At 46.6% G+C, this 143,853-nt stretch overlaps 3 protein-coding genes across 5 annotated transcripts; all 3 read left to right on the top strand.

Moving 5' to 3' along the window:
* The first annotated feature begins 35,265 nt into the window (after nt 1-35,265).
* Nucleotides 35,266-37,676, top strand: SLC18A3 (solute carrier family 18 member A3). The gene has a single exon (XM_004049397.5). It carries the CDS (start codon nt 35,697-35,699, stop codon nt 37,293-37,295), a length of 1,599 nt encoding a protein of 532 aa, XP_004049445.1. The 5' UTR covers nt 35,266-35,696; the 3' UTR covers nt 37,296-37,676.
* A 1,469-nt stretch (nt 37,677-39,145) lies between these two features.
* CHAT (choline O-acetyltransferase) lies at nt 39,146-92,935 on the top strand. Its single transcript, XM_031015396.3, has 15 exons — nt 39,146-39,431; nt 41,460-41,560; nt 44,686-44,877; nt 45,456-45,574; nt 47,066-47,119; nt 50,456-50,636; nt 52,592-52,769; nt 71,482-71,651; nt 73,478-73,578; nt 74,478-74,606; nt 76,852-76,974; nt 80,064-80,205; nt 80,355-80,417; nt 87,662-87,799; nt 89,798-92,935. The coding sequence occupies exons 1-15, from the start codon at nt 39,146-39,148 to the stop codon at nt 90,065-90,067; spliced, it is 2,247 nt and encodes a 748-aa protein (XP_030871256.3). The 3' UTR covers nt 90,068-92,935.
* Nucleotides 92,936-104,687: 11,752 nt separating this feature from the next.
* On the top strand, nt 104,688-134,864 carry C8H10orf53 (chromosome 8 C10orf53 homolog). Of its 3 annotated transcripts, XM_019034463.3 has the most exons (4): nt 104,780-104,833; nt 118,355-118,880; nt 120,026-120,145; nt 120,792-121,070. In XM_019034463.3, exons 2-4 carry the CDS (start codon nt 118,814-118,816, stop codon nt 120,854-120,856), a joined length of 252 nt encoding a protein of 83 aa, XP_018890008.2. In that variant the 5' UTR covers nt 104,780-104,833; nt 118,355-118,813; the 3' UTR covers nt 120,857-121,070. The 3 variants fall into 3 exon arrangements, with proteins under 3 accessions (XP_004049446.3, XP_004049447.3, XP_018890008.2); XM_004049398.5 differs by lacking the exon at nt 118,355-118,880 and having other exon boundaries at nt 104,688-104,833; XM_004049399.5 differs by lacking the exons at nt 118,355-118,880; nt 120,792-121,070 and adding an exon at nt 134,608-134,864 and having other exon boundaries at nt 104,704-104,833.
* The last annotated feature ends 8,989 nt before the right edge of the window (nt 134,865-143,853 follow it).

Here is a 143,853-nt window from a genome sequence, read left to right as displayed (position 1 = left end):
ACCTCCACATCATGTCCTACCAGACAGTCTTCCGGGGTAGTAACACACCTGGAGGTTTCGTCTCCTATGATGACAAGGCCTTCTTCTAGAGTACCTCCAGAAGGCCCTGCCTGAGGCCATTTTACATTTAACTGGTTTTTTTTTTAAGTAGAAGTACATTCTAAAATAATGATTATAGTATAGTAAGTATATAAACCAGTAACACAGTTGTTTATTATCATTATCAAGTATTAGGTACTGTACATAATTCTGTAATCCTTTTTTTTTTTTTTTTGAGATGGGGTCTTGCTGGGGAATGCAATGGTGCAATCATAGCTCACTGCACTCTCCAATTCCTAGGTTTAACCAATCCTCCCACGTCAGCCTCCTGAGTAGCTGAGACTATGAGCATGTACCACCATGCCTGGCTAATTTTTTTTCCTTTTATAAAAATGGGGTCTCACTATGTTGCCCAGGCTGGTCTCAAACTCCTGGCCTTAAGCAATCCTCCCACCTCAGCCTCCCAAAACGTTGGCATTACAGGCATGAGGCACTGTACCTGGCCCTGTTCAATACTTTTATATGACTGGCAGCACAGCAGGTTTATTTACACCAGCATCACCATAAACGTGCAAGCAATACGTTGTGCTATGAAGTTATGACAGCTACGATGTCACTAGGCAATAGGAATTTTTCAGGTCCATTATAATCTTATGGGACCACTGTCATCTGTGTGGTCCCTCATGGACCAAGACATCATCATGTGACACGTGACTGTATGTGGATGGCACATGAATCACGAGACCAGATAAGAGTACCTTGAGGCAACGCGTAAAGGGAGAAGACAAGCCAAGCTCTGGGGCCTCTACCATGGAGAGGACAAGCACAAGCAACCGCCAAAGGAGACTGAGAAAGAACAGGCCAGTGGGGTAGGAGGAAAACTGGGAACGAGAGAATGCACGAAAACCAAGAAAGGAGATATGTCAAGAAGCAGGGAGGGGTTTGATGTGTTTATCCCACACACTGCCTAGGACCACTTTAAAAACTAAACAAAGTGAGAGCTCCTATGGGGCATGATGGGGCATGATGGGGCATGCCCTCTGTGCCACCATTATTATTATTCAAAGTTAGTGGCTGGGCTCGGTGGCTCACACCTGTAATCACAGCACTTTAGGATGCCAAGGCAGAAGGATCACCTGAGGTCAGGAGTTCAAGACCAGCCTGGCCAACATGGTGAAACCCTGTCTCTACTAAAAATACAAAAATTAGCCAGGCATGGTGGCATGCGCCTGCAATCCCAGCTACTTGGGAGGCTGAGGCACAAGAATTGCTTGAACCCAGGAGGCAGAGGTTGCAGTGAGCCGAGATTGTACCACTGCACTCCAGCCTGGGTGACTGAGCAAGACTCCGTCTCAAAAAAAAAAACAAAAAAAACACCACAGGGGGCCTTCAGGGCCCACTGTTCTCATGAAGCTCTGTTCCACTGTGGGCCTTTCTGTTCCAAATTGCTAGCGACCTTTTTTTTCTTTCTTTCTTTGTTTTTAGAGACAGCATCTTTCTCTGTCACCCAGGCTGGAGTGAAGTAAGCGTGATCACCTCTCACTACAGCCTTGAACTCCTGGGCTCAAGTGATCCTCCTGTCTCAGCCTCCCAAGTAGCTGGGTCTACAGGCACACGCCACCATGCTTGGCTAATTTTATTTTAATTTTTGTAGAGGTGGGGTCTCACTGTGTTGCCCAGGCTGGTCTAGAACTTGAGGCCTCAAGCAGTGCTCCCTCCTCGGCCTCTGAAAGCACTGGGATTGCAGGCATGAGTGACCGTGCTCCAATTGCCAGTGACTTTTAACAAAAGAAAGAGCAATATGGTATCATTTCTCTCATGAAATCTAATTAGAATTGCAGAATACCAAGAAACTTCTAATGAAGTTCTAGAAGGATCAAATGGGAGAAGAAAATAAAGAAAAAGAACAAAAAGTTTACAAACATCATGCCTGAGGGCAAGAATTTTCCCTAAGGATGCAGAAAACCGGTTGCCAGAGGAAGTGCAGAGGATCATCCCAACCTCATGAGGACATCAGACCCCAACATCACCTAGTTAGTCCTGGCTGCACATTGGATGATAAAAGGGATTATCTTATAAAGTAGTGGTTCAGCAGAAAGAACTGAGTAACTTTGGGTTTATTTATGAAAGAGCAGGCAGTATGAAACCATTGTTTCAAAAGGTAAAACAATCCAGTCATTTCTAAACATCTCTATGCTTCTCCATATCTTGAACAAGCCACAATTAAACAGAGCTGCAATGACAATGATGAGCTTCTCTGGTACTTGACTCTGCATGTTGTGTGTGTGTGTGTGTATGTGTGTGAGAGAGAGAGAGAGAGAAAGAGAGAGACAGAGAGAGAGAAAGGTACAGAGATTCCCATATAACCCCTTCCCCCACACATGTACAGCCTTTCCCTTGTCAACATCTCCCCCCACCATTTGTTGTAATTGATGAATGGCAGTGACACATCATTGTCACCCAAAATCCACAGTTTACATCAGGGTTCACGCTTGGTGTTATATATTCTATGGGTTTTTGTAAGTGTATAATGGCATGTACCCATCATTACAGTGTCACACAGTGACGCAGAGTTATATCACTACCCTGAAAATCCTCTGTGCTCTGCCTGTTCATCCTTCCCTGCCACCAACCCCTAGCAACCACCAATCTTTTTACTATCTCTACAGTTTTGCCTTTTTCTGATCATCATATGAACGGAATCATGCAGTGTGTAGCCTCTTCAGAGTGGCTTCTTTCTCTCAGTAATATGCATTTGAGGTTTCTCTATGTCTTTTCATGACTTGATAGCTCATTTCTTCTTAGTGCTAAATAATATTCCATTGTCTGGATGTACCACAGCTAATCCATCCACCTACTGAAGGACATCTTGATTGCTTCCAATTTATAAATAAAACTGCTATGAACATCCATGTGGTAATGCTTTTTCAACTCCTTTGGGTGAATAGAATACGAAGGAGCACAGTTACTGGGTTGTCTGGTATATTTAGCTTTGTGAGACACCACCAAGCTGGGCCTGGCACAGTGACTCATGCCTGTAACCCCAGCGTTTGGGGAGGCTAAGGTGAGGGGAAGGCTTGAGGCCAGGAGTTTGAGAGCAGCCTGAAGTTAAATTTTTTTTTTTCAAAAAGGAAACCACCTGTCTTAAGCCATTCTTGTATTGCTGTAAAGAAATGCCTGAGGCTGGATAATTTGTAAAGAAAAGAGGTTTTAATTGGCTCACAGTTCTGCAGCTGTACAAGAAGCACCACCTACTGGCACCATCATTTGCTTAGCTTCTGGGGAGGCCTCAGGGAGCTTTTACTCATGGTCGAAAGCAAAGCTGGAGCTGCCCCTTCACATAGTCAGAGCAGGAGCAAGAGAGAGAGACGGTGGGGGAGGTGCCACATACTTTTAAACAACCAGATCTCATGAGTGCTCACTTACTATCACAAGGACACCACCAAGCCACAAGCGATTCACCCTCATGGTCCAAATACCTCCCACCAGGCCCCACCTCCAACACTGGGGTTTACAACTCAACATGAGATTTGGGCGGGACATATATCCAAACTATATCACAAACAAACTGCCTTCCAAAGTGCCTGCTCTGGCTGGGCATGGTGGTTCACACCTGTAATCCCAACAATTCAGGAGGCCGAGGCAGGCAGATCACTTGAGGTCAGTTCGAGAATAGCCTGGCCAACATGCTGAAATCCTGTCTGTACTAAAAATACAAAAATTAGCCCGGCGTGGTGGCACAAGCCAGTAATCCCAGCTACTGAGGCAGGAGAATTGCTTGAACCTGGGAGGCGGAGGTTGCGGTGAGCCAAGATTGCACCACTGCACTCCAGCCTGGGAGACACAGCAAGACTGTGTCTCAAAAAAAAAAAAAGAAAAACAAAGTGCTTGTTCCATGTTGCATCCCCACCTGCAACGAATGAGAGTTCCTGTTGATCCACCTCCTCACCAGCATTTGGTGTTGCTATGTTCTGAAGATTTGCCGTTCTAGTGGGTGCATAGTAGTCAAAACTAGATTTTGAAATGAAGTAACAAGGAACATAGTTACCCTCCCACTTGGAACAATAAAAGATCCAGTCAAAATATATGAAACCACGGACTTCAACACATTGGACATCAGGCAATGAAGGACGGGAATTCCTGAAAGACGGGGAAAATGAGATGAACACTAGGTTCCTCAGTTCAGAACCTTGAGAGAGTTTCTAGCCTGCCGGGGGTGGGGCGGGGTGGAGGGCGCGCCAAGTAGAACTGGAAGACTGGTTTGAGAACATGGAGCTGAGAGCCTGGAGCAACTAAGCTAGAGTTCACAGGACAGAGAGCCAAAGAAGAGAGCACTGAAGAGAGCAAAGAGAGAGGTTTAGAGCATTTAGCAGAGTACTGATCGGCATGTGTGTGTAAGGAAATTACCCAGCTATGGGGAAAGAATTATCCAAAATGATTAGAAGGAGCAATGCCCCCTGCTCACGCTGAGACAGGAATAGTGCCTTTTCCTACCAGGCCAACTGGAAAACCTCATGCTTTCACAGTAGGAGACTCAGGAACATCTTGCCTCAGTAGTGCAAAATAATCAGACTGAGACTGGGCACTGATCCACACCCACCAAACAAATCATAAATCAAGACTTAAAAGATCAAGCTGTCTCTGAATTAACTGCATTCCAGAACAAAGCTGTAGAAGATTTATAGGAATGGAAAATATTCAGCATCCAGTAAGGCAAACTCTCTTTTTTGACATCCAGAAAAAAAAGAAAGGATTGCCAGGCATTCACAGAGGCAGGAAAACATGACTCATAATTAGAATAAGGAAGTTATTTTTTAAAAAGACCCAAGTGAAATTCCTGAGATGAAAACTACTTTCATGGGATTAATGGCTGGGATTAATGGCAGAATAGGCACTGCAGAAGAAAAGATTATTGAACTTAAAAACATTGTAATAAAAACTCCCCAAAATGAAGAGAAAAATAAATTTTAAAAATAAAAAGAATATCAGTGAGTTTAGGACAACTTTAAGCATCTTAATAAATGTGTAACTGGAGTCTCTGAAAGGGCAGGGTCAGGCAGAAAATATTTGAGAAATAATGGCTGAAAAGATTCCAAAGCTGATGAAAACTATGAATGCACGGATTCATGAAGCTCGCCAAACCCCAAGCTTAAGAAACATGAAGAAAACTACACCAAGGCATATTATAATTGAATTGCTTTCAGTGAGCCCAGATCACGCCACTGCACTCCAGGCTGAGTGACAGAGCGAGACTCCATCTCAAAAAAAACAAAACAAAACAAAAAAAACAGTGATAAAGAGAAGATCTTAAAAGCAACCAGAAGAAAAAGACATGGTATGTACAGAGAACAAAGATAAGGACAACTGTAGTTTTCTCTTTGGAAACAGTGCAAGCAGAAACACAGTGGAAATATCTTTAAGCACTGATAGAAAAAAATAATAATTTCAATTTCTAAACGCCCCCACAAATCTTTCCAAAAGAAAGGTGACATAAAGACTTTTCCAACATATGAAAGCTGAAAGAATTCATCATGAGTAGACACAAACTGCAAGAAACAGTAATGGAAATTCTTCAAGCAGAAGTAAAATTATACCAAAGAGAAATCTGGATATACACAAAGAACTGAAGAGCATCAGAAATAGTGACTACATGAATAAATGTGTAAGACTTTTTTACTATTTAATTTGCTTTAAAATATAAATTGTTTAAACAAAATAATGACAATGTATTGTGTAAAATGTGACAACAACATAAAGGCCAGAGGGAGAGAGTACCATAGAAGAATCTTAGACTATATGTCAGAGTTTCTCAGACACAGCACCATTGACATTTGGGGCCAGATAATTTTCCACTGTGAAAAACTATCCTGTGCATTGTAGGATTTTAGCAGGATCCCTGGCTTCTACCCACTAAAGGCCCCTAGTCCCTGCATATCGTCAATAATCCTCTGGAAGACAAAATTGTTCCCAGCTGAAAATCAATGCTATATGTGGAAAGGTTTAATATCACTTGACAATAGACGGTGATAAGTTAAAAATATACATAATAAATTCTACAGCAAGTACTAAAATAATGAAATAAAGAGATAATAGGCCAACAGATAAAACAGAATTGAGCATTAGAAAACATTCAATCCAAAGAAGGCATAAAAAGCGTTTAAAAGAACACATTAGATGGGATACACAGAAAACAAGGAAGGGTGACAGTCTTAAACCTAACCATGTTTAAAAAATCACATTAGATGTATATGGTTTAAATACCCAATTAAAAGGTAGAGAGTGTCAAACTGAATAAAAAGTCAATACTAAATGACATGCTGCCTAAAACAAATGCACTTTAAATATGAAGACAGAAACAGATTAAGAGTCAGGATGGAAAAAAAAGATATATAACACTAACACCAGTCAAAGAAAGCTACAGTGGCTGTATCAATATAAGACAAAGACTTCAGAGCAAAAAATAATATTAGGGATGAGGAAGGTCATTTCATAAAGACAAAGGGGTCAATTTCCCAAGAGGACATAATAATAATAAACATGTATGCCCCTAATAAGGGAGCTTCAGAATCACGAAGTAAAAGCTGATAGAACTGTAACGAAAAGTAGCCAGATCTACAGTTATGAATATTAATACTCTTCCTCAATAATTGGTAGAATAAGCAGGCAGGAAATCAGCAAAGATATAGTAGAGTTAAATATTCTCAATCAACATGACCTGTTTGACACTTATGGAATGCTCCATGGCAAAGTGTTCTTTCTTCTCCAGTGGTTGCAGAACACTTACTAAGATATTCTGGGAAACAAAATTGGTCTCAATAAATCCCAAAATATTCCAGTCATATAAACTATGTTCTCCCAACAAAATGGAATTAAATTAGGAACCAATATCAGAAAGATGTCTGAAAACTCTCCAAATATTTGGAAATTATATAACAAACTTCTAAATAATCTGTGGGTCCAGAAGAAATCAAAGAGAAGGTAGAAAGTATCTTGAATTTAATAAAAATGAAAGCACAACTTATCAGAATTTTGGGGATGCCAGTAAAACAGTACCTAGTGGGTAAGAAAGGTCTCAAATCAGTGACCTCAGTTTTCATTTTAAGAAAGTAGAAAAGTTTAATATGGGTCAAATTAAATTCAAAGCCAAAGAAAAGGAAAGAATAAGGATCAATGGAGAAGTCAATTACCATTGAAAACAGAAAAACAGAGAGAAAATGAAACCAAAAGCTGGGTCTCTAGGAAGATCAATAACCTTGGTAAACTTCTAGCCAAGCTGATCAGGAAAAATGAGAGAAGACACAAATTACCAAAGTTAGAAATAGGAATGCTGATATCAGTATAGATTATACAGGTATTAAAACAATAATAAGAGAATATTATGAAAAATTTTATGCCAATAAATTCATGACCTAGATTAAGTGGACAAATTCTGGACAAATTTGGCTATATTTCTGCTATTGCCTTATCATTTTTCAACTTCTAAATGTTGGAGCACACAAGATTGCCTTCGGCAATGTTCTCTTTTCAGCCCAACCAGCAAATAGGTCCCCAAAAATCACAGGGAAATTTGAGATGAAAACGTAAACATAACATATAAAAACTTATGGGATGCAGAAAACACAGTGCTCAGAGAGAAATGTACAACCATACATACCTACATTAAAAGAGAAGAAAGATATCAAATCAACAACTTAACTGTGTGCATTAAATAACTACAAAAATCAGAGCAAACCAAACCCAAACCTAACAGAAGAAAGGAAATAATAAATACAAAGCAGATGAAACAGAAACAAAAAAACAACAGAGAGAATCAACAAAACAAGAAGTTGCTTATTTGAAAGTAGAATACTAAGAAACCTTTAGCTAGACTAAGTAAAAGAGACAATGCAAATACTTAAAATGAGAAATGAAAATGGGTACATTACTACTGCTTTACAGAAATAGTAAGGATTACAAAATAATATTATAAACAACTGTTGTATTAGTCCATTTTCACAGTGCTGTAAAGAATACCTGAGACTGGGTAATTTACAAAGGAAAGAGGTTTAATTTACTCACAGTTCCACATGGCTAGGGAGACCTCAGGATTACAATCGTGGCAGAAGAGGAAAAAGAAGCGAGTACCTTCTTAGAAAGATGGCAGGAGAGAGAGTGGGCAAAGGGGGAAGAGCCCCTTATGAAACCATCAGATCTCATGAGAACACACTCACTACCATGAGAACAGCATGGGGGAAACTGCCCCCCACGATCCAATCACCTCCCACCAGGTCCCTCCCTCAACACGTGGGATTACAGTTCGAGATTTGGATGGGGACACAGAGCCAAACCATATCAGTTGTACACCAACAAATTTGATAACCGGAATGAATGGGACAGACTGGAATTACCAAATTATCAAAACAGGCTCACGAAGATCTCACGACAACAATCTACATAATCAACAGAACTATAAGAAGAAAAGAGATTGAATCAGTAATCAAAAACCTCCCAAAAAAGAAAAGCCCAGGACCATCACCATATTCACTAGTGAATTCTACAAAATATTTTAGGAAGAATTAATACCTTTTTTCAAAATCTTCTCCCCAAAATAGAAAGGACACCTCCTAACTCATTCTATGAGGTCATATTTATCCTGATACCAAAGTCAAACAGACACCACCCTACAAGAAGAGAAAACCACAGATCAATATTCCTTATGAATACAAATGCAAAACTCTCAACACTAGTAAACTAAACCCAAAAGCATGTTAAAAGAAATATACACCATGACCATATGCAATATATGCAAGGGATGCAAGAATGTTTCAACAAGAAAATTAAGCAATGTAATAAACAACATTATGAGAATAAATGGGAAAAAAAACCACATGATCATCTCAGTTGATGAAGAAAACACATTTCACCAAATCTGACACCCTTGCATGGTAACAACACTAAGAAAACTAGGAATAGAAAGGAACTTCCTCAAAATAATAAAAGGCATTTATGAGAAAACAACAGCTAACATCATAATGGTGATAAACTGAAAACTTCTCCCCTGCTGTGGTTTAAATGCATGTGTCACTTTCAAATACATATGTTGGAACTTAACACCCAAAGTGGTGATATTAAGAGGTGAGGTCCTCGGGATGATTAGGCCATAAGGGATCCAGTCTCACGAATGGGATTAATGACCTTATGAAAGGGCTTGAGGGAAAGAGTTTCTCCCTTCAGCTCCTCCCACCATGTGGGGACAGAGCAATTGTCCCCTCTGGACAATGCAGCGACATGGCACCATCTTGGAAACAGACAGTGAGCCCCTACCAGACACCAAATTTGCTAGTGTCTTGATCTTGGACTTCCCAGCTTCCAGAAGTATAAGAAATAAATTTCTGTTCTTTATAAATTACCCAGTCTAAACTGTTTTGTTATTCTAGCTTGAATGGACAAAGGCACCCTCAAAATCAGGAACAAGACAAGGAGCACCTTTTCTTCTCCCTCTTTTGCCACTGCTATTCAGCATTGTCCTAGAATTTCTAGCCAGAGCAAATAGGAAAGAAAAAGAAATAAAAGTTATCCAAGTTGGAAAAGAAGTAAAACTATACCTATTCATAGGTGGCATAATTCTATACATAAGAAATCCCAAATAAATGAATGCAGCGAAGTGTAGGATACAAGATCAACACACAAAAATCAGTGGTATTTTAGACACCAGCAATGAACAATCTGAAAAGAAAATTAAGGAAACATTCCGCTATGATTAAATGCTTCTCCTCTCTAACACTATGTTGAAACTTAATGCAACAGTATTAAGATGTGGGGCCTTTTAGAGGTGATTGTGTCATGAGGGCTCTGCCATTAACCACTAATAGGTTAATAGGTTAATAGGTTAATGAGCTATTACAGGGGTGGGTTAGTTATGACGAGAGTGAGTCTGTTATAAAAGCCAGTTTGGCATGCTCTAGCTCCCTCTCCATGTGATGCCCAGTGCTGCCGCAAAATTCTGCGGAGTCCACACCAGCAAGAAGACCCTCACCAGATGTAGCCTCCAGAACAGTAGGAAAATCCAGCAAACCTACTACTAAGTACATATCCAAGGGAAGTGAAACCAGTGTATTGAAGAGGTATCTGCATTCTCATGTTTATTGCAGCACTATTCACAATAGCTAAGATATGGAACCAACCTAGGTGTCCATCAATTGATAAATGGATAAATAAAATGTGGTATAAATACACAATGGAATACTATTTAACATAAAAATGAATGATATTCTGTCACTGGTGATGACATGGAGGGACCTGGAGGACATTATATTAAGTGAAATAAGCCAGGCACAAAAATCCAACACTGCATGATCTCACTCAAGTGGAATCTACAAAATGTTGATCTCATAGAAATAGAGAGCAGAAAAGTGGTTACCAGAGGATGGGGAGGACAAGGGGTGGGGAGATGGAGAGAAGTTGGTCAACAGGTACAAAGTTACAGTTAGATTGGAGGAATCAGTTCTGGTATTCTATTGCACAATAGAGTGACTATAGTTAACAATCATATATTGTATATTTCAAAATAAGAGGATTTTTAATATCTTTACCACAAACAAATAATAAATGTTTGAGGTAATAGATTTGCTAATCATCCTGATTTGATTATTGCACAATGTATACATGTATCAAAACAGCACGCTGTGCCCCATAAATATGTGTGATTATTATATGTCAATTACAAATAAAATACATCTTTTAAAAAGTACTCTAAAAGGTTGGGCATGGTGGCTCACGCCTGTAATCCCAGCACTTTGAGTCAGGGGGATCACCTGAGGCCAGGAGTTCAAGACCAGCCTGGCCAACATGGTGAAACCCCGTCGCTACTAAAAATACAAAAATTAGCCAGATGTGGTGGTGCATGCCTGTAATCCCACTACTCGGGAGGCTGAGGCAGGAGAATCGCTTGAACCCAGGAGGCACAGGTTGCAGTGAGCTGAGATTATGCCACTGCAGTCCAGCCTGGGCAACAGAGTGAGACTGTCTCAAAAAACAAAAAAACAAACAAACAAACAAAAGTTCTATAAAAGATAAATATATTTTCTTTATAAATTACCCAGTCTCGGCCGGGTGTGGTGGCTCATGCCTGTAATCCCAGCACTTTGGGAGGCCAAGGTGGGCAGATGACCTGAGGTCAGGAGTTCCAGACCAGCCTGGCCAACATGGTGAAACCCTGTTTCTATTAAAAATACAAAAAGTTAGCCAGGTGTGGTGGTGGGCACCTGTAGCCCCAGCTACTTGTGAGGCTGAGGCAGGAAAATCACTTGAACCCAGGAGGCAGAGGCTGCAGTGAGCCGAGATTGGGCCACTGCACTCCAGCCTGGGCAGCAGAATGAAACTCCATCTCAAAAAATAAAAGACAAACAAACAAACAAGTAAATAAATTACTCACTCTCAATTATTCGGTTATAGCAACAGAAAACAGACTAAGACATATTTACAATAGCATCAAAAAGAATAAAATACCTAGGAATAAATCTAACCAAGAACATGTACAACTTGTACACTGAAAACTATAAAAACATTTCTGAAAGAAATTAAAGAATACTTAAAAAAAAATTTCCATATTCAAGGATGATTCTTAAGATGGCAATACTACTCAAAATTATCTACAGATTCATTATAATTCCTATCAAAATTCCAATGGCCTTTTTTGCAGAAATGGAAAACCTGATCCTAAATTCATATGGAATTAAAGAGCCCCAAATTGACAAAGCAACCTTGAAAAAGAAGAATAAAGTTCAAGGACTCACATTTCCTGATTTGAAAACATACCATGAAACTACAGTAATCAAAAGATCGTGGTAATGCCAGAAGTGTATACATTTATACCAGTGGAATAGAATTGAGAATCTTAGAAATAAAGATATGTCTGTGGCTAGCTAACTGATTTTTAACAAGAGTGTCAAGACTACTCAATGGGTAAAGAATAGTCTCTGCAACAAAGTGTGCTGAGACAACTGGATATTCACATGCAAATGAAGGACATTTGATCCTTACTTCATACCATATACAAAATTTAACAGAAAAATGTATGAAAGACCTATATGTAAGAGCCAAAACTATACAACTCTTAGAAGAAAACATAGGTTAAATCATCATGACATTGGATTCACATTAGTTTCTTAGATATGACACCAAAAGCATAAACAACAAAAGAAAAAATAGATAAATTACATTTTATCAAAATTTAAAAAGTTCATGTTTCAAAGGACACCACCAAGAAAGTGAAGACAGTCCACAGAAGGGGAGAAAATATTTGCAAATTGTATGTCTAATAAAACTCTAGTATCCAGAATATATAGAGAACTTCCACAATTCAGTAAGAAAAAGACAGACAACCCAATTTTCAAGTGGGCAAAGGACTTGAATACACATTTCTCCAAAGAATACATACAAATAGCCAATGGGCACATCAAAAGATGCTCAACACCATTAGTCATTAGGGAAACGCAAATCAAAACCACAAAATGGCACCACTTCACACCCATTACAGTGAGTACAATTTTTTTTAAACTAGAAAATAATAAGTGTTGGTAAGGATGTGGAGAAAATTGGAACACACGTGCATTACTGGTGGGAATGTAAAGGGTACAGCTGCTGTGGAAAACAGTTTGGTAGTTGTGGACAAAAAGTTAAATATTAAATTTAAACTGAATTGAACGTGGACACAAACAATGGTCACCAAGTCCCAGAACAGGTTGTGTGAGCCCCTTGAGGCATTCACCCAGCACTGTTTTGGATAAATCTCTATTTCAATCTATTCCTATATGTTAGTTATTGAAAAACAACAGACAATCCCCAAAACAAGTTGACCTTTTTGTGTTCCTTAATCCCAGTCATGAAGGTCCCTCGTGACTGGACCTCAGGCCAAACAACTCATTACAAAAAGAGTTGTCCCAGACCGCGCCAAAGCTTCATGAGACCTTTCCTCATCTGTGCACAGACAAGTGGCTGACTCTGGAGCCCAGGCTGCTGCTTCCCAGTCTGGTGGTGAAACCTCCATAGTCTGGTGAGTGTAGTGGCCAACTCTGGAACCCAGGCTGTTGCTTTGCGGTCTGGTGATGAATTCCCGATAGTCTACTGAGTGTAAATATGTATATATCTTTTCCCTTCTCCCCTTCCCATTGCAATTTGCTTATTATATCAATTTGCTTATTATATCATTTTCTTACTATATCTGCATTGCCATTTACGTGGGAGAAAGGTCGTTTACCCTTAAAGGTATTGTGTGTGTGTCTTTTCTTCTCCCCTTGCATGTTTCCACACAGAACAGTGGTTCCTCAAAAATTCAAATACAGAATTCCATATGACCTAGCAATTCAAATTCTAGTTATATACCCCAAAGAATTGAAACTGGTACTTAAACAAATGCTTGTACACTAATATTCATAGCAGTACTACTTGCAATCGCAAAAGGTGGGAACAACCTAAATGTCCATCAATGGATGATAGATAAACAAGCAGTGGGGAGGGGGGTTAGAGAGTGACAGTCTAATAGATACAAAGTTTTCTTTGGGGGTGATAAAAATATTTTGCCATGTTATAGAGGTGTTGGTTACATAATATTACAAACATACTAAATGTCACTTTTAAATGGTTTCTTTTATATTATGTGAATTGCGCCTCAATAAAATATCTATCTCGCTGGGCTCGGTGGCTCACACCTGTAATCCCAGAACTTTGGGAGGCTGAGGCAGGTGGATCACCTGAGGTCAGGAGTTCGAGATCAGCCTGACCAACATGGTGAAACCCTGTCTTTACTAAAAATACAAAAATTAGCTGGGTGTGGTGGTGGGCACCTGTAATTCCAGCTACTTGGGAGGCCGAGGCAGGAGAATCACTTGAACCTGGGAGGCAGAGGTTGCAGTGAGCCGAGATCATGCCATTGCACTCCAGCCTGGGTGACAGAGTGAGAATCCCTCTCAAAAAATAAAATAAGATATCTGTTTAAAATTTGATTATATATTTTCTAAAAGATCTACTCTTTTGCTGTGTAGAGAGTTGCATTAGTCAGGATAAGATAGTTTTGGTGCAGTGTGATGAAATCAGGATATTAGTTTTGGACATTTAAATTTGAAATGTTATAAGCTATCATAGTGTAGCTGTTGAATAGAAAGCTGAATATACATGCGTTGGAGTTCAAGAGACAGGTCAGGCTGCAGAAAAAAATCAGGAATCACAGCATTTAGACAGTGTTTAAAGGTATAGGATTAGGTGAGATCACACTGATAGTGAAAACAGGCTGTTGTTATGAGGTCATCTTGAGTCACTTTTGGTAATTTGTATGCATATTAGTCCATTCTCACACTGCTATAAAGACATACCTTAGACTGGGTAATTTATATAAAGAAAAAGAGGTTTAATTGGCTCACTGTTCTGCAGGTCTGTACAGGCTTCTGCTTCTTGGGAGGCCTCAGGAAACTTACAATCATGGCAGAGGCAAAGGGGAAGCAGGCACATATTCACATGGCTGGCAGGAAGGAGAGAGCAATGGGGGAAGTGCTACACACTTTCAAACAACCAGATCTTGTGAGAACCGTATCACGAGGCGGCACTAGGGGGATGGTGCTAAACCATTAGAAGCCACCCTCATGATCCCACCAGGCCCCACCTCCAACAATCAGGATTACAATTCAACATGAGATTTGGGTGGGGACACAGAGCCAAACCATATCAGTATGTGTCCCTTTCATATGGGTTACCTAATTTATAGGTGCACAATTATTCATAGTATTCTGTTATAATCCTTTTTACTTCTGTAAAGCAGTAGTAATGTATCCATTTTCATTACTGATTTTAGTTATTTGCATCTTTTCCTTTTTTTTCTTACTCTAGCTAAAGGTTCGTCAATTTTGTTGCTCTTTTCAAATAATCAGTTTTTTTGTTGTGTTGATTCTCTCTATTGTGTTTCTAGTCTCTATTTCATTTGTCTCTGCTCTATATTTATTATTTCATTCCTTCTGTGAGCTTTGGGTTTGGTTTGCTCTGATTTTTCTGGTTATTTAATATATTACAGTTAAGTTGCTGAGCTCTCTCTGAGTGCTGTTTTTGCTGTATCCCCTACATTTTGGTATGTTGTGTTGATGTTTTCATCCATCTCTAAGTATTTTCTATTCCTCATACTTTGGAGGTATCTATTGGTTAAGAGTATGTTGTTTAGTTTACACATATTTATAAACTTTTCAGTTTTCCTTCTGCTATTGATTTTTAGTTTTATTGCATTGTGGTCAAAGAAGATTTTTTGTATGATTTCAAGCTTTTTAACTTATTGAGTTGCTTTATTACCTAACGTGTTCTATTCTGGAGTGCAGTCAAGTGCACTTGAAAAGAATGTGTATTCTTCTGTTGTTGGGTAGAGTGTTCTGTAGATGTATGTTAAGTCTAGTTAGATCTTTAGTGTTGCTGAAGTCCTCTATTTAATTATAGTTTTCTATTCATTATTTAAAGTAAGTATTCGAAGTCTCCAGCTATTATTATGGAAATATTTTGCTTTTTAATTCTGTTAATGTCTGCTCCATTTAATTTAGGGTTCTCTTGATTGATGTGCATATGTTTATAATTGCTATATCTTCTTGATTAATTGACCCCTTTATCAATGCACAATGACTTTCTTTGTCCCTTGTAATGATTTTTGACTTAAAGACTATTTTTTCTGATATTAGTGTAACCATCCTAGCTTTGTTTTGGTTATTATTTGCATAGAATATCTTTCTCTATCTTCCCATGTTCAACTCACTTGTGTCTTTTGATCTAAAGTGAATTTTCCATATACAGCCTTCAGTTGGATTGTTTTCTTAATTCATTCTGCCAATCCCTGCCTTTTGATTGGAGAGTTTAATCAATTTACATTTAAAGTTATTACTGATAAGAAAGGACTTATTTCAGCCATTTTGCCATTTTTTCTGTATGTTTTACACTTTTTTGCTCCTTATTTCCTCCATTACTAATTTCTTCTGTTTAGTTTATTTTTTGGAGTGTGCCTCTTTGATTCCTTTCTCATTTTTTTCTGTAATATATATTATATATATTAATTTCTGTAATATATATTCTGTTATATATTATATATATTACAGAAAAGTAAGATATATATTATATATTACAGAAAAGTAAGATATATATTATATATGTATTACTTTTGCACCAACTGGTGCTATTCCACTTCTGGAACTAGAAGTCCCATATAGTTCCAGAAGTGGAATAGCACCAGTTGGTGCAAGCTCATAGCAACAGCCATGGGTTTGAGCAGGCACTGCATGATACAGATGGGAACCTGTGGGGTCTAGGAAGTTGGGCTGCTGCGAGGCAGTGAGGAGGATAAATTCATTCCTGACTGTTCCTGCCTCACCCCACCCAGCCCTTCCCCCCTGGGTGCTCATGACCCCACAAAAGAAGGTAGATTACAAAAAGGGACGTTTTTCAGGCTTTGAGTCTCAAAGCCTAAGAAGGCCCTTAGATTCTGCCTGCCATCATCAGGTGGAGCTTCAAAGGGGAGGGACTCACTGAAAGATAATCCTTGACAGATGAATAGGATTTCATGGACAAGAAAAACATGGTGGATAAGAATAAGGTTTCCACCATCTCTCCTTACTTCACCACCAGCCTCCCATCAATCAGGACCCCATTACCAAGGCTAACAGGAAAAAGAGGAGTTGGGGGAACAACGAGAGAGTAGATTTGAGCAGATCCCAAAGAGGGGGTCCTGCAAGTTGCTCGCAGGCTGAGACTGAGGGAAACATAAGAATACAGGTAAGTGTGTTGGGTCTCTGAGCAGAGGCAAGCTAAGCCTGTATCCAGGTAAGACTCTGGAGATGTAGCAGGGGTGTTCTCAAGAGAAATGGTCACATCAGGCTGGGCATCGTGGCTCATGCCTGTAATCCCAGCACTTTGGGAGGCCGAGGCAGGCAGATCACTTGAGGTTAGGAGTTCGAGACCAGCCTGGCCAACATGGCAAAATGGCGTCACTACTAAAAATACAAAAATTAGCCAGGCGTGGTGGCGCGCGCCTGTAGTTCTAGTTACTCGGGAGGCTGAGGTATGAGAATTGCTTGAACTCGGGAGGCAGAAGTTGCAGTGAGCCAAGATTGCACCACTGCACTCAAGCCTGGGTGACAGAGTGAGACCCTGTCAAAAAAAAAAAGGAAAGGAAAGAAGGAAGGAAGGAAAGAAAAAAAGAAAGAGAGAAAGAAAGATAGAAAGAAAGAGAGAGGGAGAGAGGGAGAGAGGGAGGGAGGGAAGGAGGAAGGAAGGAAGGAAGGAAGGAAGGAAGGAAGGAAGGAAGGAAGGAAGGGAGGGAGGGAGGGAGGGAGGGAGGGAAGGAGGGAGGAAGGAAGGAAGGGTTGAATTGGACATCTAAGCAGAGGGAATCTTAGGCAATCTCTCAACAGAAGAATTCCTGAGAGCCAAAATCAGCCCAGAAGGGGCAGGAAGGTAGCCAGCCAGACCCTAAGAGGTCATGAGGTCACACAACAGGGATGAAGGATGCCACCCTCCCCACTCCATGACATGCACAGACAAATGATACCAAGAAGCAGAAGCCCTCTCTTGTCCAAATTCCAGCCTCAGCTATAAGGGAAGAGAGAAGGTCCTGTGTTGGCCAAGATTAGGATTCTTGCACTTCATCAGAGCGGGGGTTGGAATTAGAATAAAGAAGATTTCTATTTCCTGCATGCCTGAGTAGTGGCTACAATTTCTGTTCATTGCTGTAGAATGCAAGACAGGTAGTAGAGGCAGATGTGAGAGGGTGGAGACAGGATGTGCACTGGAGAGAAAGACATGGCGGGGCAGACAGCACCAGTCTTCCAGACTCCGTGACCAGTGCCTCCCCAGAGTTATGCACCTTTCAAGGTTCCCACAGCCTGTTGGGGTGGGGTGAGCCAGGCAGGGATGCTCCGAGCATCTGTCAGGCTGGCATCTGGTCTCAGCTCTGAGTTGCAGAACGAGAGAGCTGCTGCCAAGACCCCCTTTTTGTTTCTTTTTTCCCCTTTCCTTGACTCAACAGCAAATGAATGGATCAATGCAGTGAAATAACCAGGAAGTGACCACTCCTGGCTCATCTATCCGTTCATTCAAGGAACTGTGTCCCAGGCAGCAGTGTAGGGAGGTGCTGATTCTGCCTGGCACCACCAGGGGGAGCTTCACAGAGGAGGGATTCATTGAAAGGGGAACCTTGAAAGGTGAACAGGATTTCATGGACGAGACAGGGTAGGGTGAGTGGCTCTACATCCAGACACATGAGGAAAGGCTGTTGGGTCTGGAATCTGGACAGAAGGGCCGTGGCCCATTTTCCTCTGTGTTCCCATCACCCAGTAGAGAAATCGACGGAAGGAGGACAGATGGTCAGACAGATAAATGGGTAAAGGAGTCAGTGGAGGGATGGTTGCACTATGGCTATTTCAAGCAAGGTGGAAAAGACTCAAGAAACACAAGAAGCAAGTTAAAGTCTCTAATACAGTCAGCCTAGGTGCCAACTCAACCTCATTTCAAGCTTGCCCCTCTGTGTGCAATGCCCCGCTCCATGGCTCAGTGTGATGAGCTCCAGCTGAGGCCGAGAGCCAGCGTGGTGTGGTGGACGCACAGGCCTCAGCTCAGCCCAGCCTCCCCTCCACCCCTTGCATCATCACACCCAGCCCTGCTCAACTCCGCATGGGTCTTGAACCAGCAGACTCCTTTCATATGGGCTGTCCCTCCTCCTGGAAAATCACTACCCTCTCCATGTCCACTGAACTCTGATTTATTCTTAGATCCATTTGGGGACCCAAAAGGGAGTCTTCACTATATTGTATGGGTGACCCTCCCTACCACTGCCCAGCTGTTAGGGGATTGCTTCTCTGCCTTTGTAGCTGTTCTCTACTCTCCCCTCGAGAACATGCGGGGTTATTCTACTTTTCTGGGGATATTTGGCTTAGCCATAGTTCCTTGGGAAACCTTCCCTGATTCTCCCACACTGGAGGAGTTGCACTTCCTGGGTGCTCAAAGAACAACCTGCGTTTCCCACATTCAAGTGTCTATCCCACCACACCCAAGTCACATCACTCTGAGTGGCATGGCCAGGATCTGGACAGCAGCCGGTATGAGATGAGGGCCCAGGCACTCAGCGAGTGACAGTGCTCTCTGCCTTATCTCCAAGGACCAACAGGGAGCAGGGGGCTGTATTGTCAGCTGCGCCACAGTCATCCTGCACACAAGCAACCTCTAGCCCAGTGGCTTACAGCAGGCTACAGTAAGCTGAGATCACGCCACTGTACTCCAGGCTGGGCAACAGAGTGAGACTCCATATCAAAAAAAAAAAAGAAGAAGAAAGAAATAATCAATACAAAATGCAATAGGTAAATAATCACAGATAAAATTTTTAATTGACTAAACCATGGATAAAGTAATAGTTCATAAAGAAAACTTGCAGAGGCAGGAGTTATATTGGCAAAATTTGACAAGAATTTTTAAGGCCCAATGGATAAATCAAATCTTCATTGAGAGACCTGTAAGAAAGATAATTTATCCCAGTGAAGATACTTTCAGTGAAATAAAAATTAAAATGAACAACCAGATGAATGAACGAAATTGAGGCAAACCCGAGAAAGAGCACGTCATTCTCAGGAGTAACCAGATGGTGGCAGCAAAGACCAGTGATGGCATCAGCCCAGCCAAGGTTCTGGAAGTGTGGTCTTCCCACTAGTACCGGAAAGTGTAGAATCATCCCAGGCAAGGACAAACAACACGCTGCTGCGAACGTGTTAGAAAGGCAAATCCCTAACCCACTGAATCAGTAACTGCTAGGAGTGAGGCCCAGCAATCTGCATTTTGAGAAGCTCTCCAGGTGATTCTGGTGCACACTCAGGTTTACCCCAAGAGCAGTTAAACCCTGCAGCCAAGCACAGGGCTATTTTCTCCAACATTAGCAGGTGCTACTCGAGGAGACGATTATGTGTTTATTTTACCAGACAGTTTCTGCCTAGCCACTAAACTGCTTTTTTTGAAAGAAACAAAATGCAGGCAGCTCTCTGTGAGACTCAGGTGCCTGCTGCAGTCAACCTTGAGTCCAGTCTGAAACAGGGACAGGCAGGGTCTGAGCCCTGTGTCTGCAAGAATAGCCCTGAGGCTGGCCACCCTTGCCGCAGCTGTCCTGCTGGCCTGGGCACTGTGGCCGCCGTCTCCACCTGTCTCCTCCTTTCCTGCCTCTTGCTTCTCACACTGATTCCCTGGAGCTGCTGGTTTTCTGTTGGTCTTGGGTCTCCTCTTGGGAAGAGACCCTATAATCTACCCTGGGGAATGGGGTTTGCATTTCTGGCTCTTGGCTCCCCCCAGCCCCGGCACTGGAGGTCAAACGTTATGCACCACAGAGCTCTCTTTCCACGGGTCCCCAGCTGATAAATTAGAGGAAAAACCCAAACCGGGCCCTCCTACTCCACCAGCTCTGTCCTCGTTCCTCCCACAAAAGGCCGAGTGATACCCTCAGTCACACCCCATGAGGGTGTTCCACCTGGGGTGCCTGGAGGGAGGTGAAGAGATGATGACATGACCCCCAAAGCCTTAGAACAGAAGTCTGGATACAGCAGCTGACAGAGCATGGTCTGTGGAGGAGAATAGATCTGGCCCAGTCTCAGTCTGTCACTTCCTGCAGGGTTCACCCAAGTCACCAAACGTCACCGAGACTCCATTGCTATTGAGGCCTCAGTTTGCAAATCTTTGAAATGAAGCCAAATCTACATTTCTCACAGTTCACTAAACAAGCAAGCATGTAAATGCCCAGCACAGCGAGTCACACATGGTAGGGCCCCCGTACATGGACATCCTTCCCTTCCCTCAGGAAGCAGTGAGTTTCCCGTGCCTCGCAGTTTAGGAGCAGAAAGGGCCTCCCATTTTGTCAGAAACATTGTGGAGCATAGATTACAAACTCAAATGGCTATAGGATGCAGGAGGATCACAGAAACCAGTGCAGTAGCTGGATGGGGCCCGTGAGAAACGGGAGGGTGTGTGCTGGGTCTAAAGGGATCAGCGGGGCAGCTACCAGGCTAGTATGGGGCCTAGAGTCACCAGACTTTCTTGTTTTTCAAGAGAAGCTGGAAACATGGATGTGGGTGTGAAGCTCTGGCTACAGCCCGCCGCTTCTGTTCTACTCAACTGTAGCAGAGGGGACCCAGGCCCAGGTCCCTCCTGCTGTGGCCTGTTGCAGCCGGCACCTGGGAGTCTCCTGGGCTTTGCAGCTTGACTCCAGCACCCACTTACAAGAGATCTAGGAGCCTCTTCTCCATCTGTAAAAGGGAGCTACTCGTCGTATTGACTTCACCAGTGCAATGGCAGTTGTGAAAGGGTTTTGAGACTGCATCCATAGTGGGGTGTTCCTGTCAACCAGGGAGAGCAAAGCACATCTAGTAAGGACTCCCAGGCAGGCAACATTAGAGCCCAACACAGTCAGGTTTGTTACCTTGATGCAATGAGAGAGACTGCACAGTGCACACCCGGGAGCATGGGGCATCACCCAAGAGGAGTAACAGGCGACTACAGGATTGGGGAAGGGTGGAGCACAGGGACAGATTTACATAAAACAGGGCTGTAGGGAAGGGCTCTGCTGAGAGATGGACCTTGGCTCCTGTGCCCCTGGGAGCTACAAAGTTAAGATCAATGTGGCAGATTGTGTCTGAGGTCCCTTACCTGGAGTTCTGCAGCTGGGTTGGAAGTGGAGGCTGTTTCTCTGAGCCACAGTGAGCCCCTGACTTGGGTCCTCCAGAGACTACTGGGAGGTCCCATTCTCACTTAGGATTCCAAGCAGCCCAGTCTCTGGCTGTCTAAGATTTCAGAGAAAAAGGTTTCTCAGCACCTCATCCTCTGTGGTTCTACAGATGTGGGGTCCTAACAACAGTAGGTGCCCCTCCAGCACCGTCCAGATTCCCCTCTCAAAGTTGCATGCAGCCAGCTCAGCCCACTCCCTCCTGCTCCTGCTGCTGTGGGCAGCCACCCATCTCCTATTCCCCACTTCCTCAAATGTGCCCTCCACCTCTGTGCTTTCCTGGATCCTGGATCTCCTTTTCTGTGTTTGTTTGTTTTGTTTTGTTGCTTTTTGTTTTTCAGAGACAGGGTCTGTCTCTGGAGTGCAGTGGCTGAAGTGCAGTGGCACGATCCTAGCACACCACAGCCTCAACCTCCTGACCTCAAGTGATCTGCCCACCTCAGCCTCCCAAAGTGCTGGGATTACAGGCATGAACCACTGTACCTGGCCAGGATCCTGGCTTTCTCTGGGGACACCATCTCTTTCCTGCCCTCCCTCTGGGTTAATTCAATAGCCCCTCCAGGGCCTCTGAGTGCCAGCATCTGCCACCTCCAGTTCCCCATCAGAGGCGACCATGTATCCCGGGTTGGCTACATGTCATGGAATGGATGGTCACCCAGCTCCAGTGGAAGCAGAAAACACCCAGAGACCTCCTCTGCATTAAAGCGTGGGTCTCTGTGCATGCTTCTCCCTCCTCTCCCCACTTCCAGAGACCAGCAGAGTGTCAGACACCGGAAGCGTCCCCATCTCTTTTCCCATCCTCCTGCAGGGTCCTCAGGCCCTGCCCCACTCCAGCCAGCAGCAGGTGCTAGGCCCGCATGGCCAGACTCCCTCTTCTTTCCAGCTGACATCCAGCTGTTTCCTCACCCACCCCCACTTTGTTCCCTCCCCACATGTACCCTCATGCAGCATCCATTCCAGGGAGGGGGTACAGAGAGTAAACATAGTCCATAAATTATGTCACACATCAGATGGGGAGACACGCTGGAAAAAAACTAAAGCATCCAAGGGGGCTAAGAAGCGCTGGTATGCGGTTTTAGACAAGGCCATCCTGGAAGCCTTCATTAACAAGGACGGATGGCAGGGAGGTGAGGGAAAGAGACAGCAGATGGGTTCCCTTCCAGGCAGAGGAAGGGCCCAGGCAAAGGACCAGCGGTGGACAGTGGGGTATGCTGAGGAGCCACTGGGAGAAGTGAGGGCAGGGCAGGGCAGGGCCTGGGAGGGAGGGACGGCACTGCCAACCATCACAGGGCCATCACTAAACAGGTTGGCTGGGATCCCACGTTAGCTTGTTGGTGTTGTAAAGGTGATTACCTTAAAGAGGCCCCATTCACAGTGGGTGAGGTGGAGCCCAGCGTCGTGCTTTTAGAGGACATTTGGCTTTCTACACTAAGAAGTATAAAAATTGTCCTACCTCTACATTTAGGACCAGTCGTTACGCATCTGGGACTTTATCCTTACGAAAAAGCCCAAACATCAGATCCCTCAGCTTGATCCCTTTCATTAGCCATGGGAAGGCAGGTGGCTTCCTGGGCCTGGCACACTTCCTCTCTAGTCCCCAAGGCTCTGCAGTCCTATGTCCCCCTCCCCACACCTGGTCTCCCATCTGGACCTGAACTGCCTGCCTGGGGTGTGGCCTAGATCTGTCCCCACCAATGCAGGAAAAAATCGTCTTCCTCACCCTTCTGTCCTAAATGCCCTCTGCCAGATGCCTCTCAGACATCCCTTCTAATGGGCTCTAAAGATGGGCCTGTCTGACATAGGAGAGGGGACAACTTGGGCCAGCCTCTCCCTCCTGCCACGAGTAACAGGTCTTGTCTGGAAGTTCTCGTGTGGGTACAGCCTGGCCCCAGTGCCTGGTCAGTGGGTCCCACCCCTCGCCATAGATGGCTGAACAAGACTACTCAGGGCCAGGCCTGGCCCTGCTGGTCTCCCTCCAGCCACCAGGGAAAGGACAGAGTCTTTCTTTGAGACAGGGTCTCATTCTCACCTAGGCTGGAGTGCAGTAGTGGGATCATAGCTCACTGCAGCCTCCACCTCCTGGGCTTAAGGGGTCCTCCCACCTCAGCCTCCCAAGTAGCTGGGACCACAGGCAGATGCCACCACACTTGGGTGATTTTGTAGTGATGGGGTCTTGCTTTGTTGCCCAGGCTGGTGTCAAACTCCTGGCCTAAAAGCAATCCTCCCATCTTCAGCCTCCCAAAGTGCTGGGATCAGGTATGAGTCACTGTGCCCAGCCTGAGGCTTTCTGAGCCGATCCACCTCTGTGCAGGGAGTCTGGAATCTGCTCCTTATCTGGGGTCAGATGAGAAGAAAGTCCCAGGTCATGCAGTCTGCATCCAGATGGCATCTGAGATGTTCAAATGAGGAATGGCTCCTGCCCGTTTATCACTCGGTCATTTACAAACTATGGACAGCCAGCTCTGTGCCTGCCTGGTGGGACATGGAGCCCACCGATGCTCAAACACAACTTGCTGGGGCCTCACAGCCCAGGGAAGACAAGCACACTCCTTTATGAAAGATACATGTGTGTGTCATCAAGAATTAGTTTGAAACTAGCTTTAAATGCAGTTTAATTAATAGCATCTTAATTACCCGGGAAAACAATGCTCTGGTAATTCTTCTTGGCACTCAAAGCAGACCATGTTTTCAACCGGGTTGGAGTGCCTGGTTGATCGGCCCCACAGACATCCCCCCACGCCTGTCCCCCACACACCTGTGGGATGCACACAGCTGAAAGCTACACCTGAATTCCTATCTCTAGCTACAAAGTATCCAAGTCCCTGCCATGTCACCATCTGGAGCTCCAGGCCTATCTAGAGGACACCCCTCCCCTACTCAGACAGCCATGAGTCAGGCTTCCCTGCAGAACCTGACCAATATGGCCAGTGGGCCAGAGTTAGGGTCAGTCAGGGATGTCCCTCACACCTGCCCACACCACAAGGAGCCAGTTCTTCCCATCACGAAGTAAGCCTTTTCTCCAGGCCCCTTCTGTGACATCACCAGGAGTTTGGGGTCTGGTCCTCTCAGGATCTCAAGTCAACAGCCCAGACTTTTTCTCTCACGGAGACCTCATCTTGCCACATGGACACTGTGTAGGCTACCAAGCTCCCTCAGATATGTTTTAACATCCTGTATCTCAACAAGAGAGAATCAGAACTCTGGTCACTTAGCTTCCTGAGAGACCCTCCAAAGAAAGCCACCTTTGGTGTGTTCCTTCTGCATGGGTCAGGCACGGCGCCGGGTGCTGGGACACGGTGATGACAGATCTGAGAGGGTCACAGACCATGTGTGTGACACACTGTCAGACCGTGATCACATGTAGTGATAGGGGCGGCATTGCCAAGCAGCCCGCTGTTCGTGGCCCGGGACTGCCCACGTGACCACCTTTCCTCCTGGATGCTGCTCTGGTGCCCTCCCTGCTCTGCTGGGGCTCTACCAGCTTCCTTTCCAGGTCCCAGCCCCATCCCTGAGCACAAACCACAGGTGAGGTAAGGGTCCCAACACCCCTCACCTCAACACAAGCCCACTGTCCCCTGGCTCCTGCAGGGGTGAGAGGAGGGCTCTGGGTAGAGCCATCTGCAGCTGAGGCTGGACACTGGAGGGGATGGTGAATGCTTCAGCTCTTTCTTCCTGCCTCCACTTCCCAAAGGTGGGGAGGAGCTTGAAGCCACCCCTGAAGCCACTCAGTATGGCCTCCTGTGCTATGAGTCACCCAGCCCCTGGAGCCCTGATCAATCATTAAAGCTACATTCATGGCGTCTCGGCACACAGGCTGTGGGGCCACCTGCCTGGGTTCAGATCCTGGTTCTGTCACTTCCTAGTGGTGCAGTAAATTACTTCATCTCTCTGTGTGTCAGTTTCATCACATATAAAATGGGAGAGAATAATAATATGAACGTGATAAGAGTGTTGTGAGGAGCTGCAGGTTATAAAACCAAATTAGTGGGTTGTGAACTGCATTTAACAAATAAAATGAATAAAAGAGCATGCCTCACTTCAGAGAGGTTGTTATGCATGTGTGGCACAAACCATTCCAGGTGTTTTTCTGCCTGAGGTCCCATTGTTTGGGCTTGGGAGATATGAGATGGATTCAACACAGGCCAAGAGCCCTTCATGACAAGGCTGGGGTGGAGGCGTGTGCACAGGGGCCAGCACTCGCCTGTGTTGAGGACCCCACTCTGCTGGGAAAGGGGGAAAGGAAACACAGTCAGCAGTGGGACCAGGACAGCAGGACACATGTGTCCTGGGCAGGCACCCTTGTGTGTGGCAGAGAGTGCAAGGTCCACACACCCAGGGCCTCAAAAGCCAAGCTGCACTGGTACATTTGACCCCAGGCAAAGAGAATGTAAAGCAGGAGGATGACCCATTAGACAACTATCTAATGAGTTCCTACTATGGGGAAGAGCAACATTTCTTTTTTTTTTTTTCTTTTTTCTTGAGACAGAGTTGCACACTGTCGCCCAGGCTGGAGTGCAGTGGCATGATCTCCACTCACTGCAACCTCTGCCTCCTGGGTTCAAGCGATTCTCCTGCCTCAGCCTCCCAAGCAGCTGGGATTAGAGGCTCGCACCACCATGCCTGGCTAATTTTTTGTATTTTTAGTAGAGATGGGGTTTCATCATGTTGGCCAGGCTGGTCTCGAACTCCTGACCTTGTGATCCGCCTGCCTCGGCCTCCCAAAGTGCTGGGATTATAGGTGTGAGCCACCATGCCCGGCCTGGAAGAGCTACATTTCTAAAGGTTGACTCAGGGAGCAATTTGGGGGATCAGGAGCTGGTGTCAACACCGGGTAAGGGGATTTGCCAACAGGCTACTGCAATAGCCCCAGCAAGAGCTCTTAAGGACACAGGTCAGAATGTCTAGAGAAAGAAGAGATAAAGGGTGCCCAGCCCTCTGTACTTGGGGCTGAAAAGTCCCCCTTACCCAAGGGAGGACACCTGCATTGACCCTGCACACAGGTCGGAGGGACTATGGAAACAGAAGGCCACAGAGGAACCCCTCAGACCTCCAAGCACCAAAGCCACACAGCCAAGTGGATGAAGAACTCATGAGCGTGAGTCAGAAGGCCTGTGTCTCGGCACATTACTCATCCACCTGTGCTGCCAATTTTCAACTGATAAAATGGGGCCCAGAAGAGGACTGACCTCACAGGGGTGTTCTGAGAGCGAAAGCTAATGACAGTAAAAGCCTTACGCTGTGTCTGGCACCACGACATCTCCTGACCTGTCTCTCTGACATCAGACTTGCCTAGACACTGCGGTGGCTGACAGCCTGGGAAGACACACGTCATTGAAACTGGGGGACTTTGCAGGTGCCACTGCTCCTCTCTGTACCCAGCCTGCAGTGACCATGCAAGCACAGTATGCGTGCTCCTCAGGGCTCAGCCTTCCCACTAGATGGGGCTTCCTCCTGTGTCTCCCCCATCTGCATCCAGGAGCCCCTTTCAGCAGAAGCCTGTTTACCTCAAGATAGATGATCTTGAACCCATGGCTTCATTAACAAAGCACACAAGGTAGATGGTTGCTATCTACCCATCCAGAACAACTGGCTCCTAAACAAGCTTGTCCACTGGATTTTCACTAAGCCCCCCCTCTGCCACTGTTTGCCAGGCACTGGGATATAGAGCAGAGGCACAGCATTTGTCTCCATGGGCATCCTTCCGAGGCAGTCCCCTGCACACAGCCCCACCCTCCCTCTGCCCTGGTGTCCTAGGAGACCCCTGCACCAAACCTACACTTTTCCAATATGAAAAGGGAAGTGACCTGGCTGATCAGTGCTGACCTTTCTAATCATGACAAGCTTCGGAATTCAGGAGAGATGGCTGCAGCCTTCATCTGTCTCCTTGGTTTTCCCAACAAAGCCAACTGACTGTAAAATACAGTTTCCCTTAAACATCTTTTCTGCCTACCTGACTAGTCAACCAGAATAGCTGTTTCCTGGTCTCCCCAGGGTGTGTCTGGAGTATTTGTCAAGAATACTTCAACTTCCTTCTAAGTGTCCCTCCATCCACTCCAAACTCAGCAGAACTTTGGCATAATGAGAAAGCCCTAAGTCTTTTCAAAACTGACAAACAGGCTTGTTCCTCCATTCCACAGTTATTGATTCAGGGTGTTCTGTACCAGGCAGTGAGCCTGGCCACCTCAGCCCCCACCCTCAAGGCTGCATTCAGGGTGAGGAAATTGCCATGTGAACACATCCCCACCATTCAGTGTGATGAGTACAGTAGTGGATGCGTGATCACAACACAAAGGGGTTGAGGGGTGGGACACAGCTCAATTTGACCATAAAAGATGAATAGGAGTCATCCAGGAAGGCAGGAACTGGTATAATTTACAACAGGATCAGCTTACTTTACAAGTAATCTCATTCCATTCATACCAAACCCTACAAGGTATTGTCAATGCACCCATTTTATAGATGTGTAAGTAAGGTTTGGAGAGGTTAAGTAACTTGCACAAGGTCAGAGTTAGAAACTTACAAAGAAGAGACAACTCTGTAAGATTTTTTAAATAACAGACCCTAGACCCAGAGCATGAAAGTAAATTTGTTCAAGGTTAGATACATAGAAGGTGATGGAATCAGGAGTCAAATCCAGGCATCACATTGAGAGCATGGAGGTGGACAGATTATAGACAATCTTTTATGTTGAGAATCTGGATTTCCCATTGATGATGAAGAGGCTCTTAAGGGTTTTAATTGATGCAGCAACCTCACATCCACTCTAATTCATCCAGCCCAAGAAGTATTAGCCATAGAATCTACTAGTGAAGAAGTAGCAATAATTTTCATCCACAATGTAAATATTTGGGGCAAAGACATTCTGTTTTAAAATGTTGAGAAAAAGACTAATAGAGAAACAAGTAACAGGCAATTCTCAAAAGAGAAAATACAAATGGCCAATAAACATATAAAAAAGTACTCAGCCAATTAAACAATTAAATGATTAAAATGATAATAAATACCATTCTTCTCCCACCAGATTGATAAAATGGAAAAAGACAGATAAGAGCAAGTATTGGCATGAATATGAGGAATTGTGTACAAACATCTGCCACTTGCACGTGGTATGACATGATTTTTCAACTTTGCAGTGGTGCAAAAGTGATATGCATTCAGTAGCAACCATACTTCAGATTTTGAATTTTGATATTTTCCGGTCTAGTGATATGTTGTACTATACTCTCAAGATGCTGGGGCAGAGGCCATGAGCCACAACTCCCAGTCAGCCATGCGATTACAAGAGAAAACACCCAATACTCCATGATGTGTGACCAGATGATTTTGCCCAATTGTTAGCTAATGGAAGCTTTTTGAGCATGTTTAGGGTAGGCTAAGCTATGATGTTCTGTACATTAGGTGTATTAAATGCATTTTCCACTTAACAATATTTTCAGCTTCCAGTGGGTTTATCAGGACATAGTCCCATCATAAGTGGAGGAGGATCTGTACTCCTATATGCTGTTTGTGGGAGGACAAAGGAGATACATTTATACTACCACTTTATAGGGCCATTTGGAGATTTAAACTTTAAAATGTGGAGACTGCTAGAATTGACCCAGCAGTCTCCATTGTTTTTATATCACTTGGGGAAGCACCTCCACACAAACACAAGGAAATCCATCTCAATACTGTAACACCTAGAAATCAGACCTGACCCAATGCCCATCCATAGGGGACAGCTGAAAACACTGGGGCATGTTCATAGCCAGAAATACTCTGCAGCAGCAGCTGAGAAAATCCAACTATTTCTATGTAGGCTAAAATGGATATAATGTTGAGTGGAAAACAAGAGAAATACAGAATGATACATATATAACGAAATTTATGTGAATATGTACTTGTTTAAGTATAATGCCACTTATGTTAAATTTTATATGAGCTCATATGTATGTATGGAAACAAATTTAGAAAGGGTTTGGAAAACCCACACCAAAACAGTAAGGGTGGTGGCATCTGAGAGGTGACCACCACTCAGAACTTTCATGGTGCTCAGATTTCTATGAAAAGAATGCATATATGTATGAATTACATTATTAATTTTCATTCTAATAAATGTAGAGATGGATTTTTAAAAACCACTGACACATCAGTTCTCATGCAAAATGCTATGGCCAGTGCTGTGCAGAATGCCTAACAAGCAGAATACAGATCTTGTCTGCAAGGGGCTCTGAGGTGTAGGGGAACACCTCCAACATTGTGTGGGATACATTTCAGAAGAGGAGTAGAAAATTTGATTGGATGGGGGCATGTTCACAATGTATTGGGAATCAGGGAAGAATATGGCAACCAAGGAGAGGCAAAACTGGGCAGGAACCAAGGCAACACTGATTGAAAGGTGTGGAGGTAGGAGCTCCTGGGGCCTGTAAGGGAAGATGAAGATGGGAAGGGTGGGAGGCATTGTGGAAGGAAGGCCACCATGTGGGGAGATGATGCTGACTCCAGTCCCAGGCAGCAGGGGTCCCTGAGAGGTCTGTGAACAGACTGGAAGCTTGACTGAAACTTTGCAGAGAAAAGAAGCTTGGCATCCCTGCAGGGGTGGATTGTCAGGGTCTGGAGGCAAGGGACAAGTGAAGGGATTAACTGTCCCAGTGTGGGGGAAGATGTAGGATCTGGGCTGGGAGCAGGCAGGGAGTGGTCTCAATGGAGGAGGGAAATGAATCTGGGACATTAATTGGATTGAGATGGAAAGAAAGTGGAGAGAACAGAAACCAAAGGGATTTGGAGGCCATGCTTCCAACGAATGATTCATAGTTAGTGTCAGGGAGCCAGAAAAAAAGCAAGTAAGCAAGGTCCTGTCCCTGGGGGCTGTAGAGAGGAGTCCTGGGGCCCACCCACAAAGCAGCACCTGCAGTCTCTTTCCCTCTCGAAGCCCAGCTATGTTGTGCACAAAGCAAGTCTGAGCACTGAGGACAGGCTGGCCAAGGGCAGGCAGGCAGGCACGTAGTCCTCTGGCTTCCAGCCACCAGACTCACAGGTTTCTGGGAAAGGCTGACTGGGGCCACTTTGTTCCTTTGAATCTGAGAATATATGACTGGGGAAGCCTAAATTAATTAAATGATGCTGAGGCCCGCCTGAGCCGGTGCACAGGGGATGGGTTATGGAGCCCTGAGCAAACTGCACCCCCAGCCCCCAGTGCTGGAATCCAGAGAGGCTCATGAGCTCGATTGGAACGAAGCCTGTGCTTAAGTGCTTCCAGAGAGACAAAGAAATAATAAATCAGGAGCAGGTGCCCCACCCACACACTGCCATCACCAACACCAGCCTGCTTCTCCACAGAAATACAGTGGTTTCACCTCTCTGGAACCAGATGTTTCAGGGAAGCAACAAATGGCAAAGCCCTGGAAATGACATGGCCCCATAACCTTCTCAGAAATGAGGCCAGGCTGGGCTGGCACCTCCATCCACAGCAGCACCCCACCACCACAACCCACCCAAGACCTCCAAACACCCCCTAGACCTCACCCAGGCACTGGTGCAGCATGGCTATCCTTCCACCCCTCCCAAACTCCCACACACCAGGACTCCCCCGTCCCCAGCAAGCTCCCCTCCCCTGACAGGGCACTGATCCAGCAAGGAAGAAATTTTAGTCCATCAGACTGTGGACACAGTTGTATCTTGTGGATAAAATGAGAAGAAGTGTTGTCAGCTAGAAATCACCAATTTGTCCCTATCCATATAAAATAATAACAATTAAACTCCTACTAGGTATCAAGCATTGGGCTAGACATGTTCAAGTGAGCTATCTCGCAGTCTTTAGCCATCCTGCAGCAGGGCCACATGGTGGCTGGGAGCAGGAAGCTGGAACTAAATCACCTGCATGGGAATCCCATCTTTACCACTTGTGAGCTCTCTGACTGAATACATTACTTTACCTAAGTGTCTTTGCCTATAAGAAAGTAATATGAAGGTTGGTGAGAGAATTCAATGAGTTAATGCTTATCAAATGCTTAGAACGGTGCCTGATGCCTTATAAGCTCTACTATGTGTCTAGTAAATACGTTCCTTCCTTCCTCTACTCATTCAACTTTAATTGAGTACCAGATATGAACGCTGCCCTAACAGCTGCTATTTCTGATTGAGAAAGGAGAGAAAAATGCTTCCGTTTTCTCCTACAGGATTGGACGGGAAGTTCTCTGTTGCCTGCAAGTTATGCTCAGATAGAGGAGTCCGGAAAGGAATTTACCAAGCGTTCAAGTGAAGAGGAAGCCAGAGGGGCGGGGCCTCCGTGGGAGGCTTCTTGGTTGCGGTGGGGCCGGGGCCAGCACCCTGGACAGCTCCCGGCGGCTGGCGGGGAGAAGAGGCTTTGCCAGGTCCCATCTCGGCTCAGACCCTCCCGTAGCCTTTTGCTGCAGGGGCCTGTCGCCTCCCTGCAACCCCGGCACCCCCGTATTTGGAGCCACGATGGATTGGGGGGGCGTTGCCCTCTGATCTGAAAGTTAGAGAATGAGGGAGTTTAGTGTCTTTGGAGCCTCCTTAGGGAGACAGCCCAGGACCTTCCTCCTCCCATGGGTCTTGATCTGCTCCTCACCCCTACACTGCCAGCGTGCGGCCACCTTGGAGATGGAGCAGCAGGAGCACGACGCCGTGCCGGGAATAGGGAAGCAGTGTGAGCACCACAAGACAGGTCCCCCAGCCTGGGTTTAATTCCAGGATCTGCTGCTGGGAGCTTGGGCAAGCAACCCAGCATCTCCACGCCCAGCTTCCTCACCTGATAAGACCAGGGGAATAGCACCTACACTGCACCAGGATTGCAGGAGAATGGAGTAAAACAGCACACACAGTACTCCTGGCACAAAGCAAGTAATAAATGAGTGTGCCTCCTGCCATACAGGAACCGAGGACTGGAGAGCTAGTCATGAGCCCAGAGATACCTGGCTTCATGCTCAGGAACAGCCATGTGGGCCAGAGAGCTGGAGATGTGGTCTGCACCTTGAAGGCCCTGGGAAAGTTCCTCTCCTCTGTGATTCCTCTGTTCTTCAGCCACTAGACATAAAAACATTGTCCTTCAAGTACTCCTTCCTCCTTTCTTTAATCAGACAGGGGAAACAGCATGTGCATAAATAATAATTGTTTTGTAGGCTGGGAGACTGCCCCTTTAAGAGCCTCATAATGGGAGAGTCAGGAGAGCCCAGAGGTCTCAAACGGAAATGACTGGAGAACCAGCAAGTGGCATAAGTGTGTGAAGTCAGCTGGGGCGAGATTGGGATGTGCTGGGGAGTGTGCATGTACTGACGAAAGACCATCAAATACAATTTAAAATAATTAGCCCACTCCAAAGAGTCTTCTGCAGCACACACTTCTAAGGGCTGCAGTGAGTGGGCTCTCACCTCAACCTGAACCAGACGGAGGCTGAGGCTGGGCCCCTGAGGGGCTGTGACTTGCCCAAGGTCATCCAGGGCCAGGCCTGTGCCCACATTGGGACTGTTTTCCTCCCTCAGACAGAGGGCACTTCAGTCACTGCAGAGCAGGTGGCAGCAGCCCTTCAGTGGATGAGTTTCTCCTTTCCTGGGTGACTGGGTGGGTGAAGGGATTGAGCAACAGGTGGCCAGGCTGCCGCCTCTCACCCTGACACACTGGTCCCCATCCCCTCATCCTACAGCCATCTCAGGGACAGATGGAGGCATTCCAATGCCCTCCGGGTCCTCCACCAACCCAGACAGAGCCTGGAGTCACAATGCCCACCTAGCCAGAGGGATCAGCCAGCTAGCCAAGTGCCCCCTGTGTCTTTCATCTGTTCTTCACAAGACCCACAAGTGAAAAATGAGGATAAACCGCACATTCTACACACGATAACAACATAGCAAGTCCTTATACTGCTCTCACTGTGTGCCCGGCCCCTTTAGCAGTAGGTACTATTACTATTCAATTTTACAAAGAAACTAACTGAGGGACAGAGAGGCAAAGTAATTCCCTGCAGGTACTCTAATGAGTACGTGGCAGAGCTGGGAGCCATCCTGGTTGTCTGCCTCGAAAGACCACACTCTTTGCACTGCATCGCGGCACTTCCTGCGGGGTGGGGGGCACGATGGGAGAAGCACCTGCGTCTAATGCTGCTTTACTTTTGAGGCCAGAAAAATGGGAAGGCTCCCCTCTGACTCTGGAAGAGAGACGCAAACCGTAATCTCAACAACACAATCCCCACCTCCAACCTCAGCCGCCCTGGAGCCTCTCTCCCGCCAGTCCGCCCACTGGAACACAGGCTCCATGTGCCATCCAGGGTCAACGCCGCTCTGGGGACGCGTCAGGCCCAGCGCACAGCCTGGGCAGCTCAGCCTGTCAGCTGAGCACGGGCGCCTCAAGGGGTGCGGCCCTTTCAGAAGGAAGGTGAGTCTCCCTGGAGCCCCTGACGACAGCGAAGCGGCTGGGCGCTCTCCAGGGAGTGGGCGCGGCACCCAAGAAGGGTTTCTTACAGTTCCAAGAGAGGACCCCAGCCACAGTCACTCCAGAGCCCACCCGGGGCTTGGAGGAGGCTCTGGAAAATGAGGGATGGGGGAGTGTGCAGAACAGAGGGCGGAGGCTGGCAGGAGCCGAGGGAGGGCTTGGTCGGGTGCGAAGAGTGCCTGGGAGGAGTTAGAGTGGGGAGGGGGTGCGGCGGCGGGGAGAGAAGAGGCGGAGCTGGGGGACCAGACCGCTAAAGGAGAAAGGGGGATTCCAGGCAAGGGGAATGTGGCCAGGCAGTGCGGGAGGGCGGCAGCGGCCAGGCTAATATTCGCGACCCCGAGTGGGGGCGCGGCAACTTCTGCCCTCAGTCCCCACAAGCTCCCGGCCGGGATTCGCGGCCGAGAAATTCTGCGGAGGGGCCGGTGGGTCAGAGCCAGGCCAGGCAGTTGCTGAGCCTTCCCCTCCCCTCCTGGCGGGAGTGTGTGTGCAAGGGGCCAGGGGGCGGAGTCGGAGAAAGGGTTGGGGGTGTCCGTGTCCAGCTCTCCTCCAGACGCGGCTCCACAATCCAGCTGCGAGAACAGATGGACGCAGCGGCGGCTCACCTCGGGGGCTTCCTGCTCGCTGTGCGCCGAGGTCCAGGCTGAAGCGGAGATCGCAAGCCTCTGGCTCCCGCCTCTCCCAAGGGGCCTCGAGGAACCGGCTGCCGCGCCCCCTTCCCCAAGAGGAGAAGAGCGGGCGCTGACCCCTCGAGTCCTAGAACCGCGGGCGGGGGGCGGGCAGGGGTCGGGGGGCAGAGGGCCAGCTACCGGCGCGGACCGCCCATCCCAGGGGCTGGTTCAAGACTTCCACACCGAGAGCCCTTCCTGGGCCTCCAGCCCTGGAGCATCTGGAGAGCGGACCCCTGCCCGGCCACGCCCCGCCCCCGGCCCCCGCCCCGCCGACGTCGCATTAGCATGAGCGACGTAAGTGGCCCGGGCACCACTCGGGGGCTGGGACTCGCCGCGTCACAGCCCCGAGTGGAAGGGAAAAAAAAAAGAGGAGGCGGCGGAGGAGGCAAGAGCCGACGCGAGGGGAGGGGAGAGCAGCGGCGGGGCTAACGGGCGGGCAAGCGGGCGGGCGGCAACAGCATGCCCTTCGGCCAGCGCGGGCGGCCACTCAGCGCGGCGGGGGCTGCTCTGGGCGCGCCCCGGGCGAAGTGCGCCCAGTCTCCGGCCCCGGCCCCTCGGCGCGCCCGATTTCCCGGCCGCCCCTGAGCCCAGCAGCCGCAGGTCCCGGGATCGGCTAAGAGTAGCTGCAACGCCTCGCCGGACGGAGTCCTTTCCTTTCCCGGGACGCTGGACCATGAGCTCCGCGGCCACCTGAGGCACAGGGGGGTCTGCTCGGCCAGGACAGCCTCCCCGAAGTCCCGTGCCCTCGCCTCCGCACTGCGGGACGCCGGCGCTCGGCCCTGGCGGAGGCGTCCTCGGAAGAGCAGCGGGGTGGGGGCATGGAATCCGCGGAACCTGCGGGCCAGGCCCGGGCGGCGGCCACCAAGCTGTCGGAGGCGGTGGGCGCGGCGCTGCAGGAGCCCCGGCGGCAGAGGCGCCTGGTGCTTGTTATCGTGTGCGTGGCGCTGTTACTGGACAACATGCTGTACATGGTCATCGTGCCCATAGTGCCCGACTACATCGCCCACATGCGCGGGGGCGGCGAGGGCCCCACCCGGACTCCCGAGGTGTGGGAGCCCACCCTGCCGCTGCCCACTCCGGCCAATGCCAGCGCCTACACGGCCAACACCTCAGCGTCCCCGACGGCTGCGTGGCCAGCGGGCTCAGCCCTTCGGCCCCGCTACCCTACGGAGAGCGAAGACGTGAAGATCGGGGTGCTGTTTGCTTCCAAGGCCATCCTGCAGCTGCTAGTGAACCCCTTGAGCGGGCCCTTCATCGACCGCATGAGCTACGACGTGCCGCTGCTGATCGGCCTGGGCGTCATGTTCGCCTCTACAGTCCTGTTCGCCTTCGCCGAGGACTACGCCACGCTGTTCGCGGCGCGCAGCCTGCAGGGCCTGGGCTCAGCCTTCGCCGACACGTCTGGCATAGCCATGATCGCCGATAAGTACCCCGAGGAGCCGGAGCGCAGTCGTGCACTGGGCGTGGCGCTGGCCTTCATTAGCTTCGGAAGCCTAGTGGCCCCGCCCTTCGGGGGCATCCTCTATGAGTTCGCTGGCAAGCGCGTGCCCTTCTTGGTACTAGCTGCCGTGTCGCTCTTTGACGCGCTGTTGCTGCTGGCAGTGGCCAAACCCTTCTCGGCGGCTGCACGGGCTCGGGCCAACCTGCCAGTGGGCACTCCCATCCACCGCCTCATGCTAGACCCCTACATTGCCGTGGTGGCCGGCGCGCTCACCACCTGTAACATTCCCCTCGCCTTCCTCGAGCCCACCATTGCCACGTGGATGAAGCATACGATGGCGGCTTCCGAGTGGGAGATGGGCATGGCCTGGCTGCCGGCCTTCGTGCCTCACGTGCTGGGCGTCTACCTCACCGTGCGCCTGGCGGCGCGCTACCCACACCTGCAGTGGCTGTACGGCGCGCTTGGGCTGGCTGTGATCGGCGCCAGCTCGTGCATTGTGCCCGCCTGCCGCTCCTTCGCGCCGCTAGTGGTCTCACTATGCGGCCTCTGTTTTGGCATAGCCCTAGTCGACACAGCACTGCTGCCCACGCTCGCCTTCCTGGTGGACGTGCGCCATGTCTCAGTCTATGGCAGCGTCTACGCCATCGCCGACATCTCCTATTCGGTGGCCTACGCGCTCGGGCCCATAGTGGCAGGCCACATTGTGCACTCGCTGGGCTTTGAGCAGCTCAGCCTTGGCATGGGACTGGCCAACCTGCTCTATGCTCCCGTCTTGCTGCTGCTCCGCAACGTGGGCCTCCTGACGCGCTCCCGTTCCGAGCGCGATGTGCTGCTTGATGAGCCACCGCAAGGTCTGTACGATGCGGTGCGCCTGCGTGAGCGTCCTGTGTCTGGCCAGGACGGCGAGCCTCGCAGCCCGCCTGGCCCTTTTGACGAGTGCGAGGACGACTACAACCACTACTACACCCGCAGCTAGCATCCCCACTCCTCTTCCAGCCCACCCACCCGCCTTGGGTCAAGGGGGCTGCTCTGCAAGCCCACTGGCCAGCTCTGGCTCAGGGCCCACCTCCTCCAGCTAGTACTCCAGCCACTCCTCAACCTTGACTTCTGCCCAAATCCCCTCCCTGTGACCCATTCCATATCCCTTTCTCTCTTGTCCAATGGGGCTTGGTGCACCGAGGCCAGCGAAGCCATCGCGCTCCTTGAGGAGGTGAAGAGGACCCTGAGTCCCCACCTGCGGCTCCTCTGTGTAGAGCCTGCATCTGTCTGTCCTTCCTTCCATTGCTCCCAGTGCCAAACTTGGGCCGCTGCACCGCGGCGCCTCCGCCCAAATCAATAAACTGTGTCTGTCCCAGGAGGCCGAGTCTCTTTACTGGTGGGGGTTGCGTGGAGGGGCGCAGGGCCAGAGCAGAGGGGAGGGTGAACTGGGTCTCCAAGTCCCAATCCAGGCCTGAGCCAAACTAACACGTAGGCACCTGTAGCTGTTTTTCTACCTGGAAAAGGGGATAGGAAGGAAGCAAACCCAACAAAGGCTGTCACCCACGGTCACCAAGGAGCACCATGCTCCCCTCAGCCCAGGATAGACCCTCTTTTCCAGGCCCAGCGCAGAGCCCGGGGATGCCGCCCGGGGGAGCCTGAGGACCCGCTCCAGCTGGGCACGCCAGGCCCCGCCCTTTGAGGACACGCCCCACACCAGCCTCAGAGCTCTGAGGTGCCTGGGCTGAGCTTCCCTTCAGACCAGAATCCCGCCCCGTTGAGGCTTTGAGAAAGGAGTAGGAGCCGAGCATTCCCGCAGAGGAAGAAAAACGGCCCATCTTTTAGAGTCCGACCTCTGGAAATGTGTGTATGATGTGATGTGTGTGTTCATTAGAGAACTTGTCCTAGGAGGAGTGGGGGAGCCGTGGTTGGTGTTTGCTGTGTCCCTGTCAGTCCCGAGGGTCTGAGTCTTGAAGGGAGAGATGCGAGTGTGGGATCTGGTGCCAACCCCCACTGCCACCCTGTCCTGAGTGGGAGCAGCGGCCCAGGACTGTCAGGAAAGTTTCCCATCCTTAGTCCCAGCCCTGAGAGCCTCAAGCCAGCGTTCGCGCAACACTCCATGTCCCGAAGACCGTAGTCTGATGATCGAGGCAGAGTCTTCCCATCACAGCGTGAAGAGGCGGCTGGTCAGGGTCGCCTGTGTGTTAGCTGCGCCTGTGAGGGTCTGCTCTGCTGTTGTGCGCATGTCTGTCCTCGATCTGCGAGTCGGGCTGTGTGTGCCTGGGCGGAGTCTGCCTTTGTCGGTCTGTCTGTGCTATTTCTGTGTGGGGGTCTCTATCTGGAGTGGGGGATGCTTTTGTCTGAGAGGAGAGCCTGCCTCTTGCCGCAGTCGTTAAGCATCCTCAGGTCTGCCATCAGGATTGTCCCAAGTCTGTAGCACCCCACCTCTGCTCCCCACCCCATAGTGCCAGCAGGAATGGGATGGTAACAGAAAGGGAAGTCCTGCAGTGAATATTGATCCCAGTTATTGTTTCTTATTATTATTTTGAAAGATGGTGTAGCAGGGTTTGAGACTGGCCTGGATGGTGGGGAGAGGAGGGCAGCGAGCAGAGACTTCCTCAGACCCAACCCTCTCCAGGATTCAGCAGCAGCACCCCACGGCTGGAATAATGGGGTTGGGGAAGTGCGGTGACTGAGAAATGCTGAGCTAGGGGCAGGAGGCATGGGCTGGACAGTGTTCTGTGCCCCCTTCTAGAGCCTAAATTTGTTGCCCGAGTTCCTCCGGGAAGCCCTCCGGGTAGATTCTGGGGGCCGGGAGCTGAGATCCCTGGGCGGGGAGCGGGGGAAGGGATGGGGCTGAGGACCGCGAAGAAGGGGGGGCTTGGGGGAGGAGGGAAATGGAAGAGGGAGGAGGGAGGAGGTACAAGAGGAAGGAGAGAAGTGCGGCCAGCTTGCTTTCTCCAGTCGGGTGGCCGCGGGGACCCGGGCGACGTCGGAGGCCCTGCCGGGAACCCAGGCTGCAGCCCCCACCCCCGTGCTGCGACACGCCCCCCACCCCTTCCGGCTCACACCCCCGCCCACACTCCTGAGTGGTGCGGTGCAGCGGCGGCCGAGGCAGCAGAGCGGAGGAGAGCAGGTGAGAAGAAGGGCTGGGCTGGGCTGGCGGAGCGCGGTGCCGGGAGCAAGGGCGGCGGTCGGGGGCTCTATCCAGGGACAGCACCGGGGCCGAGAGGCCCCAGGACTCGTGGAGTCCTCTGAGTCCTGCGCAGCAGCGGCCGTCGGGGGTCAGCTAGGAAGCTGCAGGATTGCGTTGCTTCGGTGCCTGGGCTTGGGGAGGCTTAACCATCAGGGCTTCGGGACTTCAAGCGCATGTTCTCACTTCACTTGGCCCAGCATCTGCTAAGTGACCAGGTCCGCGCTTTCTGTGTCTAGTCGGAGGGTCCGTGGGTCTGACCCGACTCGCATGAATTGCTGGTTCGCAACTGCTTCTCCCGGGAGCAGGGGGTGGGGAAGGAGGAGCAGCGGCTGGTGGCAAGTCTGAGCCAGGACATAGCCGATGACAGCCTGTGAATGACCGGCCAGACTGGGGTTGGACCTTCAGGGCAGAGCAGGCAGCCCTTGGAAAGCCAGGCTGGCAGGAGCATGGGTGGGAGGCACAAAACACAGACAAACAGACATATATACACATACACCCTCTAGGCATCTACCCAGGAGTGATGGAGGAAGAAGAGTTGGCAGGTGGGACCACCAGGAAACCATCCCACCCAGCTCTGCCTTCTTCAAGCTCAGGGTCCCTGAAGCCTAACTAGTGTCTCCCGAATGGTGGGGAGGGGGGGCTCTGGGCCAGAGCAAAAGGAGGCATTGGCTGCATGGTCTGTAGGGCCTTTACCAACCTGACCTTGTCCTTGCTGTCCTCTCAAAAGACTGCCATGCTCCGGTGAATCCTCACCAGGATGCCATCTCTTTCACTTTGCAGTTGGGGGCAGCCCCTAAGAACCCACAGCACTGGGAGGCCTGGGAACCAGCCTGTGGAGAGTGTCCCTGTACTGTGCCAGCAAGGGCTTTACATTCTCTGCCCAGCACTGCAAGGCAGCCCCAGGCTCCTTCATCCTTGGGCCTGGTTCATCCATCTTTCTGGACTCTCTGTTCCTGGCAACAACCCTGCCATGTGCCATACGTGGGCGGTGCTTGCCTCTGGGTAGGGGTGGTGTTGGGTGGGGAGAGGGGTGAGGAAATTAGCTAAACCTCAGCTTTAGACTTGAGAGAATAGAGGGTGGGCTGGTGGAAAACGTGAGTATGTGCCTGTGGCGGCTTAGGTTCAGGGGGATCTCAGAGGGTAGCAATTGTGACCCACAGCCTAATAATAACAGTCTTTGCCCTCTTGGCCTGGCTCACTTCTACTGTACCTTCAAAATTAATCTGCCTCTCCCCAGACTAAGGCAGATGACCCCTAGGGGCCCTGGCTGCCCAGCCTCCCTGCATACCTCCCTGGGCACTCCTATGGCATCTACACTGGCAGCCTGCAGACCCGAGACTGCCTAGGTCACAACCCCTCCAGCAGGCCCAGAGTCTCCCTGCCCTGGCCACAGGCCAGGCTCCCAATTAGCCCAGATGCATCCTGGAGCACAGGGCCTTAAAGGCCTCCATTCACCCACGCATGCATTCCTTTCCCTCCACCAACGGACTGAGGGAATTCGCCCTACTCCACACCAGAGATGTGGCCAGGACGCAGAGATGAAGCACTGAGCACAGTAGGTATGGTCTTACCCTTGCGAAGCTAGTGGGAAAGAGAGAGTTTGATCGGCAAAGCACTTACCTATTGGGTTCCAGGCAGGAACAAAGGCAGCACTCTGCCAGCAACCCCTGGTGGATTTGGATTGCCCCAGGGTGGTCAGCTGGCCTTGGGTGACAACAGCCTCATGAGAGCAGACCCTCACTTTAGGAACCACTCTCTCCCATATGGGGGCCCAGAGAGAACACTGTGGTCAGCACGTACAGGTGGAAGTAGAGACTGGGGCCAGGCCTGCAATGAGACCCCTATACACAGCTGTCAGGCTCTGGCCTCCTCATGGGGCTGGGGTGGGGGTCTGTTGGCGGGAGGTGGAGGGTTTGTGACAGGCCTATGTGGCTGCTGTGTTGATGCTTCCCACTTCTTGGTCCCCAGGTCCACACCTCTGCATCCCTGCACCAGGACTCACCAAGACGCCCATCCTAGAAAAGGTCCCCCATAAGATGGCAGCAAAAACTCCCAGCAGTGAGGAGTCTGTGAGTGACTTTTGGAGCCCTCTCTCAACCCTGCTTTCCCCACCTACATGCCCTTGCTTCCAGAACAGTCCTGAGTGGGACTGGCCCCCAGCATTTGCCTGGCCCCAGCCCTGCCCTCTACTGGCACAAGGCCCAGGCTACAGCTCCACCCCCAGCTTGCTGAGGATCCCAGAAGGGCCTGGAGGGGCTGAGACAGGCCTCAGGGTGCCAAGGAAATGCTAAGAGCTTAACTTCCAAATCCCCTGGCCAGGCTAGGCCCTATCTTTCCTTCCAGGGCCTCTCTTCATCCCAGCTTCCACTTCTGATAGCTTTGAGCCCAGTGATTTTGCCTTAGGGTGGGGCTGAATTCCTACTCCAAGCCCTGCAAGTCCCAGCTCCAGCTGCTATCACTAGTTCAGCCTTGGAGCCTTAGGCACCATGTTCTCCACTGGCCTGAGACAATGCCATCCTCCCTGGGCAGGCATCCTCCCTCCCACCCCAGCCAGCCTTCGGGTGGTAGAGCAACACACCTGATTTCAGGTGGTTTCATGTGTTTCCCCTCTCCCACACTTGTCTTTTTGCCACTCCTCTTCCCCCTTCCCCCTTCCCCTTTCCCCCAGCCCTCATTTGAAACCCTGAGCAGAATTTTCTGGCTTCTCCCCAAGAAGCTGCTCACTCCATTGCCCTGACCTCTGCAGCTGACAAACATCTATTGTCACCTCTGGTCCACTGGCATGGTTCTCTACCCACCCCATTGGGCTGTGGCTTCCTTAAGAGCAGGCTCTGTTTCTCCATCGTCTCTGAGTCCAGCCCAGGATCTGACTCACATGAACTGCCCAGGAAACATGGAGTTTTGGAGCATTGATCTGAGACTCCTAGGTCCAAAGACACTCCCTAGCACAGGGCCAGAAGTCCAGGAGAGTCTGGGGAGGATCCCTGGGGGGTTGAGATGTCTGAGCTGCGATTTCCTGCTTTATTCCTTTTTACCCACTGCTGATTCCCTGTTAGCCAGGCTAAGTCACAGCGCACTGTCAGAGCCTGGAAGAAGGGGAGCAGTGTCTGGCAGAGGCTCTAGCCAGACTTGTGGGCCCTTTTGGCCAGGCCACTAACTGGGCTGGGCTTTCTGTAGGTGCTCACCCACCCACCCATCACACAGACCACCCCCCACTGCAAGAGATGGAAGAACAAGATCAGCTGGGTTGGGGGCCCAGACCTGGCTCACTGGGGTTGGGCAGGGCAGCCTGGGATGCTGCCCAGATCCATCCTCACGTCATTCCCCAGGGCAGGAGCAGCCCGTAGTTGGCACTGACCCCCCACCGCTGCCAGAGAAGTGAACCTTAGAGGCAGGATCAGACAGGCAGAGGGCCGTCATTCATCCATCAGCAGCAGGGGCAGAGAAGGAGGTGCTTTTAAGGGGCCCCTTCACTCTGCAGCCTGTGGGGAGGAACCCTTTATTGTCTCATGGAAACTCATCACTGCACAAAGAAGCCCCTGAAGGAAGGTGCCTCACTGTCTACCAGCGTGTCCCAGGAACCATGTTGCAGAATTCTGGTCATTAGGGCAGCAATGAATTATGTCTCTTATCCAAAGCCATCTTTTATCCTTCCAAATCTCTCCACAAGAGTACATCCTTCAGGTCCGGAGATCAGTTAGATTCTGGAGCCCCAGCTGAGAACAGTTTATAAATTAAGACTGACCAGGAGACAACAATATCAATAACAGGACTATTTCATCTTAGATCTATCCTTTATGGCTTAAAAGCACTTTCACATACATTAGCTCTTTAATCCTATGAGAGGCGGGGTTTGCTACCCCCATTTTACAGGAGAAGAAACTGTACAATTTAAGCAATATTATTATAAGTTCTGCCTTCCTATTGTCACTGGCCAAGTGAGGGACAAGAAGACGAAACGAATGGAAAAGGGAGTGAAAGGGAAGGGAGAGAACGACCCAGGAGAAAGAAGCAGAGTGGACATGGAAGACTGATTTTAGCTCCTAGTCTGCCATCAGATTTGTATGTGACCTTGGACCAGCTGCTCCACTCTCTGGGACTCAGTTTCCTCATTCATAAATGGGAAGTCACAAAATTGAAGCCACACAGAAGCCTTCTGTGGTGAACGCTGCTGGTGAACTGAGAGGCATAGCATGCGTATAGGAGGGTGGAGTTGGGGGTTCTTCCTAGACTCTAGCCACACTTTGGAGCCCCCCAAAGAATATGGGTTTCCTCTTGGGAATTCCTCTGGAAGTATAAGATAGCGAGGTCATAACATTTTAGATGTGCCTATTTGAGGTCAGTTGTTCCCCCATTTAATTCTCTCTGTGTTCCCCTCAGGTAGGAATTGTTATTTATGTCCTATGGATGAGGAGCAGAGGCTTGGAGAGATTCGGAGAGGAAGGACATCCACTGCATCCCCACCCCTGCCCCTAACACCCACATGAAACAAAATTCCCTGCCTGGGTTTTATAAGTAGGAGGGACTTATAAGAAGCTCAGGGCATGAATCATCTTCTGAGGAACCCTCTTGTAGAATTCTAGTCATTAGGGCAGCACTGAATTATGTCTCTCATCCAAAACCATCTTTTATCCTTCCAAATCTCTCCGTAAGAGTGCCCCCTTCAGGTCCAGAGATCAATCAGATTCTGGAGCCCCAGCTGGGAACAATCTGTAAATTAAGAGTCACCAGCAGCCAACAATATCAATAACAGGACTATTTCATCTTAGATCCATCCTTTATGGCTTAAAAGCACTTTCATATCTATTTTCTGTTTGATCCTATGAGAGATAGGGGTTACTACTCCCATTCTACAGAGGAAGAAACTGAGGCACAGAGGGAGGCTGATTTGCCCAAGTTTGCAGAGCTGGTCAGTGGCAGGGTCAGGGTAGAAACCCAGGTCTGCCTGATGCCAATATCACCGTATTTTCCTCTGCACTTTATCCCTTTCTGGGGACAGAGCACAATGAGGTCAGGGACGCCAAACAGGAACTTCCTAAATTCATAATTTTGCTGAGCTGAGCCCTAGAAATGGAGGGGTCCCAGGGTAGAGAACAACACAAGGGCAGAACGATACAGATACTAGGGACCAACTTGGGGACAGGCATGGGGCGCACATACTAGAGGCACAATGCCTATGAACCCTTTCTTCCAGGGGCTGCCCAAACTGCCCGTGCCCCCTCTGCAGCAGACCCTGGCCACGTACCTGCAGTGCATGCGACACTTGGTGTCTGAGGAGCAGTTCAGGAAGAGCCAGGCCATTGTGCAGCGGTTTGGGGCCCCTGGTGGCCTCGGCGAGACCCTGCAGCAGAAACTCCTGGAGCGGCAGGAGAAGACAGCCAACTGGGTAAGAGGGGCAGACAAGGAACCCATAGAAGAGGGGCGGGAGGCAGACCTGGAGACAGAGGGATCTCGGTGAGAGGCAGGTAGGGGACAAAGACAGGGCAGAAGGAGAGACGAGGGACAGGGATGGGGGATAGGTGTGGGAACAGGCAGGTGGCATGGATTGGAGGACAGGAAGGGACAAGGATGATAAACAAACAAGATGAGGAATGGGAAATACGGATAGAGAAAGAGGAGGACAAATCGGGGACAGGAATGGGGACAGATGAGGACAGAGATCGCATTAGGAAAGAAGAGAGGGTGAAAGGCAGGAAGAAGACACCTGTAAGGACAGGCAGAGAACAGCGATGTAGCACCAAGCCACCAGGATGGGGACTGGGACAGAAGAAAGGAGACAGGAGGGCACAAAGGTGAAGGACAGGCCTGGTGGACTGGGAAGCTCCTGGCACATACCTGGGGCTTAGCATATATTTGTGGAATGAATGAATTAATGCTCTGGTGAAGTGTCCCGATTTTCTCTCGGGGCTGTCAGGATGGGACTGTTTGGAGGGATGTGACGGCCTTCCCTGCCCTCCCCGGCAGGTGTCTGAGTACTGGCTGAATGACATGTATCTCAACAACCGCCTGGCCCTGCCTGTCAACTCCAGCCCTGCCGTGATCTTTGCTCGGCAGCACTTCCCTGGCACTGATGACCAGCTGAGGTGAGGCCTTGGTGCTCCTAGCTCATAACCTGGGGACCCACCCAAGGCAGGGGCCCTTACCCCAGTGCCAGCAAAGAAAGGCCAAAGCTGGAGCCTTGGCTGAGCTTCCTGGGGCCAAATGCCCCGAGACAGTGGACGTCCAGGCCATCAGGTGGGGAGCAAGGTTAGGTGTGGCTGCACTCGAGTGACAATCACACAATCAGCCTTAGTCTATATTTATCTTGCAGTGGAATGGACACTCATGGAGGTCATGGGTCCAAATATCCCCACAGCCTCCACCTGGCTGAGGCCCTGGGAGGAGGCGTGTGTCCCTGGACCACGCCAGTACTTGTCCCTGGGAAACACTGCCCCAGGCTGTCTGAGAGGGCCTCTGCTTCCTTCCAGAGCCCCCAGCTCTAAACAGAGGCCCCAGAAGGCTGGAAACAATTCCTCCCTGCCAGCAGCCAGAGCCTGTGCCATCTGCTGTAATTTCAGAGCTCACTGAGCCGTTGGAAGGGCCTCTGGCCGCTAATGACAATGGAGGATGGGTGCAGGGAGAAAGGGTTTCCCTTCTGGAGTCTCTCAGAGTCTGGTCTTAAGACCTGAGTGGGGCAAATGGTGGGGACAGTTTAGAGGGAGGGCAGACCAAAGTGGCCCGAGGACAAAAGGCAGGGCCCACCTCTCCTCTGGGCAGGGCTTAGCCATGCTAGGAAGACCTCCCCACCCCACCCTACCAGCTGGCCAGCCTTCCCTCCCACTGTAGCTGGGGTCTCCCCAGGGAAGAAGGAAGGTGTGGACAGATGAATGACTTCTGAAAACAGTTCTCACAATTGCATCTGAGGGGGTATTTTCCTCCTGGTGCAATTAAGCCAGGCCCAGAATCCTGGTATGACAGTTCCCGCTGCTCGTTTCTCCAGTGCCTTTCCCCAAGCACTCGATTTCCTTTTCATTAGTGCTGGGGGGTGGGAGGAAAGGGACCAAATTACTGGCTTTTCCCAGGAGAAAATTTTCCACAAGGCCAGGGGTCCTGCCCTGTCCAGCCCCAGGGCTGGCCTTTCCAAGGAAGAACTCCACCCTTCACCCTCCACCCCTTCTGGCTTGCTCTGTGGCCTCTCCTGGCTTCCGTCTCCCTCTCCGCTCCCTCTCCTCTTCAAGGTGATTCCAGTTTCCTCTCCCTTCCCCAAGAGCTGCTCGACCCCCAGTTCTCACCAAAGGACCATTTTGAATCCAAGGCTTGTGGTGGGCTCTCGGCATTGGGCTGGGGGGCAAGAACCACATCTGATTAGTGCAGGAACCACATCTGATTAGTGCACACGGGGGCGGCATACAATGGGGGATCATAGAGTTTGGCAGTGGGGATGAGGGAGGGAGGAGGGAGGGAGAAGGAAGGGAAGAGGAAGGAGATGGAAGGAAGAGGGAAGGAGGGAGGGGAGGCAGAAGGAAGGGAGGGAGGGAGGGAGGGAGGAAGCCAGGCCCTGGGAGGAAGGGCTCAGGCCTCCCTTCTCCCTGCAGGTTTGCAGCCAGCCTCATCTCTGGTGTACTCAGCTACAAGGCCCTGCTGGACAGGTAGGACTGGGAGGGTGGTGCCCTGTTCCAGCACAGTCTGCCTATGCGTCTATCTCCCTTGCAGGGACCTTGTCTTTTTCCAGCTCTGTATTTCCCATTCCTGGCTCCTGGCACAGAGCAGATGTCCCTGCCCCAACCCACTCCCCCGCCATCAGGATGACCTTTAGCCTGGCTGGCCTGTCTGTTAACTGTTCCTTTTCCTGGGGCAAGCACCATCCTTCCTTGATCTTTTAAAAATGCCTCCTCCCTCCACACATACGTGCACAGGTGGAGTGAATTCACTTGAAGCTGGAGAACACATAGGAAGGCGGGGAAGGAAGAGTTGTTAGAGTAAGGTGATGGGGAGTTCTGCTTTGCCACTTGGAGGAATGGTGTCTCCAGCGGGAGACTGTATCCTCAATCCCACCAAGCTCAGTGGACATGAGGCTGTTCTGACAGATGGAGAGGACTGCTCAAGCACCGCAGGCTCTCTTTGATTTTAGGAAGAAAGTCCCTCTCCTGGCCAAGCTTAGGAGAGCAGGAGGGTGTCTGAGAGCAGCAGGGAGAGTAAGCGGGTCTGGAGGACCCAAGTCTCTCAAGGTAGAGACTATAAGGGCATTAGAAGCTGGAAGGAGAGAGAGAGGCCCAAAGAAGCATCCCTTGCACAGATGAGGAAGCTGCAGCTCAGAGAGGTTAAGTAACTCATCCATGGTTACACAGCCAGGTGGTGGCAGAGCAAGGAGGGGGCAAGGGGCAAACTTCACTCTTTGTTCAACTTGACTCAATTCAGTCTTTACCCAGCCTTGGGACAGAGGCTGAGACCCACAGCCCCTTCCAGGGTAGGGCTGTTCCCTCTGGAGAGGGGCAGGCAGAGATCCCAGACTCTCAGGGTGGAGCAGTTCAGGCTGTCCAGGGCATTCTGCACCACATGCTCCTGTGCGCTCTGCTCACTCCTCTCTAAATGCCATGGGTCACTAGGCCCTGGGCTGTTGTCTCCTCATGGTGTGTCTTTGGTCTCTCCCTTCTTCGTGGACAGCATTCTATTTCCTCCCAGAACTCGCCCCTCCAGCTCACCGTCCTGTCTGTTTTCAAACACCCTTGTCTTGCTGGGCCTGGGGACTTGGTGCCCATTCATCACTGACTGCCCCCACGAGACTTCACTTTCCTTCTGATCCCAGACTTTCACATGTGTGTGTGCACACTCACACAGACACGAATACCCATGCATATCCACGTGGAGGTTCCCATGTCCAATGATTGAAAAGGACTTAAGACTGGAACATTTTCCTGAGTGCCTGTTTTGAACCTTTAATTAATTAATTAATTAATTAATTAACTTATTCACTTTGCAATGTAGTTATGCTGGGAAGAGGAAGAGAAATAAGGCCTCATCCTCCCCTCAAAATGTCCTTAGACTATTGGGCAAGACAGTCACTTAAACAGACACAAAATACAGCTGTGTCCCTTCCCCTGAGTCCCACACTCGCTCATCCAAGCCTCAGCCATCCCCACCGGGGTGTCTCTCAGTCATTACAAATGAGCCGGGAGAGCTTCGCCTCTCCCTCCCCATTCCCCAACTCCTCCCACACCTTGTCGAGCCATGTCCGTAAGTGCACCAGCACATGCCCTGTTGGTGAGTCTGGGAACCTAGAAGTCACCTGTGCTTGTTCTGCTTTCTCCCTTGCACCCTCATGTAACCCATGGTGCTCAGATGTAGTCATTCTCCCTCCCCACTGTGTCCCCAAGCTCCCTCCTCCCTCCCTGCTGCCCTCACAAGACATCACGTTCCTTCTCTGCCACAACCTCCTTCCTTGTTCTTCCTGTGACACCTTTCAGTCCATTCTCCCCATATAAGCAGGGTCAGTAAAACAACAAAATGGAAACCCAGTTGTGCCCCTGCGTGCTAAAGCCTCCCAAGGGCTTTCACTGCACCAAGAATAAGGCGATAGCTCCTCCCCACTGCCACTGGAGCCCCACAGGACCTGGCCTGCCCACCTCTCTGGCCCTGTCTTCACTGGGCCTCAGCCCCACTGGCTTCTCTCTGCCTTTGACCAGTGCTTCTCAAGCTGCCTCTGGGGAAGAACCAATATATTTTCTTTCATTTTGTAAAATTTGTGAAAAACAACAAAAAATTGATTACTAGAAAAACAGTATGAAATATGAGATCAAATGTTTTATTACAGGATTCAACAGACATAAAACTCCCATCACATTGCTACAAACATTTCTGGGTTCAGGCATTACACCAAGTCATGGGTCAGTCACAGCAGTTCAGTGCAATACTCATACTTTGAGTTGCAGTGCTTTGGGACACTTCACCCTTAGGGCTCAGCTCAATCAACCTGCCTCAGTGAGACTGCCCCTGGTCACCACGTCCTGTCCCTGCCAACACTCTGTCTCACTACCTGAAAGTCTCCTGTTCACTGGTTTGCTGCTTGTGGTCTACTCCCCACCTACACATCCTAGGACTTGCACCCCAGTAGAGCAGGAGCTGCATGTCTTATTTGCTGCCGTATCCCCACATCCCAGAATGGTGCCTGGCCTATATGGAGGACGTGCTTCACAAATATTTGTTGGCTGAAAGAGTGGAAGGAAGGAAAGATGGATGGATGGATGGATGGATGGATGGATGGATGGATGGAAAGATGGATGGATGGTGGATAGATGGGTGGATGGTGGATGGATGGGTCAATGGAAGGATGGATGGATGCTTGGTGGATGGATGGGTGGATGCAAGGATAGATGGATGGTGGATAGATGTGTGGATGGTGGATAGATGAGTGGGTGGTGGGTGGAAGGAGGGATGGATGTTTCGTGGTGGAAGTATGGTAGATGTATGGATATATGGATGGATGATGGATAGATGGATGGGTGGATGGATGGAAGAAAGGGAGGGAGAGAGGAAGGATAGGCACAAGGCATGCTGAGACCAGAGGGAAAAAGAACTTCCTGCATTGACCTCAGAAGAGGCTTCTAAAAGAGATGATAAAGGAGTAGGTTCTTGAAGGAGGGGAAGGAGTTTACTGAATAGAACAGTTGAGTTCTGGGGTTGGGGCAAAGGCATGCCGAGAGAAGATCAGCATAAGCAAAGATGCAGAAGGCTAACTGGCAGGCTTTGCACATGCCGTGCATGAGGCAGAGGTTTGAGAAAACTCTGAGGGTCTCCATGTGTTGTGGAAATGGGGCCTCCACTACTTTAAAAAGTGGAGAATTGAGCTCTGCATCTGCCATGATGATGCAGTTCTGGGTTCTGTGCCCCATTTTGCCTGATCAAGTTACAATAAAACCCATTCTCTGTCTCCCCTCACCCCCCACCATCCCCTCGTGGCTGCCTCCCTTCCCACTCCTCTCCTTCAGCCACTCTATTCCCACTGACTGTGCCAAAGGCCAGCTGTCAGGGCAGCCCCTTTGCATGAAGCAATACTATGGGCTCTTCTCCTCCTACCGGCTCCCCGGCCATACCCAGGACACGCTGGTGGCTCAGAACAGCAGCATCATGCCGGAGCCTGAGCACGTCATCGTAGCCTGCTGCAATCAGGTAAGCAGCCCCTTGTCTTGGTGAGGGAGGGCACAGAGCATGCAGTGGCCATGCGTTCATGTCCATTACCTTCTCCGAGGGGGCTCAGCCTCCTTCCCTGAGTCACACAGGGAGCTGGGGCACCATGTCTCCAAAGTGGGGTCCCTACTTCCAGTCAGTCCCATGTCTCTCCACCAGTTGCCTTCTAAGAATGAGAGCCGTCAGTTTGAGAATATCCTCACTGGACTCTCACTTCAGCACTGATGCACTGAGGGTCATGATCGAGACCTCCACCTGTACATCTGTTCTTTTCCATGCAGTCACCCAGGCTCTGGCCTTTCTGGAGACCACACACAGACAGACAGTGTTACAGACTGACAAACAGGACCTTTCATGTGTCAGCCTGTGGGCTCAGCACTTAACATGCATTCATCCCACTTAATCCTCACAGTGACCCTGCAGAGGGGGCCTTAGGATCTCTGTGTGACAGTTGAGGACATGAGACTCAGACAAGTTAAGTGGTCTGTCCAAGAGTGGGAAGGAATCCTGGGTCTGGCCAGTGCCCTAAGGTCATGCTCTACCCCCTGCAGCTCAGGTCCTCAGACTGGGTTCCACAGAGCCAACAAGGACCCATAGGTCCTGGGGGACAGGCTGAGCATGAGGGCTCCTGACCTCTTCCCTGTGCCCACTGCACTATATATTCCATATATTGAGCTTCACATAAATATTTCCTCTGACAAACAGTTTTGTTTTTGTTTTTGCTTTGCTAAAACCCAAGTTTGGCAACCATCCCAGGGACTCCCCTGGTACTTGCTCTACAATGTGATCTTGGGCTCTCCTCACATTTTTTAGTAAGTTGGGAGCTCTGTGGAGCCCTGACATCTGAGGGCAGCTGTGACCTCTGTTCCTAGATTTGAAGGCCATCTAGGAGCTCTCGCAGCCCACCTGACACCTTGGCCATAGACCAAGGACGTTTCCCCATCTTCATTCAAAAGTCAAGCCAAGTATTTTCCAGCTCCCACAGGCCACCGTATCCACCTCTTCCAGACATGCTCTGGGCCCCTGCACTAGACAAGGCCATACAGACACTGCTAGGGGGTTGGAGGGGAAGGGAAAACAAGGTACTCATGTCAATCAGCTGAAAAGTGTATCTTGACCTGGGTCTAGGAATAGACCCTTCACAAAGCCCAAGGCTCTAGCCTTCAAAGCTACAAAATGACAAAACCACAGGGCTGACATACAAAGCACATGTAGGTATACATGTGAAGGTGCACACGCATGCACACATGTGTAGGTGCACATGCACGCATGGTGTGTGTTGGTTTTCCATTTTAATCTTCCTCTGCATATGATTGCTGGCTTGCTTTTTTCCTCCACTCACCAGTGTGTTTAAGGCCCATCACTGTGGCTCTATCTGTTGCTAATTCACTCTTTTCAATGGCTGGGTAGACATGCCCTAGACATATACACCACATTTCACTTAGCCATTCCCCTTCTGGAGAACAGTGAGGCTCTTGCTACCATTTTGCTGTTGCAAACAAGGCCGAGAGGCACATTCCTCATGTCTTCTGGTACACACGGGTATGTTTCTCTAAGCCTCAGGCTAAAATATGCATTTATAAGTGCAATTGCTTAGTCATAGGTATGCACATTTTTAGTTTTGATAGACACTGCCCTCCAACAGTAGCTGTGCCAATTTATATTCCATTCCCCACAAACATAATGGATTCCGCGAACCATGAAAGCACATTTTCTTTTGGCTAAGTTTAATGTTGCCTTCTTTGACTGGGGACAGCATGGAATCCAGCACAGTCAACAGCCTTGGCTTGGTCCCTAAACTGAGACTAGAACCACCAAACACCTTGGGAACCTTGAGCCTGAGCATCCCTGTCCCAAGCTCACCTGTGAAGGCTGAGTAAAGGCCTGGTGCCACGGGCCACCCAACAAGTGACATGTTTGACCTGTTTACCCCACAGTTCTTTGTCTTGGATGTTGTCATTAATTTCCGCCGTCTCAGTGAGGGGGATCTGTTCACTCAGTTGAGAAAGATAGTCAAAATGGCTTCCAACGAGGACGAGCGTTTGCCTCCAATTGGCCTGCTGACGTCTGACGGGAGGAGCGAGTGGGCCGAGGCCAGGACGGTCCTCGTGAAAGGTCAGCCGCAGTGCCCAGCACATCTCCATGCCCATCTCATGCTCGTGCCCATTGGCTTTCCCTCCTCCAGGGTTGGGCCAGGGCCTCATCCCCATCAGCCATAGTGCGGGAGCTCAGGGCCCACAGCATGCCCTGCGGCCAGCCACAGTGCCTTGCCACCGAAGCCACCCTTTGTGCCCTCGTGTTCCATCTGACTGTATCTGGCTTTCTTGGTGGGACTAACTAGTGCTGGAATTGGGGGTGTCTGGGAATACTGGGCGGGGCGGGGGAGTTAGCTGGAGGAAGGCTGGCTGCAAGTGAGCAGGTGTGTTTTCCTGGTGGGTGGCGCTCACTGATAGTGGCTGGGGGAGTCGCTGAATGGGGGTGTGGGATGGAGCCTGCCTCTGGGAAAGTGGTTCACCACCTCTTTCACCTGATCTCTCCATCCTGGGACTCTTCATCTTCAAGCTGTCCCTTATCTTGTGGCACTGTTCTGATGAAAGTCTTCAAGCATTCCCATAAGAAAGCCAGGAATATTCTTGAAAATTTTTCATCACCCTTCTGGAAACTACTTTCAAATCCAAAGCTGGTCCTATTCCAGGAGCTGATGGAATGCTCTCCTTCCTTGCCCATGTTAGAGATACTGGATGAGAAGCAAGACTTCTGTGAGTCTTTATTTACCCCTCAGAATTTTACTGGGTCAGGCAATCTATTCAGACTCTCCACATCTGTTACTGAGGGCCTCGGGCTTGGCGCAGGGAGTATGGGAGACAAAGGAGTTGAGGCCTCTACCCAAGAGCAGCCCCATGATGGGAACAGGAAGAGGGGGCATGGGGAGGAGACTCACATCCAGGTGCATGCAGTGCTGACCCACTTCAAACAGGCGTCAAAAACGTGCTCCAGGACTTCAGAGAGGGGACGGAGCCCTTCCGAGTGGGATTGTGAAAGGCTCTGTTAGAAGAGGTGGGAATGGAACAAAGCCCCATGCCATGAGTGAGAAAGGCTGGAGGGAAGGATGGTACCCAGGCAGGCAGACCAACCCTGGGCAAAGCCCGAGGCCCAGCAGGGACACACCCACCTTACCCCCAGGGTGAGGAGGAGAACAGCTGCCCAGTGAAGGTGGCCTGAGTCGGATGTACTGGGCCTATTTTTTCTAACAGCCACTTGCATTTTCTGGTCTTTCTCTAGAAGGGTCTTCCCCCAGATCCAGCTGGCTCCTTGCCGCACGCAGAGCTCAGCCCAGGTGTCTGGCCTCAGGCCTGCCTTGGGCATCCTTCCCGCACACTCTGTCACTGTGGCCCGTTCGCTTACCTTGACTCTGTTGCCCACTCTCTGAGGACAACTTTGCATTTGTTGGATAAATGCTGATTATCTGCCTTTCCCCCCACCTCCCACCCACTGCCTATAAGGTCAGAAGGACAGGGGCCTTGTCTGTTTGGTTTAATTTCTGAGAAACACAGTCTGGGCCCAGTTACATTTATTAAATAAAAGAGTGAAGGGTGATTAAAAATGCCAGGCCCCAGACTTATTCCCCGACTTACCAATTAATTATTCTTTCATCCAATTATTGGGCACCTCCTGAATGCTGTCATAAATAGGGGGCTGCAGGAGCCAAATGTGAGAGCTGACTGCCCTCCCGGACCTAACCTCGTGCTGGAGAACTAATAACTTAGCATTCCACAGTGAGTTAATTCCCTCGGGAGACCATGGTGTAATCAAATCCCACTCTTCTCCCCTTCAGGGACAGAGACAGGCATCAAAATAATCGCCTCTGCCTCCAGCATAGTTTCCACTTTATTAGCAGGCCAGGCCCAAGACACGCCCTTCAGGGCTGGCTGGATTGCCCCAAGGTCTGAGCACTTGGGCTGCGGATCAGAATTGATTTGTTAATGGCACTTGATCTGGCTTTCTGAATGGAAGTGCTGTTTCTGAGGGAAATGCGACAGAAAGGAGGGGACACATGCGCCTCCCCTTGGGTAATCCAATTAATCCAGTTAGCACCAACTGTGTCAATCTACACAACAGGAAACTGATCCTTCACAGATCCCCCCTCCCCAGAGCAGCCCTGCCTATGGAACAGAAACAGAGAGACCATTTACAAAATGATTTCGGTTTCCCAGTGAAAGAGTATGGCAGCTTGGGACAGGGTTGAGAGTGAAGATGGAGAGACCAGTGAGGTCAAGGCCATTGAAAGCGAGAACAATTCCTGGGCTTTTTATCCGAGCCGTGAGTGGATGTTGGTGCCATTTAGTAAGATGGGAAACAGGGTCGGGGAGTGGGTACAGGATGGAGAAATCATTGCCACACATGTTGGGTTCGAGGTGTTTGGGTCATCTGGGTGGAGACGTCAAGCTTAATATATGTGTTTGGAGCCCAAGGGAGAGGTCAGTACAGAGCTATAAATTTGAGGGACATCAGCACATAAATGATCCTTAAAGTCATGGACCTGGGTGAGATAATCTAGAAACAGAAGAACAGGGAGCCTGGAGGTCAGGTAGAGAAAGATGCAAAGGGGATTGAGAAAGAGCAGCCCATGAAGTAAAGGAAAGCCAGAAGAGTCACAAAGATTCAAGACAGAGGGAACGGCCAGCCACATGGAATGCTGTGGAGAGCTGGTGGAGGAACAGGACACAGGGGACCCGGCTTGGCAACCCTGAAGTTGTCACTGGGCTTACTGAGGGTCAGACTGGAGTAGCAGGAGAACAAATGCTTGCACACTGACAGAAGTGATCTAACAGCAGAAAGAAATTGTCGATGAGGCAGTCAGTGAGTTGAACCAGTGAGTATGGTTGACTTTTTCTCAGACATTTTGATACTAAAAGGAGCAGAAAAATGAGGGAGTTGCTGAAAGAGGATGAGGGTCAAGGGAGGTGTTTTTAGGAGGAGAGACAAATGTATGGAAGGAATTTAGTAAAAGAAATTGATGAAGAGATAGGAGATGAATGGAGGGGTGGAATTCTTGCAAAGGCAAAAGGAGATAGAACTCAGAAAATAAGAGGCCTTTGGTTGGTACAGGGTGAAGTGGAAAGCTTGGGCCTGAGGCTGCAGAGGTAGGAGCATGCAGAGGCTCCCAACTGGTACCTCCTGGTCTCAGATCACAACCTTGAGATAAGAGGCGGGCAGTTGGATGTTGAAGATGAAATCGACTGTGTGAAATAGCCTCCTGGAAAGTGGGAAAGAAGACTTGAAAAACTTGATAAGATTTATGGACTGTGTTGAGCTCACATATGAAGGTTCGAAGTGATACATTTTAGGAGAGGCTAATTAACATTGTTATGTGATCTTCCCCACCAATGCTCAGCTCCTCAGGTTCAGCCAGAGTTGGTGAGTGTAACTGGTAGGGACAGTGAAGGTGTGGCCGAGAACGGTCATGCTGGAATCTGAGCTGAGTAAGGAAGTGCGTTCAAGTCTGCTCAGCAGGTTCAAGTCTGCTCAGGCAGCCGTAACAAAGTACCACAGACTGGGAGGCTTCAACAACAGACACTTGCTATCTTACAGTTTAGCAGGTGGGTTTCTCCTGACACCTCTCTCCTTGGCTTGTCGATGCCACCTTCTCTGTGTGTCTTCATGTGGTCTTGCCTCTGTGCATATCTGCATCCTAATCTCTTCTTATAAGGTGACCAGTCATATGGGATTAGGCTTCACCCAAATGGCCTCGTGTAACTTAATTGTCTCTTTAAAGGTCCCATCTCCAAATACAGTTACATTCTGAGCTTCTGGGAGTTAGGACTTCAACACAGGAATTTTGGAATGACACAATTTGGCCCATAAGAGGAATGAAGTGACAGACAGGGTAAATGACAGATGGTGAGAGCATAGCAGGGCCGAGGGGTTTGGCCGTCTCAGTGACATGAGATGTGTTCAGTGGGTGTCAGAGGATGTGAACTAGAAAGCCAGGAATGTGGTCAGAGTGTGGGATGCTTGAAACTGAGACTTTAGAGGTGGTGGGCTCATGGTAGAGAGAAGTTCCCAGATGTGATATTGGCCATGGGTGCAGGGGTGAGACTGTCAAAGGTGTGGAGATGGAGGAGTTGGGAGAGGAGGATGGAGGCTGGGCTTCCACATGGATGCTCATATTACCATAACGATGATTCCAGTAGCATGGGGGAAGCAGGTGAACTGAGAGCCCGGATATTCGTGATGGGGACCTAGGAAGATATTGGCGCAGCACAGAAACAAGGGGGATGACGGTGATGGTGGGGTAAAACCTAACAGCTCTAGCTCCAAAACAAAGTGCGATGAGGGAGGGGGAGTTGTTTAGAAGCAGGAACAGGGAGAAGGAAGCTGTCTACCCCACCTGGCCCTGGGGTGCATGAGTGTGAAGGAAAACAACAGCATGCTTGAGAGGGTGGCAGGGGAGCGGGCACCTCAGGGGAGCACCCCTCGGGAAGTGCCACATTGCAGTTGAGGCAAAGCTGGGCAGACACCTACAGAAGAGTTTAGCCATGCAGGGGAATGGCCCGTCTGAGACAGGCATGAAGCACTCCAGAAGGAGGAAAGGAGAAGTGTGAGGACTGCGTGCACGTAGAGGACACATGGCCTGGGGAGTGGGGTGATGGGGGAGCCAGGGAGCCCCCAGGGTGGTTGCCTAGCGTGGCTGTTGGGGCCGAGGTGCTTTCTCACCCACAGCAGTATCCTGATTAACTCCACGGAATGGGTTGAGCTATTTTAGGGGAGCATAGCTCCCAAACCTCTCAGCTGAAGCCCTAAGATCCTGCCCCCACTTCCTGGAGCCTGGGTACAGGGACAGTGCTCATGGGCACAGAGTCCAGGCAAGCACTAGCTGGCAGGAGGCCTTGGCCAAGCTGAGCTCCTCTCAGCCTGGTGGAGGTCTAGACCAAGGAGCCTGCGCTCAGATGAAACACTTCCCCAGATTCTCATGTGGTCAACTGAGGCCTGGGGCAGGGGCTTTTCCACCCCGACCCTCCATTTTATCAACCTCTCTCCTTCAAGATACTGCCCTTGAGCCTCCACCCTGCCCCCAACCAGGATGACTCCCTCCTGTGAGCCCCAGGCTGCTTAGCCTGACCCTCTGCCACGACCCTGAGGGCATGAGGCCCACAGGGTTCCAGGGACTGCCAGGGTGGCACAGCCCACGCGCAGGGGAGCAGGGCTGCCTGCCGCACCCCTCAGCTCCAGTTCAGACATGGGCTCAGACACGGTGCAGGAGTGTGTGCACTGACATCAACGAAGGTGGCCTGATCATCCACAGGCCACTACCAGTGTCCTCTGGGGGCCCAAAGCACCAGGATACACAGGCTAAACCAAAGCAGCAATTCAGAGTCCTGAGGGGCTGGGAGGCCACGTCCACAGAGGAACTTGAAGCTAAAGCCAGGTGTGCTGAGGCCAGTGTGACTCAGCCCTAATTGCAGACTGGGGTTGGATGATGACATCAGGATTGTCTAGAGCATTCCTTAATAAAACAAAATAAAACAGATTCCCGGGCCCCAGTGCTTTTCCAGAGGGACAGAGTGGGGCCAAGGAATCTATTTTTATAGCACTCTGGTGTTTTCATGTGCAGCCCAGGCTGGGACCTGCCTACTCGGATATTAGCAGAGCATCCAGGTCCACCTCTGGCTTGCTCTTTCCTGGGCACCTTCTGTCTTTTGTTACACCTGCGAGGTGGGATTTTATTCCCACTGAACCGAGGAAGAGGCTATGTCTGTCTCCTTTAGGGGTGGCCGGGGGTGAAGCAGGATCTGACATTGGAAGGGAGCATCTGCCTAGCCAGCCTGAGACCTGCAGTGCCAGGGAGGCCAGGTGGGATTCTGAAGACAGGCTTGGGGCCTCAGAGGGAGCCTGCACACCCTGTTAGGACCTCCCTCCCCACCGCCTCGAAGCTGTGGCCTTCCTGAACCCAGGAGGAGCCAACCCGTTATCCTGGTCTGGAAATTTAATTAGACATTCAGCCCCGAGTCTGGGAGACTACAGCACTTGTCAATTTGTAGGAAAAGAATGGCCAGCTTGGAGAGCCCCCCAGCCCTCTGGCTTTCCTGGGTGCTGCCGTGAAGAGCCTGTGACCAGACCTCAGAGGCAGATGCTTTTCGTTTACACAGTCCCGTAAATATTTATCCCCGACAGTCAATTAGAGCTGAGCCACTGCTTGCAAGGAGGGAACTGACAGAAGGCGGCTACAGCTGCAGAAGGCCATGGTCATGGTTTACAAGAACCACTCAGGATGGGGGCATTTTGCTATTTACGTATTGTCATCCAGAGCTAGGCATGTCTGCTGATTTTAAAACCAATTACACATTAGCACTAACAGCCTCTCTGATTTAATTGGCCCAGAAATACCTCCCGAGCTCTCAAGACTGAATGTGATTTTCTTGCTCTGGAAAGGGGCTGGGCCAATGCCTCCCTCCTTCAGTAGGAGAATGAAGGCCTTTAGGGACAAGAGCATCCAGGCAGGAAAGGCAAATGGTCCAGGGCAAGAGGCCTGCCCTTGACCTACCACGGCTGCTGTCTCCTGGGGCCTGGGCTTCCTAGTCTATATGAAGATAGCAGTCTGCCCTGTGGGCAGGACCAAGGGGATGGGCGGTAAAGCAGATGGGCTGGCGCCTGGCACACAGAGGGTGTTGGCTAAATGGTAGCTCTTATTAGATTTGGGGATCACCCTGGGGATGCTTTGCCCAATGCCCACAACCCCTCTGGAAAAATCTGGTGAACTTGAACATGAGTACTGTCCTTGTGGTCAGAGGCAGGGGCCCGTCGGCCCTCAGGCTGCTTTGCTCTTTGCATGGAATCCTAATCCCTATGAACTCTGCGGTGCATTTTGCTTTCCCTGGGCCCTCCACGTACCACTCTCTCTGTGTGCACACACTGGGCTCCTCTCTTTACCTTCTCCCTAGTCACCATCTCTCTGGCCCTCATTTTCCATTTTATGTGCAGCACAGTAATGTTTGGGGTACAAGATAGCTAGGAGGTGTTTTTTTTTGTTTTGTTTTTGTTTTTGTTTTTGTATCTCCTGCCTTTCTCCCCCACCATCCTTTCCCCCAGTTCTGGAAGCCTGACAGCTCTTTATATCCTCTGCCTTTGTGGGAAGAGTGGTTAGAACCCAGAAGAAAGAGCACTTCTTGGTTCTTAAGTCCTTTTTTAAAATTAAATTGTACTTATTTTGGGATAACTAAAGATTAACATCCAGTTGTAAGAAGTAATACAGAGATCTCGTATGTACCCATCTTCCCCCAATGGTAGCATTTTCCAAAACTATAGTACAATATCACAACCAGGATACTGACATTGTTACAGTCAAGATACGGAACATTCCATCACTACCAGGATCCCTCATGCTGCCCTTTTATAACCACACCCACCTCACCCCCTTCTTAACTCCTGGGCAACCACAAATCTGTTCTCTATTTCAATAATTTTATTGCTTCAGGAATATTATATACATGAAATCATATAGCATGTATGATGCAGGGTCTGGCTTTTTTCAAACAGCATAATTTTCCGGATGGAGATTTATCCAAATTGTTGCATGTATCAACAGTTCTTTCCTTTTTATTGCTGAGTGATATGCCATGGTGCTAGGTATCAGTTTCTTTCATTGTTTACCCATCAAAGGACATCCAGGTTGTTTCCAGTTTTGAGCTATTAAAAATAAAGCTACTGTGAACATTTGTGTACAGGTTTTTGTGTGAACCTATGTTTTCACTTACTGGAAGAAAATGCCCAGTAATGAAATTTCTAGGTCACACCATAGTTGTATGTTTAGTTTTTTAAGAAACTGCTAAAATGTTTTCCAGAGTGACTGTACCATTTTACATTCCTGTCAGCAATATATGTATAATCCAGTTTGTATGCATCTTTGCCAGCATTTGGTGGTGTCACTTTTTTTTATTTGAACCATTTTGATAGGTGTGAAGACAATGCAATCCACCACATTAACAGACTAAAGAAAAAAATAACATGATTATATTAATCAATACAGTAAAAGCATTTGGCAAAATTCAACATCCATTCATGATAAAATCTCTTAGAGAACTAGGACCAGAAAGGAACTTGCTCGACCTGATACGGAACATCTACAAAAAGCTTATAGCTAACATCTTATTTAAAGGTGAAAGACTGAATGCTTTCCCCCTAAGATCAGGAATAAAAGGATACCTACTCTTACCACTCTGTTTAACACAGTATTGGAGTTCTGGCCAGTGCATTAAGGCAAGAAAAAGGAATGAAACGGATACAGATCAGAAAGAAAAAAATTAAATGATCCCTACTTTCATGAAATGATTATGTATGTAGAAAATAGTAGCAAATCTACAACTCCAAAAACTCCTAGAATACATGAATTCAGCAAAGTTGCAATATAAAAGATTAACGTACAAAACTCAATTATAGTCTTTCACCTTTAAATATGATGTTAGCTATAAGCTTTTTGTAGATGTTCTTTATCAAGTCAAGGAAGTTCCCTTCTGGTACTAGTTCAATAAGAGATTTTATCATGAATGGATGTTCAATTTTGTCAAATGTTTTTACTGTATCAATTAATGTAATCATGTTATTTTTTTCTTTAGTCTGTTAATGTGGTGGACTACATTGATTGATTTTCAGATATTGAACCAGCCTTGCATCTCTGAAATGAGCCCCAGTTGGTCATGGTGTATAATTCTTTTCATATATTGCTTAATTCTACCTGCTAATATGTAGTTCAGTATTTTTTCCATCTATATTTGTGAGGGCCACTGGTCTATAGTTGGTTTGGTTTTTTGTTTGTTGTACTGTATTTATCTTCTTTTGGTATCAGGATACCAGTTTCGTAAAATAAATTGGGAAATGTTCCCTCCTCTTATATTTTCTGAAAGAGATTGTATAAATGTGGTATCAATTCTTCCTTAAATGTTTGGTAGAATTTTTCAGTGAAATTATTTGGGCCTGAAGATTTCTTTTTGGGGAGTTTTAATGTTGCTAATTCAATACCCTTAACTCATTTATGCCTAGTGTTCCATTATTAGAACGCTAAGCTTGTGGGAGTTATTTATGTCCTACTGCTTAAGGTCATCACCAAGGTCTGATTTTTCACACACAAAAAAAAATTTGCAACCTCCAGCATAAACGGGTTAATAATTATAGGGCTACTCAAATAATCATAATAGTCAATGCATTGTGGTAGTTTATACTTTTCAAGGGATTGGTCCATTTCATGTAAGTTGTCAGATTTATGTGTATAGAATTGTTCATAGTATCCTCTTATTGTACTTTTGATGTCTGCACGGTCTGTAGTGATATCCTGTTTCATTCCTGATATTGGTGGTTGTGTCTTTCTCCCTCTCTTGTTTTTTTGTCAGTCTCTCTATAAATTTGATTGATCTTTTAAAATAACTACCTTTCTTTTTGTTGATTTTTTTTCCTGTTTTCAATTGTATTGATTTCTGCTCTTTATTATTTCCTTCATCTTGCTTGCTTTGGGTTTTTTTCTGCTCTTCTTTTTCTAGGTTCTTCAGGTAAGAAATTATTGATTTGAGACTTTTCTAATGTAAGCATTTAATGCTATAAATTTCCCTCTCATCAATACTTTAGCTGTATCTCACAAATTTTCATATGGTGTATTTTAGTTTTCATTCATTTCAGTGTATTTTTTAAATTTCCCTTAAAACTCTGATATGGTTTGTCTCTAAGTCTCCACCCAAATCTCATCTCGAATTGTAATCCCCACATGTCAAGGGAGGGACCCGGTGAGAGGTGATTGGATCATGGGAGCGGTTTCCCCCATGCTGTTCTCATGACAGTCAGTGAGTTCCCAGGAGATCTGATGGTTTAAAAGTGCTTGGCAGTTCCCCCCTTGTTCTCTGTCTCTCCTGCTGCCATGGGAAGAAGGTCCTTGCTTCCCCTTCGCGTTCTGCCATGATTGTAAATTTCCTGATGCCTCCCCAGCCACGTGAAACTGTGAGTAAATCAAACCTTTTTATTCATAAATTACCCAGTCTTAAGCAGTTCTTTATAGCAGTGTGAAAACAGACTAATACAGACTCCCTCTTTGACCCATTAATTGTTTAGAAGTATGTTGTTTAGTTTCCAAATGTTTGGAACTTTTTATGTTATTTTTCTGTTACTGATTTCTACTTTGATTCCACTGTGGTCAGATAACATATTTTGAATAACTTGAATTCTTTTCAATTTGTTGAGTGTTGTTTTATGGACCTGGGTATAGTCTATCTTGGCATATGTTCCATGGGTATTTGAAGAGAATGATTGATGATATTGTTGATTTCTTCTGCGTCCTTGCTGAATTTCTGTCTAGTCGTTCTAACAACTGTTGAGAGCGGTGTTACAGTCTCCAAGTACAATTGTGGATTTGGCTATTTCTCCTTTCAGTTCTGTCAGAGTTTGTTTAACATATTTTATAGTATGCTTGGTATAGATGCATTTAGGGTTGCCATGTCTTCTTGGAGGATTTATCCTTCACTTTTATATAATGCCCTTCTATGTCTCTGGTAAATTTTCTTTGCTCTAAAGTGTACTTTACCTGACATTAAGATAGCCATTTCTGCTTTCTTTTGATTAATGTTTGCATGCTATATATTTTTCCTTCCATTTACTTATAACCAAACTATATCATTATATTTGATGTGCACTTCTTGTAGACAGCATATAGCTGGGTAATGTTTTGTCGTATATTCCATCAATCTCTGTCTTCTAATTGGTGTATTTAGAACATTTACACTTTACATAATTATCGATGTGTTAGGGCTTAACTCTGATATTTTAGTTTTTATTTTCTGTTTTTCAATTATTGTTCTCTTTCTTTTGCCTTCGTGTGGGTTACCCGAACATTTTTTAGAATTCAATTTTGATATATCTGTAACTTTTTAAAAATTATCTGTTTGTATAGCGTTTTCTAACAGTTTCTGTAGGTATTACCTTGTATATACATAACTTATCACAGTTTATTAGTGTTGAAATGTTACCAGTTCTAGTGAAGTGTAGAAAGCTTACCACCTTTTATTCTCCTTTGTTTATAATACACTTGTCTTAAATATTATCTCTATATACATTTAGAACCACATCAGGCAATTTTATGATTTTTGCTTCAACATTGAAACATAGTTTAGAAGACTTGAAAGGAGAATGAAAATGAATTTATTTACTCAGATATTTACCCTTTCTATTGTTCTTTCTTTCTTCTTGATGTTCCAATGTTTCTCTTTTTACCATTTCTTTTCTTTTAAAAAAAAACTTTCTTAGGGACCAGCTGCGGTGGCTCACGCCTGTAATCCCAACACTTTGGGAGGCTGAGGAGGGTGGATCATGAGGTCAGGAGTTCAAGACCAGCCTGGCCAAGTAGAGACAAACCCTGTCTCTACTAATAATACAAAAATTAGCCTGGCGTGGTGGCAGGCGCCTGTAATCCCAGCCACTCAGGAGGCTGAGGCAGAGAATTGCTTGAACCTGGGAGGCGGAAGTTGCAGTGAGCCGAGATTGGGCCACTGCACTCTCCAGCTTGGGTGACACAGCGAGACTCCATTTCAAAACACCAAAACCAAAAACAAACAAACAAAAAAACACTTTATTTAGCCATTCTTTCAGGATATGTCTGCTTGGCATAAATTCTCTTAGTTTTCCTCGTATGAAAATGTTTTGATTTCCCCTTCTTCATTTCTGAAGAATATTTTTTCTTGATATAGAATTCTGGATTGATAGTTCTTTTTTTTTCAGCACTTACAAAATATTATGGCAATTCCTTCTGGTCTTCATGGTTTCTGATAAGAAAAAAAAAATCTGCTGTTGTCCTAGTTGCTTTTCTCCTATAGAATATATATATATTATACACACACACACACACACACACACATATGGGTGTGTGTGTCTATGTATAGATACATGTGTATATATGTATATCATTTCTCTCTTGCTGCTTTCAAGATTTTTCCTTTGTCTTTAGTTTTCAAAAGTTTGACTATGATATGTTTTGGTGTATACTTCTTTGAATTTATCATCTTTGGGGTTAACTTATCTTCCTGAATCTTTAGATGTGTGTCCTTTGCCAAATTTGGGGATGTGTTAGCCATTATTTCTCTGAGTCGTTTCTGCTCTGCCCTCTTTCTCCTCTCCTGGGAATTTGGTGACATAAACATCACCTTTTGTCTCAAAGGTGCCTTAGACTCTGTTCCTTTTCCCCCAGTCTAATCAGTGTTATTCCGTCTTCAAGTTCACTGATTCTTTTCTCTCCTCCCTAGGTTCTGCTGTTGAGTCCATCTACTGCGCTTTCTATATTGGTTATTCTATTATTCAGTCCTAACATTTCTATTTGGTTCTTCTTATATATTTTATTTTCTTGCTGAGAATTTGTTTCTTTGTGGAGACTTCTTTTCTTTTTCATTTGTTTCAAATATGTTAAAATTGCTTGTTGAGGCTTTTTTATGATTACTGCTTTTTATTTATTTTATTTTAATTTTATTTATTTATTTATTTGAGACGGAGTCTCACTCTGTTGCCCAGGCTGGAGTACAGTGGTGTGATGTCGGCTCAATGCAGCCTCCGCCTCCCGTGTTCAAACTGAGATTTTCCTAGTTCTTGGTAGAATGAGTGATTTTCTGTTGAAACTTGGATATATTGTGTTATAAGACTTGGGATCTTATTTAAGCTTGTTTTAACTGGCTTCCTCTGACACTGGTCCAGCAAGAGAATGGGGGAGGTTATAACGAGGTGGAGGTGGAAGCACAGGCACTTCATTGGGTCTCTGTTGACACCCTGGGGGAGGGGACTCCTTATTACTGCAGGGTTGCGGGGTGGAAGTTCAAGCTCCCTACACAGTCTCTATTAATGCTGTGTGGGGAAAAGGACGGAGGGCTGGTTATTACTCAATGGAGATAGAATTCCCAGCTTCCATCTGAGACCGTGCCTTCTCTGATACTCCAGAAGCTGAGATGCCTCATTACTGACTGGTGATGGTAGACATCTGGGCTCTCCACTTGGCCTTTGCTGGCGAGGGTGCTGGGGGAGGGAGGGATGACACGGTTTTTCTCTGTGGTGTTTGGCTGAAGTAGAACGCTTATTACCTAAAAGTTTTATGTCTTGCTATTCTGATCCTTTGACTAGAGAGAGCAGGCTTTTGTTGATTGTTTTGTTTGTTTGTTTGTTTGTTTTTAACTATACCCACTTGTGTTTTTACGTTGCTGGGTTCTTCAACTGCAAATTGGGTATTTCAGGTAAAAAACAAACCAAAACAACCCCACAGTGTATTAGTTTGTAGAGCTGGCATAACAATACCACAGAGTGGTAGCTTAAACAACAGACATTTATTTCTCACAGTTTTGGAGGCTGGAAGTCCAAGATGAAGGTGTCACAGGGTAGGCAACTACAAGCCACCTTCTCACTGTGTCCTCACATGGCCTTCTCTCTGTGCACACATGCTTGGTATCTCTTCCTCTTCTTATGAGGACACCAGTTCTATTGGATTAAGACCTTATTTAACTTTATCTCTGTAAAGGCCCTCCCTCCAAATAGAGTCACACTGAGAGCTGAAGCTTCAATGTATGACTTTTCAGGGGACACAATTCAGTCCGTAATACCCAGAGAATCTGCTGCTATGATGTTCCTTGGGTCCTGAGGTCCCTGGCTGGTCTGCCTTCCTCTCGCCATCTTTCAGAGTCTTCTTACTTTTGTTTTGAATAAAATGTCCAAGTTTTTAGCGGGAGGAATGGGGAAAAGTATATGTTCCTGGAATCGGAAGACCCTCTATCCAGAGCTCTTTAAAGGTGCCTGATGTAACTCAAGTCAAAGCAGTTCTGTTTTGCAAGAGTGAGAAATACTTTTGTTTGAATTCTCATAGTCTCTGAGGACTGACAGCATAAAGATCACCCCCTAGGCCAGAGAGTCGGGAAGAATATGAGATGTGCGATGGCAGATTTACCTCCCCAAAGAAAAAAGTACTCCTTCATCAGGGGAGGAAAGATGCTGAGATAGGACTGGGAAAGGTTAAGAAGGTCTAAGCCCCTGAGAAAGAGCCCAGTTCATCCATCTCCTGGACTGTGAGAAGGGGGATGGGCATGGCATAGAAATCTGACTTGTGCTAACTTCTCAGGAAATAGATCAGAGCAAGCAAAGGCAAGTGTCCCAAAGAGGGTGGTATATGTCCGGGGGTACTTGTGCACAGTAGTGCACATTAAAGAACATCTCCTGAGTCTTGCAGCCCTGCACAGAGAGAGGTACCAGGTGCTATTTTGTCTGTGCTCACCAGAGTCTCAGCCTGTAAGCTTCCAACCTCTAATGCCAGCCTCAGGGCTCCCCGAGGCCTCCTGGCCTCTGGAATTTCCACACTACCAAAGCTGTCAGCTCCCTCTTTGGGCATGGGTGTCAGAGCAGGCTCCTCCTATTACTCAATCCCCACCTCTCACTATTATGCCGGGCTCCTTGAGGAAGATTGATTCGCCACTTTAAAGGAGCCTCGATGTGCTCGATGAGGATGCCACAAGACAAACGGCTCCTGCCGTGCGCCTTCAGCCCGCTGTCCCGTGTTTCCATTACATTTGGGCCACAGTCATGGTGGATGAGCTTGGGTGTAGTGCTCATTTTCTGCCTTACACGATAAACTTGTCAGCATTTGACTGATCAGCTACTTATATGCAGGGAGTTCATTTGCAAGACCACCTGGCTCCCCGCTCTGTTGTCCTGCTCCCATTTTACCCTGTCTAATGAGCCAGGACCTGGTTCCTGTTGGGCAGCGCTGGGCTCCTGGGCCCTGCAGAGCCTGCAGATGATGCCAAGGCCTCAGTGCCTCCTCACAATCTGCCTCCCCTGCCTGGAGGTGATGAGGGCAGTGATGCCCAGGGAGCCATTCTTTCCTGCTGCCAGCCTTGCATTGCCCAGTTAAAAAGGAGTGTGCCAGGCCTCTACTCTCCTGCCTCGAGCCTGCATCAAGGCCTGCTCTCAGCCTCCTGACTGAGCAGGCATGCTGTGGGCTGCCTCAGGAGCTGCAGTCTGCCCACTCCACACTGGCTTTGGAGCTGTTTTTAAGGAGCCCTTAGTGAAGGCAGCTACTAAGCCAGGGCTCTCAGAGTTCACCCTGAGGTATGGCCCACAGGAATGAGGTATACAGCATTCAAGCTGCCTATGGCCCCGGCTTGGCTGGCCTTCAGGCCCATGCCTTTCCCAAGCTGCCAGGTATCCTAGACTCTGCTCTGACCACACTGAGCTCTTCCATGATCCTTCAGCACTCCCTGTTGTTGCTGGCTGAAGTCACATGACTGAGCTGGGCATTCATAGCCCTTGTTGATGAATCTGAGCACTGGGGTTGGATGCCTGAGATCAAACCCAGCTCCCTCCACTTAGTGGATGATTATTATCATCGGTGTTTACAAAAGAAACCTTGTAAATGGTCTAAGGTCAAGATATTTGGTTTCTCTGGTCCTGACCTGTAAATGAGGCATGACAATGATACCTATCTTATATGCATCAATATGCATGTTTAGATTGATATTTGGCACATAGTAGGTGCTCAACAAAGGTTAGCTAATAGCATCACATCATTATGTTCTTCCAGCCCCACCTAAATCCTGCATGCCCTCACCCATAAGCTGGAGGTCAAGCCGATCACTCACAAGCTCTGCTTACAAGCCTGGGGATCTGTTCTCCGGCCATCCAAACCTCTGTCCCACCCTCCACCCACCACCCTGCACTACTATACACCTCCTGGCATGCCTCTCCCTTCTTCTTTGCTGATCTGAACCTGACCCAGACCTGGCCAAGGCCTCCCCAGGGCTCTGAAGGCACTGGCTAGCCTGAGCCTGCAGGGACCGCTGGCACAGCACATAGTGCAGGGCGAGCCCTATGGCCATCTGCAGGGATGCCTAAGGAGGGGAGAAGGGCAGAGCAGGGAGCCTTGCAGGGGGGAAGAAGCCCTACCTTGTCCCAGCCTCACCCTACCCCTACTCCCCCATCAACTCATGAAGCTCAAAGCCTCAAAAGTAGTTGGGTTTTGCCCTTCATAAGGACATGGCCTTTCCCTTTCCCATTAGCCAGCTGGACACCTCCAGGCCCCCTGTCTGAACTGGGTCCACAGATCCCAGCCCTACCTTGCCCAGGCCAAGGGAAGCACACTAAAGTCCATTACCCAGCATGGACTGTGCTTGCCTTGTTCAGGAGGCCCAGGCCCCACCCTCAGTGAGTGCTGATATGGGAGAGGGGACCAGACCAGGGGTCCAGGGGCTGCAAGTGCTGACTGTCCAAAGCACGGTGGTCTGGGAATGGCAGTGGGGTCATGTGCTGTGCAGCAGGGGCTGGTGGTCAGGGATTGGGGGGCACCTCTGGGCTCAGGTGCTGTGCGAGGCTGGCCTGACAAGAGTGCAATTCCACATCTGCACTGAGCAAGGTGTGGAGGCCACGTGCTCTGGGTGTTAGGAGTCCTCCAGGGCAGGGCTGGTACTGCCAGAGGATAAGGGAGCTCAGGGAGGGCTGTCATAGACAGAGGAGGAGAAGGGCCTTGTCCTGGGCACAGCCTGCATGATGATGAGGAGATGGGATGTCCACAGGATCAGGGAGGGGCAGGAGGTTGTCTGTGAGGTCCACGCAGGGATCTAGGGTGGGAAGGAGGTGGCCATGGAGCCCACGGTGCCATGTTTAGAAATTTGGATTCTCCCTTGTGGGCGGTAGAAGCTGTTTCAAGTTCTAAGAGGGTAATGTGGTGACTGCATCTCCTTAAGGAGCTTACAGGAAGGGGAGTTTCCCCAGGGCCTGGGCTGGCTCTCATTTATGCTTAGATCCTCAGGGCATGGCCGGATCCTTGATGCTGATCAGACTGAGGCAGGGAAGCCCAAGAGGCCATGCAGAGAGTGAGGAGGCATCCTGCCCTCATAGGGACCAGGAGGGGTTCTGAAAGCACAGGGCTCCCAAAGCCTCATCCTCAACAGGAGGGAAGAGAGGATGTCCCAAGGCTAGGCTGGCTTCCCAGAGTAGAAGGTCTGCTGTGGGAGACATCTCCTTCCCCAGGATTTGCAAAAAGTGAGAGAAAGGGGATGCATGGGGACTGGAGACTCCTTTCAGGCAAGGGCATCTGTGGACACTCCTTGTGAACTTGGAGAATTCACCTGGGCAGAGCGAAGACCAGTGCAGTTAGCATCTGTGTACACAGCAGGCATTGAGAAGACCTAGAGGATGGTCTTAAAGATTTACTAACCACCCTGGGAAGGGGAGCTGTCCACATGCCCAAGGAAGGCAAAATGCAGGCGAGAGCTCCCACCATCATATCTGTGATCCAGGCAGCAGGATGGAGGAAGGTGGGAAGCAGGACAAAGAGCACATGCTAGTTATCTTTGAGGAGGTTCCCCGGAAGCTGTGGTGTAGTTTTTTGAGATCTTGCTCATAGAATTTAGACACCTGGTTACCCCTAGCTGTAAGGGAGGCTGGGAAGTATAGCTCTAGTTTGTTATCCATGTACCAAGCTAAAAACCAGGGGTTCTACAAGCAAGGAAAGAAAGGACATGTGGTGTGCAACTAGGAGTCTCTATCATGTAATGAACCTTTCCCTGCAAATGCCATGCACCCATCTTCCCACACACAGAGCACTCTCACCCCTGCCCTGGGTGCCTCATCCTGTCCCAGCATCCAGCCCCCAAAGTCAGGCTCTCCTGGTGATATGCAGCCCTTACCATTGGGTCTTGAAGTGACTCCTTGGAATTTTAAACCAAAATGTTAAACTTTGGGTGGACTTTTTAACTTTTGGTGAACTTTAAACCAAGAGGCAGGCTGTGTACCCCCACACCCAGTACCGAGCAGTGGAGAGAACATCGTCAGCACAATAGACTCCTGTTTGGAAGAAATGGGAACACGCAGCGGGAGCAGGCCTGGCCCCCAACAGGTCCTGCCGGGTGGGCTTGGTGAACCTCCCTGTGCCCTGTGGAGGAAGCTGCCAGGGAGGGCAGCTTCTGGTGCTCTCTGGGAGGAACGCATGTGTCCTTGGTGAAATCACGTCCTCTGTGCCTGACTCCCGCTCCTGAAGAGCAGTCCTTGTCTGTACTCTTCCAGTGCCACCAGGGAGGGGGATTCCCTTTTGAGACCTGCTTATTGTAGAAGAATGTCTAGAGGAGCCTGGGAATTGGTAGAGGCTAACACAAAAGCCAGCTGTGGGCCAGGCTTGGAGCTCCTTTGGATCCATGAGTCCAAAACTGCCCCTACAAGCTCATCCAGATGTGGGTTCAAGGCAGCCTGGCCCTTCTGCCTGCAGCTCTGCCTCTGAACCAACAGCTTGGGGGCAGGGAGGTGAGCAATACACTTCCTTCAGGTTTTAATGTGAAATTGCCTAATTTTGAAATTGCAACAACAATTTTGAAATTGCAGTTTAGATGTCTGAAAGTCATAGTTCAGCACAAACAAGTATGCCTACACACAGATGTGGCTCACAGGAGCCCCAGTGGAGGGTGCTGTTGGGTGGGGGATTAAGGGCCCTTCCACTGATGTGGGCTGACCTGAGGGTCTAAGCATCCCGCTTCATCTTGGCACGCATGACCAATAGCCCGCACATCTGGAGGAGAGCTGGTCACAGCTGGAGAGCAGGGCTCCTGCAGGGACCGTGCGAATGAGCTGGGATCCTGGGGTAGGACAGAGGCTCAGGACACTCTGGCTGACTTCACTGCCCACCCACAGTGGGGCAAGGTTGGGGGTCAGGGCTGGCTCAAGACCTGGGTCTTGTTGTGATCCCAGAAGACAGGGCTGCCCTGCCCTGTGTGGGGCTCTGAGGAGGGAAGACTGGCCTGGAGCGGGACAGGTGCTAGGGCCGTGCCTGCCTCCCCTGCAGACTCCACCAACCGGGACTCGCTGGACATGATTGAGCGCTGCATCTGCCTTGTATGCCTGGACGCGCCAGGAGGCGTGGAGCTCAGCGACACCCACAGGGCACTCCAGCTCCTTCACGGCGGAGGCTACAGCAAGAACGGGGCCAATCGCTGGTACGACAAGTCCCTGCAGGTAAGCCGTCCAGGTGGCCCTGCAAGAGCACAGCCATGCCCCCAGCGAGAGAGTGAGTAGGCAAGCGGGCACAGCCTGGTGCCCAGGCCCGCACGTGCTTGTGTCTGGCATGCGCACTCACTAGTTTCTGCTGCCTAAGAGGCTGGGTCTGAGGGGTCAGGAGAGCTGGAGGGGTCTGAGATGTGCTGTTGATGTCAATCTCTGGACCAGCCAGAACTCTCCTCAGGAGCCAGTGGCTGAACCCAACTCAAACTCCCTAACCTTCCTGCAGCCTGTGCCAGGAAGGTCTGGGCCAGACCTGGAGCCCATTTCCCATCACCCATCATACCTGTGAGGTGGGGGTGTGCCAGGAGTAGGAGAGTATAACAGCCCCACTGAACAAATCCTTAATGCATGCTGAAATAATAATTTCTGATGCCCAGAGCTGTCAGCTTTTTGGATGTCCACCCCCGTGGCCTGGCGATTTCAACATACCTCCCTCAATCCCTGAGAAGTAGAACAGCCCAGCATCTCCATGGAAGAAAGACTGTAAGATGAGATAAAATAATTCATATATGTTCATTTACATGACATCAGCCTAGAAGCAAGAAATTTACTTTGACCTAGAGAAAAATACCCATGCAGACGGGATGAAGTCAAGGTCAAACCATTCATTCCCATTCTGCCATCCTCCTTTTATTCCCCCAACATGCCAATCCTGAACCTAGTCTTGTTTATTTTAAAGTCACTACACTTTTATATGATATGCCATGTAGTATAAAACAGCAGGCAAAAACAAAACATCTCTCTACTTTGGGTTAGCAAAGCTCACATTGATAAGCATATCTAGACAACACTTCGTTTTCCTTTCTCTCTGTCCCTACATTCTGCAGGTTTTCCTTTTTATTGGTTTGCATATCGATTCTGTTATTTCTGATGTGCTCTCCAGCTGCTGGGCCAGCTGTTTTAGCCTCTACAGTGGTGCTAATGGCTTATCATCTTCCATGGAGCAGCTGTGGGGGTGAACTGATATAATACATGCACAGAATCTGGAACTCAGCCTTGGTAGCAGTTTTTAAAAGACACCGCTTTCCTTCCTTCCTTCCTTCCTTCCTTCCTTCCTTCCTTCCTTCCTTCCTTCCTTCCTTCCTTTTAGTGACAGGCACAGATAAGTACTAATGTGGGGGTGGGTGCAGCCCTCTCCACCACCTCTCATGGGTTAGTCTATGCTGACCTCCAGGTTCTTTTCATCAGCAGGGCAGATTATCAGGCGAACCGGAGAAGCCAGCAGGGCTTCATGGACCTGAATTCAAGATGATGGAGAACTGGTCTCAGGATAGCAAGGCAGGGGACACTGGGGGCGGGAGGGGAGGGCCTGCAAAGGGTGAGTTTGGGGAGAAGCTCTGTGGGAAGTGAGTTTCTTTGTAGAATGGGAGTAAAGATCCAGCCTCTGGCACACAAGGCAAGAGATTGGGAGGAGACCCCGATGTGAGCTATGACAGGAAACAGGGCTGAAGGGCCTCACCCAGGCCCCAAGGGCAGCTGGGCAGACTCGTCCTGAGGATGAACTCCTCAGAAATCCCTGGACTGCTCAGTCCGGGAACTTGGGGCTCCACCTTCACTGCCCACAGCTTTTATGGGAAAGAGGTCGCGAGTGTAGAGTAGTCTTGGATTCTCATATTCTCAGGCCACTGCAATCATGTGCAGTGTTCTCTTCAGGAAATAATGTGCTCTGGTGTCCCTGGAGAAGAGGTGCCCTGAGAAGCCAGGGGCCTAACCTGGGGCCAAGGGGCTGCCTTGCAATGCTGACTCTCCCATGATCACCCACTCCCTCTTTCCTGTTGCAGTTTGTGGTGGGCCGAGACGGCACCTGCGGTGTGGTGTGCGAACACTCCCCATTCGATGGCATCGTCCTGGTGCAGTGCACAGAGCATCTGCTCAAGCACATGTGAGTCTGGATCCCAGGGCTGCCATGCTGGGCCCAAAAAAATGTGGGTGGTCGCTGGGGGCTGTGTCAGTCTGGAAAGTGTCTTAACAAAAGATGAATTTGAAAAAAATGTGTACTATACACACACACTACACACACACACACACACACGATGAATTTGAAACCCAGCTTTGTACGCGACATCATGTGCTTCACGGGCCATGGATAGGAGGCAGCAGATTTACGGCAGTCAGGGAGAAGCGTGGCAAGGAATTCTCAGGAACCTCTGCCTTGAGAGAGGGGAAGCCTACATCAATACCTATTGCTTATCCTGAGTCAGGGCCAGGCCCACGGCTGCCCCAGCACAGGGGGAGTTCTCTGAGTCTCACTGCTTCCAAATCCCAAGGCTGGGTCCCTCCTTAGCTCCCCAGCAGGGTTCCTCTGTGCCTTAAACACACAGTATTCCTTCCTCCATTCCCAATTTTACCCATTCTCTCCTAGAATCTTCTCCCTGCATCCAAGTCTTCAATTTCTTCCATGAAACTCAGGGTCACTGAAACCTAAACCAACCCTAGTAGGCACAAACCTTGTAGAAGAGAACAACACAGCTTGCTCTTAAATTTCTCTCCAAGTCTTCTGTAAGGGTGTAACATGGTCTAATAGGAAAACAATGAAAAGAAATAATGGGTTTTGGAGTCAGGCGGAACTGGATGGAACCCTGGCCCTGCCACTTAATGATTTTGGTGGCCTCTCTGAGCCTCAGTTTATTCATCTGCACGGTGGTTCAGGAGCAGCTCGTACCCCCTGAAACTCCATGGCCGCAAACACTGACAGCTAAGATGATTGCACAGAGCAAAGAAGAGATGCCTCCCACAGCTCTCTGGCCGCAGAGCCTCAGGAGGTTGCCTCTGTGCCCGCAGGACGCAGAGCAGCAGGAAGCTGATCCGAGCAGACTCCGTCAGCGAGCTCCCCGCCCCCCGGAGGCTGCGGTGGAAATGCTCCCCGGAAATTCAAGGCCACTTAGCCTCCTCGGCAGAAAAACTTCAACGGTAAGGATAACCGAAGTCTCCTTTGAGGGGTCCCCTAGGGACCACCCCGCCCTTGCCTACTAGCTCCCAAGGCTCCCTGGAAGTTTCCAAAGACCCCAGCTCCTCTGCCTCTCCTTGGGCTCCACCTTGTCCCCATCCCTCATGGAAATGTAGTCAAACTAAAGGAGAGATATAACTCTGGGGAAATAACCTTGCTGAAGTATCCATCATTTCCATAAAATGCAAACGCAGGGCTATTTTTTTCTTTTTTTTTTTTCAGTTTCACCTGACTGAGCAGAGTCAAGGCCGGGAAATCATCCCCTGCTTTAGGGGGGAGTAATAAACAACTGGTTTGAATAGGTCATTTGAATTCAAGCTATTTCAATTTGCTTGAATGTACAGTGCAACTTACAAAGGGGCCTTTTTCCCCAAGGGGAGGGGGCCGTTCAGGCCCTAACGGGACCCAGGCAGGAGGGCCTGGGGCAGCAGCAAGCAGTGGTGGCAGCCACATCCTGGCAACCATGTCTGCACTGTAGCTGTTGATTCTCCCATTCAGTAAGCAAGCACGAATGCATTCATTCACTGGTTTTCTCATTCATTCATCAAACATGTGCAGAGCTCTAGTGTGCACCCGGCCTGTGGTAAGGCTCTGAGAACACAGAAAGTTAAGTACCATGGGACCTGCACTCCATATTTGAGTGGAATAAGTAGACTCCCAGGCCAAAACGTGTGATACAGTAAGATTAATGCCAAAAGCAGAAACAGCCATGCTGACCTGAACCCACAAAAATATAGAAGGTGAACTCTGTCAGGACTGTGAGGGAGGGCCTTGTAGAGACGGGCCTTGAAGGATGGATAGGAGTTCATGGTGCAAGCAGATGGGGAAGAGGCAGAAAGGCAGCTTCTTCAAGCTTGTACAAGTTCATAATGATGAAGGCTGGTTTGGAGACCAGCAAGTCAGAGAATGGCCAGAGCTGGGCCACAAAAAGGAAGTTGGGCCACACTGTGATGAGTGTCACTGTCCTGTTATGGGCCTAGAGCCTGCCCTGCCACTGGAGGGTTCTGTGCAGGGGGTATGGGGACGCCCCTGAGGAGGCTGTGGGAAGGGCACATGTGAGCAGGACAGAGTGTGGCCAGGCTGGGAAGCTGAAGAGCGGGAAGGACCCATCCACTGGGAGCTGCTGGAGAGGGTGCCTGGCTTCAGTGGGCATGGAGGGGCCTCAGGTGTTCTATAAAGTGGTGCTCACATCTCAGCTTTGCAGGGTTGTTCAGGAGCTAAGTCAGGGGCCAAGGCAGTGAGCTGGTGGGCTGCTGAGTCCTCAGTGGGTGAAGGAGTCCACTCACTTCCAGGGACCTGAGCAGACCCCACGTTCCCCAAGGCCCCCAGCTCCACCCTCCAGAGGCTGAGGAGAGCCAGGAAAGACCCATGGATGGGGAGGCAGGAGGCTTCTTCCTGGGGGTCCTGAGGGGCCCATACAAGTGGGTGAGGCCCGAGTGGGCACAGCTTGGGGGAGAGGTTTCCAAGTGGCTGTGGTGATAGTGAGCTCAGTCTGTCCCAGAAGTCTGTCAACAGGTAGGTCTGAGGGGCGAGCACTCATGGGAACTGGGTCTCCTCCAAGTCCCCCTGTGTTCCTAGCACCTGGCCCCACCGAGAGCTGAGCTGCTGTGAGCAGGAGGAATACTTCAAGGAGAGGCAGGCAGGGAGCATGGAGTCCTGATGGAAGGTGTGCGTGTGGGCTCGGGGTTCCCACTCAGGCTATGCGCTCTCCAGTGGGGAGGCACATAGACCTTGCCAGACACTGCTCCAGTGGGCAGTCAGCCCAGACCCCAGACTCCTGATGGAGGAGGAGATTGTTCAATATGAGGGTCAGCCAGTGCTCCAGAGTCTCAGTGCAGACTTGGAAAATGTTCCTGTTACTCCGACAGTGAATTACAAAATCCCGGGCATGTCACCTGTGTCACAGTGAATCCCTGCCTCACTAACACAGCCAGGCCCACCTCCCCACCCACTCTCCAGAGCAGGGCCGACACCCCACTCAGCTGAGCTCACCTTGGGTCATAGTAGTCCTGGCCTGGTTTGTCTTCTGACACTTTCATAGGTCAAGGCATGTCTCTGACACCTCAGTGCACTCCTGAAGGGCAGGGACTACGTCCGCACCTTCCAGAACGCTAGGACACAGACCAGGCTCTAGAAGCCCGGGGAAACCCCAGATGCATGCATACTGTTTTGCATGCAATAAAAACATCTTTTCTTTTTCTTCCTCAGAATAGTAAAGAACCTTGACTTCATTGTCTATAAGTTTGACAACTATGGGAAAACATTCATTAAGAAGCAGAAATGCAGCCCTGATGCCTTCATCCAGGTGGCCCTCCAGCTGGCCTTCTACAGGTGAGTGAAGGTGGAGTGAGTGTGTACCCTGGAGGGCTGACGGACACAGTGCTGTAGGATCTAGGGTCTAGAAGCATCCTGGAGGGAGGGACAGCCTTCTGTGGGCCTGGAAGACTGGAGAGGGACTGAGGCTGCATGAAGGAGGAGCAGACTGAACTGGGTTACAAATCCAACCTCAGAACGAGAAGGATGTGCCATCAGGGAACTGCCTGGGTGATGGCACAGGGGCACGGAGCTCCAAAGGACTGGAGTGTAGAGCTGAGACGAGCCAGGAGGGGATGAGGACCATGGTTGGGGTTGGGGGGCTGCTCTCCATCCCAACTTCCCCCACCTCACCCAAGCCCTATTGCTGCAACCTGTTCCTCCCCAGTCTTCCCAATCTTGCTAAGGAAATGGAACCAGCAGCTCCCCCAGCTGATCAAGACAAAGATTTTGGACTCATCCTTGATTCCGCCCTTTCTCGTATCCCCGCACACTGCCATATCCATTCTCCTCCAAATGTCTCTCACTTGCCCTCCACCTCCACTGCCATTGGCCCCTCCCAGGCCACAATCAGCTCATGCTTGGCCAACGGCAGCACTTCCCTAGGGTCACTGCTTCCACTGTTGCCCCTGGTAATCCTGTCTTCATGAAGAGTGAACTTTGAAATATGCAAATCAGACTAGATTACTTTCCACATGAAACTTCCCAGTGCCATCACACCAGGCTTAGAACAAAAGCCAGGCTTAGAAGTGCCCCCTGTGGACTGGCCCCACCTGAGGTCCTCCCACACCCCCAGCTCTCTCCTGCCTCCTGACCTTTGCCCTGGCTGTGCCTCTGCCACCCACAGAAGGTGTGCGTGTGGGCTCAGGGTCACCACCCTCCACACGCACCAGCCCTTTCCAGCCCAGTTTCCATCCCTCGAAGCCTTTCCCCACCCCCTTATCTAATGCAGCCCCCTGTGGCCCCCTTGCCACCCATTCTCTGTCATACCACATTGAATTTTCTTTTTCTTTCAGGCAATTGTTACTCATGTGAATTATCTTGTTTGCAGGTTTGCTGGCTTTGTTTTCTAGACTATCCCCGCAACCCTGACATTCTGGGCATCTCGCATGCCTCTGAGTCCCTAGCACCCACACCATACCTGGCACAGAGTAGGTGCCAGAGACTGAATCACAGATGGGAGGTTTACCCAGAAGTGGTCCGGCCAGGTCTGGGATTTAGACCTGGTGGCCCAGGTAGCTGTGTGTTGGGGAAGGGGTGAATAGTAGGGAAATCAGGAGTGAAGGCAGGGGGAGAGGTCAATTAGCCTTACAGGAGGCGAAGAAACCAAAATGTGAAATAGATCTTCCTGGAGATGGGGCCAGCTCCTGACAGTTCCAGGGCTGCAGAAGCAGCGGCTCATCAACTGCCTGCTATGAACGGTAAAGCTCTGCCCTCCAACCTGCTTTCAGTTTGCAACTTCCATGAAGGGCATAACGTTACCCTGCAGTAAAGCTAGGGCAAGGCATTCTCACTAATGAACAGGCAGCACCCGTGCAGACACAGCAGCCCAGTGTCCCCTGCAGGGCTGTAATTCTCAAGGAAGTGAGTGCAGCTGCTTTGAGTGTCTGTCCTGTCGGGACACATTGGGGAAGGCCGATGTCATCCCACATGAGGACTGGGCTTGCTGCTGAGACTTGAAGAGGCAGAAACCTCACCAGTACTGAGATGCTGCAGGACCTGCCTGGCATTTGGAATGGTGGTCAGTGCCTTCTGATACTCAGAGGGCATGGGGCCGAGATAGGCCGTGAGGTCAGCATCCTGCCGGAGCCTCGACTTGGGATGCCACCAAGACCAGCTGCTCGGGACCTCTCTACTATGAGCACTTCCAAGTTTCAGATCCAGAGCTGAGGGGGACAGTGCAGCCTGCACAATGCACCCCTCCTCCACCTGCCTGTGGGCTGTGCTGTCACTGGACAAGGCCAGGAAAGGACATAGCCAGAGGCTCCTGGGTTCATCGAATGGCCAAAGAGGATCTGCTTCCCATGAGCAGCATTCTTCAGGCTCTAAGCTGTAATAATCACAATTGTTTTTATCTGCCCCCAGATTCAGCAGAAACCTAGCGGCTGCCTGAATTGGGGTTGGTCAATGACTGGCCAGTGATGGCGTTTGCCTCCAGGGACCATAGAGACAGGACAGGAGCTCCTTGCTAGAGTCTTGGGGAAATATGTCAGAGTGTACAGGAAGGTCATTCCCTTGCTCACCAAGCAAGACAGTGTCACACACCCTGCAGAATTGGACATGGCCTTCCCAAACCTCCAGGAGCCCAGCCAGTGAGGGAGAGACATCCTGAGAGGGCTGAGATGTGGGGCCACGACTTGCTGGGTGACACTGGGCTGTCACTGCTTCTCTCCAAGCTCTGTGTCTTTTTTTCTCCCCCACTCTCAACACCAAGGACTTTACCAAGTGGTGAGAAAGGGAGTGTGCCCACCAGGGGTGCAAGCCCAGGGATGCTGGCCCAGTTACCATGCATAAGGACAGAGGAGTCCCCTGGCTGGTGGGGAAGCGGCCACTGCTGCTCGGGACACAGTCATCAGGGAGGAGAGGCACAGCCATGGTGCCCATGGGTCTGTCAGAAGCCCAGCTGCCCCTGGAAGGGAGGGCCTGGACAGCCGTTTACGCTTACCACCACTAAGGCCCCTCCCTGCCTCCCTCTGGAGGTCATGCTTGAATCAGTTTAAATAAAACAGGATTCCCTCATGGGTGGGAATGATTAATTACACAATTATTCCATTCTGTGCTATTCATCAAACACTCAGGTCTCACAGAAACCTCTAGGTTTCCCACCAGGTTGGGAATTTTTTTTGAAGCGCTACCCGTCACTTCTTTATTTTATGTCAGTGCAGCATCCCCGGGTGTATATAAGCAAACGTGGCTCTCCATGTGGGAGACTCCCCAGCGTCATCTTTGGGAATTCCCTCTAGAATTCTATTAATATTAAAATGAAATATTCTGCCAAGTCAAGTCAGGGCTGTGAAAATAAAGCTTGCTGAGGCAATTTTTCTTTCCGAGTTTATGATTTCCCAAGAATAAATTACCATGTGCCATTCATCCTTCATCCCACGCAGGCTCCACCGAAGACTGGTGCCCACCTACGAGAGCGCGTCCATCCGCCGATTCCAGGAGGGACGCGTGGACAACATCAGATCGGCCACTCCAGAGGCACTGGCTTTTGTGAGAGCCATGACTGACCACAAGGCTGCTGTGCCAGTAAGTCCCGCCCCACCCCACGGCCACAGGAAACCAGTGAGGCTGCTGTGGTTTCCCTGGGTTGCAGTGGGCTCGGCCCTCTGACCACCAGACACTTTGGCTCCAAGCAGCCTTTTAAACCCCACGCTGCCTCTGTGTTCTGTTGACAGGCTTCTGAGAAGCTTCTGCTCCTGAAGGATGCCCTCCGTGCCCAGACTGCGTACACAGTCATGGTGAGTGACATCGCACCACCTCACAACACTGCACTTGAGCTGTGCCTGGGGCCTGCCAGAATGGGCACCATGGCATAAGACCCTGTGTGAGGGCCCAGCCACCTGTTACTCGGGGACTTGGCAAGGCTGCTTCACCACTCGGTCTCTTGTTTCTTCGTTTTAGAACCTAAGTAACATAGCATTCCTGCTTTTGACATGGATTTTATAAGAATACAAAAGTTACCACTTTTCAAACCCTTTGAAACAACCATAATGACAATAACAGCACCTAATATGTATAGCATCTTGCAGTTTATACAAGAGGAGTCAACTGTGAGGGGAAGGGGCTCAAGCCTGGCAAGCGGTGGGGGTCACACACCTTCCCCAATCTCAGGCAAAGCAGTATCTGTTCCCACCTAGGGCTGCTTTTGCCTCTCATTCTCTGTATATTCATTTATACTACCTGTGAATAAAAAGTCTTTGCTGAAAATTAACAGGGAAATCAAACTTGCAAGGGAAATGTTTCTCTAGCTTAGAGAAATAATTCATTTTCTGGCGCTGCAAAGCTATTGTTTGCAATAGCAAAATAGAGAATAAGCAGTGACTTGGGCTGCTCATCAATACCTGCATTGCAAGTCATTCTAATACAGTCTTTGAAGGATCATATAATCTATGAGAAGGAGCTGAACAAATTTCACTATAGATACTTGAAAACAGAAACAATGCATTTCTGGATTTTAGAACTAGCCAACATAGACTTCTCTCTAATTCAGTTGCTAGGTCCCTAATTCATCTAAATACTTCAGTGTTTGTTCTATTTGGGGAAAACGTAGCACCCACTCATGTATTCAGTAGGTTTTGTTTTTTTTTTTTTTTTTTTTTTTTTTTGGTCTTCATGCTTTATGCTAGGCAAGGTGCTGGGTGCTAGGAAACAAAATATGAAGTCCATAAGCCCTGTCCTTAGGGACGTTACCATGTAGTTGGGAGAAGAGGCCCTTCAACGTGAACACCAATCCCATGTGAAAAGAGCCCTCAGAAAGTAGCAGGGGACATGGAGGAGCCAGCTGTTTCCTCTGCTTGGGAAAGCCAGGAAGAATTCCCAGGGGAAGTGGTGCTTCCTGTGAGCCACAAAGGATGAAGAGAGGCTTGTCAGGCAGACACAGAAGGGAAAGATGGCTCAAGAAGGGCACCACGTGCAAAGACTGAGAGCCTTAAGAGAATAAGACCCATTCGAGGAAAAGCAGAGCACAGCTTGCAAAGGACAGTGGGGCAGGGGAGATGTTGGATTTCCCTGTTACAGAGTGTGTTATGATGACTGGGTGGAAGAAGGACTGGTTGGAATTGGGGGTGGGAATGTTTGCTGAGAGGCAGAGTTGCTGGTTAAGAACCTTTCTAATATGGAGGAAGAGCTGGTGTTTGGACTGGAGTAGGACAGGGGCAGGGTGAAGGGGAAGTCGTAAACTCCTCCTCTTGGTGGAAGAAACTCTTCGCGCATGGTGGACTGCACACAGGGTTACTGTCACTCTCTCTGAAACCCTCCAAAAACAACAGCAAGGGATTTTTGAAAGCCGTAAATACACCAGGGCAAAGAGAACAGGAAAGGAGTGGCAGCAACATGTTAGAGCTGGAAAGTAGAACACATGGCGACTGACTCAGCAAACAGTGAGAGAAGCTTGGGAGACTGGGTAATTTATGAAGAACAGATAATTATTTTTTAAAGTTGTGGAGGTCGGATGTCCAAGATCAAGGTGCCAGAAGGTTCAGTGTCTGGCAAAGCCTGCTCTGTGCTTCCAAGATGGTGCCATGTTGCTGCATTCTCCTGAGGGGACAAGTGCTGTGTCCTCACATAGTGGAAGGTGGAAAGGCCGAGGGCTGAACACTGTGTACAGCCTCTTGTATAAGAGCCTTAAACCCGTTTATGACCTAATCGCCTCCTGAAGGTCCCACCTTCTAATACTATCATACCATTAAGTTTCAACACAGGAAGTTTGGACAGGACCCAAACATCCAAACCATAACAGTTGATGATCTATATAAAAAGCAGTTAGACCCTCAGTTCCTCTCTACCACGCCAGGCAGCCAGGCTACTAGCCCCCCTCCCCAGTGGTGGGCTAGAAGTTCATTCTCTGGAGAGGCTGAAGCAGGACTCCAGACCTGAGGACACTAGGCATGGCTGAGGGAGGGAATACTGTACGGAAATTAATTGGTTAATTAAAGTCTTACTACTTTCTTCTTACTTACTATTAAGGCCTTCAGCCACTCAGCTCCATACACACTGGGAACTAGCTCTGTAACCATCCCTCACCAAGCAGGAGATTAGAAGATTTCTCTGTGGTAAAATTGACCAAGCCAAGAGAGAACACTCACAGAAACTGATGGTTGGGGCCCACAGTGAAAGAGCCTAGTCAGCAGATGAGGTAGTGGTTTGCCAAGAGGCAGAGCTGCTAGTTAAGAACCATTTTAATATTGAAGAAGAGCTACTGTAAGGACAGTGAAGCCCCCAGGTTAACAAATACATTATCATACATAAATGTTCTAATCATATTTTCAGTGCTTTATTCTTAAATACAAATAGCCATAGATCCTCCGACATTGAGGAGACATAAAAGAGTAAAACCAACACCAACAAACATTTCTGCTAATTAAAAAAATCTTTTTAAAAAAACTTAAAATGGACCAGGCACAGTGGCTCATACCTGTAATCCCAGCAATTTGGGAGGCCAAGGCAGGCAGATCACCTGAGGTCAGGAGATCGAGACCAGCCTGGCCAACATGGTGAAACCCTGTCTCTACTAAAAATACAAAAAAGGCCAGGTGCAGTGGCTCACACCTGTAATCCCAGCACTTTGGGAGGCTGAGGCAGGCGGATCACCTGAGGTTGGGAGTTCAAGTCCAGCCTGACCAACGTGGAGAAACCACTTTTCTACTAAAAATACAAAAAATTAGCCAGGCGTGGTTGCACATGCCTGCAATCCCAGCTACTCGGGAAGGCTGAGGCAGGAGAATAGCTTGAACCCGGGAGGTGGAGGTTGCAGTGAGCCAAGATTGCGCCATTGTACTTCAGTCTGGGCAACAAGAGTGAAACTCCATCTCAAAAAACAAAACAAAACAAAAACACCACCACCACCAACAACAAAATTATCCAGGTGTGGTGGCACATGCCTGTAATCCCAGCTACTAGGGAGGCTGAGGCAGGAGAATCGCTTGAACCCGGGAGTTGGAAGTTGCAGTGAGCTGAGATTGCACCACTGCACTCCAGCCTGGGCGACACAGCAAAACTCCTTCTCAAAAAACAAACAAACAAACAAACAAAAACTTGAAATGAAAAAAGTACAAGAAACAATTGAACAGTTTAAAAGTGATCATTGAGATTCTTTGAAAAATAAAAGGAGTTATTACATCTATATATGATAGGAAACTAAAAACATTTTTCAGGAAATAAAAATAACTCTGGGGGAAAATATGGTAGAAAAAAATTCAGTGGAAGAATTAGAAGATAATCTGAGATAATATCCCCAAAATATCAACACAATAAAGAGATGAAATATAAGAGAGAAAAGAGGCTTAGTCCAGGAGAGTAATATTCCAAATAACTTGCTTAATAGATGGAAAATACTCATAGCAAAGGAAATTTCACAACACTAAACATGAAGAGAAGATTCTAAAATCTATCAGAGGATAAAAAAATCAAATACAAAGATCCATAAAAAAGATGTAATTAATTTCTGAACAGCATCATTGGAAGGTGGAAGATACAAAGAGCAGTGTCTTCAAATTCTGAGAGAAAGTGACCTTCAACACACATTTCATACCCAGCTAAACTGTCATCAAGTTTGAAGATACATCAAAGATATTTTTAGACAGAGAAAGTCTCAAACATTTTACTTATTAAGCACCATTTCTCATAAAGCTACTGGAGAATGTAGACTTCTAAAGTGAGAAAATAAAACATAAAAGAGGAAATCATAGGCTGAAAAAAACCAGAAGATTTAACACAAGAAAAAGATAGAGGGGTGCCCCCAGGATGACAGTAAAAGGAGATCACAAATCAACAGTTGTTGAGTACACCTAGAGAGCAATCAGTCCATAAAGAAGCAAGAAGTGAGAGGACGAATGAAATTCTTGCTGCATGTTTAGGAATCAATTAGAAACAGATACATGGAGCCTGGCACAGTGGCTCATGCCTGTAATCCTAGCACCTTGGGAGGCCGAGGTGGGTGGATCACCTGAGGTCAGGAATTCAAGACCAGCCTGGCCAACATGGCAAAACCCCATCTCTACTAAAAATACAAAAAATAGCCGGGTGTGGTGGCACATACCTGTAATCCCAGCTACTCAGGAGGCTGAGGCAGGAGAATCACTTGAACCCAGGGGGTGGAAGTTGCAGTCAGCCGAGATCACGCCACTTCACTCCAGCCTGGGTGAAAGAGCAAAACTCCATCTCAAAAGTAAATAAATAAATAAATAAATAAATAAATAAATAAATAAATAAATAGATACATGGAAAGCTAAGGAAGTAAAAAAATAATTTATACGTTGTCAATTCTAGGGAAAACAAAAAAATTCAATAAGAAAGGAAATCTAATCATAGTACACTACATGACCCAGCTGTGAATACTTGCTTAATTATACTTATGTATATCGTTCTGTATACATGATTATGCTGTATCTTGATCAAACTACAAAGAGTTAAAACATAATCTTATTGGGAAGATGGGAGAGTAGAAGTGTGCTGGGGGAGCAGGGTCATAAAAGAGCTGAAATTGGCCGGGCGCAGTGGCTCACGCCTGTAATCCCAGCACTTCGGGAGGCCGAGGCAGGTGGATCACGAGGTCAGGAGATCAAGACCATCCTGGCTAACACGGTGAAACCCCATCTCTATTAAAAATACAAAACAATTAGCCGGGTGTGGTGGCGGTTGCCTGTAGTCCCAGCTACTCAGAAAGCTGAGGCAGGAGAATGGCACGAACCCAGGAGGCAGAGGTTGCAGTGAGCAGAGATCGCGCCACTGCACTCCAGCCTAGGCGACAGAGTGAGACTCCATCTCAGGAAAAAAAAAAAAAAAAAGAGCTGAAATTTCACTGTCTATAACAAGAAGATTATAGGTAAAACTGAGAAATTCAGTAGTGGTAACCTAAGCATATGTTTGGAGGAAAGAAAGTATATACCCAAAAGAAATAGCTAAAAGACTGTAAGGAATTGCCTCTGTGGGGTAGGAATCCATGCTGGCAAAATGACCTAGGCTTTTGGTTTATTTGGATTTCTAAACGATATAAATATATGACAATAACAACTTTAAATTTATTAAAATGTCTAGGAAAACACCCTCCAAAGCATTGCCATAGGGTTGTGTTAACAATTTTAAGTTGATGAGAACAACCAAATCAAAGAGATGGGTTTGGGGAAAGGAGAGATACAAAGATGCTTAGGATGTGAATCTGGTGTGTGGTTGGACATGGAGGGTAAGGAAAGGGGGAAAGAAGCAAGGAAACCTAATAACTGGTAAGCATATTTGCCAGTGGTCGTGGAGAAATAAAGTTCCAATGGCAAGGTGGTCCAGAGCCCCCATCACTTACTCGCCCACTGTTCTATGTTTTTCCTTCCTCACACTTGAGTTTATGATCATGATTTTTTGCATGGTTGATGAAATCTGTCCCCCACTACACCATAAGCTCCACAAGGACTGAGTCTACAACTGTCTTGTTCTCTGTTGTGACTACAGGACCCGTGGTACCAGGCATATAGTAGGCACTCAATTAAGATTCCCTAAATGAATGAATGAAAGACTGAATTACAAGTCATTTTACTCGTTATTACTCATGGCTCTGAGCCAAACAACCTGTGAACTCAGTCTCTCTTGCTACAGTTATTCCAAGGTGGTGAAAAGAGGGGTGAGTTGACTGTTCACAGGGAAGCTGCTTCTATGGACCAACACAAATCAGGAATTAAATAGAGGAAACCAGAGAAATTAAAAGAGTAGTCTCCTTCATAGATGGGCTCACCGTTCTTTCCTTCTGTCCTAACAGGTAGGGCACGTCTAAAGTGAGCTGTGGTTGTGTAATGTTTGTCTTTTCAGCCCCTAATTAGGTGCGTTCAGAGAGACCAGAGCCTGAGTCATCTTTATGCATTCATTCGCAACTGAAAGAGAACAGCTGTCAAATCCCTAAACGTGCCTTGTAAACCTATACCAAGTTCATTGTGAATGGGAAGTTTCCTCCTGTGCAGGGCTTTGACAGCTAACTGGCCATCCTACAGAACTGTGAAACCCCAGGAGTTACTCACAGTTACCCTGATGTTGACCCAAAAGTGATTACTATGGGTCAGGGTGGCCCCCTGAGTCTCCATCAGCCCCTAGAATTGCTCCAAATAAACATGCAGTCCAAAAAACCAGTGTGCATACTACATACCCAGCCTCAAGTGGGGGAGCTGTAGAATGAGTACCCGGCCCCACTTCCAGACACCTCACCCTCCGTGAACCCCTCCTACATTGACATCCTGGAGCTTTCTCTATATTTCTATCCTTTGATAAAAGTTTAAATATCTTGTGATAAAAAGAAAAAGAACTTTTATCATTCAACAGGCTCTTTCCCCTTGAAAATGTCAGCTGAGCCTGCTAAGGGGTCTAGTTCCTGTCTCAAAACGATTTCTTAGATTATGGATCCAGTTTAAATGAATTGATCCTGAGCCATGAAATAGCAGCCAAGATTCAGTAACAGATCTCACACCCTCTATCCTCTATGTCTTGTTCCCTGGGCTCCTACTGGAGGAGACAGCGCTGGTTGTGGTGAGAGTTTGTTCAGGACAGCCTGAGACGCCCTTCACAATGCTTGCACAGGATCCAGTAGTCTCCAAGCTCTGCACACAGCCTTCTTCCCAAACTCTATCCCTGCCCAAGCAGTTGGTAGTTGAGAAGACCAGGCCAGCCCCATTCTTTCCACTTAGAGAACCAGGCGGATGTAGGTGTGTAGGGGATGCTCAGACTCACTAACCTTTAGCTCAGATGTCTCAAGCTAGAACCCAACCTGCTCTGGACTCATTCAGTGCATGTGGAAATGCGCAAGGGCCCAGGAGCAGAGGCCGCATGGTAGAGCGGTCAGTCCTGAGCAGCCACTCATACACATTTACACATTGTTGGCAGCAGGCACTGGGTAAGCATGAGCCGTGGCTGCTGGAGTCACCAGTAGTCCTGTAGACTACAGAGGAGGGAACAAGGAGGTGCAGGGGGTCCACTTCTCATCTCCTGTTCTTTGTCCCCAACTACACAGGCCATAACAGGGATGGCCATTGACAACCACCTGCTGGCACTGCGGGAGCTGGCCCGGGCCATGTGCAAGGAGCTGCCCGAGATGTTCACGGATGAAACCTACCTGATGAGCAACCGGTTTGTCCTCTCCACTAGCCAGGTACAGCCCCGTGCAGCTATCGCCCAAGAGTAGTGTAGTCAGTAAGCTTTCTAAAGAGCAGTGACAACAAGCCCACTAGCTGGAATCAGGCAAATCCTGCCTCTGCTTTTTCTGAACTATGTGACCTTCAGCAAAATGATCTGAATGTTCATTAGAAGATGGTTTACTGACCAGTCTTGGTGGCTTACAACTATAATCCCAACACCTTGGGAGGCTGAGGCAGGAGGATTGCTCCAGCCCAGGAGTTTGAGACCAGCCTGGGCAACATGGGGAGACCTCATCTCCCTATTTTTAAAAATTAGCTGGGCATGGTGGTGCGTGCCTGAAGTCCCAGCTACTAAAGAGGCTGAAATAAGAGGATTGCTTGAGCTGGGGAGGTGGAGATTGCAGTGAGCCCTGATTGCACCACTGCATTCCAGCCCAGGTGACAGAGTGAGACCCTGTCTCAAAAAAAGAAAAAAGGAAGAAGGTTTCCCATCTCCTAAATGGGAGTAATCAGCAGACCCTACTTAACCGAGGTGGAGACAGTACAGGAACACACCCATTCCGGTGCCCTAACCATTACACCTTACTACCTTTCAATCTATTGCCGCGGTTTCCACGGGCTCTGATGCCCAGCAGGTCTGCAGTGAAGTCTTGGCTTGGCCAGATACAATTATGTAGGGAGAAAGCCCAGCCCAGGGCCTGGCATGGACAGGGCCCTCTAAATAGGTCACAGATATTATTATAAAGGGCCACGCAACCAACAGCAGAACATTCGTGGCCAGCCCAACATCTAACCAGTGTGTCAGTGTGTCCTGTATGAGAGCCACTGCCACAAAGACAGAATGCAATCCATTAGAGAGAGGTCGTGGTTTAGGAGGGGAAATGCCCCACAGCCATCAATTTACTAAAATGCCACCTCATCTGTGAAAGGCTGGATGTGAGCAGTACTGGAGTTGATAAGCTGTGTTTGAGGACAGAAGCCCACTCAGTAATGGGATGTTGTCATTATGGCAGTGAGCATGCAGACGTGAATAAACGAGGACAGAACACAGCACCATAAATTTCTCAGGAAATCATCCATGGGCAAAAAATGCTTTGGAATGGCTTTATGGCCTTCGGCTATTGCACGGCAAATTTATCTGACAATGCGGTGACTCTATTAGCAAGACTAATGGTTTGTTCTGCCCCATTAAAACAGCCAGTGTCACTTCCAAAGGCCTCAGCACACAGCACCAGAAACCTGTAGGTTTAAAACAAACCAGGCCCTGCACCTGCCCAAGAATCCTTTCTATTTTTTTCCCAAGGACCAGCTAATAAAATTAATCTGGGGTGTGGGAGTTTTGTTGTTTTCCAACTGGAAAGCAGCATTTATGGCTTGAATGCTTTCAGAAACATACTTTCTTGGTTTGTGATTTGGATTACAAAATCTCAGCACTCTGATTCAAAACATACTAGGTGCATAAGTAAAACTCCAGTTGATGGCAATCTTTGAAACACCCAACTCTGGGTAATTGTGCATGGCCAGGCTGCAGGGAGAAATCAGAGAAGCCAGGCAATACTGACAGTAATTAAGGATCTGGGGGAAATCGACAGAGAGGATGGGCCAGATTTCCTCCAGTTCATAAATTCCTCCCTCCGGAAAGCATCTAACTGTGGGGTGCCACCAGGGGACCATTTAGTAAATTACCTGATTGCCTCCGTGCCTCAAATGGCCCCCAGGTGAAGTGGAGACTCAGCCCAAGACCTAGCACCAGGTCACTCCGGGAGCTTCCAACTCCACAAGTAGAGCAGATTGCACACCAGGGAGTGGGCTTGGGGCCCCTCATCCTCTGATATCATGCAGTTAGATGGGTCTGTTTTTATGACTCTGGCTGTGTCCATCCATGCTAAAGCAATCACTTGATTTGGTTAACTCAGTCAAACCCCCAGGTGGAAAATAGAGAAGCCAAGCCCAGTCGAGGCTGGCGGGCTGCATTCCAGAACAAGCAGCTCCTGACCTGTCCTCTCCTCCAGGTGCCCACAACCATGGAGATGTTCTGCTGCTATGGTCCTGTGGTCCCAAATGGGTATGGTGCCTGCTACAACCCCCAGCCAGAGACCATCCTTTTCTGCATCTCCAGCTTTCACAGCTGCAAAGAGACTTCTTCTAGCAAGTTTGCAAAAGCTGTGGAAGAAAGCCTCATTGACATGAGAGACCTCTGCAGTCTGCTGCCGCCTACTGAGAGCAAGCCATTGGCACCAAAGGAAAAAGCCACGAGGCCCAGCCAGGGATACCAACCTTGACTCCTGCCACTAGGTTTCACCTCCCAAACCCGGCCTCTAGAACAGCCAGACCCTGCAGATCCCCACTCCCGTCCCTTACCCCAGCTTTCCACAGCTCCCTGTCCTCAGGGTCCAACTCACAGACCATACAGAGACATCACACAGAGCCGGAGTGTTAGGAGGAAAGGGTCCCCTCTTCATGCATGGGAATCGTCATTTTCAAGGTGGCTTTGGGCCTGCACACTGGGAAATGGGACCAGCCTGGCTCAGAGGCAGCCTGGATGCACTGGGGAACCACACTAAGGACTCCTTCTGTGGTCCTTGGAAGCTTAGTGTTCATGTCTCCTTCCCTAGCAGGACCTAGTATGTCCAGGTGATGCTTCTGCCCACTGAAAGGATGAGTCACTCTATTACATGCAATGTACCTAATGAGTTAGGAAGGAAGAGGCTAACTCCAGGTCATTACCTCTTTTCTTTTTTGGGGGAGAGGAGGCTGTGTTTTGAGATTCAGAGCATTCCTATCGTGGCATTCCCAGTGTCTCCACTGAGCCGTACAGTCCTGCAAGCACCCGCTCCTCCCACACACACCATAGAGCCCAAGTCCATTTAAAATATAGTGACTTGGGCCCACAAACACATTTCTGCTTTCGTGCCCAGGGGCAGCCTTCTGTTGAGCTCAGAAAATTGTGTCCAGCTATTCTGAAAGGAAAAAAAAATTTATCTGTGACTGCCCTGGAGTTGCTGCCACTCTCTGCTTAGCAGGCGGCATCAGGGCCAGTCCAAGATGAGTAAACTGCACAGTCCCAAGCAGATGGTGCCTGGTGCCGGTGGGTTTGCAGAGGACCTGGCCCCTTCCCGGGGTCCTGCCATTTGCACTTTTTCTGCATCTTTTCCCCTCTCCTCCCCTCCTACATGCTCCAGTAGGTGAAGAGAGATGGTTACTTTGGGTTTTTCCATTATCTGTTTTGTTTTAAGACAGAGATTTTTAAGAAAACCACCCTGATATTAATTTCAGAAATTCTTAGTGATTCAAGCAGGACCCTTAGGCAGCTGGGCTCCTTTATTTGGAGCAGGCTATCCAGGGACTCTGACAAAAACCCATGTGGTAGAGCCTAGAGCAGGGCTCTCTTCTGGCCTCAGGGACTTTGGGGACAGCTGGCAGGGAGCAGGGCTGGGAGGAGGGCACAGCCTCGTCCAGAGTCAGCCCCAGCCCCAGCCCCAGCTCCAGCTCCAGCCCCAGCTCCAGCTCCAGCATGGGCAGGACAGGCAGGTCAGCAGAGGCAGAGTTGAGATGTCTCCAGAGACTGTGATCATAGAAGAGACGCAAGAGGCACTTCCTATTAGAGCACATTTTTATGGGAAGTCTAAAGGGCAGAGGGAGGGAGTAAGAAAGCAACCAGAGAAATCCACAGCATAGAGCCCGTGTGTTCTGCTCCACATCCCTCCAATCCTGCTGCTTCCTGCTGAGCACTCTGCTCTAGCCCAGCAATCCTGTAGGTCTCCCTTCTTTGTGCCACTGTGAAGGCTCTCCACACTTCGACCTGGACTGTCACAGGCTGGCAGAGGTGGGGTGGGCATTTGGCCTTTGCTCAGCTCTTTGAAAACACAAGCAGCCTCAAGAAGTGAGTTCCTTGAACCCCTGGTTTTAGATGGAGGATCTCTATTAGATGTCATGGGAGATTTTGGCACTACCCTTTGAACATACAAACTTAAGTCATTGGCCTGAGATTTATGCTCCTTCCCTCCCACGGCCACCTTCCTACTCTGCTTAGGAAGTTGCAGCACAACGGTCCTGGGTTTTCTGGGGAAAGGCAGCCCACCTGCTGTAAGTTGGCCCAAAGATACTTGTCTGTTCTCTCCAAGTGACCACAGTGCAGATCCGAGTTCTCCTCCGGTTCCTTTCCCTCCATGGATTTCTGGGCAGACATAGAGCTCCAGCTATGGGGCCAGGCAGCCCCACCAACCTCGGCCAAATGACATGCATGCCCAGAGACACAGTTCCCTCCACTGTCAGATGAGAACAAGAGTGTCCCCACTTGCAAGACTATGAAGATTGGAGAGCATGTGTGTCAAGGACCTTGCTGGGTCAACAATTCATTTGCCTTTGTCTGGAGTCTGCCAGCAGCAGCAGCTAATGTCTAAAAGACACAGAGGCCAGGACAGAAAAGGGAGGAAAGAACTAAGTCTCTCCTAGTCTATGGCATGCTATCATGGGGTCAAGTAGGGGCAGGGAGGCTTCATGGGGCCTACCTTTGGGATGACATTGCCCCAGTGGGCACTGTTTGGGTGGTTTTCTTTTAAACTATTTACACTGATATGACAGACTCAAACTCATATTTGCTATTCTCCGAGCACATGGAAAGGTAACTCACTCTGTACATTCAGATATCAAACTATGCACTGTGAGGGCTATGAGAAGCGCAAACAGTAAACGCTTGGCAGGAGGGTACACTTCCTCTCTCTGAGGAAGAGGCTGGAAGCTGGTCTTCCCCCTCCAAGAATACACGGGTGCACTGAGTCTTTATGCAAAGGCAACACTGAGCCACGGCCAAGGGCATCTCTGCGGGGATCCTGGGAAAGGAGCCTGCTCCAGGTGTCCCCAAAGAGATGGAAAACGAGACAGTCATTTGGAACAGTGATGCATAATAAAATGTATGTGGCCACCTTACAATACTGCTAAGTTGCTAAAATATATAAAGTTAATATTTGAGTTCTATTTTTATAAAATAGTTCTAGATTTATGGCAATATATACGTGTATAGCCTTTTGATTTTAATTTCTAGTTTTGTGCTTTGAAGAAATATATGTAAGATTAAAGAACTGTATATTGTAAGCATTATATTCAAATTATTTAAAAATTATAAGTCTATATTCAATAAAAAGTAATGCCAAGAAAGATGATGTTGCCCATTGTTTCTATCCAGACTCGCTTTAAAATGTAATGTCATAAATTCTCTGAGCTGGGCCAACAATTCATTTGCCTTTGTCTGGGGTCTGCCACCAGCAGTAGCCAATACCTAAAAGACACAGGAGCCAGGAGAGAAAAGGGAGGAGAAAACTAAGTCTCTCCTAGTCTATAGCATGCCATCACGGGGTGGGGTAAGGGGCAGGGAGGCTTCATGGGATGCTTGTGATCAGGTTGACAGAAACCTGGGTGTAGACAGGAAGTGGGTGTCTCCACTTAAGCCTGCACAAACATGTGTGGACAGCATGGGGCAGAGAAAAGAGCACAGAAGGCTCAGAGGCTGGATGCCTGGACAATAAACACAGCTCTGTTTCTAACTTACTGTGGACTTTGGGGAAGTCACTTCGCCTCTCTAGGCTTAGTTTCCTCATCTGTACAATGGGAATATTGATATCAGCATTACTCACTTCCAGGGTTGTAGAGAGATGATATGAGTTGGTGACTGTTTGAAAACTTAGGAAGTGGTGTAAAAGCCAAGCCTTCTTGTTGCAGGCTCACACAGACATACGCACACAGCTTGTTTTGCCCTGCACAGCTGAAATACATTCCAAGCCGCAAGATATCCTCATAGCCATGAAAATCCACAAAATCAGAACTGAGATTCCTCCAAATGGAAGCCCAAATGCCTTCCAATTGGACCCTAAAAAAGAACCTTGAAGTGTGTGGGTTTGTGGGATTTGGGATGCTGGAAAGGCACTATTCAAAGAGATAATGGCTAAGAGTAGTCCAGCAGGAGTGGAGGGGAAAGGGAAGAACAGGATCTGAGCAATATGGGTTTTGCTCTTATCACAGATGTCACAGCCATCCCCAAAGTAACCAGATGCAGAGACAGACACTGAGAGAAGGGCAAGAGCAGGCAAGCCGACGCGCAACATACAAAACCACGCCACCCTCCTGAGGCCTCTGAAGCTCCCTGCGGGGTGGGTGTTGGTACAGAAGCGGGGAAGAGTCCCTCCCAGGTTCACAAGAGCAGCTAGAAGTTTCCAAATTACTCCTAAGCAGTTCTCCTTGGAGAGTAATGAGAGAGAGAGAGAGAGAGAGCTAGGTGGAGGGAGGGAGACTGAGAGAGACAGTGTGCAGTGCCTTGGGTTCCCTTTATAAATTCAGCCTATCTCCCTGCTTTTGTGCTTCTGAGTTTTCATTTCAAAGAAGCCTCTTGAGTCTGCAAGGTGAACAATATGCCACATCTGGGAAAAGCTGGCCACACATCCCCCGAAAGGACCTTTCTAAAAGCTGTTCTCCATGGCTCCCAGGGACCAGCTCTGTCCTTGTTCTTCTGCTGTGTGCTCCTCCCACCTCTTTCTGGGATTTCTCTCCCTATTTCTGCTGTGTATATGCCAATGGATCCCTTAGTCTCTGTTTCTTATATTAAGGTGCAGCAATATGGGCTGAGGTGATGCAGAAGCGCCCCTCCACCTGCAAAACCATATACAAAAAAAAAAGGAAAAGTTTTAAAATATATAATCAAGAGAAAGAAAGCAAGTCCTCACATTCCAGAAAAAAAGAAAGATGTCCAGAGCATAGCACTAAGCAGGAGCCCAAGGTGAAGCAGGAGCCCAAGGTGAAGCAGAACAGAGCCTCAGTGGCTCCAGCTGGGTTCACCGTCCCTGCAAGCAGAGAAGACATAACAGCTCATGCAAGGCAGGAGAAGCAACTAAACTCCCTGCACAAACCAGGACCTCCCAGAGGCATGCCGACCATGTGACAAGAACTAGAAAAACCTTTCTCATCATCTCATCAGTGCAGGAGACAAGAAAAAAAGCCTGCCATCCACAGGGCTGTAGAGGGGGGAAAAGACATCCATGAGAAAGTAAAACCATAAACTCATGCCACATGTGGATGAGGAGCTTGAATTCATACTGCTTATATGTAAAGCAGGCACTCCAAGCCGATAATATTTTTTATTCTTGCCAAACATATTTATTTATTTTTATTTCAATAGCCTTTGGGGTACATGTGGTTTCAGGTTATATGGATGAACTGTATAGTGGTGCAGTCTGAAATTTTAGTGCACCTGTCACCTGAGTAGTGTACGTTGCACCCAATACATAATTTTTTTAATCCCTCACCACCCCCCCACACTCCCCCTTCTGAGTCTCCATAGTCCATATCACTGTGTGCCTTTAAATACCCATAGCTTAGCTTCCACTTATAAGTGAGAACATATATTATTTTTTTTGTTCCTGAGTTACTTCATTAATAATGGCCTCCAGCTCTGTCCAAGTTGCACAAAAGACATTTCCTTCTTTTTTTATGGCTGAGTATTATTCTATGGTATACATATTACATTTTCTTCACTCATTGGTTGATGGCCACTTAGATTGGTTCCATATCTTTGCAATTGTGAATTGTGCTGTAATAAATATACTTATGCAGGTGTCTTTTTGATATAATGACTTCTTTACCTTTTGACAGATGCCCAGTAGTGGGATTGCTGGATCAAACTGTAGATCTACTTTTCGTTCTTTAAGAAATCTCCATGTGGTTGTCCACAAAGGTTGTACTAATTTACATTCCCACTAACAGTGTATAATTGTTCCCTTTTCACCACATCCATGCCAACATCTATTGTTTTCTGAACTTTTAGTAATGGCCATTCTTGCAGGAATAAGGTGGTATCTCATTGTGGTTTTAATTTGCATTTCCCTGATGATTAGTGATGTTGAGCATTTTTTCATGTTTGTTGGCCATTTGTATATCTTCTATTGATAAATGTCTATTCGTATCATTTCTCACTTTTTGATGGAATTATTTGTTTTTTTCTTGGTAATTTGTTTGAGTTCCTTGTATAATAGATTCTGGATATTAGTCCTTTGCTGAATGCATAGTTTGCAAATATTTTCTCCCATTTTGTGGGTTGTCTGTTTACTCTGTTTACTTACTTTTGCTGTACAGAAGCTTTTTAGTTGAACTAGATCTCATTTATTTATTTTTGTTTTAGTTGCATTTGCTTTTGGAGTCTTAGTCATGAATTCTTTGCCTAGGCCAATGTCCACAAGAGTTTTTCCTAGGTTATGTTCTAAAATTTTTATGGTTTCAGGTCTTAAGATTTAAGTCTTTGATCCATATTGAGTTGATTTTTGTATAAGATGAGAGATAGAGATCCAGTTTCATTCTTCTACATGTGGCCAGCCAGTTTTTCCAGCACCATTTGTTGAATAGGGTGTCCCTTCCCCAATTTATGTTTTTGTATACTTTGTCAAAGATCAAATGGTTTTAAGTATTTGCCTTTATTCCTGGGTTTGCTATTCTGTTCTATTGGTCTATGTGTATACTTCTATGCCGATATCATGCTGTTTTGATAACTATCGCCTTGTAGTATAATTTGAAGTTCAGTAATATGATGCTTCCAGATTTGTTCTTTTTGGTTAGGATTGCTTTGGCTATTTGGTCTCTTTTTTGGTTCCATATGAATTTTAGGATCCTTTTTTCTAATTCTGGGAAAAATGATGTTGATATTTTGATAGGAATAGCATTGAATCTGTAGATCGCTTTGGCCAGTATGGTCATGTTCACAATATTGATTCTATGAACCCAGGAGCGTAGGATGTGTTTCCATTTGTTTTGTCATTTATGATTTCTTTCAGCAGTGTTTTGTATTGTAGTTCTTCTTGTAGAGATCTTCCACCTCCTTGGTTAAGTATATTCCTAGGTATTTTATATTTTTTCCCACTGTTATTAAAGGGATTGAGTTATTAACTTGATTCTCAGCTTGGTCATTGTGGGTGTATAGCAGTGCTACTGATGTGTGTATATTGTCTTTTTAACCTGAGGCTTTCCTGAAATTGTTAATCAAATCTAGGAGTCTTTTGGAGGAGTCCTTATGGTTTCTCTAGGTATAAAATAATATCATCAGTGAACAGTGATAGTCTGACTTCCTCGTTTCTAATTCGGATGCCCTTTATTTCTTTCTCTTGCCTGATTGCTCTGACTAGGACTTCTGGTATTATGTTGAATTGAATTGGTGAAAATGGGCATCCTTGCCTTGTTCCATTCCTCAGGGAGAATGCTTTCAAATCTTCCCCATTCAGTTTGATGTTGGCTGTGGGTTTGTCATATATGGCTTTTATTATTTTGAGGTAAGTCCCTTTTATGCCTAGTTTGTTGAAAGTTTTTATCATAAAGGGAAGCTGAATTTTACTGAATGCTTTTTCCACATCTATTGAAATGATCATATGGTTTTTGTTTTTAATTCTGTTTATGTGATGTATCATATTTCTTAACTTGCATATGTTAAACTATCCCTGCATCCTTGGGATGAAACCCACTTGATCGTGGTGAATTATCTCTTTGATGTGCTCTTGGATTCAGTTAGCTAGTATTTTGTTGAGGATTTTTGCATCTATGTTCACCAGGAATATTGGTCTGTAGTTTTCTTTTTTGTTATATCCTTTCCTGGTTTTGGCTTTAGGGTGACTTCATAGAATGAGTTAGGGAGAATTCCCTTTATCTCAATATTTTGGAATAGTTTCAGTAGGATTCCAACCCAATAAAACCAAGTTGGCCTGGATCTGTAAGACCCAAAGGACCTCAGCAGACTCAAATACAAAAGCACTTTCCACTCTGCACACACCAAACACCCACAGAGGAAAACATTCCATTAAAGATGAGCTTGCAGAGCTAGATATATAAAGCAAATATTATCAGATCTAAAGGGAGAGAAGACTCCAATACAATAATAATGGGTTGCTGAAGTCCCTCACTCTCAGTATACTCAGTATACAAAAAAAAAAAAATTGGATTTAAACTGCACTTTAGACCAAACGGACCTAACAGACATTTACAGAACATTTCACTCAACAGCTACAGAATATATACATTATTCTCATTAGCACATGAAACATTCTCCAAGACAGACTATATGTTAAAACACAAAACAAATCTCAAAAAAAACTTAAAAATTGAAATCATATCAAGTATCTTCTCGTACCACAGTAGCATAAAACTAGACATCAACAAGAAGAGAAACTTTGAAAACCATATAAATACATAGAAATTAAACAACTCGCTCCTGAATGACCATTAGGTCAATGAAGAAATTAAGGAAGAAATAAAAAAATTCTTGAAACAAGTGAAAATCAAGACAAAACAAAGCAAAATATGGAAAACAGCAAAAGTAGTACTAAGAGGTAAGTTTATAGTATTATAGTAACAAATGTCTATGTTTTTAAAAAAGTAGAAAGATTTCAAATAAAGAATCTAATAGTACACCTCAAGGAACTGGAAAAGCAAGAACAAACCAAACCCAAAATTAGTAAAAGGAAAGAACTAATAAAGATCAAGGCAGAAATAAATGAAATAGAGACTTAAAAACAATACAAATGGTCAACAACATGAAAAGTTGGTTTTTCAAAAAGATAAACAAAATTGATAAACTGCTAGCTATACTAACCAAGAAAAGAAGACAGAAGGCTCAAATAAAATCAGAAACAAAAAAGGAGACATTACAATTGATACCACAGAAATACAAAAGATCATCAGAGACAATTATGAACAACTATATGCCAACAAGCTGGAAAACCTAGAGAAAATGAATAAATTCATGGACACACACAACCAAGGTTGAATCAGGAAGCAATAGAAAACCTGAACAAACCAATAACTTGTAATGAGATAGAATCTGTAATCAAGTCTCCCAACAAAGAAAAGCCCAGGACTGGAAGGCTTCACTGCCAAATTCTACCAAAATTACACAGAAGAACCAACACCAATTATTCCAACTATTCCAAAAAAACTGAAGAGGCAGAAACTCCTCCTAACTCATGCTACAAGGCCAGCATTACCCTGATACCAAAACCAGACAAGGACACACACAAAAAAGAGAAAACTACTAGCCAATATCCCTGATAAAAACAAATGCAAAACTCCTCAACATAATACTAGCAAATCAAATCCAATGACACATTAAAATGATAGTACACCATGATCAAGTGGGATTTATCCCAGCGTTGCAAGAATGGTTCAAACAGGTAAATCAATAAACATGTTACATCACATCAACTGAATAAAGGACAAAAACCACATGATCATCTCAATAGATGCAAATAAAGCATTTGACGAAATTCAACACCCCTCAACAAACTAAGTGTAGAAGGAACATACCTCAAAATAATAAAGCCCATATATGACAAATCCACAGCTAACGTCATACTGAATGGGGAAAAGTTGAAAGCCTTTCCTCTTAGAACTGGAACAAGACAAGGATGTCCACTTTCACCTTTCACCATAATACTGGAAGTCGTAGCCAGAACAATCAAATAAGAGAAAAATAAAAGGCTTCCAACTTGGAAAAGAAGAAGTCAAATTGTTGCTCTTTGCAGATGACATGATTTTACACCTAGAAAAACCTAAAGACTCTACCAAAAAAACCTCTCAGAACTGATAAATGAATTCAGTAAAGTTGCAGGATACAAAAGCAACCTACAGCAATCAGTAGCATTTCTATATAACATTAATGAACTATCTGAGAAAGAAATGGAAAAGACAATCCCACTTAAAATCGCTACGAAAAACCAAACTACCTAGGAATAAATTTAACCAAGGAAGTGAAAGACCTGTACAAGGAAAACTACAAAATATGTATGAAAGAAATTGGAGATGACACAAACAAATAGAAAGACATCTTATGCTCACAGATCAGAATAATTAACATTGTTAAAATTGTCATAATACCCAAAGAAATTTGCAGATTAAATGCTATTCCTATCAAAATATCAACAGCATCTTTCCCAGAATTAGGAAAAATGATACTAAAATTCCTGTGGAACCAAAAAGGAGCCCAAATAGCCAAAGCAATCTGAGCAAAAAGAACAAAACAAGAGGCATTACTTTACCTAATTTCAAAATACATTACAGATTCTATAGTAACAAAAACAGCGTGGTATTGATATAAAAACAGACACATTACCCAATGGAACAGAATAGATAACCCAGAAATAAATCCATGTATTTACAGCCAAACCGATTTTCAACAAAGGCATGAAGAACATCCATTAGGGAAAAGACACCCTCTTCAATAAACGGTGTTAGGAAAACTAGATATCCTTATCCAGAAGAATGAAACTGAACTCCTATCTCTCACTATATACAAAAGCCAACTCAAGATGAGATTAAAGGCTTAAATGTAAGACTCAAAACTATAAATCTACTAGAAGAAAACATAGAGGAAACACTTTAGGACATTGGTGTAGGCAAAGATATGGCTAAGACCTCAAAAGCACAGGGAACCAAAACAAAAATATATGAATGAGACTATATTAAACTAAAAAGCTTCTGCACTACAAGGAAAGCAATCATCAGAGTGAAGACAGAACCTGTTGTATGGGAGAAAATGGTTTGCAAACTATTCATCTGATAAGGGATTATTATCCATAATATATAAGAAACTCAAACAACTCAACAGTTAAAAAATAATAACCCCATTAAAAAGTAGTCAAAGGACATGAATAGACTTTTCTCAAAAGAAGACACACAAGTGGCCAACCAGTATACAAAAAAATGCTCAACATCACTAATCATCATCACTAATCATTAGGGAAATACAAATCAAAACCACAAAGAAATATCATCTTACCCTAATTAGAATGGCTATTATTAAAAAGACAAAAAATAACAGATGCTGGTGAGGATGCAGAGAAAAGGGAACTCATACACTGTTAGTGGGAATGTAAATTGTACAGCCATTATACAAAATAGTACGGAGATTTCTCAAAAAACAAAAAACAGAACTACCATATGATTCAGCAATCCCACTACTGAGTGTCTGTCCAAAGGAAACAAATCAGTATATCAAAAGGATACCTGCACTCTCATGTTTATTGCAGAGCTATTAGCAATAGCAAAGATATGAAATCAACCTAAGTTTCCATCGACGGATGAATGGATAAATAAAATGTGGCATATATACACAATGGAATACTATCTGACCATAAAAAAATAAAATCATGTCATTTGCAGCAACATGGATGGAACTGGAAGTTCTTATGTTAAGCGAAATAAGCCAGGCATAAAAAGACAAGTATCACATGTTTTCACTCATACGTAAAAGTTTAAAAGTCCATGTCATGGAGGTAGAGAGCAGAATGATAGTCAACAGAGGCTGGGAAAGGTGTGGAGGTGGGAGATGAAGAGAGGGTGGTTAATGGCTACAAACATATAGTTAGATACAAGGAATATGTTCTAATGTTCAATAGCAGAATAGGGTGACTATAGTTAACAACAATGTATTGTATATTTCAAAATAACTGGAAGAGAGAACTTGAAATGTTCTTAACACATAGAAATTATAAATGCTTGAGGTGATGAGTATCCTAAACACCCTGACTTGATCATTATATGTTCTGTGCATGTTACAAAATACCATATGTACCCCACAAATAGATATATTATTTATCAACTAAAAACCTCATAGTAAAATGGAATTAGAAAAGATCTAACTTGGCCTGGCAAAGAGAATCTACAAAAAACCCATACAACATACATCATACAACATAAAACCCATACAACAACCAATCATATAAATGATTGGTTCCTATAAGAATCAAGTTAAAGGGAGAATATGTACTGTCATCACTTTTATTCATTGTTGCACTAGAGATTTTAATTGGTACAATAAAAAATAAAATAAAACTGGTCATTGTCTGCAGCCACTATGATTATTTACATAGAAAACCCCAAAGAATCTACAAATAAATTAATAGCATTAAAAAGGTCAAGGTAGCTTTTATAAAATCAACACATAAAAGTCCATTTCATTTTACATACCAGCAACAAATAATAAAATCACAATTAAAAAGATGTTTACAATAGTGCCCAGGGATAAATCTAACAAAAGACATGAAGAATATGCAGATCATTACAAACATATTGAAAGACATTGGAGAAGATCGAAATAAAGGAGAGGTATTCCAAGTTCACAAATAGGAGGGCCTCAGAAAGAAGTCAGTTCACTCAAATTGATCTATAGATTCAATGCAACTTAAGTCAAACTCTCAACAAAACTTCTGCTTCCATATGGCAGGCTAGTTAATTTGAACTAGGCTTCTTGAAGATGAGATCTTTTAAAATCTGGCATACATCTTTTAAAAAAGCATAAAAGAGCTTACTGAATGAAAATTAGAGAGAGAGCAAGAGTAAGTAAGCATAGCACTGGGGCTTCTCTTACCCCAGGGCTATCTAGTGCTCTTGAATAGGCAGTCTAGAGAATGACCTGCATTTTTTCAGTCCTTGCAGATGTAGAGGGTACAAGAACTGGAGTCCAGCACCACCAAGGATGGGGAAACCCTGATAAGTCACCACCCTCCTTATGCTAGGATCCCAAAGGACTGCACCACAGGAATTAGGATTAAATATAAATCAACCAATCTCCAAATGGACTGTAGCCCAGTTTTGAGTCATCTGGATGGCTCAGAAAAATCTCAAACTCTGAAATTGTATGAAGATGATCCTGGGTTGGTGCAAGTAGGAGTTAACAAGAAGTAAATTTTAAAATCTTCTATAGGGGAAGATACTATCTTAGGCCTCAAATTGTTTCTACAAATACTTTTTTAATACAACGTCCAGCACACAATTAAAATAAACCAGAACTCTAGGAGACAAGATAAAATGTGTAGAAATCAGCGGAAATAATAAACTGCAGGACAAACACATGGGTTCTCCAAACAATGGAATTCTCAAACACAGTCTATAAAATACCTATCTTTACTACAATGAAGGAGATAAAGCCAAACCTAAAACACTTGGGAAGAAACTGAAAGTGGCACAGCAGATTTGAAAAGAGAACAAACTGTAAAATTCTAGAATTGGAAAATATATAACTGGAATAAACAATCAAATTCCTGGCTTTTCTTCTCAGTTAAGAGCCAAAAAGAAAATTCGTAGACTGGATTACAGGTAAAAATGAATGAATGCATGCATACAAACGTGTATACATACAACCCCAAAAGAAGTATGGAAGAAGAAAAAAGAGAAAAGCACAGAGAAGACACATGCAGATTACAATGAGAAGGTCTAACATATACCTAGCTGGAGTCCCTGAGAATGAGAAAATGGAACAAAAGCAATATGTGAAGAAATAATGACTCAAACTTTTCCAAAAACTGATGAAGGACTTTAATTCAGTTTCAAGAATCTCAACAAATCCCAAGAGAGGTAAAATATACAGTAGCATACGTTGAGAGAATTAGTGGGAAAGGGTTTTTTAAATCCTTTACTGTTACAGTAAAACTACAGAAAGCAAGAGATAAAGAAACATAAGCAGTCTTGAAAACAGAAGAGTAACGGAAAACAACTACTCATACAAAACTTTTAGCAAAGTTAAAACAACGTTAAATTTCTAATTAATAAAAACACTACAGTGAGTAGAGGATTTTTGCCTTTAAAGACGTGTACAAAGTTTATAGAGAACCAGAAAATAAGTCCTTCTAAGACAGGACAGGTAACCACATAGAGCCAAGAGAATGAATAAGGACATCATGTACAGTCCTGCCTTCCTCCATAGTCTGCTTGGTTCAGCTGTGTTGGTGAATTCAGTGGTTCTTGTCCGATGGTGCGAAACTCAAGCGCTGGGGGAAATTATGTATGACCCATAATAATGTCAAAATTCTGCTGATATCATTCCTCTATTTAACAATCGTGTATAAACTAATTCTCATCAAAGAAATATGTATCATAGAACATACTGTACACGTGGAGAGAATTAAAATACACAGTAGCATACGTTGGGAGAATTAGTGGGAAAGGGTTTTTAAAATCCTTTACTGTTCAAAAGGAGGGTAAAAATATCAACTACAATTGAATATTTAGAAAGTAAAGAAATGCTGTAATCGCAAGGGTATTGCGATTGTTAGGTTGGGCTAATTTCTGTAATAAACAACCCCCAAAATCTCAGTGGTTATGGAATAAATGTTTCCTTCTTGCTTCGGTCACCAACTAATGCAGATGGGTGGGGCTCTATTCGGCGCAGCTACTCAGTGGTCCAGGTTTCTCCCACGTTTTGGGTCTGTCTCCCCGGGAGCCTCGGGTCCTCCCTGGGATCCCCGGGTCCTCCCTGGGATCCCGTATCTGGCTACCGATAAGAAGAGGGAGACAGCAGGTGTGGAGGAGACTTTTTAGGAGCCATGCCTAGAAGTGGTGGATGTCTTTTATGTCCAAATTCCAATGAGCAGAACTGAGCAAATAAAAGGGAATTGGACGAATTCAGTTTTGGCTCCACCAAATAGCCTAACTGGTGACAGAAGGGGCCGGGGGAAGAAGGTGGGGGAAGAAGAATGATGAACGAATACTCCCAATCAATCAAAAAGAGACAAGAAAATAGAAGAAATGCAAGGGTTTCCAATCTATACTACACCCCTGTCACCCTTGGGACCGCAACTTGCCCTCCCAGAGCCTCGGTTTTGTAAACAAAAAACATAAAATACCTCCTAGGGATGGTAAACTGATTCAACCAGATAACGCAGGGAAAGTGCTTCGCACGCCGCCTGACACGAATTTACTGTGCCTGGCTGCTGCTGTTATTTATCACTAACACTTGCCACACCAGCTCAAACGCGCGTATTTGCGGACCAGGCGCTGAGGGTCACGTGAGCAGCTTGGGGCCGGGAGGATCCCCTAGAGCCACCCCGGCCGCGCCCCGCGCGTAGCGACGCCCACCCGCCCGGGCCGGAAGAGAGGTTGCTTAGCAGCGTGTGTTTCTCCCTTGCCTCTGCGGCGGCGGAGGCCTGGCGATATGCCCAAGAACGCAGTGGTCATCCTGCGCTATGGGCCCTACAGCGCGGCAGGCCTACCGGTGGAGCACCACACCTTCCGCCTGCAGGGCCTGCAAGGTGGGCCTCCACGCCGCGTGCGCCCCTGAGGGCCCCAGCCTCTGAGCATCCGTGCAGGTGGTGCCCTGTGCCTAGGCCTTCCTCAGACCCCGACGAAGCGCCACCTCTCCAGGAAGTCTTCCCCAGGATGATGTTGCAACCTATGGCTTCCAGGGCTGGGCTAAAAGAGTGGGAACACTATTCTATCCCAGAGTGAGCTGTGGGCCCACCCAGTGCCCAGCAAATTACAGAAATTACCTCCATAGAAAAAATTACATAACCCTGCTTTAAGAATTTGGAAACTGAGGATCAAGAATATTAAGTGACTTTCACAACTCAAATGGCTGGGAAGTAGCGTTGCTGGTATTCCATCTCTTAATCGTTCATGCAGCAGACTTTTATTAAGCACGCAGTGTGTGTTGGACACCCTTCCAGGGACTGAGGACACACTGTTAAACAGTGATGAATGTCCTTGAAGTAATCTCCTTGTTAACTGCTAAATGACAGCTGTGCCTAAGCTCTGACTGAGGCTAGGTGGTGCCATGGGAGCTAACCATAGTGGGACCTGTGACTAGCCATAATGGGAGGGGAGAGGGAGAGGTCTGGAAAGGCTCATTTAAGTGGAGACTTAAATGAGCCCACATTTAAGCAGAGACTTAAATGAGCCCACATTTAAGCAGACCTTTAAAGAATGAGTAGAAACTAACCAGGTAAAGAGAGGAATGCCTTCCAGGCAGAGGGACTAATAACATAGGCAATGGCTGGAGGCATTCAATAAATGATGTATTAATATTTGTTAAACTGATGGGGGATGAGGCTGGAGAGGTAATCAGGGGCCAGATCCTGCAGTGCTGCAGATAAGTTTTAGGCAGGGGATGAAGCTGTTGCTGCTCTGAGGAGAACAGATTAGAGGGGGGCAAGAGTGGAAACAAGGAAGACAAGTCTGTTGGGGTGGTCCAGGGCTGAGATGAGAGTAGCTTGGACCATAAAGGAGACCATGGATCAAAGTGAAAGCAATGGTACTTCCTGAGAGGATGGAGGTGGAAGGTAAGGGTAAAAAGAATGTTATCCGGATCTAATCAGTGTCTGACTTGAAACAGTGCTGATGGATGGATGTACTGTCCACTAAAATCAAAGACACCAAAGATGGACCAAAATTTGGAGGAATATGTGGAATCGTTCCAAAGGAACAGTCTATTTTGGTCATACAGATAGTTCCCAACTTAGACTTCTTGACTTTAGGATGGGTTTATTGGGAGGTAACCCTATCCTAAGTTGAGGCACATCTGAACCTACAATGGTTCCACTTAACGATTTTTCCACTTTATGATGGGCTTATCCAGGTATTAAGCCCACTTTCCATTTACAGTGGGCTCATTGGGACCTAGCCCCATCATAAGTCAAGGAGCATCTGAATTAAGCTTCATGTGCTTTCGGCTACCTAGACAGAAGTGCTGAATCAGCTCTGTTGTTCTGGAGTTCAGAGAAAAAGTCTGAAATGGAGATAGAAAGACGTGAGTCATCGACTTGGAGAGAACATATAGAATGAGATGAGAGCCCAGGAATGACCATTGATGAACTCCCATCATATGACCCAAACTAAGACTCTTCCAGGCAAAATACCCTGAAGTCTAAGAACACAGAAATTAGTTTTAGCTGAGCAATCAGGGAAAGCCTTCTGGAAGAGATGGCATTTGAGTTTGAGTTTGAAGGATGGGTAGGATTTCAATCAGCAGAGGGAGTTACTTTCTGTGAGAGAACAGTTGATAGAGAAATTTCTGTTGCAAATACCTCCATGTTTGTATTTGTCTATTGGGATTGCCAAAACAAAATACCATAAGACTATGGGACTTAAACAATAGAATATATTTTTTCAGTCTAAAGGCTAAAAGTCCCTGATCAAGGTCTGGCAAGGTCAGCTTCTGGTGAAGGCTCTGGGCGCTCTTCCTGGCTTGCTGACAGCCACCTTCTCTCTTGTCCTCACCTGGTGGGATTATATGGGGAGAGCGGGGAGCAAGCTCTCTGGTGTCTCTTCTTATAAGAAGACAGACAGTAATCCTATCAGATTGGGTCCTCATCCTTATAACTTCATTTAACCTTAATTACCTCTTTAAGCACCTATAGTCACATTGGGAGTTAGGGCTTCCATATATGAAGTTGGGGAAAGGGGGGCAACAATTCAATTCCTAGCAGTGTTGCATGGTGATGTTTAAAATGTTTTGTAGTTTTGGCTAAGAAGACAGCCTAAATAAGTGACTTTTCTCTTCCTCCCCCTCTGATGAGCCACACCTACCCACCCTCACCTCATAATCTACCTTTAGTTTATGTTCACTTTCTCTAAAAATAACGTGGGTAAAACATATATTTAAAATTTTGCCATTTTAACCATGTTAAGCATACAATTCAGTGACATTAATTATCTTTACAATGTTGTGGAACCATCACTATTCTCTCTTTTTAAAATTTTTCAACACCCCAGACAGAAACTGTATTCATTAAGCAACAACACCCTATCCCTCTGTGTCCAGAATTTATTCCTTCTGGTGGGTTCATGGTCTCGCTGACTTCAAGAATGAAGCCAGGGACTTCGCGGTGAGTGTTACAGCTCTTAAAGGTGGTGCGTCCAGAGTTGTTTGTTCCTCCTGGTGGGCTCGTGGTCTTGCTGACTTCAGGAATGAAGTTGCAGACCCTTGCAGTGAGTGTTACAGCTCTTAAAGGTGGTGCAGACCCAAAGAGTGAGCAGCAGCAAGATTTGTTATGAGGAGTGAAAGAACAAATCTCCCACAGCGTGGAGGGGGACGGGAGCTGGTTGCTGCTGCTGGCACAGGTGGCCAGCTTTTATTCCCTTATTTGGCCCCGCCCATGTCCTGCTGATTGGTCCATTTTACAGAGTGCTGATTGGCTCATTTTACAGAGTGCTGATTGGTGCATTTACAATCCTCTAGCTAGACACAGAGTGCTGATTGGTGCATTTACAATCCACTAGCTAGACAGAAAAGTTCTCCAAGTCCCCACCCGACCCAGAAGCCCAGCTGGCTTCACCTCTCACCTACACCCCCAGCCCCTGGTAACCTGCAATCTACTTTGTAGCTTATTTCACTTAGCATAATATTTCAAGGTTTATCCATGCTACAGCATGTATTATACTACTTTATTCCTTTTTGTGGCAGATATGCCATATTTTGTTTATCTGTTTATCTGTTGATAGACACTTGGGTTGTTTCCACATTTCCACTACTGTGAATAATGCTGTTATGAACACTGGTAAACAAATATCTGTTTGAATCCCTTTGTTTTAAGGGACTGAAATTGCTGAGTCATATGGTAATTCTATATTTAACTTTTTGAGGAATGACCAAACTGTTTTCCAAAGCAGCTGCACCATTTTACATTCCCACTAGCAATGCACAAGGATTTCAATTTTCTTTGGTTTTGATTACAGCCATCGCAGTAGGTGTGAAATGGTAGCTTGTGGTTTTCACTTAAATTTCCCTAATGATTGGTGATGTTGAACATCTTTTTATGTGCTTATTGGCCATTTGTATGTCTATGGAGAAATGTCTGTTCAAATCCTTTGCCCATTTTTTAAATTGGGTTGCACTTTTTTTGTTACTGAGTTGGAAAATTTCTTTAGATATTCTGAATATGAGACCCTTAATAGATAAATGATTTGCAAATATTTTCTCCCACTCTGTAAATTATCTTTTCACTTTCTTGATAGTGTCCTTTGATGCACAAAATTTTTAATTTTAATGAAGTCCAATTTATCTGTTTTTTTCTTATTTTGCCTGTGATATGCTGTTTAAGAAACCATTGTCTGCTGGGCATGGTGGCTCATACCTGCAATGCCTGCACTTTGGGAGGCTGAGGCAGGTGGATCACTTGAACCCAGGAGTTCAAGACCAGCCTGGTTTGAAGTTCAAAACCAGCCCTTTTTGTAGAAACCAGCCATCTCTATAGAAAACACAAAAATTAGGTGGGTGTGATGGCACGCACCTGTAGTCCCAGCTACTCAGGAGGCTGAGGTGGAAGGATCACTTGAGCCCTGGAGGCCGAGGTTGCAGTGAATCAAGATTGTGCCACTGCATTCCAGACTGGGTGACAGAGCAAAAGACTCTGTCTAAAAAAAAGAAAGAAACCATTGTCAAATCCAAGATTATGCAGATTTGCCCCTATGTTTTCTTCTAAGAGTTTTATAATTCCTAAATTTAGATCTTTGATCCATTTTGAGTTAATTTTTGTATATGGTGTAATGTAAGGGTCCAAATTCATTCAAAAGATATTCATATGGATATCCAATTATCCCAAGACCTTTTGTTAAAGCGACTGTTCTTTACGAATTGAATGGTCTTCGCACCCATGTCAAGAATCAACTGACTGTTCATTCACATCAGTCACTGTGAACATTTATTTCTAGGCTCTCAATTCTATTCCATTGCTTTATATGTCTATCCTTATGTCAGTATCACATGAGTTTGATTACTGTAGCTTTCTAGTAAGTTTTGAAATCAGGAAATGTGAGTCTTCCAACTTAGTTTTTTCTCAAGATTGTTTTATCTATTTTAGGTCCCTTGCAGTTCCCTATGAATTTTAAGATAGGTTTTTCCACTTCTGCAAAAAACACCATTGGGAATGTGATAGGTATTGCATTGAATCTGTATAATCCTTTGGGTAGTATTGTTATTTTAACAATATTAAGCCGTTTAGTCTATGCACACAGGATGCATTTTCATTTATTTCGATCTTCCTTAATTTATTTTAGCAACTTTTATAGTTTTCAGTGTATAAGACTTGCACCTAATTGTTTGCATATATTCCTAAGTGTTTTGTTCTTTTAGATACTACTATAAATGGAATTATTTTATCTCCTTTTCAGATCAATCATTGCTAGTGTGTAGAAATACAACTGCTTTTTGTGTGTTAATTTTGTTAATTCCTTCAACTTTGCCAATTTCATTTATTAGCATTAACAACATTTTTTTAAGAACACTAGCAGTTTTGGGATATAAGATTATGTAATCTGCAAATAGAGGTAGTCTTCTTCCTTTCCAATTTAGATGACTTTTATTTCTTTTTCTTGCCTAATTTATCTGGCTGGTACTCCTAATACTATGTTAAATAGAAGTGCAAAGGTGGGCATCCTTGCCTTGTTCTTGATCTTAAGGGGAAAACGTTCAGTGGGCCTCCTTCAATCAGTTGAAGGCCTTAAGAGAACAAACATTGATGTTTTTCAAAGAACAAGGGATTCTCCCCAAGACTGCAACATAGAAACTCTACCTCTGTCTGTAGCCTAGCCTGTGAACCAATTCCTTAAAATCTCTCTGCTCTCTTTCTCTCTCTCTCTCAAACACACACATACACACACACACGCACACACACAGATGGTCCCTGACTTACAATTGTTTGACTTTTGATTTTTGACTATATGCTGATGCTTTCAGCTGTGTACATTAATGGTGAGTACCCATACAACCCCATTCTGTTTTTCACTTTCAGTATAGTATTCAATAAGTTATGTAAAATATTCAACACTTTATTGTCAAATAGGCTTTGTATTAGATAATTTTGCCCAGCTATAGGCTAATGTAAGTGTTCTCAGCGTTTTTAAAGTAGACTAGGCTAAGCTATGATGTTGAGTATGTTAGGTGCCCTAAATGCATTTTTAACTTAAAATATTTTCAACTTACAATGGGTTCATCAAGACTTAAGTTCACTGTGAGTTGAGGAACATCTGTACATGTGTATAATGTATATATATTTGTGTATGTATATGTACACACACACACACTTACACACACATATATTTTATTGGTTCTCTTTCTCTGGAGAATTCTGACCAATACAACAGGTTCTTGTTTTTTTCCTTTCTGCACTTTAAATATGTATCCCACTGCCTTCTGGCCTCCATGGATTCTGATGAGAAAGCTGATAATCTTATTGAGAATCTGTGTGTGATGAGTCATTTCTTTCTCACTGCTTTCAAGATTCTCTCTTTGTCTTTTGACAATTTGTTTATAATGTGTCTTAGTATAATACTTTTTGAGTTTATCCTGCTTGGAGTTGGTTGAGCTTCTTGGATAGGTACTTTCATGTCTTTCATCAAATTTGGGGAGTTTTCAGCCATTATTTCTTCAGATATTCTTTCTGTCCCTTTCTCTATTTCCTTTTCTCCTGGGACTTTCACTAGGTATATGTTGTTGTACTTGAGGGCATCCCACAGGTCTCCAGGGCTGTTCATTTTTCTTCATTCTTTTTCCTTTCTACTCCTCAGACTGGGTTGTTGCAGCAAGTCAGGGACCCTGAACAGAGGGACCAGCTGGAGCTGAGGCAGAAGAACATAAATTGTGAAGATTTCATGGACATTTATCAGTTCCCAAAATTAATACTTTTATAATTTCTTACACCTGTCTTTACTGCAGTCTCTGAAAATAACTTGTGAAGATTTCATGGACATTTATCACTTCTCCAATCAATACTCTTATAATTTCTTATGCCTGTCTTTACTTTAATCTCTTAATCCTGTTATCTTCACAAGCTGAGAATGTACGTCACCTCAGGACCACTATTTTACAAATTGATTGTAAAATATGTGTGTTTGAACAATATGAAATCAGCGCACCCTGAAAAAGAACAGAATAACAGTGATTTTCAGGGAATGAGGGAAGATAACCATGAGGTCTGCCTGCGGGGTCGGGCAGAATACAGCCGTATTTCTCTTCTTGCAGAAAGCCTAGAGACAGATGTGTGAGTAGGAGAAATGTCACTGAATTCTTTTCCCAGCAAGGAATATTAATAATTGAGACCCTGGGAAAGGAATGCATTCCTGGGGGTAGGTCTATAGACGGCTGCTCTAGGAGTGTCTGTCTTATGCGGTTGAGATAAGGACTGAAATACGCCCTGGTCTCTTGCAGTACCCTCAGGCTTACTAGGATTGAGAAATTCCAGCCTGGTAAATTCTAGTCAGACCGGTTGTCTGCTCTCGAACCCTGTTTCCTGTTAAGATGTTTATCAAGACAATGCGTGCACAGCGGGACATAGACTCATCAGCAATCCTAATTTTGCCTTGCCCTGTGATCTTTATTGCCCTTTGAAGCATGTGGTCCTTGTGACCTACTCCCTGTTGGTACACCTCCTCCCCTTTTAAAATCCCTAATAAAAACTTGCTGGTTTTGCGGCTCGAGGGTGCCATCATGGTCCTACCAATACATGATGGCACCCCCAGAGGCCCAGCTATAAAATTTCTCTCTTTGTACTCTTTCTCTCTGTTTCTCAGACCAGCCAACACTAAGGGAAAATAGAAAGAACCTACATTGAAATATTGGGGGCTGTTTCCTCCATTACTGGGTAGTCTCAATTGCCCTGTCTTCAAGTTTGCTGATTTCTTCTGCTTACTCAAATCTGCTGTTGAATCTGTGTAGTACATTTTTCATTTTAGTTATTATACTTTTCAACTCCAGGACTTGTTTGGTTCCTTTTTATAATTTCTCTTTACTGATATTCTCATTTTGTTCATACATCATTTTTCTAATTTCTTTTAGTTCTTTGTCCCTGGCTTCCTTTGGCTCTTTGAGCATATTTAATATAGTGGATTTAATGTAAGCCCAATGCCTGGGCTTCCTCAGAAACAGTTTCTGTTAATTAATTTTTTCCTTTACATGGCCCATACTTTCCTGGTTTTTTGTATGCTTTGTGATTCCTTTTGTTGAAAACTGGACATTCAAATATGATAATGTATAATCTCTGGAAATCAGATTTCCCTCTTTCCCCAGAGCTTGCCATTCCTAACTGTTGAAGGCTTAGCTTGTGGTCAATCAGTGTTTTGACTAAAGTTTCTTGAGTGCAAAGAGCTTTAAAATCAAACAAACAAATAAAAACCCTCTCCCATTATTTGTGTATTTGCTCCATTTTGAGACACTCCTATAACACTTGGCCAGGCTGTTACAATTTTGCCTCAGCCTTTACGTCCTGCTTTCATGAACCTATAGATCAGCCAGTGATGAAATTGCAGGATCTTCATGGTCTTTTCTGAGCATGCATCCTGATCTGAGCCTGTACTGACTTTCTAAATTCCTCAGTGTACATGGGTGCCTTTGAATGCCCTAATTTTTCAAAGAAACTCTCTCTAGCTTTTCTCTTAGGCTTTATGAGATCTATTGTGTGTCTTGACTATAATCTTTTGCCCAGGCAGCTGCAGGTTTTTCATTTGCCTTACAATGTTTGTGAGCACTGCCCACGGCTTTTCCACCCTGTGTGAGTTCCAAGTTAGGCAAACAAACACAAGTGCCTTGAGTCAGTTCTTCAGGAAGCCCACAGATGGGTTAGAACAAACACAATAATTTGTAAATAAGGTCCACTCTGCTCCCTCTGGAATCAAGAACCAGAGTCCCGTACTGGGAACACAGGCTGCTATCTTCAAGACTGCCACCAGGTCAGAGAAAAGGTGAGGCAAGGGCAGGCAAACATGCCACAAAGCTTTCCTACCATTTTAAAGTCGCCTTTTCTTTGATTCAGTATTCACTTGGTTGCTGTAGACCTTTGACTGTTTTCCAGAGTTTTGACAATGTTGGTTCTGACCGTTTCTGGGTTTTGTTTTGTTTTTTATGTATCTGCAGAGGAATGGGAGTTTGGAGCTGTCTGCTCTGCTGTTTTGCTGACATAAGTTCCTTGCTCCTGCCACAACCAGCATGATTGTAGGAGTTCCATTAGATCATTTACATACCAAAAATTTTATTAAAGCAGGATCCATAAATGAACATTTTGTTATAATACACAACTTATCAGTATTGGGGGGGAAACTCCCCATCTAGTTTGTCCACAAATCATGTCAGCTTTAGTTGTCACCTCTCCCTGGTCACTTATCTCCTGTCTACATTTTTGGCACTTCTGGCAGGGAGATGGCATGAGCAGAGGATAAGCACAAGGGCTCTGAAGTCAACACATATGGTTTGAATTGGGCTCCACCATTTAGTAGCTTTGCAGTCAAGGTGAAAATCAAGTGGTTTTACCTTTATGAGCCTCAGTTTCCTTGTTGGTAACAGAGGAATGTGAATCCCTGTCTCACCAATGTGAGATTCTGATGAGCAAGTGCATGTAAAGTAATTAACTCCATGCCTACACACAGTCAGGGCTCTGCAAGCATTAGTTCTTATTGCTCCTGAGGAAGGCTCATTGGGAAGGGGAGGTGCAGGCAACCTGGGCACTTCTGGGGAGCAGCAGGCTATTGGGTCTGGTTGGAGGAGGATGTGCAACAAGAGAGTCCAGCCTGTCTCATCCTTGGCAACAGGAAGCCAGTGAAGGTTTTTGAGCTAAAGGATGATGAGATCTGGGATGTACCTTAAGAGTCCAATTTTGGAAGAAGAAATTTAAGAAGGAGAAATGGCAGGGTGTGGGGTGGAATGAACTATTAAGAAATATTAAGCCAGTGGCTGGAAATTACGTTCTGGAGTTTGGAAGAAAGATGAAGGCAGGAGATTTGAGTCAGGAGTAGCTATGACTTTAAATGACTTTTATATGCGATGAACTTCCAAATTTATGTCTTTAATCAGGACCTCTCGTAGCCACTGGCATGTTGAGTAGGCATCTCAGACTTAGAATGCCCCAAATTTCCAGCTAGACCCCTAGCACTCACCCCCACCAGCAGCTCTGCCCACTTTCCCTCTCCACTGCTCACAGCAGCTCCATCTTGCAGTTTCTCAGGCCAGACACCCTGCAGGCACCTCTCACTCCTCTTTCCCTTACACTCCCTGTTTAGTCTGTCAACACAATTTGTCAGCTCTGCCCTCAAAGTGCGCCCAGAATTAATCCCTCTTAGGCCTCCTGACTACCCCTTCTGCATTTTTTGTCCACCCGCCATCATCTCCTGCCTGGATTACTGCCCTGGCCTCCTGACTTCCCTGCAACCCTCATCTGCTTGCAGTCTGTTCTCAGTACCACAGCCAGCTGATACTGGTAAACCTGAATCACATGAAACAGCATGACCTTTACCCCTGAGAACATTCCAGGGGCCCCCAGCTCACTCAGGGGAGAAGCCAAAGGCTCACATGGCCCTCTAGGCTCCTTATGGCCCCCCTCATCTCACCCCCTCCTGCTTCTGCCTATCCTCTCTCTGGCCCGCTGCTGCAGCCACAGCCACAGCCACCTCCTGCAGTCCTTCAATGATCCTAGCCAGCTCCCACCTCAGGGCTTCACAGCCGCTCCTCCTGGAACGCTCTTTCCTACGTGGTCTTCAGCTTCATTCTCTCAGTCTCAAGATATTCCTCAAAAGTCACCTTCATGGGCAGGCCTTCCTTGGGCATCCCAACAAAAATGTCAACACTTCCCTCTGCCTCCCTCTTCCTGATCTCCCTTCCCTCCTTATTTCTTCTTCGTGCTCGTAATTACCTACCTCAGCACGCACTCACCTGTATACCTTGTTACCCTTCTCCCCCACTTGGAGGCATGCTTTGAGGAGGGAAGGGGCAGGAGTTCTTTTCTGGTTCTGTTCTCTGCTGGGTACCAGCCCAGAGCTGTGCCTGGCATATTGTAAGAATAAACATTAGTTAAGAAAATCAACCTGCGTAAAGCCGAATGCTAGAACCACAGGAGGCAAGACTGTGGAGGAAGCAAGGAAAGACAGGACTGGAGATGGCAGGATGACGAGACAGCCCCCCGAGGGCAGGGTGTGTTAAGAGGAGCAGCCTGTGGAGGAGCAGGGGCAGAGGGAGGAGAGAACTGGAGGCATAAGGGGGCAAGCGATGGTATTTCAGGAAGAAAATTACCAGTGGGCTCCAAACTATTGAGTAGAGGTGATTTCTAGGAGAGAAGAATTCATGGCTGATGAAAGACTGAGAAAAAAAGTATTTTCCTAATTTACCCTCGGCGGGAGAGTAAATTGAACTGTCTCCTTTAGAGGACAACTTGGCAGTGTCTGTTAAAATGTGATCATATACTGTAGAATCCAGCTGTTCCATTTCTCAATATCTTCCTTACAAAAGAAAAAACAAACCTCACACACGCACTAGGATGCATGCTGTGAATGTTTTCTACAACATTCTCAGTGATAGCGAAAAATTGGAAACAATCAGAAAAAGGAATGGGTAAATAAATTGTAGTGCATACATCATGTAAAATCCTACACAGCGCTGAAGAAGAATGCAGCTACTCTATGTGTGTGACAGGGCTGGGGCACACGATGCAGTGCGAAGGGAACAAAGCATGGTCCTGAATGCCATGGTCTTACTGCCACTGAAAAAGACAGAGGGAGAGAAGAATTAGGGGTCATTTTTAAAATGTTGTCCTTTTCTATAATTTTAAAGTTTTTTTAAAAAAGAATTATGAATCTTCATTACATTGATAACTTGATTTTTAAAATTTAGAGATCAAAAAACATATTTGTTTTTACCATCAAAAGTATTTTAAAGAAACAAGAAAGGAGGTGGGTCCGAGAGGGATGGGGAGCGCTGGGAAGCCATTGAATGTGCGATGGTTTCCTGACCTCTGAGAGGGCAGGCTCTGGACATGGTGAGCTGAAGGCTTCCCTGCAGGAGGTGAGCGGGTGGAAACACAGCAAAAAGCGAAGGCAGCAGGCGCAGGCGGCTCTTCCCACAATAGGGGAAGGGAAGAGTATTTGGAGAAAGAGCAAGAGGAGCATTTTTATGGCTGAAGGAGACTTGAGGGTTGCAAGGTATCAGTAGGTGGTTGATTTGTAAAGTCAGTTCTGTGTTTCGATGAATGATAAGTCATGTAATACCGGCAGCCAACAAGGGCCAGGGTGTTCACCGCAGCAAAGCAGGGAGCATCTGCACCCCCCACAACTTTAGATCCAGCACTCACCGCACAGCAGGCAGAGAGTGGTACCTTTGCAGGCCCTCCTCTGTAAAATCTACATCTGAATTCTATGTGTTTCTTTTAAAATTACAGCTCTTTATCATTTCCCGAAGCCCTGCTGGCTTTAGAAATAGACCTGATCTTTTCTGAACTTACCATGCCTTTAGCAATCTGAACATTTTTGTTCTTTCTTTATTATCCATGAATTATAATAACTCAGCAAAATGTTTCCACTATGGCCTCAATGCTGGTGAAGCTAAACTAATGCTTAACAAAAAGTTCTAAGTAATTTCCCTGGCCACACTTGCCCCTTGCATGCTCTACTTAAGTTTGCCAAATGACCCACTCAAAGGGCTTGGAAGGAATTGAAACCAATCCATAAAATAGAATCCACCCCACGTAGCTGAGACACTCTGTGTGCCATTCTCCTGTGCTAGCTATGCATCAGCGGCCCTTGCGCGGGGGCGTGTGTATGCCTCTGTGCTGAGTAGAGGAGGAAGAGAGGTCTGTTTACCTCTACTTCCTGACCAGCGGCATTTAAATCATTCGCAGATGGTGTGCAATTCCACCAGCACCGGCAAGGAGGGAGCCTTTTCCATGTCCCTTTCGTTTATTTAGATCCCCCTTGAAGAATGAGGTGCCACTTCAAAGAGGCAGGCGGACTGCAGGTGGCCTTATAGCTTCTGGTTGATTTATGCTGGAGTTTACCCAGTGCCTTCGCACAGGCTTTGTTTCAGGGAGTATATTTATCTGACCTTTCTTTGACTAGACAACCCCACAGCAGCTCATGGGAGGAAATGGGTGCTCCGTGTAGAGAAGTGGCATTTGGATGAGCTGCAGGAATTCCGGGGTGTCTAGTGTTTGATCCCTTAAGCCTGCACTGGCCACCTTAGAGCCAGCTCAACACCTCCCAGAGTGATGGGAAGGGAATGTCCTGGGGCTGAATATTCAATGTAGACTCTGAGGTAGCTTGTTGCTTTAGCAAGAATCAGACTTTGGTCACTCTGTGGGTCCAAAAGTGTCGTGGGCAGTGCCCAGGGCCATTCTGTGTTTGCCTCTTCAGTGAGCCTGTATTAAAACCAGGCACTTGGAGATAATTCTGGTCAGTGAGGAAGACACATGCCCTTTAAGAGCACGAGAGCCTGTGCTTTGCAACCCTGTAGAGGGCAGAGTGAGGAGTGGTGTGTCTCTTAAGAGGGTTTCTTCCTGTTGGGCTTCATTTACTCGAAGATGAGGTGGACCCCCATTATTCGGCACCCCTCACCTCACTAGGGTGAGTGATTCGGTGGATCAATTCCTGTTTCTGAGCTACACCATGCCGTATAAGTGCCACTGTCCTCTTAAACGCCAAGCTCAGATGCCACGTGAGGCTTAGTCAGCAGGCCCTGCAGGAGGGCCAGGGGCAGGCTGCAGTGTGCTCACCTCCTGGGGCCTCCGCCGGTAGGGCTGCTCCTTGCCCACAGTCCATGCACCCTCACTTCTCCAGGCCTTAGAGAGTTGGCACTGGGTGTTAACTGCCGAGTGGCAGCACCTTGCCTCACAGGTGGAGGTTGGGGGGGCGGGTGTAAGGTGGGAATGGAGAAGTTGTTTTGCTCCTGATTTCTTCCTATCAAATTGAAGTCCATCCTCCAGGAGTGTCTTCAGACAAATGCAGCTCCGCCGTCCTGAGGGATTGCTGCTGAGGGAGTGTGGGATCCCAGAAATCTCTGCCCATGGACTGCCTTTATGTCTCCCTAGATGATCAGCTGCCTTTCCACACGAGCTGGACTGCTTCATTTAAACAAGTCGTGGGTCCAAGCTGAGTGCCTTCTTCAAAGACGTTTAAGAACAAGACACTTAAACAGGATGCAATATCATAAATATGCCAATGAAAAAGATGCAGGCATTTTTTTAGAGACGCATTAGCTGACACGGGTCAATTAGGGCCTCCTATGGGTACCCAGGGAGTGCTGTCTTGTTAATGGAGATCCTTGCTGAGTCTCTTTCTGAAGTTCCTTTCCAGAAGTGAAATTAAAATCGCGCAATTAAAATGTTCACAGTTGGGGCTGGATGTTCTTGAACTGATTGAAAGATGAAGAAGTGGACACACCAACGTTTTGAAACAGCAATTGTCTCTGTAATTAAATGCAATTAACTGACATAACTGTTTGCTTTACTCCGTGTAAAACTGATTGAAATGGCAAGACTTTAAAGAATATGCCCCCGTCTGTTTTCTCTTTCCATCCTAAACAAAGTTCTCACCAACATATGAAGACCAACAAAGGTAATGATCGGCACACCCACTCTAATATTGATGTTATGGGTTAAATATATCCAGGAAACTGGGGAGAAATACATTGGAAAAAATAGAGCTCTAGGCTGTCCAATGTACATCATTTCTTCTAATCCACACACCTTTGCATTTCCACAATAAAAAGATTAAATCTAACAATTATTCCATGACTGTTCTTTGGGGAAGGAGCCATTGAATGCAAGTGATAATCAAAATGCAGATTCCAAAGATGAGAATAAAAAGTTAGTTCATTAGCTTTTCTAAAAAAGATTTTTTCAGATTATTATAGGCGATCTGGAAAATGCTGAAAGAATAAAGAGAAAAAAGTTTCCCATAATCTCACCACAGACAGATAATCAATAGGTATTTTCTTCATTCTTACATACATATTTGAATTCATATTGACTATATATTTTAAACATGTATTATATATATTTGTATCCTAAGTTTTTGCTTATATTGCATGTATTTTTCTTGCCATTAAAAAAGTTCACGAACATTTTTATAAATGTCTAAATAAAATCTCATCACATGGACATTCCACCGTTTATCTGGCCATCCTCTCATTATTGGATATATAAGTTATTCACAGTATTTTGCTGTCATAATAATGGAGAAAAGACATCTTGTTGCAAAAATCTGCCTGTATTTTTTTTCCTTAGGAAGCTTTCTTTTAAGTGTAATTTCCTGGACTAAAGATTAGAATCATTTTTTGAGGCTTTTGGTAGGTACTGCCAAATTGCCCTCCAGAAGGTGTTCAATTTGTACTTTCATCAGCAGAGTAAGAAGTTGCCTATTCCCCCAAGTCTTCTCCAGCACTGAGTGTGGTCTCTATAAGATTGAGCCTCTGGAAAGTCCAATAGCCCTTTACTAGAGGAAGCTCATTGTTTAACAGATCACCTTGGTGTAGGACAAACAGCAACTGAAACCTGAATTACTCAGGCCTCTGGCTGTGCTTCCCAGCAAAGGTGAGGGCACCTGGGGCCAGCACCCAGAAAGTGCCTACCAGGGCAGTTGAGTGATACCCATGAGCAACTAGATGGCAGGCAAGCTACTGTCATCATGAGGACTGCTACCAGTCAGGTTAGTTTGAAGTCTGACCCCATGTCACTCACCTCCTTTTCTGTCCTTCCCAGCTGTGTTGGCCATAGATGGACATGAGGTCATCCTAGAGAAGATAGAAGACTGGAATGTGGTGGAACTCGTGGTGAATGAAGAAGTCATCTTCCACTGCAACATTAAGGACTTCGAGTTCGGTAAGCCCTTTGGCGATGCTTCCAGCCAGCAATTTGCCTCCTCTGAGGAGTCCCTCAATTTCTAGTTGAAATGATCAGTGTATCATGCCTGGATTCAAATTGGGTTTCTTTCTGAGTTTGAAACTCGTACTGAAAGCCCTGTGCTTTCAGTGGCACACAGAGGAGAGTATCCAAAACCACACAGTAAAGTGTGTGATGCTCCGAGTTTCCCCAAACATTGGAAACAGGAAGGAAAATGAAGTGAAGCCCTGGACTTCAAGGGATGTGATGGAATTAAGGGATAACAGGTTTTTGTACTTTAATAATATGTATTCTGTTATTATTTGCTTTCGAAGCTGCTTTTGTTCCACTTGTTTATTCTATCTAGACTTGCTAAGACACTTAGAGTTGATATGCCAGCAGTGCATGACACTATCAGCAACATTCAAATGAGAGCTTCTGGCCTGGCAGGCTGGCACCGTGCGTGCCTCTCTGTGCTCAGAAGTTAAAGCTTTGCAATCCACTAACACTCTATTAAAAACTAGTTAACATTTTACCAGCCCATGGCCTTTGAAAATGCACTCTGGGTGGAAGCCATAGGTATGTCTGATATGATAACAAATTGTATATAAAGCTAACCAAAAGACAATTATATCTGTTTCCCTAGGAGGCGATGGTAAACTAGACCCACTGTGTGAAAAGGCCAGGATAGCCGTGCTGAATGCCTACTGATCTCCTCATGGAACAGGCATCTCAAGTCGGCACAATAGCAGCTGCCCCAGCCATTCTACGATGCAGGCAGAAGTGGCTGTGCCACGGTGTGGACACTGGGCTCAACTAGTCAGAACAGGGCAACTCGGGCCTGACCTCCCGCTTACACAGCCTCAGGATTCTCACCTGGCTGCACAGGAGCCCACAGAAATAATAAAAACCACATCATTTATAACATGTCTCAGTTTCAACCCATGGGGAGAGCCCTCCAATATCAGGTACACATTGAGCTGAAGGAAACAATAAAATGCAATCAAATAACAAGGTGCCATTCCTGACTAATAACACATAGTTGCCAGAAGCATCTGAGATTCCATTGTTTAGTACTCAAAGAGCTCAGAACAGGTAAAATTAAAGAGAGGTTGGGGGAAGAGTGGGAATAAAGGCTTTTGAAAGTCTGAACCAAAAGCAAATGTTAATATTTGGAAACCTTGCTATTCCTACAGATTTATTTCTGACTCCTGAGGGAATAAATATTTTAAATTGCTATTATAAAATTAGCTGAAATCAAATCTTCAGTTTCTCTCATCTAAAACAAGAAAATGATCTGCCTTCTTTTGCATTAAGATCGTCTGAGGAGGGCGCGAAAGAGTCCTCAGCAGAATGTGAGATGGTTCCCTGGTCCCTCTGGAGTAGAACACAGCCCCATAGAGTTAAAGAGGGTTTTCACTATGTTCAGTGTGAAAATCAGTCATGTCGAAATGTTATTTTTACTTTCCACTCTTATGCACCAATGTGTAGTATATATTCTTAACTATAGAGTAACGGAGAGGTGGAAATGCAGATACTGATCTAATGACGTCAAATGGGAGGTCATGGTAAGAAGGCCTCACACATACAGGAGAAAACCAGATTCCCTAACAGAAAACTCTGGACCCGGGGCACCTGTGCTGAAGGAGCAGGGCTTTCAGGATCACTCAGAGACCTGCGGCTTCGCCCCCTCTGAGAGCAGTCCTAACCATCGCCCCAGGCAGCCTCAAACCCTCCTGCACCCCAGAACTTCAAAGGCCACTGGGGACCATGAAACTGCTTGCACAAGTTCCTTCTAACACAGGACAAAGTAGGGGATATAATTTTTAAAACCCCAGCCCAAGCTTCACTTGTCAGAGTTGATTCAGGGATTGTGAATCACTTAGAACTCTATGGAACTATTTAAGCATCTCCTTACTGAGAAACTGAGGCTCAAAAAAGATTCTTCCTCCCAGTGTCTGGTGCCGGTTTTCACATATCTTTTGTAACCCTACATTTAGTCCCTTTTTTCAAAACCCAGTTTAAGTTACTATGGATGTAGCATTCAATCTTTGTTTCCATATAACATTTTACTACAAGAGAAATCCATTCTCATTAAAGAAAAATGGAAAAATACAGGTAAAAATACAGTACAACTTTAGTAACATTTTTATATATTTCAATTTGGGTTTCTTCTATTTATGTCTGAATATTCATAAAGAGATAGACATATAGAAATTGACTTCATCCATTTGAGATTTATGCACAATTTTGTAAGTTTTTAAAAATTTTTCAACTTTTATTTTAGATACAGGGGGTACATGGGCAGGTATGTTGAATCTTTTTTTAAACGTAACATTTTACATAGAGCCTCTTCCCGCATGATTTGTTGACTGTCTGAGCATTTTGTCTTGAATCAGGAAATCTCTCCCTTGAGCTGTGATTTCTACTTTCATGGCCAAAACTTTTTCAATGCTGAGAACTGAAATTGCTAGCTTCCCCTGTCTGCATTTGGAGTGGGAACTTCATCTCCAAACACAGTGGAATCCTGTCTCCTCTAGCCCTGCAACCCCGGCGTTAAACTGGTACCAAGTGCTTCCCTCAGCAGCCCCATGCCCTCCTCCAGCATCCGCCTCAACCCCGCAGGTTGTATTTGTGCCTTCAGAGTAGCACTACAAGCGAAGAAGACCTGCCCTCCTTGGCTTCATGACCAGAGCTGAAGGGCAGGTAAGGCGAGATAGTACACGGATTCTAAGAAATACCGGAGAAGCTTCTGGGAGATTCCTGTGCCCAGAGCCCTATGTTTCAGTTTGGATCAGAGGCAAATGATGTCTGAATCAGCATTGCTGGGAAAAATCACAGAGGTTTCCTCTGAGCAGTGGGATTGGGGGGTGTGGGGGGCAGGTGAGGTAGAGGGAGGAGGTTTGCAGGGCTATTCTGCCTTCCGTATTGTAAATGTTTTTAGTGGTGGAATTGATTTTCACTTTGTATGTAAGTGTGTGTTAGGGGTACTTTTCAGATAAAAACTTAAAATCAGGGCCGGGCACTGTGTCTTTTGCCTGTAATCCCAGCACTTTGGGAATCCAAGGTGGGTGGATTTGTTTGAACACAGGAGTTCGAGAGCAGCCTGGCCAACATGGTGAAGCCTCATCTCTACAAAAAATACAAAAATTAGCCAGGCCTGGTGGCATGCACCTGTAGTCCCAGCTACTTGAGGGGCTGAGGCAGGAGGATCACCTGAGCCCAGGAGCTAGAGGCTGCAGCGAACCTAGATCACGCCACTGCACTCCAGCCTGGGTGACAAAGTGAGACCCTGTCTCAGAAAATAAAATAAAGATTTTGACATAGAAGCCAACTGTCTATGGCCTTATCCTCCTCTGTCACTGATTAAGAAGAACTTACTCTATGGAAATCTCTGAAGAATGTGCTGTCATCCTCCTCCTTTGCCTCCCTCTCTCGAGCACGCACCTCCCTGCCCAGAAGCAAGAGACACAGCTTGCTCCCCATCAAAGGCAAAAGTGCCCTGTGCTTCAACGTGCTAGACATTCGGGCACCTTCATGCTTTTAAAATACCACTGATTAAATCACATTTTAAGTTTTATAAGATGTCAAGTCAATGTCGTTATGATTAACATGTAAAGAAAGTGTATTTTAAAATAAAGTTAGAAGCATAGCTGTGTCTTAATTGTTTTTGTTTTTGAGACAGTCTTGCTCTGTCACCGAGGCTGGAGTGCAGTGGCACGATCATGGTTCACTGCAACCTCTGCCTCCTGGGTTCAAATAATCCTCCTGCCTCAGCCTCCTGAACAGCTGGGATTACAGGCACTTGCCACCAAGCCCAGCTAATTTTTGTATTTTTAGTAGAGACGGGCTTTCTCCATGTTGGCCAGGCTGGTCTCCTGACCTCAAGTGATCCACCCACCTCGGCCTCCCAAAGTGCTGGGATTACAGGCATGAGCCACACCAAGCCTGGCCCTTAATTGTCTTTAAATGAAATTTGGAGTCTCTAAACTTTTTCCATTTACTTCTAAAATTTAAAAAGAATAGATTTTCAAGGGGCCTTCCTGGGCTCCTCCCTGGGGCCTTATTGGCTATATCTGCTCCCTTGGTAGGATAGCCCTTAAAATCTGATGATTGGCTGGAGGCTGTGGCTCACGCCTGTAATCCCAGTGTTTTGGGAAGCCAAGATAGGACATTTGCTTGAGGCCAGGGGTTCCAGACCAGCCTGGGCAACATAGTGAGACCTCATCTCTACAAAAAGTAAAAAATTAGCTGAGTGCAGTGGCATGCACCTGTAGTCCCAGCTATTTGGTAGACTGAGGTGGGAGGATAGCTTGAACCCAAGAGTTCAGGGCTTCAGTGAGCTACAATCACACCACTGCACTCCAGCCTGGGTGACAGTGCGACCCTGTCTCAACAAACAAACAAAAAAACCTGACAATCCTTGCAAGAGGGCCATATACAAGGGAACTGTGTGAAAAATCAGCTCTCCAGGTAGGTTGCTGGGACATCTCAGTGGTGCGGAGACGAAGGGAGGACTGAACACATGGTGCTGAGGGAGGACTGGACACATGTCCTGAACAAAATCACACTGGGATTTGTTACTCTGGTCCCCTGCTTCAGACATTCATCCCCAGCCCTGCAAGCATTACAGTTAGAGAAAGAGAACATCTCAACTGGTGACAATCAACAAATGCCCTGGGGGTGTAAGGTTTCCACTAAAAACACAGCAGTTGGCCAAATCCAGGTAAAAGACAAGAAAGTGCTAGCCCAGGTCTCGGGCATAAGGCATGTGGAACTATTCTTCCCAAACTGTCTGAATATTGAAAATGCTGGTGGAAGGGAGCTTCCTATGAGACAGTGGTGTAATCAGGTGCTATAGTGGCAGCTGTGAGTGGATGTTCCCACTCATAGGACGGGGCACTGCACTTCTCCCCCATGCAAATCAGAGCACACACCCGAGGCCTCCGAAGTCAGGCAGCAGCAGACTGAGGGCACCATGCTGGTGTAAGACAACAACAGGGTGGACAGCGTAGTGAGTGCCAGGGACGTGGGGAGCAGGCAGCTAGGCTAACAGCGGTGGAGGCAGCTCAGCTCTAGTGATGTTGCTGTGCAGGGTATCAATCTTCTGAATTGTTCCAGAAAAGCTGGAAATCTGGATTTTTACTAGAAACTTTTGGTTTTAAAATGTTGGTTCAATTTTGCTTTTTGGCCAACAGTAAAATTTTACTGAAAGGCATTTTTAAAATAGCCCAATAATATGTCAAGATTTATCATTTTTCTTTCTCTTGTTAACTTTTTGTTTTGGTGGCTCAATCTTTTTTTTTTTTTTTTTTTTTTTTTTTTTGACAAGGCCTTGCTCTATTGCCCAGGCTGGAGTGAGTAGCACAGTCATAGCTCACTGCAGCCTCAAACTCCTGGGCTCAAGCAATCCTCCTGCCTCAGCCTTCCGAATAGCTGAGACTACAGGTGCATGCCACCATACCCGGATACTTTTTCTTATTTTTTGGTAGAGATGGCGTCTCCTATGTCACCCAGGCTGGTCTCGAATTCCTGGGCTCAAGGAATCCTCCTGCCTTAGCCTCCCAAAGTGCCGGGATTACAGGCACAAGCCACCACACCCAGTATGGTGGCTCAATTAAAAAAAAAATTGGTGCCAACTGAAAAACCAAAACAACCACATTTGTAGCCCGTTACTGTGATGATCACCTGCTCCTGATCAAGGAGCATGGGATGCTCCTTGCAGGGGACACTCCAGTTTACACCTTTGGTCTGAGAGTCATTTTCCACATTAATTCCACCGTCACCCTTCCCAGAAGGCCCCTGGCTCTCCTGACCACAGCTATAGTGTGTGCAGACTACTCTTGTTTTAATGAAACCACTTGACCCAACCATTTGGTTATGTAAATGAAAAAGCAAAGACTATTTGCAGATCTATGAAATAAAGACATTTGAGAAGCTAAGACCTAAAAAGCCTGATTGTTCTGTGATCAGGTACAAGAGGGCCCAGCTGTAGACAGAGCTCATCCCCCAGATCAGGTTGCCCGAGGGGAAGAGCCTCCAGGCAAGATGTGAGCCTACTTTGCCTGCATGGTCACAGGTCTTTGTGAGCGTGCATGTCCCTGTTCTGTGGATGTTCTGTTTAGAGGAAGTTAAGAGCTGAGACCCAGCAGACTCAACAATGGTGAGTTAGCCCCTCCTCACATGGGAGGAACCTGTCAGGTGAGGCTTAGTCCAGACCGCACCACCGATGTCTCCATAAAAAATACTGAACACCAAAGCTTCTGACTCCAAGGAATCCATTGGCATGGCAGTCCCTTGTCAGTGGACTCCAGGCCCCATTCCCATGTTCTGATTTAATGGGTCTGGGAGGGACCCAGGAATCTACTTCTTTCACATGTGAGCCACCTGATTCCAGTGCATCCAGGCCAAATGCACTGAGAGAAGTGGCATCAGGGTGTTAGGACAGGACTATATTGTCCCTGTAGGTAGCAGTGGGCATTTCCCCCCAAGAGGAATGAAGCTACCCTCTGTCAGTCATTCTGGGAAGTGCTAGGAAGGTTATCCCCCACCCAGACCAGGGAAATGGGATGTTTCTTCCCTCTGGGCCTCATGTTCTTGGGCCTGGATTCCAGGGACACTAGAAAGGCTTGGAAATACTCTGGGTTGGCGGTTGTGAGAGAGGCTGGTCTCTAGAGTATGGCCAGTAAACCATGGGCATGTCCACTTCTCCCTGATTCTCATATCTTTCTAACAGTCACAGTACCACTGGAGCTGTGATGTGGAGAGGTCAACTCTTTTGCTAGATCTGCACCTACTCCTAGGGTGGAGGAAGGCCTGGGGGAAGAGAATATACTCCCAGGGTGAGCACAGCAGCAGCAGCAATGGCCTTCAGAGTCTCACCCTGGAACCTGCTGGAAGTGAATCCAGGCAGTGTGGACTCCCAGAGCCCAGAACTATGAGGGAAACCACTGGGCATGCAGCCCCCATCCCTCCTGTCCACAGTAAAAGCACATTAGATGATGCAGGCTGGTCCTTTGACCACACAGGAGGACTCTTTTGAGCAAACTTGGGGTTTTATTGCTAATCTGCCACTTGTACCCTGAACCAAGAAGAGCCAGGCTGCATTTAGGATATATATATATGTATATATATGCACATAAATGATGTGCCTTTATTGACATATCTATTTATTAAAATCTGCATTTACATTAGTGGGTCTTTTTCTTTGGATACAAAGCAATACAGGTACTCCTCACTTTACAGATAGGTACACTCCAGCGGAGGGCAGCACTCAAATGCGTCTCTTGAGAGAGAGGAGGGGAGTTGAGAGAGAGGGCACAGCTCCCTAAGGGTGTATCAGGTTTCAGCTCATTCAATCTGCAGACACTTTCAGCAGAGGCTGAAATGGTCACCTGGAGAGGGAACCTGCAGCTAACTGCCCCTCTATCACTGATGTGAGTGTGTGCTAAATGGGGGAAAACTAGGTTGAGAACCAGAGCTATATGTTTTGTACAAATTGCTGCGTTTTTTTAATTAACTTTTATTTTACACTTAGAAGTATATTTCTGAGCTGCTATAACTATTGTACTACAAATTGTTCCCCAAGTCATTGTGATTTTTCATACGTTTTAAGTCTGACCAGTGACCCAGACCTTATTCTACACACAGTCAGGGTACCCCAAATTTCTCACAGTTCCTCAAAGTAAACCGTAGTCTTTTCTCTGACTTCCTTGTGCTGCTTCCTCCTCACGGAAGGCCATGCTGTGTTCTCTGGTTGACAAACTCTTGCTCAGCCTTCAGGTCCCTTCTCACCTATCAGGCCCTCCTTGAAGCCTGCCCTGCCCTCCCACCACTCCCACCCCCGTGGCACCAGGGACGACCTTGGTGGAGCATCGCATGCCAGAGACACTGGCTTGCTGGTCTCTCCAGTGCCTCTGTGTGATGAGCCCATCAATGACGATCTCTTCTCTTTGCCTTTGTGCTCTGGATAAGAAGAGTCAAAATCAGCAGCATGTTGAATAATGGTGGAAGAAATAACAGTGGTTGGCCGGGCGTGGTGGCTCACACCTGTAATTCCAGCACTTTGGGAGGCCGAGGTGGGCGGATCACTTGAGGTAGGGAGTTTGAGATCAGCCTGGCTAACATGGTGAAACCCCATCTCTACTAACAAAAATTAGCCAGGCATGGTGGTGGGCGCCTGTAATCTCAGCTACTTGGGAGGCTGAGGTAGGAGAATCACTTGAATCCAGGAGGCGGAGATTGCAGTGAGCCGAGATTGCACCACCGCACTCCAGCCTGGGCCACAGCGTGAGACTCCGTCTCAAAAGAAAACAAAGAAAAGGAAGGAACAAAGGAAGGGAGGGAGGGAGGGAGGGAGGGAGAGACAGTGGTCAAAACCAGTGGGAAGTTGGGGTGGTTAATTGTATGTATCCAGTTGACTGGGCCATGGGGTGCCTAGGTATTTGATCAAACATTATTCTGGGAGTTTCTGTAAGGATATTTCTGGCTGAGATTACCATTTGAATCACTAGACTGAGTAAAGCAGATTCCACCCCCACTCAAGGTGGGAGCCTCATCCAGCCCATACCTCATCCAAATCTGAATAGAGTGAAAGGTGGGATTTGGAGAAATTTGCTTTCTCTGCCTGACTGTCCTCAAGCTGGGATGTTGATCTTCTCCTGCACTTGAACTGGGACTTACACCACTGGCTCTCCTGGTTCTCAGGTCTTCATATTTGGACTTAAACTACCACCTACTCTTGGGTCTCCAGCTTTCAGCCAGCAGGTAGCAGGACTTCTCAGCCTCCATAATTGTGACAATTCCATACAGATATAGGTTTAGCTATAGATGTAGATAGAGACTATATAGATATACATATAGATCTCCTATTGGTTCTGTTTCTCTGGCGAACCCTGACTAATACAGAAGTCAAGAATTGAGGCCGCTCCTCAGTCCCAGAGACCCTGACTCCAACTACCTCTACTAACCACCATCTAAGCATGGAGTGTTCTGGTCCATGATGTCTACCAAGTTCCAGCCACCAGATATATGTTGCAGGCATCTGGAAGGAGGAAGGGACAAAAAGAGGAGTTTTCCCTGCTCCCTTCTTTTTCTTTTTTCATCAGAGGCCTACAAGGACAGTGTACCCCGCCCCGCTCCCTCAAGGGGAGGGGGGTTGCCGGGGGCCTCCCACTTATTCTACACCTCTTGTGTCTCTTCACCATGCCAGACTAGAGTCAAGCTCAACAAGGTCTTCTTTCCCCGCCAATTCCTCCAAGACTTTTCCCTTGGCTGTGGTTTCACCGGATAGTAGATAGGGATAGTGAGAATTTCCACTTCATTAATTCATGCACATCACTAATTAGATGACAAGGCATTCAGCTACTTAAGAGAGTCATAGTTACTCCTTTACCTGAACTTCATTGAATTTCTTCACTTTGGCATTCAGAGCACTGGGCAGAAATTATATCGTATCAACACACGCCATGGGCCTTCACAACACCCCCTCCCTTTTAAGAAGAATTCTCAGAAGCCTCACATGAGCCTCCATTTGCATGACCAAATCTAGCTGTGAAAAGGACCGAAAATTGGAGCTGTTTAGCCAAGCAGCAGCGTTCTGCTAAAATATCTTATTAGTAAAGAGATGGAAGGAGTCCATGTAAGATGGCCAGCAGCCCCAGCCACATACTGGCACAAGGTAGGTGCTCACGGAGTGCCTGCTACATGCAGTGAAGGGAACTTCGTCACCACTAAGGGCTTGTGATGCCTGGTCTTGTGATAAACTGAGTGCTTTAGATCTGGGGACATTTCTAGACCATCCTAAAGCCCTCTCATCATAACTCCTTCCTCCTGCTGGATACAACAGGCAGACTCATCATAAAACATCAACACTCCCTAATTAATATGTAAATGTAATGCTATCCCAATAAAAATGCCAGAAAGACTTCTTGAAAACAAGACAACCTGATTATAAAGTTTATATTGAAATATGAACAATAGTAGCCAAAAATAGAATCGAAATCTAAAAATTGACAAACAGAGGAATGTAGTATATGATAAAGGGCCTCTCAAATCACTGGAGAAAAGCGCTCATTCTTAAAATGTGGTTAGGACAATTGGACCACCATCTGGAGGAGCGACGCCATTCCCGCCTGTCCTTATCCTACTATAAACTCCAGATGGAGCAAATACTTACATGTAATAAAGAAAATCACAAACTTGAAACCTTTCATAAACTTGGAAGAAAGAAGGCCTTCCTAAACATGATTCGAAACCCAAAGACATAGAAGAAAAAAATGATTAAATTCAACTTCATAAGAAGAAAAGTGGTTTTGTGTTTTTAAAAACAAAGCAAATCACATCAAAAGTGAAAATACTTGTGAAAGAAGGCATTTGCAACTCATATCCTTAACCTACAGAGAGCTCCCACAAATCACTAAGAAAAAGGCTAACAGCCCACAGAAAGAAGACAAAAATGTAAGGAGGCAATTCACAGAAAAGGAAACATAAAAAGTACATAAACAGAGGAAAATATGTTTAACCTCATTCTTAATAAGATAAATGCCAATTGAAACTGAGATACTAGGCCAGGCGCAATAGCTCACACCTGTAATCCCAGCACTTTGAGAGGCAGAGGTGGATGGATCACTTGAGGTCAGGAGTTTGAGACCAGCCTGACCAACATGGTGAAACCCTATCTCTACTAAAAATACCAAAAAAATTAGCCAGGCATGGTGGTGCACGCCTGTAATCCCAGCTACTCAGGAGGCCAAGGTGGGAGAATTGCTTGAACCCAGGAGGCAGAGGTTGCAGTGAGTCGAGATTGCACCACTGCACTCCACCCTGGGTGGCAGAGCGAGACTCTGTCTCAAAAAATAAAAATAAAAAAGGAAATACTAAAACAAAAAATGTTACAGGACTCTGTGTTGGTAAGGATGTGGTAAACAGGCACTTATGCTTGATAGAGGCAGAGTAAGTTGACAAAATGTCTACAGAGCAATCTGGCATTGTCAAAAAAATCTAAAGCATATATCTTTATACCTCCCTAAAGGGATTTGTTCTAAAGATACTATCTAAATCTATTCAACAAATTTATGTGCATACAAGGAAATGCTTGTAATAACAAAAGATTGAAAGCTACCCTGTATCACTAACAAGGGCCTGGTTAAATAAACCTGGTTCATTCATTCAATGAAGTCCTATGTGTCCAGTCAAAAGAATGAGAGAGACTTTTGGAGTACTGTTATGGAAAGCTCTCTAAAATATATTGCTAAGGTCAAAAAAGTATGGTGTGGAGGAATATATATACTGTATGATTTATGAAAAAATGAGAAAGAACATATGGGTATGCATTGAATCTGCTTAAAATAGCAAGAAACAGGAAGAAGCTACCTCTAGAGAGGGAGGCCTGGGGCGGCAGAGGGACAGCAATGAGCAGGAGATCTTTCACTATACATCCTTTTTACCTTTGAAAATTTGTATATATTATATTACCCATTCAAAAATAATGTTTTAAAAATAAGGCAGTTGTATTTAGATTGACAGAGAAGCCAGACCCTAGCATAGCAGAGGGCCATGGAAGATAGGAGAAACAGGAATTGACTGGAAGACTGTTTGGATTAATAAGATAATTCAGTTTGGAGAAAGATCCAAAAGCCACTTGCCTCAAGAAATACTGCAGGGACAACTGGATAGCCACAGGCAAAAGAATGAAGTTGGACCCCTACCTCACACCATATACAAAAATTAACTCAAAATAGATCAAAGACCTATATGTAAGAGCCAAAATTATAAAACTCTTAAGAAAAAAACCTACAGTTAAATCTTCATGACCTTGTATTTGGCAAGTGTTTCTTATATATTAAACCAAAACACAAAAGAAAAAATAGATAAATTGGACTTCATCAAAATTAAAAATGTTTGTCTTTCAAAGAACACCACCAAGAAAATGAAAAAATAACTCACAAAATGAGTTTTTAAAAATCGTATATCTGATAAAGTACTTGTATCTAAAATAAAGAACTCCTAAAGCTCAATAATAAAAGGACAAATAATTTAAAAACAGGCTAAGAATGGGAAAACCATTTCTCCAAAGAAGACATACAAATTATGACAAGCACAGGAAAAGATGCTCAGCATCATTAGAGGGAAATGCAAATCAAACCCACCATGACATACAATTTCACACCCACAAAGATGGGTTCTATCAAATAGTCAACAAGTGTTGGTTGATGGGGGTGTAAAGAAATCAGAACCCTCATACACTGCTGGTGAAATGTCAGATGGGCAGCCACTTTGGAAAACAGTCTGGCAACCCCTAAAAAAGTAAAACATTGACCCAGCAATTCTATTCCTAGTATATACCCAAGAGAAATGAAAACATATGCTGACACAAAAAGCTGTACACAAGTATTTATAGCAGCATTTACTGATAGTAGCCGAAGTTGGAAATAACCCAAATGTCCATCAACTGATGAATAAACAAAATGTGGTCTATCCATACAATAGAATATTGTTCCACCACAAAAAGGAATGAAGTTCTGATATATGCTACAACAGGCATGAACCTTGAAAACATCATGCTAAGTAAAGGAAGACCACATATTGTATAAGTCCATTCATATGAAGTGTCCAAATAGGCAAACATTTGGAGACAGAAAGTGGATTAGTGGTTGCACAGCACTGGGGGAAGGGGGACTGAGAAGATGAGGGCTAAAGAATAAGGTGTTTCTTTTTTTTTAACATGATGAAAATGTCCTATAATTGATTGTAGTGATGGGGTTGTACAAGTTCATGAACATAGTAAAATCCATTGAATTGTACAGTTTAAATGGATGAATTGTACATATGTGAATCCTACCTAACTACCAAAAAACGTCAGTTGCCTCCTCCCTCCAAACTATTTGAACAACATTAAAGGCACTGATGCAGTGTTTACATCTATTGTATGTACTGGTTTTGCAAAGATGTCCATATCACATTTACATGAACAATTTTCTGGTGTGTGTATAGTGTGTGCATACTCATTTGCACAAGCAAAACTATGCCAGGAAGAATATTCTTGCCCAGGGTTACCTGAGAGCAAGATGAGTAGGTAGAAGAACAGGAGGAAAACACTCCTTTACTCCTATGTTGTTTGATTTTTTTACAATGAGCACATGCTACTTTGTTAGCATACAACAAAAATTAATAAAAAACAAAAATTGAGCTCCTTTGCTGGCATTCATCAATGATCGAGCCCTGGTCACGAGCCTCACATGGACCATCTCAGATGTAACTCCTGTCCGCTAATCCTCACAAGAGCCCTACACACCCTACAGTGTTTTCTCCATTTAACAGGTGGGGAAACTGGGTCTTAGTGGAGGTGAGGGACCTGACCAAGCTCAGTCACACAGGAGAGAAGTGGCCAAGCCTGGGGGCAGAGCCCATATCCACAGGATGGACCCCAATGTTAAGCTTTCCCACTCCATCCCTTCCCATCACTGGAATGGGACTCAAGCTATTTTTGTAATTTTCCCAAAACTGACCTTAGGAAGTCTCCATCACCATAATCAATGACAAGCACAACCAGCTACAGTGCCCATATACAGTGAACCAGGTTCATGCAAAAATTCTCAGGTTTCACCAGAACTTAGGCAACAGCCTAAATAACACCAAATAAGATTCAGAGCATCTGGTGATCGAGCTCCAAGACTTGACTGATTCTTGTATTTAAAATGTTCCAGTCGTTTAGCTGTTCAGTGGAAATTCAGCATCACTGAGGAAATGGGTTAAATGAGTTAAATACCCAATTCATAATGGAAAAATATCTTAAACCACTTGTTGATTGTTGTCTTTTCTGAAGCAAGCAGTGGAGTGGCATGGAAGCCAGGTAGCACGTGGCATTTGAATAGTGTGTGCTTCTTGGGAACTGTCTTCAGAGGGATGTCCATTTTCCTCTGCTTTGAAAATGCTTCTGAGGCATCTAATAGTATCTCAGTGGTTTTCCTTAGAAATGAAAAAAAAAAACCCATTGGCCTCATTGTATTTTTAACTGTCTCAAAGTTTTTCTCAATTTGCTACAAACATTAGTGCTTTATAAGAAGGGTACCAGTATTAGTGCCTGGAGTTCTAAGTGTTTCCAAATGTATTTCTGTACACCACCCAAGTACTGGCCCATCTCCTGGTTCTGTTCATGTGTTCTCCCCTGCACACTCTATTGTCATATCCACAGCTTCAGCTCCACTTCCCAACGTCTTTCTCCAGCCCTGATTTCTTTGTTACGTGCTAGATCCCAAATCTCAATGGTTAAGTCAGGAAATGTTCATCTTCAGGCAGTTTAAGCCAGCTGCAATTGGCTTAAGAATATAGGAAATATATTGGTTTGTATACCTGAAAAGTCCAGCTACAGGCATAGGTGAATATGAGTGTTCAGTCGACAACAGCAGGACTCTGTCTCCATCTCTTGATGCTGCTTTCTTCTCTGTTGTCTTTGTTCTCAGGCAAGCTCACCCCAAGTAGTGACAAGAGGACCACCAGCAGCTCCAGGCTGACATTTCACCAGCTTAGCAGCCCGTGTGGGATGAAAGTTTCTCCTTTGCAACAGTTCCCACAAAAGACCCAGGACCTGACTTGTATTGTATTGGCCCAGATTGGATCATGTATCCATTTCCAAACCAATCTTTGTGACCTGGGTTGGCCAGGCCTGGATCACATGCTCATTTCTGGACTAGAGAAGAGGGGAACTCAGCCCTACTGAAATCGACAGGACAGATTGTGGGAAAGGGGTTCATTTCACAAAAGGTGGGTCTGTTTCCAGAATAAGGGTGAATAGATGCTGAGTCCCCCAAAACAAAAATTGTCCCACATCTCCTGAACCTCTCCAGCTAGATGTCCCACAGACAACCTGTGGCAAACCCAACACGATTCTCCCCAGCTCTGAGTCTCTACAACTGTATTCCCGTGTTGAAGTTATGATTGATGAACTACTTACTCAATTTGGGAACTTGGGGACAGCCCTCACCATCTTCTGAAGTGAACTGATCTGCCCTTTTCTCAACAATGCCAGTGCTTTCGCCCTGCTTTGGGATTTGGCATCTCTTCCCCAAGCTGTTTCACTGGATTCCTATCTCGTTACTCTGTCTCCATTATCTCCTCCTGCAAACCACTCGCCACATGGCTGCTAAAATCATCTTTCCCAAGCATTGATCTGCCCCTATTTCTTCCGTGTGCATTTATTTTTTGGCTTTCCATTGTCATGTTATACTTGGGGACCTCTCCACACTGTGAGTCTTGGTGGAAACAGAGTCTTGACATGAGCAAGTAACCCATGCTCCACCAGGGGAATGCACTGGCCCTAGACCTCAACTCTAGGGCTTGAGGCACAAGGATGGTAAGAGAAGGAATGATGTGTTCTGTGGCTCTAGCAGCGGCAGCTACATCCAGCTTCTGGGGTCAGCCAGGGCAATCATGCCAGCTACTACATCCAGCATCTAGCAAGGTTAATGGGGTAAGCTGCCGTTTCTGGCCTCGGCAGCATGACCATGGGCTCCTTCCAGGCCTGGTTTTGTGGTATGACACGGCCTGAACCTCTGGCTTCAGAGCCTCTCCTTGGGTCCCTGTATTTTATCCAGCCTGCTTCTCCAGCCTTCTAGGCCAGTCCTTGAGATCCTGGTTTCCTCTCAAACAATTCCTTTTGAGCCCATCTCAGCCAGAACCAGCTCTGTTGCTCACAGCTACAAACCTTGACCGAGACACTCCTGTGTGGTTTCAGGAGAAAATTTAAACTCTTCAGCCAGGCATAAGAGACCCTTTATAATCTGAGCCTCACTCACCTGTTCCCTGGCCCACTGCCCACCCCACAGCCCTAAGTGATTAGCAAAGCAGGCCTTTCACATTTACAGGCCTCTGCCCTCCTGGCATCCCCTTCTCCACCTGGTAAATGCTGCCCAACTCAAGCAGCAACTCCTACCATCATCTTTCCCCTTCTCCCTTCTCTCCCAGCAGAACGGTGGGCTCCCCTCTCTGGTTCCCTGCAGCCTTGCTCTGCATAGGCTCTGATGAATGCCTGGCACCCTATATCTGTGTGTGTGTGTGTGTGTGTGTGTGTGTGTGTGTGTGTGTGTGTGTGTGTCTTGGGAGGGTCATAGAGCTCCTCAAAGCAGCAGCATGTCAACTCCCCCACGCCCCACGTCTTTGTGCCTCCTACCCTAGAGCCCAGCATAGCACTTGTCCCATAGTGAGCCCTCAACAAACACACAGTTAACAAAGGATGGCAATCAATGCTCCATCCTGCCAGTCCTGGACACAACACCCAACAGTTGCTCGAGGGTCAGTGTGGCATTCTTACTTAATAAAACATGTTGGAAAATGTTTGAATGTCTCGGGGAAGAGTGCTTAGTACAAACTGTTGCAGACATTTCCATGGCATCTCTCTTGGGGATTATCAGTTGACTGGCTGGGAAAACTGTCTCCCTCAGGTTCTGGTGGCTGGAAGAGCCTTGTCACTGTGGAGCAGGGAAGACATGGCTGTCTCTTTTGGCCACTGTGGTGGACAGGGGCTGCTGTTGTCACTGCCTCCCTGCCTCTCCCCACTCTCAGACTATGTGGTCCCCTGGACTCCACACCTTGCCTTGTTGCAGCTGAAACTCGTGTCCAAACAGTCAGAGCACATCGCCCAGGCCACAGCAATCAGCTTTTCTTAGGCCAGTGTAAGTTAGACTTCTTATCACTTGTAATCAGAACTGAAATGTTTTTTGCTACATCAGCCACTAAACTCAACAGTGGGTGCCCAGCAGGATTAAGTGGGCCTCCTCTCATGCAGGAAAGGGGTGGCTCCCTGCAGCTCCTGGCACACCCAGCTCTAGTCCGGGACTTGAGTCCCCCACACCCCGCTGCAGTAGCTGATGGCTTTAGCTCCGCATTTGCCCCCTCACCCCCAGGCTCTTCTCTGTCTCACTCACCCCAGCCCAGCCCTTCCCTCCTTCTCCCCATTCCCGGGCTCTGCCTCCTCCCCCTTTTCAGGAGTAAACACTTTCCTGTTTTCTCCTCCGGCAGTTAATGCCTCCCTGTGTTTGATTCCAGGCAGACGTAGACCACAGTTCTGGAAACTTCACCCTGTTACCTGCTGTAAGCGAGGAAACCATGGCATGGGCGTCATGGATGTTCATGAGTTCTCAGCAACCTGTGAGCTAACAGGCCTTGCTATCCAGACTTTTAAAACTGTGTTTCAGAGAGTGAAGTCACTTGCCCATGGCCCCAAGGCTGGCTGGGGGCAGAGTCAGGGCTCAAACCCAGGTCTACATGACTCAGATGAAGCTGAGATGGGCAAGCAGAGTGCTGATGAGCAAAAGAGAGGCAGTGGAGGAGCCGAGAACACACAGATTCACTTCATGCGACGTGGGGAAGGTGCTAGAACATGTAAGGGCTTTTAGCCAAAGTACAGACATCTAAATTGTAGAGGTTGTCCTGAAAAAAAAAAATTGTAACTGTGAAATATTTGGGAAAATAGCCCCCTTTTCCAATATGTTGTTCAGTTTGTCAAAGTGACTGTTGCCATTTTCCAAACAGCTTGACTTGCATGTTATATGAGTTATGGCCCCTCCCATTGTGCTGCACGGACGGCTGCTGTGTCCTTCAAAGCACACATTTCAACAGGCTCTAAGATCCTAGCAAAAAAGCGCCCCAAATCCCTTTACTGCAGAAGACAACCTTGGGCACGCCTATGTGTGAGCAAATGCTTTGAGGGTTGCTCGAATGGAAGTATGTGTGTCATTTTATGGAACGGGGGCATAGGAGAAAGAAAAGATTGCTGTCTTCTTTGTCAACCACACAATATACACAGCTCAGGGGTGGGGATGCAGAGCCGGGATGTGAATGCCCACTCCCCTCTTGCTGTTTGTAGTATTGAAAACGTACTCAGCGTCTCATTCTCAGTTTTCTCACCTATAAAATGGGGGTGGCAATAACATGTCCCTCCTGAGGCTATTATGAGGATAAAATGAAATGCTGTAAGGAGCTGAGCCCACTGGCACACGGTTAAGCCAGCAGTAAATGTGAGCGACCATCATCCCAGCTTCTTTTGTTTAGGTTCTCATTTTTACTCAAAGGACATACATTGCTTTTCCACCAGGAAAAACATGAAGTTTGGTTTTTAGGATCATCTACAATAAAGCAGCAGCATTTTTTTTTTTTTTTGGCCTTTCCTTCTGGGCCCAGCAGTCCTGAGAAGGAGGTGACCGCAAGGTGTTTTCGTCTTACACTTCAGCTGAAGAGAGAGGTGACAGAACGCAGAGGCAGATAATGTGTAATGGAGTTCCGCCCCAGCCTCCAAATTTTGAGAATTCTTTCTCGTTATGCTGGAAATTTCCTTGGGTATTTAAAGAGAAAACAGCTCACATCATTCTCTCGCTTCCCCCATCTATGGAGAAAAGCCAGTGAGCCCCAACAGACCCGCATTGACTGACCTGGCAGGCACTGAGCCACCACCAAGGACCAAGCACTGTGTCGGGGCTCTGCCTGCACCGCCTCACTCAGTTCCCACCACAGCCTTATGAAGAAGCACCTCAGTCCAGAGGCAGCATGGCTTAGGGGCTCAGTATACGAACTCTAGACCCAACCGGCCGGGTGTGAATCCCAGCTGTGTGACCTTAGGAAAGTTACTTGACCTATCTGAACCTCAACATATTAATCAGTAGCATAGAAGTAAAGACATGCCTCATAAGGTATAGTGAGGGTTAGGTGGAAGGGATGGAAAACAATGGCAGCCCCCTGGTAAGGAATTGAAATTACTTGATAAATATCAGCTGCTATTATTGTTAGCACACCTACCCAGTAGCAAAGTAGCATGGGCCTCCACAGGTGTTCTGCTCAACATCCAAATCCCCTTCTTCTGGAAACCATACCCCAATTTTATTTGGAGGCTCCTCCCCCATTCATTGTACACAGTCTTGGGTAAACTGTCAATCAAGTTAACCCAAGAAAGACATGGATAGCCCCAAAAAATTGCCAATCAGATATTTTCTCTTGGAACTTGGCTGGGCACAGTGGCTCACCCATGTAATCCCAGTACTTTGGGAGTCTGAGGCAAATGGATCAGTTGAGGTCAAGAGTTTGAGATTAGCCTGGCCAACATGGTGAAACCCCATCTCTCCTAAAAATACAAAAATCAGCCAGGCATGGTGGCACATGCCTGTAGTCCCAGCTACTCAGGAGGCTGATGCATGAGAATTGCTTAAGCCCAGGAGGCAGAGGTTGGAGTGAGCCAAAATCACCCCACTGCACGCCAGCCTGAGTGACAGAGCAAGACTCCATCTCAAAAAAAAAAAAAATACATATATATATATATATATATATATATATATATATATATATATATATATCTTTGGGGCCAGAAACAGGACAGAAGTGCAATTTCTGACAGGTCAGACAAGTCAAGTAACTTTCCTAAGATCACACAGCTGGGATTCACACCCAGCCACTTGGGTCTAGAGTCTGTATACTGAGCCCCTAAGCCACGCTGCCTCTGGACTCAGTTGCTTCTTCATAAGGCTGTGGTGGGAACTGAGTGAGGTGGTGCAGGGAGAGCCCCGACACAGGAGTGGCAGTAGAGAAGCTGCAAGGATCCTGAGCACTGGCTCCAGGGCAGGGAAGGAACCCAGGAGCTTGGCTTTCACAGGGTAATAGGCCTAAAAATATCCCACATGAGGCAGAGGGCTTGCAGCAGTTTCTCTGCTTAAAACCAGTGTTGGGATGTGGATCTACTGGTCAGGAAATATGGCAAAAACAAACTCTGACCTACTACCTGGAACACTGGTTTATGTGAGGTTCTGGACTTAAAGAGGAGGCTGGATAAAGAACTTAATCAAGATCGCCTGCTGGCTTCTTGCCTGGGCCTAGCATCTGTCTAGCATCACCACAGAAGAGAATCCATAAAACTTCATTATAATGTTTAGTCCAAATGAGATGAGATGAGGCTTAGTAAAGACAACCACAAAAACGAAAAACTGATGCACAAGGCAGGAGAGAGAAGAGAAACAAAACAACACAAACGGCCTAAAACACCCCACTCTAAATAAGCCAGCAAATCAACATTCCAAATATAAGGGAGAATGCAAGTACTGAAAAAGACGGCCAACAAAGTCAACCTCGTCGGAACATGAGCTCACTCCAGACAAAATTAGGTTTATAAAACAATCTGACAAATGCTTCACAATTATTATAAGCTGCACCAAGAGATTTTTTAAACAACATCCATGAAAAATAAAATACTTTTAAACAGGCAGAAATGAAGAATGTATACTACAATGACAGATACCAAGGACATATGAACAATTTCAAAATCTTAGAAAAGTATAGTCATTGATATTTTTTAAAACTCACTAGATAGGATAAATTCTATATAGAAACTAATAAAGGAAAACATGACTGAATTGGAATATAGTCCTGGAGAATTCACCCATGACAAGACACAGAGACACAGAAAATAAAAGATTCATTTGAAAAAAACAGCTATGAGACCTGACGTCTACTTTGAAATGTTCTAACACCTATCTAACAAGGGTTACAGAAGCAGGGAATGAGAAAAATAGAAAAAAATACATATTTGAAGAGATAATAACTTAAACAAATATAGAATTGAAGAAAGGGTTCTCAGAGTACACTATGAATATGGAGCCAGGACAAAGAAAGATAAATCTACACCTAGAGAATCTGTAACAAAACTGAAGAACATCAAGGGTGAAAAAGGAAATGTTAGGCCAGGTGTGGTGGCTCACGCTTGTAATCCCAGCACTTCGGGAGGTCAAGGTGGGTTGATGATTTGAGGTCAGGAGTTCCAGACCAGCCTGGCCAACATGGTGAAACCCCATCTCTACTAAAAATACAAAAATTAGCGGGGCATGGTGTTGGGCACCTGTAGTCCCAGCTACTGGGAGGCTGAGGCATGAGAAGAGCTACTCCAGGAGGCGGAGGTTGCAGTGAGCCGAGATCACACCACTGCACTCCAGCCTGGGTGACAGAGCGAGACTCCATCGCAAAAAAATAATAATAAAGAAGATGGCCGAATAGGAACAGCTCCAATCTACAGCTCCCAGCGTGAGCGATGCAGAAGACGAATCATTTCTGCATTTCCAACTGAAGTACTGGGTTCATCTCACTGGGGATTGTTGGACAGTGGGTGCAGCACACCCAGCGTGAGCCGAAGCAGGGCGAGGCATCGCCTCACCTGGGAAGCACAAGAGGTCAGGGAATTCCCTTTCCTATCCAAGAAAAGGGGTGACAGACGGCACCTGGAAAATCGGGTCACTCCCACCCTAATACTGTGTTTTTCCAATGGTCTTAGCAAACGGCACACCAGGAGATTGTATCCCGTGCATGGCTCGGAGGGTGCTACACCCACGGAGCCTTGCTCATTGCTAGCACAGCAGTGTGAGATCAAACTGCAAGGCTGCAGCAAGTCTGGGGGAGGGGTGCCCTCCATTGCTGAGGGTTGAGTAGGTAAACAAAGCGGCCGGGAAGCTCGAACTGGGTGGAGCCCCCCGCAGCTGAAGGAGGCCTGCCTACCTCTGTAGACTCCACCTCTGGGGGCACGGCATAGCCAAATAAAAGGCAGCAGTAACCTCTGCAGGCTTAAATGTCCCTGTCCGACAGCTTTGAAGAGAGTAGTGGTTCTCCCAGCACATAGCTGGAGATCTGAGAGCGGACAGACTGCCTCCTCAAGTGGGTCCCTGACCCCCGAGTAGCCTAACTGGGAGGCACCCCCAAGTAGGGGCAGACTGACGCCTCACACGACTGGGTACTCCTCTGAGACAAAACTTCCAGAGGAACGATCAGGCAGCATTTGCTGTTCACCAATATCTGCTGTTCTGCAGCCTCCGCTGCTGATACCCAGGCAAACAGGGTCTGGAGTGGACCTCCAGCAAACTCCAACAGACCTGCAGCTGAGGGTCCTGACTGTTAGAAGGACAACTAACAAATAGAAAGGACATCCACACCAAAACCCCATCTGTACGTCACCATCATCAAAGTCCAAAGGTAGATAAAACCACAAAGATGGGGAAAAAACAGAGCAGAAAAACTGAAAATTCTAAAAATCAGAGCACCTCTCCTCCTCCAAAGGAACGCAGCTCCTCACCAGCAGTGGAACAAAGCTGGATGGAGAATGACTTTGACAAGTTGAGAGAAGAAGGCTTCAGACGATCAAACTACTCCGAGCTAAAGGAGGAAGTTCTAACCCATGGCAAAGAAGTTAAAAACCTTGAAAAAATATTAGACGAATGGCTAACTAGAATAACCAATGCAGAGAAGTCCTTAAAGGACCTGATGGAGCTGAAAACCATGGCACAAGAAATACGTGATGAATGCACAAGCCTCAGTAACCGATTCGATCAACTGGAAGAAAGGGTATCGTGATGGAAGATCAAATGAATGAAATGAAGCGAGAAGAGAAGTTTAGAGAAAAAAGAATAAAAAGAAATGAACAAAGCCTCCAGGAAATATGGGACTATGTGAAAAGACCAAATCTACGTCTGATTGGTGTACCTGAAAGTGACGGGGAGAATGGAACCAAGTTGGAAAACACTCTGCAGGTTATTATCCAGGAGAACTTTCCCAACCTAGCAAGGCAGGCCAACATTCAGATTCAGGAAATACAGAGAACGCCACAAAGATACTCCTCGAAAAGAGCAACTCCAAGACACATAATTGTCAGATTCACCAAAGTTGAAATGAAGGAAAAAATGTTAAGGGCAGCCGGAGAGAAACCTTGGGTTACCCACAAAGGGAAGCCCATCAGACTAACAGCTGATCTCTCGGCAGAAACTCTACAAGCCAGAAGAGAGTGGGGGCCAATATTCAACATTCTTAAAGAAAAGAATTTTCAACCCAGAATTTCATATCCAGCCAAACTAAGCTTCATAAGTGAAGGAGAAATAAAATACTTTACAGACAAGCAAATGCTGAGAGATTTTGTCACCACCAGGCCTGCCCTACAAGAGCTCCTGAAGGAAGCACTAAACATGTAAAGGAACACTCAGTACCAGCCACTGCAAAAACATGCCAAATTGTAAAGACCATCAAGGCTAGGAAGAAACTGCATCAACTAACGAGCAAAATAACCAGCTAACATCATAATGACAGGATCAAATTCACACATAACAATATTAACCTTAAATGTAAATGAACTAAATGCTCCAATTAAAAGACACAGACTGGCAAATTGGATAAAGAGTCAAGATCCATCAGTGTGCTGTATTCAGGAAACCCATCTCACGTGCAGAGACACACATAGGCTCAAAACAAAGAGATGGAGGAAGATCTACCAAGCAAATGGAAAACAAAAAAAGGCAGGGGTTGCAATCCTAGTCTCTGATAAAACAGACTTTAAACCAACACAGATCAAAAGAGACAAAGAAGGCCATTACATAATGGTAAAGGGATCAATTCAACAAGAAGAGCTAACTATCCTAAATATATATGCACCCAATACAGGAGCACCCAGAGTCATAAAGCAAGTCCTTAGAGACCTACAAAGAGACTTAGACTCCCACACAATAATAATGGGAGACTTTAACACCCCACTGTCAACATTAGACAGTTCAACAAGACAGAAAGTTAACAAGGATATCCAGGAATTGAACTCAGCTCTGCACCAAGTGGACCTAATAGACATCTACAGAACTCTCCACCCCAAAGCAACAGAATATACATTCTTTTCAGGACCACACCACACCTGTTCCAAAATTGACCAC

The sequence above is a fragment of the Gorilla gorilla genome, chromosome 8, assembly GCF_029281585.2.
Source record: "Gorilla gorilla gorilla isolate KB3781 chromosome 8, NHGRI_mGorGor1-v2.1_pri, whole genome shotgun sequence".
Lineage (NCBI taxonomy): Eukaryota > Metazoa > Chordata > Mammalia > Primates > Hominidae > Gorilla > Gorilla gorilla.
This window is presented reverse-complemented; position numbering and strand designations above follow the sequence as displayed.

Coding starts and splice junctions, on each gene's coding strand:
- SLC18A3 (XM_004049397.5), top strand. CDS start 35,697: ATGGAATCCGCGGAACCTGCGGGCCAGGCCCGGGCGGCGGCCACCAAG.
- C8H10orf53 (XM_004049399.5), top strand. CDS start 104,737: ATGCCCAAGAACGCAGTGGTCATCCTGCGCTATGGGCCCTACAGCGCG. Junction 104,834..120,025: donor CCGCCTGCAGGGCCTGCAAG/GTGGGCCTCCAC, acceptor TGTCCTTCCCAG/CTGTGTTGGCCATAGATGGA. Junction 120,146..134,607: donor CATTAAGGACTTCGAGTTCG/GTAAGCCCTTTG, acceptor CTTTGTTCTCAG/GCAAGCTCACCCCAAGTAGT.
- CHAT (XM_031015396.3), top strand. CDS start 39,146: ATGGGGCTGAGGACCGCGAAGAAGGGGGGGCTTGGGGGAGGAGGGAAA. Junction 45,575..47,065: donor GGCACTGATGACCAGCTGAG/GTGAGGCCTTGG, acceptor TTCTCCCTGCAG/GTTTGCAGCCAGCCTCATCT. Junction 80,418..87,661: donor AGACTGCGTACACAGTCATG/GTGAGTGACATC, acceptor CCAACTACACAG/GCCATAACAGGGATGGCCAT.